The sequence below is a fragment of the Andrena cerasifolii genome, chromosome 11 (assembly GCF_050908995.1).
Source record: "Andrena cerasifolii isolate SP2316 chromosome 11, iyAndCera1_principal, whole genome shotgun sequence".
NCBI lineage: Eukaryota > Metazoa > Arthropoda > Insecta > Hymenoptera > Andrenidae > Andrena > Andrena cerasifolii.
This window is the reverse complement of record NC_135128.1, coordinates 8025444-8169321: the sequence shown is the minus strand read 5'-3', so window position 1 is coordinate 8169321 and position 143878 is coordinate 8025444. Positions and strand designations below refer to the sequence as shown.

At 49.1% G+C, this 143878-nt stretch overlaps 5 protein-coding genes across 12 annotated transcripts; 2 read left to right on the top strand and 3 right to left on the bottom strand.

The window, feature by feature from the left end:
• Window positions 1-28606: 28606 nt before the first annotated feature.
• On the bottom strand, window positions 28607-30908 carry LOC143374859 (uncharacterized). Its single transcript, XM_076823404.1, has 2 exons — window positions 30453-30908; window positions 28607-30174 (listed from the first exon to the last, which is right to left on the bottom strand). Exons 1-2 carry the CDS (start codon window positions 30477-30479, stop codon window positions 29278-29280), a joined length of 924 nt encoding a protein of 307 aa, XP_076679519.1. The 5' UTR covers window positions 30480-30908; the 3' UTR covers window positions 28607-29277.
• Window positions 30909-40072: 9164 nt separating this feature from the next.
• Erp44 (Endoplasmic reticulum protein 44) lies at window positions 40073-43866 on the top strand. 2 transcript variants are annotated; one of them, XM_076823401.1, is made up of 7 exons: window positions 40073-40232; window positions 40801-40882; window positions 40994-41149; window positions 41259-41559; window positions 41668-41715; window positions 41892-42187; window positions 42261-43866. In XM_076823401.1, the coding sequence occupies exons 1-7, from the start codon at window positions 40176-40178 to the stop codon at window positions 42605-42607; spliced, it is 1287 nt and encodes a 428-aa protein (XP_076679516.1). In that variant the 5' UTR covers window positions 40073-40175; the 3' UTR covers window positions 42608-43866. The 2 variants fall into 2 exon arrangements, with proteins under 2 accessions (XP_076679516.1, XP_076679517.1); XM_076823402.1 differs by lacking the exon at window positions 41668-41715.
• Window positions 43867-44035: 169 nt separating this feature from the next.
• Window positions 44036-117561, bottom strand: LOC143374863 (neo-calmodulin). 6 transcript variants are annotated; one of them, XM_076823409.1, is made up of 9 exons: window positions 117041-117561; window positions 99726-99752; window positions 71915-71956; window positions 59100-59345; window positions 54637-54670; window positions 52729-52830; window positions 51746-51881; window positions 51506-51654; window positions 44036-51190 (listed from the first exon to the last, which is right to left on the bottom strand). In XM_076823409.1, exons 1-9 carry the CDS (start codon window positions 117077-117079, stop codon window positions 51159-51161), a joined length of 807 nt encoding a protein of 268 aa, XP_076679524.1. In that variant the 5' UTR covers window positions 117080-117561; the 3' UTR covers window positions 44036-51158. The 6 variants fall into 6 exon arrangements, with proteins under 6 accessions (XP_076679524.1, XP_076679523.1, XP_076679527.1 ...); XM_076823408.1 differs by lacking the exons at window positions 99726-99752; window positions 117041-117561 and adding exons at window positions 77538-78454; window positions 91962-92105; XM_076823412.1 differs by lacking the exon at window positions 71915-71956 and having other exon boundaries at window positions 117041-117556.
• On the top strand, window positions 62677-67765 carry Tpnciib (troponin C type IIb). Of its 2 annotated transcripts, XM_076823418.1 has the most exons (5): window positions 62677-62833; window positions 63160-63178; window positions 64014-64157; window positions 66601-66849; window positions 67486-67765. In XM_076823418.1, the coding sequence occupies exons 1-5, from the start codon at window positions 62831-62833 to the stop codon at window positions 67512-67514; spliced, it is 444 nt and encodes a 147-aa protein (XP_076679533.1). In that variant the 5' UTR covers window positions 62677-62830; the 3' UTR covers window positions 67515-67765. The 2 variants fall into 2 exon arrangements, with proteins under 2 accessions (XP_076679533.1, XP_076679532.1); XM_076823417.1 differs by lacking the exons at window positions 62677-62833; window positions 63160-63178 and adding an exon at window positions 63259-63316.
• A 6943-nt stretch (window positions 117562-124504) lies between the features above and the next one.
• Window positions 124505-134327, bottom strand: LOC143374867 (broad-complex core protein-like). Its single transcript, XM_076823419.1, has 2 exons — window positions 134191-134327; window positions 124505-132139 (listed from the first exon to the last, which is right to left on the bottom strand). The coding sequence occupies exon 2, from the start codon at window positions 132123-132125 to the stop codon at window positions 131784-131786; it is 342 nt and encodes a 113-aa protein (XP_076679534.1). The 5' UTR covers window positions 132126-132139; window positions 134191-134327; the 3' UTR covers window positions 124505-131783.
• Between the last annotated feature and the right edge of the window lie 9551 nt (window positions 134328-143878).

Here is a 143878-nt window from a genome sequence, read left to right as displayed (position 1 = left end):
GTGAGTGGCGAGGAACACACTTGGCGGCTTACCTATATCGTCGAAGATATCACTACCCCACATCCCTTAGGCACGTCTAAAGTAGATACCCCATAATACTCCTTACATCCACGATACAATCGAGACATCGAGTGGTATCAACGGCAAGGAGGTGCTATAGCCCTCATCTGATAAATAAAGCATTATTCTTTATGGGTAACGCGACATTCACGATAATGGCACATACCGAGGCAAATAGGTGGAAACGTCGCGGATATATCGCACAGGCCGCGCGGACGTCGCTTTCCGCGGGGCGATTATCTAAACATAGCCGTGTACGATATTTCCGCGATTTTTCTTTTAGCGAAGCAGAGCGAGCGGAGGCGCACGCACGCCGCTCCTATAAATAATACGAGGCAGCTTGTGGAGCCGGGGAAAAATGGAGGCGAAGGAGGCACGCGCTGGAACGCGAAAGCCGCGATATTTAAATTCAGCCGAGCCACAACGAGCTACAAACAAGACGAACGCCGATAAATATTCAACGAGTTGGCCGAAACGAGCGAAGTCTCCGATGGTCGTCGTCCCCGAGGCTACGCGCTCGCTTCCCGATTCGGGCTGCACCTGCGATAGTAGCACGTGCTAGGAAATAGCGAACATCATCTTCATCTTGCATCTACGATGTCCTGCAGTGAAGCGAGAGCAGCTTGGTAATTTTAAGCCAAATTTTAATCCAAACTGTAATGAACTCCTGTTAAAAGTATGGACAGTAGGTACAATGCTAGGGAACTCTGAATGCCTTCATCCTCGTAAATGGCATAAATACTTTGAAGGAATCATCTCTTCTGTTAGTACACAGAAATTGGCCACGTACTATAACTCCGTCGCGATTTAATTTAAAAGTATAATATTGGTTCACTTAAAAAGTTGTCCCCAAAGGGACGACATCGACATGGCTGCTGACGCTCGGCATAATTAACACGGACGTGGATGTCAAGATCAATAAGACGGAGGTGTGCGTGCCGTCGTCACGGGGGTACGTCGAGGGAGGGCCGGGAATTTCAGAATCGTCGCCCGAGATATCGATCGTCAATCCCCGAGACAGGGGACGCTGCGACCTCCCGGAGGAGAGAACACCGTTAATTACTTCCGTCCTCGCGAAAACGTGTCGCTATTAAAGCGGAGCGGCAGACTCTCGACGTTCTCCAAAGTTCTGGCAGGGTGCCTTAAATGTCGAAGGACCTCGGAGCCACCCTCTCGACCCTCCCTTCTTTGGTTTGGGTAACGACGAATCGTCTCGACTCTGGTCTCCCCTAAACGATTCGCGTCCCGTCCCAAGCACGGCGGAACCAGGATGTCTGAAAAAAACGAGGAGCCGCGATTTGAATTTCGAATGGCTCGACGCTGCATGAGTTGCAGTTCGACCGAAGAGCCGTGTCGCTTACAATGCCGGAGGAGTGGACGCGCGCGAGATGCGTCAAAATCGCGTTCCCCGTTGGACCCCCGGGGACCACCCAACGCGTCGATGTCCCGGGACGGGTCATCGTCTATCGTCGAGGACGGCTAACGATAGCGAAAACCTGTCCTAACAGCGGGATCCGCGAGATAAGGTGGTGAATGCAGGTGTTTAGCGCTCGGCCAGTCATCGCATTGTCATTACTTACGACTGACACCGAACCCACTGAACCCGGGGAGTGGTACGTCACTGGACTCTGCGGGGGTCGGACACCCTTTCAATGATCGGGGATCGCGGAGATTCATCCGAGAACAAGAACGGTACAGCATCCAGCGGTCCGCTTGCGATCCTCTTCCGTGAAAGGTATACCGATATCAGTTCTGCGAATTGGATGATACGAAGAAGTCATAAAGAATCAGAGCTAATTAAGGAATGTAACAATTCGTGCGTACTTTGTGGATAGACGAGGGGTACCTTGACACACGACGGAAGATCGTGATCTATGGAAACTGACCAGATAACTTGGAAGATATTGTAAATAGGTACGACCCACTTACGTATCAGGACTATATAACACTTCTGAATGCGATGTTCCAAGTGAAATTGAACGTGTCAACGAGTCGAAGAATCCCTAAACGTCTTCCCCTGTGGTGGGACGTCGGAGCGGATTTAAATTCGTTGGTTCCTGAAAATCGAAGAGCGAAGGGAGCACAAGAGGTGATTCGGCGAGGGCCACGGTATTCTTTTGATGCGGCGGTTCACGTGATTTACGATAGCCGGGCCACTTTTTTCTTCATGCCTCCACGGGCATCTCCAGTCCAGCGTGGGACGATAATTTTCCATAATTATTCTGCCACCAGTGGGGCATGCACGTTAGGGACTCGCTAACGAGCTTACGTCACGGAACGAACGAATCGACACTGCGCTCTCTATACCGTTACACTACAAGAATTGCTTTTCGTGTCAGTGGGACAATTACCGGGAACACATTCGGAAGCGATTGTCGCGGCGATACGAGGGCGTCAGAAGGGCTGCGGCTTGCCGCGAGAAACCGTCGGTGCTGTTTAAAGAAACGCGTCGTCCCGGGACACAGTTCCCGGGCCCCCGTAAATCTCTCGGTTTTATCTCCAAGGCGCGAGAGGATTTACGAGCGATCAGTAATGACGCTTTTTGCATCGGCAACGGCTGAATTTATTAACTTCGTCACGCGTCATCACCTCGGGGCGATTTTTACGAAAAGTTGCCAAGGTTGAGTGCAAATCACCGGCCATCGCGCTCGCCACGATCGCGAATAACTCTCCTGAATACGTGCCCAGCTTCTACACGATCGACCCCCACAAAGTACGTGTAATTGTCCGTGTCTAACTTTCAGAGTACGCGTCAAGAGACCTTTCCCTCTCTTTTTATCGTCCCAGCTGCATTATGCAAATCGGCTGCAACATTTTGAAGAAGTAGAGTAAAAGGGAAGAAGAGTAAAATCAAACGAGGTAGAGGAACTCGAAGTAAACGCATCGAGGACTTCTATAGAGGACGCTTCAAAAGAGCTAGTGCCAGTCTAAACTTTGAGTTATACCTCGTTGAATCACACTCTGATTCACCCTAAAGGGTTCCCATTCAAGGTACTAAATATCCAACAGTAATTAGAAAAGCGACATCTAAAAATCTATATCATCCCTTTCCGTAATTCTACAAAGCTACACGCCACCCAAAACCGTCAACCATATTGGAACACCTTACGTGGATGGTGCACCTTATGATGACCAAAAAGCCACTCCACCTCGGCAATGCTTTCGGTCCAAAACGACAAGCTGGACACGGCTGGAGAAGTTTGAACAGCCTGTAGAGGCCGTGTCCCGTGTCACGCTCGTGCCCGAGCTCGGTCGTGTGTACGCGTGCGTGCGTGCTTGCGCGTGAATAGCGTGTGCTGCTCGATGCGTCACGCTTCTCTGACTGCGGGCCACCACGCCCATCGCGACCGCACTCGCTCGTCCATGACACGGAGCAAAGACGCCGATGTCGGTCGTCTCGCGACGCAAAAGACGTGTCCGAAGGGTGGACCCGGGGTGGCACCGAAAATACCCGCGGAGAAAAGTCGCCGCCGGGAAACATCGCTGGAATGTCGCGCGTGCACTGCAACCATCGCACTCTTGATCGTGCTTTTTCAGGCGGTTTAACGGCTCGATTCTCGAGCAGATTCTGCGGTTTCGACTCGCTGAAGATCCCGCGTTAACTCCGATCCCGTAACGATTAGGAGCGTCAGACCGTGACGGCCGAGAGGAGAAACTAAACACGCACGTCAGACCGCAGAGACGTGACGCTTGAAGGAGCGCGACTATTTGGAGAGTGCGATGGAAATTGGAAGTGCGGATGATTAAATATTCTTCATTATCGAGCCTGTTTCCTAAGTCTTTCACCTATCACCCCGTGGGTACTTTAGAATTTTTTCAAAGACTCCGCACGATTCCCCATGCGGTTCAGCCTTAGTACCTGTTCAGAGTCATTCGGATAATAGGCACTCCACTTTGCCAGCCAGGCAAATTTAAAGGAAACTGTACGCCTATCAATGGAAGGGAGTACCTGATAATCGTAGCAAAGCTTATCCACGGTTCATCGAGCCCGCGCTGACGAGAGCAGGCGGGAAACGAGCGGTACGTAAGATCAAATACCGGGAGCTCCTCGTTCGTACGCGCGTGCACGTTTATATCGGGCCAGGAAACTTGGAATCAGAGATCCCGGTCGGATGGCGATGGGGAATAATTGCGCGTTTGCGCTCGTTGCGGGAGGAGGATTCCATGGCCGCCTCCACGACTCCCGGTAGTAATTATCGAATCCCTCCTCCTCCTCCCGCTCCCCATCTTCACCCTTCCCTTTTGCCCTACTCGATCGGTACACGGCTCCTTCGCCCCTTATTTCTCCTCGCCTCGTGTATTATTATTCGGTGTGTGCACCTACTGGCTAGCTGAACACCGGCGGACGCAACACGGGCATCCAGCATCGGTGCTCCTCGGCCATCGGCCTGGATCAGAAGCCAGCCTGACACGAAGATTACTGGAATTAAGCCTTTAGTTCCGAGGCAACCGCGACTCGCCCCTACGAAGAAGATCGTTTCGAATTTTTCCTCTCGCTGGCTGGCAGAGTTCGACGAGAAACAATCCACTTGATCAATGAGCGTATCTAATCCTCATTCCAGAACATACAAAGTCGAGGAGCTTCATTTGTCTTAATAATATATGCGGCAGCTCGCATCTTATCAGCATTTGTCGCGAAGCGAACCGCTTTTCAAAAGAAACCCGATGCCAACGGATACCAGCGGCAACGTAATTGCATAATTGGCGACTTCGTACTAGGGCTCCACCTTCCCGATCACAGTTCTATAGATTCCGCCACCCTGATGAGGTATAAAACTGTCCTCTGCCGCGAGCCCGCCAAATGGCAGATCAAAATCATCGGCAATGTCTTCATCGGGAGGAGAACGACTGAAGATAACGTCAAGTTTCCACCCTGCTCTATTAAAACTTCCTCGTCGGTGACAGGTAACATTTTCGCGTCGCCTCTGCTCCTTCCGCGGGATTAAAATGCAAATTGTAGCGAGCAATCCTTGCGGATCGCCGCGTCCATGATCGAAATCGTCGACGAAAGTGGCACCGACGAGATAGGTACGTTTAGAAACCAGTATAAGTGCACGGTTGAAACATGCGCCGGTCCAGTAAAAAAGTAAAATCCAATGGTGAATGCTCGTCGATCGTGGATGCTTCGCTTTTCTGCAGATCACTTCGCTACTCCCCGCTAATCGTCCTGCATCTACGTACCCCTCGTTTCCCTTGATGGCAGCACTACCGTGCGCCATGGAATACGGAATAGGACACGATACCCTTCGAGGTTGGTGTGCTACGTTGGGTTCAAGTCGAAGGAACATTTGCAGGTGCGTGGCTTGGCCTACAGCGGCGTCTCTTTACCTTCTTTCGACCACGTCCACACGCAATTCCGGGTCTAGAAGCCTGGTGAGAGGCCTAAAGGCCCACGCGCCAAAACTTTTGTCTTTGATTGGGGTCCTTGTACCGCCACCGCAAGCTCTGGTAATTACGTCCACAGAGATACCGATCTGCCGCTCCGAGAAGCCTCCAAGAATGTCTAGATGAAAGCCGCAGAGACCACCGAGGCTGTTCCACAGTCCAACAGGGGATCGAACGTTTATGGGATACAGTACCCTAGTTTCCCCTATTCTGTTCTTCTTCCCAGCAAGAGTACGGAGTTACCGATCTGATTGTAAAGCTGTTGGTATCGTTACAACTCCTCCTCTGTCTTGTGTGAATAATAACCGAATTCGTTTTGCAGCGAGCGACGCCAACAGCTGGCCGCTTTTGCGTAAACGCGTGTTGCACGACATTTCGAGCCGCGAGGAAACGTGGTAACGTGTCATCAGCCATGTTTGACTGTGGTACGGTCGTCGACAGGTTGTGAATTCGTGATCCCCCCGTGGAAATCGCAAAACGACGACCGGCTGCGCTCACTCCCCTGCCCCACAGTCGTCGCCGGTCAGGAACGAAATCCTTAAAAGTACATAATCGGCCGATCGACTCTCCTTAAATGCTTCGCCGCAATAGATGCGACTTAAATACCCACAATTTCTGGAATATCAAAGTAAACTCTGCCCCCCGTAGCGGTGCAATATTGATGCCTCCCTTGACCACGATACCTTATTTTCAACGCTGGTCGCGATCGGCCAGAGGACTGCTGGCATCGCGGTTAGTCATTTGCCAACTCGAGGACGAAGTCTCGCAACGTATCATCTGCGGCCGCTGCAATCGGCGATCGCGGCCGGAAGTCACACGTGACGTATGCATTTTTCCTTTTCCATCCTTTCCCCCCCTGGTTGACACGTGGTATTACGTGGGCGTGCAACCCAGGCGACACGTGGATCGCGAAACTTTTGCGGGTCGTGCCACCAGAGGGGGGCAAGGAAACTTTGCTCCTCGTGCCGATTCTATCACCCTTAATTTTCCTTCAATCCTCGGCAAACTCATCGCTTCGAACTTTCCCCTGCTTGCACCAAGTGCTTATTTAGCTTAACCTCAGCCACCCCTCTGGAAATTGTTTGTTAGCCAACTATCGGCCAGTCCCGAGCACGGAAATCCTATTTAAGGGCGATCAATTAACGCGAGATCGCCTCGATCACGGAACCGCCAGCCGGCGAACCGTGTCTTTGTTTCGGTCCGCAGGAAAACCGACGTTTAACGTCCCCTGAGGGCGCATTAGGGTGCCATGGGGGATGGCGCGCTCACGGCTCGTCCCTTAATCGTGGCCGGAGTCAATATCGTCGCCAAAATCGGCCTCCATCGGCGCAAATAGAGCGACTATAAATAACGAGCAGGCCACCCCGGGTGTGTGTTGTGATTGCATTACCTACACCAGGGAATCAAACGAAAAGAGAGACGGAGAAGACACCGATGATGCGCCGCGAGGGTTTCTGCGGAACAAGAGGGGGCTGTGGCAAGGGAGGAACCACGGGGGAGTCTGCGGCAGATTAAATCTCCGCTGGTTAGCGTTTGATTAAATCCGGGAGTGAGACCAATGTTAATGCTCGGCGCCCGATTGCGCGCCAGCGGAATTGACAGCGAACGACGCGCGTCGTAAAACAGCCCAACCTCTGATTTCCCTTTTTCAAACGAGATCCCAAGCTCTGCGGTGCCACCACCGAAATTCATTTACAGTCGCTCCCCGAGACTGTCGGCGAGGAACGTTTGGAGGGTGCATGAGTCAGGTGCAAAATGGTGTACAAGACAAACAATCAAAATGCTATTAAATAAAAAAGAATATGAAAAGGCTAAAATAATGAAACTTTTTGGACGCTGTTCGGGTGAAAAAAGCTTTGGCCTCGATAAGGAGAAGTTGTATCACAGATAACACTCAGTGTTAGTCAACGAGGATGGGTACATTACAACCCTGTACAAAGACGTAACGGAGTTGGCGAGTACAAGGATCGTACGTCTTGTCGGACGACGTTTCTACCTTTTCACTGCCCGGGAACGCTCCCGGGCGTGCGTCCACTCATTCATAACGCCTTCGACGGATTTGTTTAATTACTTAATTGCCCGCTGCGGGCTGGCCGATACGTTCTGCGAGCTCGGTGCTGCGCGCTGGCAGATGTCGAAACCCTCTGGGCGAAAGAAAAACAAGTACCCTGCCGTCTTATCTGGCCTGCCCCCTCGAAATAAATTTACGCGACGACCGTTTAACACGGAAGACACATCGTGAAAAATATGACGGTACGAGCGGACTGTCTTCATCCGTGGCGTCCTCGCGACCGAATAAGTATGTACTGGGCACGAGGCAAGAATGATCGTGCAGCGCGGATCGTTCGCCTTTTCCCGCTCTTAAATTGAATCGAACTCGATATTAACCTGCTTGAGGAATCGCGGGGCGGCGTAGAAAAGAAGAAAAGAAGAGGGAGAAGGGGAGAGGAGTCCGAGTCGGAGCGAAGGGCCTCACAATTAGCGCATACATCACTGGTTGAGAGGCCGCGAGGGGCTAGGAGAGGGCCCAGTACTGGCAACCTGTTATTATATACGCGGCCAGAAATACGCATGTATCACTCACGCACATACACACACGTGCGCGGGCCCTCGCTTGCGAACACGTACGGCCCGTCGGTGGATTAATTCGCACGCGGCCCGATCGCGAACGACGATGGGAGGCGCGCCACTTGCAACGACGAAACTCGATTTACGACCAGGAGGGATCCTTCGTCGTTCTTATCCGCGCGACCTAGACTCCTTATCGTCACGGAACCATGGACCATCTGCGTGAACTTCTACGTCGGGAATATTCTAAATCTCGTGTAGGGTCATGTGTAAATTAGAAACTTCGATCCTGAATTATAGGGGATGCTCAGTATTGTCAACCTTTGATCAAGATGACGATGAAATACCCGAGGGAGTGTAACATCGTCTTGTCTCACGATTGAACGCGAAAAGATTACGAGATAATTAACGGCCGAATCGTTGCTCGATAAATGGCAGCAATTTTTAAGGAACCGCGGTAATTGATAGCCTCGAATAATAAACGCGTGATACTCCCGAGAGATAGGGGCGGGAATTAATGCGTCCCTCACGACATTAATAATCGCCGGGGCTATTGGAATCTACTTGTATCTATAATGCTTCATCTACGGTCGACGTAGACTGCAGAAAAGTCGCCAAACTCGTCCTAACCGAACCTTTAACGACCTTTGGAGTGCTGTCGCGCGTTACCCTGCGCGGGATGCTGATGGAATGCCAGCAGACTGCTAGTCCAGTCGCCGTAAGAAGTAATTCGATGACAACGGGGACAGCGTCGTAAATAATTGATCGGCAGTCCCCGTATTAATAACGGCTACAGCATCCAGAGTACCAGGATCGTGTCAAGGACCACCCGCGGCGAGTTGGCCCGACAATGCTGGGGACAGACGACACGACACAATCAGGGACTCCCTGTTCCGCTAGCAGGCTCGCTAATAAATTATTAAAGGGACACCCTCTGTTAGTGACGGCGGAATATTACCAGGGAGAATGACTGTCCCGCTTCTCGGTGCCGCGCATATACGGCCGCATCGCCTATATCCCCGCAAAAACAGCCATCTCATTTCAAGGTGGCTACACAGAGTTCTCGCGTCGGTCCTCTTCCTTCTCATTTTTTTTTGTCGCTCGCCGGGGAAAAATGTAGCGAACCCCGACATTACCGGGCCCGGCACGTTGTCAGCCGGGCCGCACAGTGCTACATAAAGCGATCATAACTTTCGCGTCTGACACGGGAAAGATTAATTGCCGTATTAATTTTACCGCGCGTAGATTTTTCATTCGGGCCCGCGGTGCCTGTGACAGGTAATTAAACAGCATTTAAACCGGGCCAGGGCAAAGTGAAAATTGGCGAATCCCCATGGGCTTATCAGTCTCCGTCCGGAGTGAAAAATCTTTGATGATAAGGAGGAACCAGCGCTCGAGGAACCTCGTTGAGAAGCGGGCATCCACGAGCTCAGGACTATTAACAGGACGAAGGATTCGAGACGGTCGATTGGCTGACGACGCCCCGCTTCTTCCCTTTGTTTCACCGCTACCGGCAGAAACCGAACTCCAGCCAGATTTTCCTCCCCATGGAAGCCTCGTTCTCGGCTTCCAAACGATTTCCAGACTTTCCAGATCCGAGCTGCAGCGCCGTGGACGGTAATGGGGATGCAGAACGCGCAAAGACAATGAGGCACCGTCACGCCTGCCAGAGCCCGGGCGGAATTTTGCAAATTCCCTTCCGGCCGGAGCAAGGATGAGAAAGGGTGATCGGTAATTCGTCGCGAGGACGTCGAGCGCTTTGTCTTTGCGTTAAAGCGGAACGTGGTGTGACGGATTCTTGATGGAGGAACACAGTTTCTCTTGAAAATTTTCGAATACAGGTGAAAGTGCACCTTTCAGTTTTCGATCGCAGTGCTGCTTCGGGCGGAATACTCAGCGGAAACACTTTGGTCGGTGTGGGTTATCTAATCAACGAACTGTAATTACCGGGACCTAGAGGTGACAACAATTTCGCGATAGCGTCACGTGTCGTTATCTAAACCGGGGTCGAAAGTGTGCGCAATTTACGCGACGCTAATTCGGCAAAGCTTCATTAGGGTAGAGGCCCCGAGGCCCGTACTTAGACGACGCGGGGGGTATAATCATAGTTTAAATTCGGCTCCCATCCATTGAAAATCAGTGGCTCTGACCCGCTTCGCAATCAGGATACCGGTTAGGGGGAGATACAGTGGGTGGGGGCTATCATGGGGCATTTGATCCGCGGCGGGTCATCAATATTGCATGAGGGGACCACGGACGCGCGTACGATCATGCCAAATGCTGGGAATCAAAATAGTGACGGAGTTTATAGTTCGAGAGAGGGAACCGCTGCGCCCCAACCCCCTCGTTTAGATGACGAGCACGAGTCACGTTGCCCCGGCGCACGAGCAGAGGGTGCACCTTGCAAACGAAAAATGTCACGATTGAGAAAAATTGGTCGTTGCACTTCGCTACTGTGTTTTGATATTTCCAAAGATGGGAACAAAATCGATCTTGATCACTTTCAACGAGGATCTTTCAAGGAATGTGAACCAAGTCGCCATGGGTGACGGTAAAATTCCAGGATCGCGATGCAAATGCGACCCTCTTAACGCGACCGTGGCTTTCGTCTGCTTAAGCAAGCCGAACCTCCGCGGTACCGATTTCACGGAGAGAAAATCGAAGGCAAAAAGGAGGGTCGGGCCCCGAGAGAACACGTTCGACTCGTACTTCATATTACGATACGATACGTCTGTGTGTGCACCGAGTCGGCCACCAAGGTGGAGGGCTTGCAAAACGGACGTGGATGAGACGCAAGAGACCCGAACAAGAAGGCGAATAAGAAGAGGGAGATGAACAAACGTAGGGAAAACAAAGTAAAGAAGAACCACCGGGTTCTTAAGAGAAGAGGCAGGAAGAAACGAGGTCCAAGAGGGATGTAATCACAGTTACTGCGTATCACGACACTCAACGACACGGAGATTGCAAAAATGGGACGCAATATTGTGCAATACCGAGTTCACGGCACGCTACAACGCATTCCCAGCGACGACGCCCACACCGAATCACTCGGATCGAGAATCGACTCGTTTACCCTCCATCTTCCTCGTGCTTCTTCCCTTCCCTCGTATTGGACGCGATGGCGAGGCCTGCGCGGTATCCGTTCCGTCTTAATGGCAAATAAAGCAGGTGGAGTGGAGCGGAGAACCGCTCGTGATTGCCGGATTAATTGGCTGCAGCGTGGCCGCACCGGTAACGGAGGATGTACACGGATTATTATCCATCCGTTCGACGGAGAGTTATCCTAAACGTTCCTTCCGTGGCTTTCCTTCCTCTCAGCTTCTCTCTCGACCGTCCACCATCCTCCATGCACTACCTCCGACGAACGGATGGAAAATCGCAGCCCCAACCGTCAGGAATGCACGAGAGCCCGCGAACCCCAACGATTACAATTTTTCAGTGGTGCAGCCGCTGTTGGCCTCCTCATAGCAATAAACCAACGGAACTCGAGCATCTTCTGGTTAAATTACGGGAAGAACAAGCCTCCCGGACTCATAGAGAAACGCGAAATTAAAGGCCATAACCGCGAGAAGAGGTGTGAATTGAAACTCCAAGTTGATGGCTCCAAGAGGTGTTCCCTGGTCGTTTGAAATTCTTTTACTTGATCAGTTCTGATTAAACCTCCTGAAAAGAGCAATTAGGTAGAGGGAACTATGCGGTACCAACGCGTAGCCTCGACATCTTCACCCCGTGTCATTCTTCCTCCGCTGAAAGTGGAGCTACAACGGCGAACGGAGGAAGAAACGACGGTGGAAGTGCTGACGCGGTAACCATCTTGGTTTCCCTGAGTGGCACTGCCGGTAAATGCCGCGGGATTCGAGGGTGAACGCGAGAGAGGAAGAGCCAGGGGCGTCGGAGGAGCCGATATTCCGGGGGGGTCGAGGGTAGGAGGGGACGGAAACGGGAACGGCAGGGAGAAGTCCTGAGCGACGTGACCGCAGGAATCGATGCGGACATTCCGTGGAATCGTGCACCCCCGCTGCTGACGCAGTGTTTCCGTAATTCGCAAGACTTCCGCGCGACACGCTGGATAACCATTTTATATAGTCGTCTCGCCGATGGCTTTCCAATCGGGGAGAATTTACCAGAGCCTCGAGATACGAGCCACGGACCCGTCCTCTTCCTGGTGCGCCCCGTTTTAGGATCGTTGAATACGTAAGGAGCAAGAGGAACGAGGGGGTGCACTGGGTCACAGAAGCTGAAAACGTCTGGACGGTGACCAGACGAGGAGGGCACAGTCTAGAAGGAGAAGCGTGCGAACGCCGCGATAAATGTCCCCTTTTCCCGAGCAGATTCATTTCTAGAGGGGGAGAGCGTGAGACCCAGGCCGAAGGAGAGGAAAAAGAACCGAGAACGCACTTGAAGCACGAAGTGATCTACGATGGAGCTTCTCGTGCATGCGTTCCTTTTTTGCCCTCATGAATTCTATTGGCGGAATATTCATCGGGCTCGTACTTTATTCCGCGCGCGTCGCGGCTAGTCGATCGAGACCGGATCAAACCGGAGCTTTATGTAACATTTTTGGAAATGTGGGTTGCGCGATGTGACGCAATCCCCGTTTAAGAAATCCAGCACGCGAACTTTGCTCGATCGATTTATCATTGCAAATGCGAGCCGCTCGAGCGGGCACGCTGTTGGCAGCCTAGGGAACGGGTGTTGGCGCGTTAACAAACACTTGTATTCTCGGTGGGAAGAATAGGGTTGGACCCTTTAGCGGTGTGGGAATAATTATCGGCCGACATTTTGTAACCGCGATCGAAAGCTGGCTGTATCGAACTAATGACAAGGCTCGTGGCAATTAACTGCGTCCAGGTGGTCGTTAAACATTAGCCTATATGCATAGGGAATAGGAATCCTGGCTGCGGTTATGCATGATTTACTCGTACACCTTTCGTGGTCATTTTTAATGACACTAAGCGATCGATTCTGGCTTCACTTTCGCATGGATCACCGTGGGCATAGAACTTCGACACCCTCCTGCAGGGTTCCTTCGATTTTCCTAACCTCAAGGATTCACAAAAGAGAATGCCCATGAGAAAGAGAGGATGTTCGAGGAACATCCGGCCGCGTTTTCATCCTTCCTCTGTCGATCTTTTACGTAATCTATCGGCAAAAAGGAGGCTAACGAGCAGTAATCCGCTTTCGAGAGGACGGTGGGTGCGCGGCGGTGAGACAGGGGACCTAGAAAGAAAAATGAGATGCCGACGGACACGTTTCCGACATTCAGAGGCCACGGTAAACGTTGCTCGTCGTCGACGGGGGTAGGCCGTGGCTCAAGGCCGCGGCACCATGGAAAAAGAGACCCGTGGATCGCGTGCTCCGCGCAACTTCTCGCTCTGGCAATCGATGCGTATTCGAGGCCTCAAGACACATAATGACGATGTTTTCTGTCGGCTCCTCGCAAAGAGTCACGATTGGACGTCGACTGGTAGCTCTGTTACGCGGAAGCCTGCCAGCTAAATATTCCAAAAGGGAGACCCTCGTTTCTTTTCCCTCGTTTTAGCGTTCCTTCGCGATTACCCGCGTTCCAGGATGCCATAGTCGCGCGACATGCGAGCGAGAGCGGCGGTTCAACGGGCCATCCTCGCCTCAACTTCCTTTCCTTCTCACGTTCGGCGAACACGTAAGCACCGAACGCATTAATCAAGAGCAAGCTGTACTTCGTTGCGAGTAGCGACTGATAGTCCGCGTTCCCGTTTTCCACCAGGTTCCTTCGGTGGAAAAATGCTGGCAAACCAGTTCCGGACGACGATACAGACCCGCGAGACGATATAGCAATCGACAATCAACTGTGACACGGTTTATCAGGAACAGGAGAACCGCTGCCAATTAATCTTCGCGTCGAGAAATCATGAAGCGATGCACTACTTACAGAACTTGCTAATTAGTCGTGTGTATTCTTGCCCACGGTCCTTTTTCGAGCTGCTACTGCCACGAGTAGACGAGTCCTTGCGCAGCTGGTTCCCGATGCTGAATGATCGTCACGGGAATCGCGTGATCCAGACGGTTCCGTTTACTTTTGTAAAATTCCCAGCTCGGGACATGATACACGTTAGTTCTCTGAGAACTTAACTGAGTCACTAGCTGACTGACTTCTAGATTTAACATTCACGGTAATTAGGTCGTTTATCATAGTAGCAAATTGTGCATATCTCCCAGGCGAAGTTCCTTAAACGCCAACGTTACCACCATTAGACGTTGTTGCATTCGTTTTGCAACCGTTATTGCAATTGGTTCCCCTTATCGTTTTAAACCTTGTACAGTTTTGTTGCGTAGGCAAGTATTGAAGTTGAAATGAAGTTGGCGATGACGACAGAGAAGACGCCAGGGTCATAGCACGTGGCGTGTGCAGAAAAAGAATAGGTACATAGACTGATGTAGGTGGTAAATTATATCGAAAATCAAAGCTCTAAAGCTTCAGACTCTTGTCTCTCAGCAAAAGGAATCTAAGATTCAAATATCTGACGCTTCTCCTCTTTGCTCGTAAACAAGCTCTCACGGGGGAAGAAGACCGCGTTATTCTTAATTACACATGCAGTTAATGTCGCGCGTAATTACCCTCAATTACGCTCGATAGATTCATATGACGCCTAATGAAACATACGTGGTCGTACATTTTTTAGAGTCCCTATGTAGCACCGTAAATGGATCTAGGTGAAACGAAGACACGCTTTATTAGCGACTGCAGTTGGGCAGTATCCTTCGCACGATTTCGATTTCGACGCAGGTATAGAGCGTTTCGTATCAGGATCGATCTGTCGCTCGCGATTATAATCGTCCCGCGTACGTGTCCCTCGGATGCCAACCCGATACGCGGCCGATCGATCTTAGAAACGTGAGGAGCATCGAGAGATCGGCTCTCGGCCGTGAGTTACGAGCTCGATTTGCGTAATGACTGCAATCAGGAGGGTTTTTTGCCCAGCGTTACAATTGACCTGCCGTAACCAGTTGACACTTCACGTAACTTTGTCATCGTAAATACAGAGGTATGTTCGTGGAGCGATCGGAGCCGGAGATCCGATGCGTATCGGTTGGCTGGTGAATGCAGTTTCGGTGGTCTCGCGCGTACAAGCTGGCCGAAAAGGACGTGGCCAAACGTACGCCCAGAAATCTTCAGCAATCCGCTTGTTCAGAGCTATTGGAATACACAAATGTTATCATATTCACGCTGGCAACGCTCTACGCGTCCTCCACACTGTACACGGCACGCACGAAAATTAACACCAACCTCCCACCCACGACCACCACAAAGGTGCATTAATCAACTATTCCACAACGCGTAACTCGATTAAACCGTGCTCCATCGATGCACTGCAGGCCGGTGATTGCGCTAGGAAATCATCGAGCGTACTGTTCTCAACGATCCCGCTGCACCGGTCGGTGCCTCGTATCGGCGACCGATCCCATTCATTGACTACCGATTAAAACATGCGGAAGAATCCGCCACGCATTACGTCTTCCATCTCCATATCCATCCAGGAAAAACTGCAGCTTCAACCAGCGGAAAGCAGCTCGAAAGCCGATCATTAGGCGAGAGCATCGGAGGACCGAAAATTTAGGGAGGAAATCGGTGGTCGCGGTGCCGTGAAATTACACCCGGGGATGCCAGATCCGCGGCGGAAGTGGATATCTGCGGCGTATGCAACCGCCGCGTACAATTACCTCGTTTTCTACAGGCTGGCCGCGAGCAGAGGAACGTTTTCCAAGCGGATTGACGCCGCTGCCACGAACCAGCGAAGGAGCTAATACGCGAATAGCAACTAGGTGTACGATCTATGCACGCGTGTACGGAGCAGCACGCCGGGTATTAAGTAGCGGTATTTACGAAGCCACAATTATCCCGCCGTTTTCATGCCGACGATCTCTCGAACACCGCGGTGCTTCGGACGTGGGACTACGTGGGAACCTCTCTTTCGAGGCTCTACGAAGAGATCGTTCGCCTTTGGGGAACGCTTCGAATCGTCTTCGTTTAGAAATTAGCTCCGGGATGCATCTGATACACCGATCAACTCGGTCTTTCAAATTCTTAACGGGGTTCGCAGTCTCGTTCCTTGATCTTTAAAGAAGAGGGTTGGAATGGATGCGGTGGATGGATCGAAGTTGAAGTATTAGATTTGGAGAAAAATGGACAGCTAAATGGGATTGGTACATTGCAAGATTGATCTGTGATCGATCGATGATATCGCGAAGAACAGTGAGAAACTTTCAGGTTACTTTCCGAGAAGCGTGTTTCGTCACCGAGAAATTCGCTCGAAAGGATGTCTGAGGTCCGTGATAGGTCGCCGTGAACGTGGGATAATTTTCAACTGCGGTGTGTTTCGTGGAAGGAAGAAGCTGGGGCTCGCAAGCATCAGCGGATTGAAAAAGTCACACGAAAGGATTTAGACCTCTTCAGAGGCTTAATCTGAATCGCGCCAAGGTCGCCGCGATAGATGAGCACGCGATGGGGTAGACTTTCAGGTAGAACGACGAATCTCGTGCTGGGGGGCATTTAAACGGCGCGCATGCTTACTGGATTATTGTCGAGGAGGGCTGAGTGGAAAACAGACGAAAAGGAAGGCGATCACGAACGATCTTCCTCATCAATCCTCGCCCGAACTCTTACGCAAGTAACGTAACAGGAATACTCGCTGACCCGACCGCTTAATCTTACAGAACACGCTCGGAAATCGTCGGACATGAAGCGTGAGAAGTGTTCCCGGACACCATCGACGAAGAAAGCAGGAGGAATCGGCTGCGAGCACGTAACGAGCTCGATAGAGTCGTGAGAAGGCGCGATTACCAAGTCCGATGAACGTTCCGAGGATGACACTCGAGGGCATCGAAAAAAATCGGTCCCCGCTAATAAAGTTCAAACGAAGGGACGGAACGATCATCCGATTATCGGCTCTCTTATCGACGCCGCGAGCCGCGTCGCCCGTATTTGCATTGGCACAGTGATTAAGAGAGGAGGACGGGCTGGAAAACCAGTGAAGCTGTTTTTACGAGCGGTCAACGCTCCTTCGTGTCCTCTCCCCCTTTCTCCTCGAGACAGCCCCGTCACCCCTCGGGCGTCTTGATGTCATTCCACGTTCCCCGCGATGCGGCGAGTAATTAAAACGTAGTCAGCGCTATTCGAGATCCCTCGACGGTGATTACGGTTTCCTAACTGATGCGCGTACGCTCCGGCTGACGCACTGTCCTGCATCGGCGTTCATCCTCGTTATTACGTCCAGCTCGCTCGAGGAATCTTCGATTCGTGAGAAAATCCTCGCGCCTTTTACCTTCCTCCGCGAATGGACCAACCCTGACGAGCTCGCGTCTATCGCGCCGAACACAGGTCTAAGAGAGAACCAGGATATAAGGGATGAAGATATCTTTTTGATGTTGCTTCTGCGCGAAAACGATTGTCGCAGTTTCATCTGGAGGCCGTTGTTCGCGTCCGTCCAGCCCTCGTTCGCCGACACGATTACGCGGAAGAGGTTCAAAGCACTGATCTCTCCCCTTTCCAGCGAGAGGACGCAGAAAGTCGCCGCTTGGTTCAATGAGTTCATTGCATTAAGCAATTACCTCAGAGCGACAACCTCTGGATTCCAGAAATCCAAAGGCTAGGCCCATCGCCGGGCCGAGTCTTCTCGGAATGCGTTCTCGTAACAAGACATCAAGCTAATAATAAACGGCACTTTGGGTCCGGCGAAAATAAACCAGCTGACAGTGAATGCCCCAAGATCCAGCTCTAATGTTCATTAGGGGTGGTGGCGTGATCCTGCATCGTGGTTCCATGAAGTTTTCATTACTCTCCCCTTCGATCCTTGCAGCGTACACTTTGGAAAGATGAGCGGAGTGACCAAATGGCTCTACGGCTCGATGAGAGTACTCGTACTTCTACTTAGGTACTTAGTTTCTACAATTCGTCGTGATCGTATCTGACGGGAATTCTTGCCGAACGTGAGGAAAGGAGTAGCTTGAGAAACCGGGCGCATATTTGGAACGTGAAACGAGGTTTCGTCAGAGCCAGATTCCCGGTACATTCGATATTCGGGCAACGTATTTAGAAAATGGCGGATAGCGTGCCTTGGGCCTGACGATTACTCAGGAATGAAGGGATACCGGTATCGCCACGCCAGAAACACGATCCAGCTGTAGCGAGAGAGCTGCTGGCGCCTTCCACACCCACGTTTCACGTGTGCGCTGTGTTCTACGAACGATTACGGAAGTCGTATCACTGCCGCTCGATAAATTGGATCGAATGGAAAGCAGCGTTGCCTGCAATTTCCGATTTTTCACAGAGCACCGCGCGAAGAAGGGGCAACGCCGAGTTTCTCCGAAATAAATCTATTACACGTTCGTGCGAAGGGTAGAGCCTGGTTGCCTGGGAGAGTAACGCGAACGAGTCCTGCATTTTATACGCGTTACCGTGCACGCGAATACTTTATGCACGTATTACGCGGATCGTAATGCGAGTTTTATTGCGGTTACGCGAACACCGCCACTTTTCTTCACGGCGCTCGGGGCGCTCGAGCCGGGCACGAGAGCTCGGCTTTAAACAAAACGATGATATACTGCGTCCAGCGATATTAAAAACCGCCAGACACTGATGTACTGCGCGAAAATTACTGGCTGCCCTGCTCGGAACCCGCGAAAGTCGATCAAAATGTCCATTAATTGAATGCAACACGATTCCATTGAATTCAGCGTGCATCTCGGAATCTGCACGGTAGGTATCTTAATAGAAGACTAAATGGTCGTGCGAATCAGGCTACTTAACTAGACTTCGATGGGGTCTCCTAAAGTGGGAGGAAAATCCAGATGAACGTCCAAGGAGTGCTCGGGGGACATCCTCCAACAGGAGAAAGCGCCGCGGATGAGCCACCGGGGAAGAGGGCGAAGAAGCTCGCTGATCTCGTGTCTGTATCGAGCTTACGTGCCCGCTTCCGAGATTTCCGAGAAACCAGCCGGAAACGACAATAAGAATAATCACTTCAACAAACTGAATCCGGGCTCGGTCTCTCTTTCTCCCTCTAGGCCACGTACACCCCGTTACCACATGCGGTAATGACACCTAATTACTTTCCACCGCTCTGCACAGAAACGCCGCTCGATTTCGAACAGCGCTGGCCGTTAATTTGCACGTGGCCCGGCGTTAATTAATTCCAGCGGACGTCTGCGAAACGTGGGGACCGTCGACGACGGGAACGCGCGCCGATTCGCGGTCACGAGGTTGCGCAACTCCGTCCGAGGGAAACAAAAGCACGTAGGTATAGGTGTGCTCGACTTCGCGATCCACGGTAGCTTGCTGCTTCTTTTACCGATTCTATCGTTGCTGGTCGGAGCCAGCCGCGAAACCTCGCTCTAACGACGGGAAGAAGATAATCTTCGCCCGTTCGACTATATATGTACATAGGTTCGTCACTGGAGAACGATCGACATGCTTTCCAGCCTCGTTGGTTTAATACCGCGAAGGAAGCGGCCGATCGATAATTCGAGGAACACTGCGGTCCGATGACACGATTTGATACCAGCTGTGCGATCGTTCGTCGATCCACTATTTATTTACTTCGTTCCTGTTACATACAGGTCGATGATCGCGGGTCTGTGGCCCCTTATGGCACGGGAAAAGTCGAAATGGTCATGAGGACGTTGTCCATGATCTATATGCGCATGACGATCTTCTTTTTAAAGTCTCCGATCGTTTATTGGTCCCAAGCTGGTAATTGGAATGCACTCGATACTCGGGGAGTACGTGTTTGGGGAAGAAGTAAAGGGACCTCGCTACCGGTGGTCCTCCATCTGCAAAATTGCCATTTGTCATGGCCCTTTCTCTCTTCGTTAAGCTCGCGGTCTCACGAGACACGCTGGACGCTTTTCCACGAACTGGAGCTCGCCTCATGGCTGGATTCGCGCAACTTTCATCGTCACAAGCTGGCAAATAAGCCGTTGAAGAAGACACCAAACAGACTATCACCATGTCCAAACGTCCACCACGATGATCGCGGCTAAACGAGTGCAATTTCTCTGGCGCTCGTTTTTCACGTTCTGCAGCCGCGAGAGAAAGAAGGCTTAATGTTTACGAGCTACATAAAAACGTCGATACCACTCTCTGATAACGTCCTGTCCTGCACGCTCGAGGGATTCGAAACTCGTTAAGCCGCGGTTCGCTGTGGAGTGTCCTTTTAAGTCTTTTATCCCGCGAATCGCGCGAAAGCACCTTTAAACATCGACTTGAACTTGTTACAAAATCACGGAGAGGAACCGAGGTGTCGCAATCGTGATAAAATGTAGGTGTAATTACGTGGCCTTAGTTCTTGAGCGACTGCAGATGATCAGATATAGCCCACAGTGTCCTCGTTTTCTTGTTCCCCTGGCGAATCCACGTGTGTGGCATGCCTTGTCAATTATCTATCCCTTGCTATACCCTTGTAATTATGCAACAGCTACAATGTTCGCTCGCCTCTTATTCCCTCGACTTATTTTCCACCCAACAAATCTCCAATATTCTAGAAAATTATTCTAACATCCCATACACTCAGTGCTGCATCGGATTCCCATTTGTTCCTCCACCAGGCGGAGCAAGAACGCTAAGGTGTTCGAGGCGTGACAGTAGCAAAAAGCCCGCTCTCTCAGGCCACCGACATATCTGTACCAGAAGAACCGAGCGCAAGGAAATTGGTAAATAGATGGAGGTTTTTATCGCCGCGCTCCGCGATGAAGTCGCAAAAATTCAGGCTTTCCCACTATTACATAAGACCATAGTAACTAACTTCCGATAAATCGACTGTGTAAATATGCATGCGCTACTTTGTAGAGCTGCCTAGCAAACTCGTTAGGCTAAACGCTACCGATAGTGGAAATGGCCTGGCAAGTTTGTTGCAGTCGCGATAATACAATACCCTATTGCATAATACATATGGCAATGAATATAATAATTAGAGGGAATGCAACGTAACGCCGTGCTCCTAGAGACATAGTATTGGATTCCTCGGCTTAATCTTTAATCGCTTTCTATCGCGAGAAGAGGATCCCGGGGAACGAGGGAGCAGGATTCCTGCACTAGCGGAAGAAACCCCGGCCCTGCGTTCCCGCGGATGGATTCTTCCTCGTAACTGGTGCGAACTTGGTGGCCCCGGCAATTATCGCATACTGCTGGCACGTCCAGTAATTATCATCGGTCGTTTATCCGCAACTTCGTACGGATTATCGCGGCGTTTGCCGTTTCGCAGTGCAACAACAGCAGCAACGAAGCAGTAACTGCCGTTTCGATGGATACACCAAGGCTTTCCCATTCCCTCCTCGTCTCTCGCCAGGGTTTTCTCAGTCGCTCCGCCGGGGGATCCTGCGAGGATCTCGGAAGGCCTGGCGGAGAGTCGGAAACTGTGCTCGGGCTGGCACACACGAAGTCGAAAGAGGCTTCGCAGGTAATTGCTAGGCCGACGGGTCGATAATGAGCCCTGGCTTCGGGGAACCGATTACACCCGGCCCAAGCCAAAAGCAAAGCCAGAGCCGAGAGCCAGGGAAGAAGAGAAGGGCGCGGACGATCCCGTGGAGGGAGAAAGTCGGGTGAAAAGAAGGGACCAGGAGGAGAAAGAGAGAGAGAGAGAGAGAGAGAGAGAGAGATAGAGAGAGAGAGAGAAAGAGAGGGAGAAGGGCGAGCGGTGTTCCTACGCCAGTGAGGTTTTTTCGAATCCTCTTCGGAGCACCGCGCCGCGATCACGGATAATCCTCGAGACTGTTCGTAATCTGGTGCGCAGGATGACGAGAAAAGTAGAGCGGCTCCGCCGTGGTAAATTTCGAAGGGGTTCGTTCCAGGGTAAAACTCAGACATCTGCGACTATATACAAGTTCTCCCACGTTCCCTATATCTTGCAAACTTCCACAGAGACGCCGGTAGGAAAACTAACCGGACCAGCTGAACATCAAAAAATCGCTCACAATCACGCACAGTCGCTCCATATATCAATCATTTGCGCCGTTATTTCAACGCAGAGTCGTTAGAAAGCGGTTTCCACGAACCCGCGGAGGAGCAACGAGCTGTTCGATAAACTGATAACGGAACGGTTATAACGGTCCCAGAAATGCGTGTCGAGAATAAAGGGGCAACAGGCGAAAAAAAAGGAGAGAAGGAAGCTAACCGGCATCGCGGGAAAGAAGGTAATCGGTAGGAGAGCGGTGGATCGAGGATGAGGGAAAAATCTTGGCTAATTGCTAAATTATCAGCGACAAGCTGTCGATGATAGGCGATCGACTACCAGAGGGCGGCAGGGGAGACGAAGAGGAGGAGGGGAGTGGACAAAGAAGAAGAAGCTCTTCCTGTAGCGTGCGATGAAACCTGCCTAGATCTCTCTTGCTACCGGGATGAGAGGTAGGTGATCTAATTTCCCGCGCAGTCGTGCAGAAAATGATCCAGCCAGCGATTACGAAACGGCTTCCAGTCTTCGCCGGGGGCAACGGTGGCGCCGTTTTTACCGTTCTCTTTTCGTTTCCATGGCACACCGACGTGCGTGTAATAATCGCGTGGCGAACGCTTGTCCGCTTCCCGTGGAACGGCCACGGCGTTCTTCAGCTATGAGGAAAATGAGGCGAAGCCGAACCCGGTGGCGGCCCAGCCCGATCAGCCTCGATCGGGATCGAGAGGACCCCGATTCGCGAGCGCGCGCCGGACCCAGATCCGCCGAGCATTAACCGTAATCCATCGGGGCAGCGCATTAAATGTTGATTACACTGCAACTCCACCGTGAGCAGGCTCGCTCCTTAAAAACGTTCCCCGCCAATTACCCCTGGCGCATCGACGCGGCGCATCGGTGGTTCGAGGCATTCCCCTCGTAAATAAATTTATCGACGTCTCTCTATCGAATTCGGGTAGAGAAGAGCGACAGAGGGTAATATCGATCGGGGATCGGGTTAATCGAATCGACTCTGTTACAGGCGAACGGAAAACACAGCGGCAGCTGGATGATTGCCTTCGCTTCCCATTTTTCTTTATTTTGCCCCCGCCCGTTCCCTTTGTGTCGTTAATTTCTCGCTTCACATAAGTTTGCTACTTTCTTTGCTTATGTTTTCTACGGGAATGCGACTTGTGCGGAGAGACTAAATTAATCCGCGGCCACTAAGGGTTAGTGTGCGTAGCTTGCTTTAAATAATATCGTACGGGAGCTCACGTAACTCTATAATATATCTATGGTCTGTATGGCTAGAGGAAATGTATCTCTACCCTCAAGTTTCCACTCCCTTTGTAATTGTAACAAGAGGGACGATGGTACACGCGAAACGGTACCAGAGACTGTGCCCTTTCGTGGCCCCGGGGGCCGCTGGTTCCGCAATTAACATAATAAGCCAGAAAACGTAGATATTAACGCGAGGTTAGTTAATGATGCACTTATCCAGACGGAAGCGCAAATAGACCGTGGTCTACGAGCATGAATCGCGGCGGAAATTTCTACCAACCCTCCTTTCGTTCTGTCACTTGAAAGTTCTCAAAGGAACGGCCGTAAATCAAAAGTGACAGAATCGGACTCTCATCTGCATAATCCGCTTATTTTATTCCGCGCACGCGCTACCATCGAGCCGTAAATGTTCGATGGCTCGTTTGCCCCGGACAAATTATTAATCGTGTACATAATGCTAGGAGAGGGGGAGGGGAGGCCAGTTACTTTGCACCGCGTATCCTTCGATTCGTTGCTAATTAAGAATAATAGCTTAATACCGCAGGGATCCCTTGGGACCGGTGCATGTTCCTGTCACTGGCAACGCAACCGACCAACGTTCCGACTTTCTATCAACCACGTTGAATATTCCATTCATTGCCAAGATATTCTAATGAAATTGCAACGAATGCATTACTCTACGAGATTACAAATTGACACTATCATACGAATTGTCTACACGCTGAATTATCTGAATCGCCTATGCTTATCACAGAAATGCAAAGGTGACATGCTTTGCATCTACTTTCTCGTGTTTCCGTGTTCAATTATTCACGAAACTTGCACGTGCACTGTACTAAACAGGGAAGCAGTGAAAAGTACAACCAGTAAAAGTGCGATAAAGAGTAGTTCCAATATTTGTGAGAGAATCTAAACAACAGTTTCTGTAATTCGCACGAACACCACGTGTCTCTGTCTCGCCATACCCCTAACAATACAGACAGACTGTCCAGCTACAGACCTCAAAGTGTCATCGTGTCGTCACGGAACCCCCGTTCCCCAATGACGAGCCCCAGAAACCGGCCAGCGTTGTCTTCGCCATCAAAGAAGAACTCGATGTCTTTATTCCCGACCACGTTGCATAATCAGCAACAGCTGCGACGACCCGCTCGTGGCCGCGCGAGAACGCTCTCGCATCTGGCGCGGGCACACGCCGATTTCTCAGCCCGTGGGCAACGATTGTGCTGTAGACTTCGAGAAAGTCGGAGGACACGTCGTTTGCCGCTGCGAAACTGCATGGTGGCAACTTGCAGGTGCAAAGTTCACGCGACGCTCTCGGGGTGAACCGCTAATGAGGGTACGTGCGCGCGACGCGTGTAGATTTTCTGGGGTGGGGCTGGTTAATTGGATCCGCTGGCCGGACAGTATTATGGCGTGTGCTTTTTCGTGTCCGTTCCATTCTGTAATTCCTAACAAGCCCCGACAATGTAGCCAACGGTTATTTGAAAGCTTGGACGGTCGTTGTCGAATGTTCCGAAGGCTCTTCTCAATTAACGACGGTGGTCGAGGGGTAATTACCCTCCCTGTTCGTTTTCCTTTAATATCGCGAAGCTATGATTGGTTTACAGTTCCAATAACTCTGAGATGCTTTGGGTGTTTCAAGAAGATTATTCGACACTTTGGATGTGAATTTTATGTATCAAATCGAGAGGAAGATTGATAAGCTCATTCTTCAGAAAGAAGTTCATTTGCTTTCTAGAGAATCTTCGAGAAGAACCCTGATCCTATCCCGTTGCCATACCGAAAGCTAGGACCATTGGTTCCCGCAATTCAAGAGCCGGTACCACAGCCAGCTTTGCTACTTTCTTTTCCCCTGTCGGACGTAGACGTCCCTAGTGGCGCCTCTCTCAGGATATAAATTAATTAGATTTGTGTGGAGGTGTGTCAGCCAAGTGCCGGCACTGTGTTTCTTGCCCTTCGACCGTCTGCTCGGCCACGTTTCAACTCGACCGAATGGCCTACTCTTCTCCACTGCCTACAGATAGTTCCACAATGCCCAAACTAAGTCTCTTTCTCGATGCAAAAGTCTACCACCGCTTCTTAAAGCAATAGCTACCATCGCTTCCATCGTTTCATTGGCATACTTCAAATTCCCGTATGTATCCATCGAAGCAGTATCAAATAATTACGAGAATAATATTTTGGCATGAGACCGCGATAACAACAAGCTCTGACAAGGTTCGTGTTTATAACCAGAACGTTGTAGACTACTTTGCTACACCAGGAAGAGGGTAACCGTTGTCGCACGATGTTCCGCGATAAGAATTTATCAGAAACACGGGCAGCAACTTTGAAACGACGTGTACACGTCGGCAGGTAGGTCTGCGCATAACGCATGATGTATGGTGGGCGTGAAACGGGCGTAGCAACATAGTAACGTTCACTATATCGGCCAGGAACTGACTAGCGGCTCTCTTGGCGAGTTCGTGCGACCGAGCCACAGCTCTAGGATTAGCTACGGGGATCTTGTCGATATCGATCTCTGCCCTAACAAGTAAATCTCAGGCGATCTCTGTCGTGGGGGGGAAGAAGACTAAAAGACTGCCTTAAATAAGAGAAAAGCTAGTTTCTCCCGATAACCAACCTGCAAGGTGCCTCTTCGCTTCAGTGAATTACTAAAAAGGTGGCGAGGTTAATGGCACGGCGCGTAGCTTTTCGTTAGCCGCGTAAGGAACACCAACTACCATCGTGTACGCGTGTCATGCATCGCGGATTGACAAAATATATACATCTATTCAAGGTGGCCATGACCAAGCGTAATGAAAGGAACAAACATAGAAACCGTCCGGTTAGTACGTGTAATTTCAGGTAATGATCGCGATTATAGAATAAAAGCGGGGAGGAAAGTGCCTAAGCGCTGTCGATAAACGAAAAATCGATGCACAGTAGTTTCTTATGTTACGTGCGAGTGGTATACCTACTTCGTAAGTTATTGTTCGTTTGTGTGTTGCTAATGTGTCTTGGGACAGGCTAAGGCATGTACCACGTAACAATTACACAATCACATGAAATGTAGTAAAATAGCGCAAAAATTTTGTTCCATTATGAGGTCTATTAATTCTGACTGAGCGTTTTTATCGCAAAATATATACCGAGTAAAATAAACAGTTGATACTGTGTAAAATGTTTTACAACTTATCTAACATTGATTACAGAAATTTATCTAAATATGCTTAACTGAATACAATAAAATGACGACAGAAAATATTGTTAAATGGAGATTGGTGCAAAGACTCACATTTATATTGCCGAGATGCGTTGGAGGGCTGACACCCCTGCGGCCCCCGCCGCCCCCGACATCCGCGTCCAGTTTGCCGGCTCAGCTGGTTCCGTGGATCCCAAAACGTACCGATACACAGCTGGGACGCGATCGCAACGACCTTCTAATGGCTCTCTTAGATCCTCAGAACGTTGTGTCCGTGCACCACGGTCCACACTGAACAACAACTACGAGAAACACTACGTCACAGGTTTCAAACCCTCCAGCGAGATTCAGAAGCATTCTTTCCACGACCGGCTACCCGTAACGTTCCGCGGCTCGAGTCCAACTGAGGATCATCAACACGTGTGCGTCCTTCGAAACTATGGGGGGAGAATCAATAACAGGGATAATAAAAGCAGTCCGCGGTTGCCGGATTCGATAAGGACGCATTTGCGGTAAACCAAAACACAAGCCAATAAGGCACCCAGCTATTCCTAGATCGTACACACTGACTGGCCAGCACAGCGGGGGTCGAGCACCGTAGGCAACGTGGATTGCCAGAAAGGTGGGACGAATCGCGACGCGGGGGTACCGGGCACAGGTATACCAGGGTCGCGTCGTATCACTCTCCGTCCCATGTGCTCCGACATGTCGCGGCTAAGCGATGATATTCTCGAGATCTCGCGGGGACCGGGGGTGGTGGGAGGAACGCGTAGGGCGAACGGTATCGATAGTGATTCCCGCGCGAATCCCCAACGGATCGGCTAGGAATCGAGAGACCGGCCCCAGGCTCTACCGGTGACATGCGCGCGGCTACGAACCTGTTCGTCGGTATTTCGCCTCCTGGACGACGTCAGCGCGTGCATTCGTCCGGCGATGACGGTGAGAAGCGAGCATTCACGGATGTGGGCAACGATGACGACGACAACGACGACTTCGACGACGACAACGACGTCGACGAGTCGGCGTGTTGCGTGTCCGCCTTAAGGGCCGTCCGTCGCGGACGCATGCTCGCGGCACGTCGCAGCCTCTCGCACTGACCGCGCGTAACACGTAAGAGAGAGCCGTGCACCGCGTGTACTTTGCTCTCCCTCACTCTCTCCCTCCCTCTCGCCCCTTTCGAGGATGCTGTCCAAGTTGGTCCCGTTCACGGTGAATTCCTCGGAGTCGCGCGATTCCCTCCTCGCGGTGGGTCGGGGCACTCGGGAGAAGGCGAACGGGAGACACGAGTAGCCTCGTCACTCTGTGGACTCTCTTTGAATCTCTTGCGCACTAACTTCGCGGCTATCCGCGGTACTTCAGCGGGGAACGTTGAACGCGAGCCTGGAATTGCCGTGGCGCCACCCCTCCTCCCCTCCTACCCTTCCACCCATCCACCCATCCACCTGATCGTCTTCCACCGGTGAGTGCCACACCACCGGGGCCTGTGCTGGCCTCCTCCGCCTCGTCCCTCCCTATTTTTCCCTATAATTTGCTCCGCGGCTGCCTCCTTTTTGTTTTATTCCGTTTTCGTAACCCTCTCCCCCCCTCCTGTCCCACCCCCGCCATCCACCGACGGCCTCTATCTCGCTTCCGTGCCCTCTTCAAGTCTCCTCTGCCGTCCTCCTCTTTCTCCTTCGCCGTCTAGCTTTCCCTCTACCTCTATCCTCGCGTCTGCCTTCTCTGCCTCTACCTCTACACGCCAGCCATGAATCCTTACCGGGGCTACAGGGCTACAGCGCACCGCCCCCTTAATGGGGCTACGGGGGCTTTTTCCATTCATCGTGCAGCCATCTCTTGGCGGGAATACGAATGAAACCGGCACAGTGCCGTATGCGTTTCACGAATTTCCCTCACGGACTCGAGTTTCCACTGACCCTCTCGCAGTTTTCTTCAATCCTTTCGCTTCGCGAGGGGGACCGAGTAAACTGGCGAGGGAATTCAGCTAGGGAGGCAGACATTTTGCGCATTGCGGCGCTAAGGGGGCAGGAGATTTCAAATCTTTTGTTTCCTAATCTTCCGAATACGCAAAAATGTAGAACACGTGGTGTGTTTGAACTTGTTTTATTATTCTCCTCCCCTCTGTTTTACAAACCAGTGAAGGTCTTCGAAAGATTTTAGGTGATCTAGAAATATCGCTGAATGCATCCGTTCAAAGAATGTGATATTTTGTTTAATACATCCTCCATCTTCGAAGATAATCGCATCGGTTGCGTTGTAGGGATAACCCTACGGAGTTGGGCAAGACGCTTAGGGTAGTTTTTCCTTGGAATGATTTTTTTTTCCTTAATCGGGATCGAAACACCTGCCAGGTAGGAAATCACCGAGGAGCAGCGAAGGGCTGGTTTCTGAAGTGCCCAACGTCGCATTGTGCTCCTTGGGCGGGACCCACGACGTATCGTATGACAGGAAGATGTCGGGGAGGAACCTGATATACGACAAGGGGATGATTCGTTATTATGTGAATTTTCACGGTAAATCTACGCTCTAGCCCCGTATAAAATTCACGTTCGTTCTGATCACACCCATCGCCGAGCACCACTTTACGACAGAATTACAGAGTATTTATTAGGGGCAAACATTCGCATTTCTTCTACATTAAATTCGTATTATATAACTTAATTACATTCGTTTGAAGTCACCTGTATTTTACAAAAAATATAAAATCTCCATTTTATGTACAATAATTACAAAAGGGAGCAGGAACTTTCGGTAGGGATTGAAATATTTACAAAGGCCGTCACATCTACCGCTACAACATTCAGCCGCATCGATCCGACGCGACCTCAAGGATTAACTCTAGTGTGCTGTGTGGACGAGGAACCAGTACGCGAAAATTTACAAACATAACATGTCACCGCGATCCTATATCATCGTGTACTGTCCACCAATCGGGGGATATGGGTTTTGGGTAGGTACCGCGGGCACCGAGTTCTCCTTGTTCGATTCCTTTTTGCTCGCGGAATTCTTCCTCTTCTGGTTCTCGTGGGTCTTCACGTGCTTGGTCAGATGATCGCTTCTCATAAACCTCTTGCCGCACGTTGAACAAGAGAACCTCTTCTCGCCAGTGTGCGTCCGAAGATGACGCTGCAATTCGTCGCTCCTAGTGAACCTCTTGCCGCAGAACAGCCAGTTACAGACGAACGGTCGTTCGCCAGTGTGCCACCTGAGATGCGCCTTCAAGTGAGAGGTCTTACCGTACACTTTGCCGCATCCGGGCACGTGGCATATGTGTTGTCTCTTGCCGTCGACGCCTAACTGCGCCCCGCTGTCCGTTTGGCAGTTCGGGCATCGACATCTTGTGCACTTCCTGCCAGATTTGCCAGCTTCCTCGGCAGCCAGGAGATGATGGTCCGCCGGGGGGGTCAGGGGCCACTGATAAGGGGAAGCGTGGTCCTGAGGACTCGGTGGAAGCTCCGAGGGACTTGGCGGCAAGGAGTAATGTTGAATTGCCGGGATAGTTGTAAGCTGAGGTTGGGCGAGGTGCGTTGGAGTCGTCCACGAGCTGGCGCTGGTCGCTACGCTAGACATTGTGTAGGCTGGTGGAGTCAGTGGCTCGCTGATTTGATTATGACATGTGGATCCTGGGTACCAGTAGCTAGGTTGACTGGTCTGAAGGTGGTGGCTGCTTAACGCAGGATTGTAAGGCTGATAATGGATGCCCGGAGTTCCGTAATCCATCGCGGTAGGCTGATGCATAGGCATCGGGAGACTGGGGATTGGCGTCATGCCGGGCATGGGCGACATCGTCGGCATACACATCTGTAATTACGTATAAATGAATAGAGTTATATTAAAGTCGATTAGAAACTGTACATCGAAAGTTATATCCCACGTTTGGTCTTCCGTTTCCCTTCGGTATTTCTAGATCTACGTAACGACGGAAACGACCAGTTTATTACGCTGCGTCGATGAGGAAATGATCACTTTTCCGTAAACATATTGCACAACGATTTCAAGGGAATGATTCCCTTGCTCGACACTACAATTTCATCTCTACGATACGCGCCGCATTTACACGAAATCCATTATTAACGGACCTGTTGATACTGCATCACTTGTGCCATCACTTCACTGCGTGAATCTCCACGATCCTCCGTCTTTCAGCAACAATTACTCCCCCGTCGATCCTTCGACACGTGTGGGCGCGAAGTGGATAAGAAACAATGTGTAATCCTGTAATCTTGATCACTGGTAACTGTGTTGCGTACCGGCGAGCGAAGCGAAAACGAAAACGAAGAGGAAACTGAAGAAAGCCGTGCGCTGATCGGAGCGTGCGCGGTTCCGAGCGTTCGCCAGATAATTGCTGGTTGCCGACCGTGTCGCCTCGGTTTTAATAACCGAGTGGACAAGGAACCGACGAAGAAGGGAGGAGGCTGAATGCTCTGCCGGGTTCCTCTATGGAGGTGGGGATAGACCCCAGTGAATCCTGTGGCCTGGTGCGCATGCGCCCTCCCCTCCATCGGCTCATAAATCAACCCTGCGTTCCGAGGATAGAGGATCGAGGCTACGCACCTTTTGTGGTCGTCCCTGGGGGCTGCCTCATGCCACCGAGGAAAGCCTTCGTGAATCCTGCGCTACTCTCTTGAGAGCGTTCATAGTTTTTACAAATTGTCGTCTTTTGCACTGGGCACGTACGATTGTTTATTTCTAGTGGCGCGGATTGCAAAGGGGTACAGATGCTTTTCAAGCACGAGCCTGAGACAATGTTTGGTCTCGTTGCGCTTTCTATGCATGGAAACACATTTTCAGCGAACACGTAATCTCGATTCCTTTACGATTGTTTTAGGATCTAAGATCTTATGTTTTAGGCTTTCACTTTTTACAGTTTTTACACCATTGCTTTGCGTCGTTAAAGAATAATCTTGGGGAAGCACAGTTCCGAAATGTTCGCCGAATTCGTCCACGAGCTCTCCGTAATGCGAACGGTTTTTTTCGTATCGCATAAACGGCGATCGACCTCCGGGGGAAATCATTGCTCCGCGATTCGGCCGGCCCATGATTCGAGGAGCTGTCGAGCTGGTAGGTAATAATTATCGGTAGAAACGTCGTAACGGCAGGAGAAATAAGCTTAATCGTTTGGGGTTTAATTAGTGGATAAGGCATTTGGGTTTAATTAGCGGTCCTGCACGCCTGTGACGTTCCGCCTCAGAACACGAACGCTAGCACGCGCTCTTCCTATACGCGCATCCCCGTAATTACACAACTGCGCATTGTCGTGTGTGGGTGGAAGTTACCTTTCACCTTGCACGAAACAATTACCGCTAATGTACTTGAAAAAGTCGTCCACCCTTTCTAATTTCACGCCCGACAAAATTCGCCGTCTGCTCCGTCGCGTTAAGCACCGACGATCCAGAATGTACAGCAGCAAGTCTTGCGAGAACGTTTCGCGCAAAGGTGGCGAAATGCTAGTGAGTCCAGTGACTGGTGAAGAAGACGATGCCGGGACACCGGGGAAAGGAGTCAAAGTAACATTTTTACGGTATTTAGTGGCCCTTTGTTGGTCACCAACGGGGGTGGACGAGATTTGCAAAGACGTGTCAAAGCGTGGAGAGGCCCGCGACGGGTTCTTGGGTGCACGGAAGCACGTGATAACGGGCACCAGCTTTCTCAAAGGTCTGGGTGCGCTTTGTGGCGTACGTCGTGCCATAAATCCATGAAAGATCCTGGTCCATGCTGGAAGGCAGCGTTCACAATGCATCCCACCGGTTGGGACTGTGAATTGCACAGGGCAGCACAAAGTATTGGTTTATGGTGGCTGTAAAGTGATTATTGGCAGGACAAGGTGACGACACTTTCGCGCTACCGATCCGTACCAGATAGTCATCATTATTGTGCCTTACTGGCAAGGGACGCTCGGCGTCACCCGCTGATTTCGATGAAACCTTGCACAATTGTTCCCTGAACTTTGCTATATTTGGTTGGTGCTACTTTTCGAGTTTCAGGGAGAAACCACCCGTTTTATCGAAAGATGCTTCACAGTTACACTGTTTCTAAAGTATAGCATCATTCCTTGAATGTTAATGTAAACCGTTGTAATTTATGTATATTTATTTAATCACGCTGAACTTCATCGTAAGACATAGCTTTACTAATATACATATATAAAAAGTGTGCGACGCAAATGAGTCTCATCATTCATAATACATATATGTTTATTCATGGACTGTCGGTTACGATAACAGCGAACATCAAAAACATAATTAGAGCCATAATTTTACACTCACACTGTTGGGTTCAGAATAAAAAGAATTCTTTAATATGAAGTATGTTTCAATATCCATCCCTTAAAGTTAGAAGACACCACCATCCAAATACGATAAAGTTCGTAAATTGGAACACTGAAAATTTGTGCAAAATTTCATCGAAATCGATGTATAACACTTACCGAATTTTAGTTGCGAGAAGGCACAGTGAATTAGCAAAAGCCAAGCTTGCATTTGACGCGCGAAAAGATACTTTCCGCAACTGATGATGGTTCCTGGGTCCCCGTATTCCACATGTTACGAACGTTGTGTCCCTAATCGCTTGTTGTACTTGCGAGTGGAGGATGTATCGAATGATCTCTTCGAATCTTGTTTGTTCAGCCTCGGAAGAGCCACTTGCCCCGATAGTATCGTCTCGATAATCTTGGCAGTTGACGAAGGACATTGTTATCTGCATGACTGGCTTGGTTCTGCAATGCATCATGGGATTTAGACTCGAACGCGAAAATAATGAACTCTTATCGCGAGTCCGTAGTCCCTCCTTTATTATTATGCGTCGTTTAACGAATCCCGCGAAAGACAGCACGATGAAGTGGGCGCGTTCCAGTGACATTAAATGCCTCGCCGATGCGTCAGTCTCATACCGGAAAACGATTATCAATTTCCGGTGCGCGGGAAGTATCATCCTGATGTCATGTGCACGTAGAGAGAGAGAGAGAGAGAGAGATAGATAGATAGAGAGAGAGAGAGAGAGAGAGAGAGAGAGAGAGAGAGAGAGAAAGGCCCAGACCTAACCCAGACCATCGATCTTTCGGAATATTTCCTGACGACCACAAGCAGACTCTCTCAGGGGGCTTTGGGGGCTTGTTTGTCAAATTCGTCGAAAGCATCGTTCTGGCAGAAGCACGAAAAGCATGGAAATTGAACAGTGCTGGGTGACACATGTCCGAGCGAGGACCAGTAGCGTTGCAACTGCAACATCGTCGTAAATCTTACGACGGTGTCGCGGCAGAAGGGTGAAAGGTGGGGGCACGCCCCGAGCAACCCTTCACTTTCCTCCGCTCGAGCTGGCCACTGTCCCCTAATAAGCCGCTTAACGTCTCAGCCAGGGGTAAATTGCTCCACCGGTAAACAGTACTCCCACGCGGACGTTCGATTCCCCCGGGAGTTGGGAATTTCTCCGGAATCTTGCTCCTTCGCTATGGTTACTCTTTATCGTTACAAAACGTGCCATTCCGCCTCCCTCGTCCCTGTCGCTTAAAAACTTTTCAACGCTGCGATTAGTCCTTTCCTTCTCCACGCTAATTCTTCACTGCCACCCGATGTACACAGTGATTCTTCTCCCTGTCATCTTCGTGATCTCTTCTTCGGTTCACTTTACTTCGAAACTCATGCAGCTCGATATATTTCACTGTGAATCTGCTGATCCTCAACGAAGTCAGGTACTCGGTGGATCTTTTTAAACAGTCCATCCTCCGACTGGTCATCGACGGAGTAAGGGGAAAACGAGATGACCGGGACACCGTTTTCGTGGGGTGTGTGTCCAATTGGTAAACGGAGGGACACGCGGGGGTGTAAAGTGCGCTTTGTGCGTTCACTGGGACGTTCGATGTTCCTGCGAAAGCCGCGCATTCTCGAGAGACATTCAGGGGCGGTGGACCGATGCAAATCGGAAGGACGAGGCAGGTCAGATTTCGGCTATCCGCAATAAGAAATCGACAGGGACCACGATCTCTCGTATTTTTCCTCGATTTATGCGCGTAAGAACGACGCGCTCCCACAATATATTCAAAGCTCCAGCGAAGTGAAACAACAGCTTGGAGTTTTCGGTATCCCCGAATATACCGATTGCATAGAGATCGGGGCTGTTGGCGCGAGTTAAGCGAATGGCCAGCGGCGTTATTTTATAGAATGTGGACACGGGAAGTCTCGTAACATATTTCTTTCGGGCTATAACAGTCTTTCGGCGCTCTTTTGTGGAGGACCGTGGGTCCGTGCGCGCATAAACATGAGCTATCGGCCAGGAGAACTAATATTCTCGGAGGAAAAAAGGGAACGCTTTCCTAGAGTTCACCGTAACTCACAGACTTTTATAGTTTAGCTGGAAATTGGTGGACCCTGGTCACTTTCGTGTCGAATAAGAACCTAATGCATGCTTACATTAACTTCTTTGATATTCCCTCGCAATATACAGCATTTTTTAATAGAACACGATACAACCACTTCATTTTTTCAACACTATCCTCCACCACATCCATGAAACCTCGTCCTCCTCTTTCCTCGGTTCCGTCAAATTCCAAATGGCATTTCCCTGATGACGGTCCGTTCGTCGAGACGTCATTATGGCTGAACCTTTTCTTCCTCGCTGCGAGTCAATTTTATACGCGATTTACCTGGTCCCAAGGAAGCATCATCGGGATCAGCAGGTCACTAGTCTTGACGGGTTTCTAACTTATGCTCGGATCTGAAGGAAAACGCAGGAGAAGAGCGGGCGCGTCGAAGAAGAAAGGACGAGGATAGAAAAGAAGAAAAAAGAGATAGACGACGGCCGGGGAAGAACGGAGAAGAAGAACAGGGGGGGGGGAGAGGGCCACGTTCCTCGACAATGGACCCGACAATGGGACCAGTCTTCGGAGCTAATGGACCGAGACTTTGCAGTTTTCACACGATGATCGGCGTAACGTGGTCGCTCGCGACTCCCCCTGCAAGCAAAGAAAGCCTATTTGCAGAGCGATCGGATCGCGTAAACCATCCTGCGGAACAAGATTAGTCGGATCTGCCGCGCGAACTCGTACGTCGCTCTGCTAATCGGGTTAGGATTACAAGGGTGTAAACAAGAGATTACACAGTCTGCCAGAAGATCATTAGATATCTTCGTACATAAACAGACCAGTTACACAGCAAGTAGCCTGAAACTTATGGTTACCTGACTGGTTAAATATTTGGGAAATATCCGTGGTTAATGGCTAATATTTGCACTCCTTGTACAAAAGGGCGACGGCTCTACCTGTTCACCTTAATTTCAATTTTCCAACCAAGTCCCTCGTTCTCGGAAGGTTAATAGCGACATTAGGTGAACTCGCAGACTATAGCTCCTATAAAGTCGATTCTAATAACGTTCTACTGGTCGATTAGCGTGCAGGGCCACTGCTCCGACCCGTTCACGTTTAAACAAATGGACAGCGGACCGTGCTTCGTCATTAATCACTTCCCCGAACAGAAAACGGCCTCGCTGGCGTATAAGGAGGCTCTCGTGGTCCTCGCTTTCGATATTCATTTGTTACACATCGTTTAAAAAGGTGGACCGTCGGCGTTGATAATCGATAACGTCGGGTTACGAAGGTTCTGTTAGTTTAACGTCATAAACGGAAGTCCTATCACGATTGGACGTGCTTTCAAGCCTGTCAATGATAATACACACTATGCCTGTCTCTCGGAATGCTACCCAGCGCATTCTCCAGTTATCAAACGCGCCGAAGGTGCATTCTGTGGTGGAATTAACGATCTGCAAGGTGCGAGAACAGGGGAAACAGCATGTACCTGCTCTAAAACGTCGGTCCCAAGTCCATAAATTTGTGCTTCGTCGTACGAACGCAAGAATCGAGAGCCGAAGGGGTCCACCCGCCGATTCCATTCGAAGGGAATGACACCCTCGTCACAATACGACCTGTTGCGTCCGAGATGAAGAAGAAAGAGGGGGAAAAAAGAAAGAAAGACACGGCAGAATAAGAACGAGGACCATGGGGTAACCTCGGGGCACCATGGAAGCCGTGAGAATGTCTACGGTTCAAAGGGAGCCGTCACATTGTATGCGGATTCATTACGCAACCTGACCTTTGTGATCCAGCCGAATTAAATGTAACACTTGCGACTTACGACGGCCTATGTGTCAGTATCTGTCAGCAAGATTTTCAAACGGCTGTCGAGGAACATTCCCCATTACCCTGATTTCTCGCACAAAGGAATTAACCTTCACGAGTAAAGGATAGGTATTGGGCTCTAAAGTTTATGGCCGGCGACTGTAACTTTAGAATATCGTATTATCCTGGATTGTCGACGGTTTGCACCAAATATTATGATGTTGTATACTTTCCAAAGCCGCGGGTAATTTTTCCTGGAAGCACCGAAATTCCACAGGGTTGGGCCTGCCAATTAACCGTTTATGTTTACCACGGGGGGACAAAGTAACGACTAATCCGGCCAGGTAATTGGCTTACTAGCAATCGCGCCAAGTCCACGCGGTGGACTGCGTGGATATGACAGGGAACACCCCGAAGAAAAGCGACTGTGCCCTAGAGAAAAAACAGAACGTTTACCCTTCGTCGGCTCGTCTTTCACTGATAGATTTTAATTAGCGGGGAGCAGGGTTCGTTGTGGCTTCTCTATTGTCTCAATCGTGCCGGCCAGCCGCTTTTGTTGCGAGGGTGCGGGCCCTGGGACTAAATAGGCCACGGGGATCGCCTAAACTTGAAATGGAAGAAGAAGAGTTCTGGACCACAAGCTGGCTGAATATATGATTTGTGTGCCAACCTACCGGGAACGAATCACAAGAAACCGAAACGACCGTGGCCGGGACTGATCAAACAGTCCTGCACATCCGTGTATAACTTCACGTCAAGTCAACGAGGAATTAAAATGGATAATTGCTTCCTCCCAGAACCTCGCCCCAGCGACCCACCACCAGTTCTTCCAGGTAGGGTCGTAAAAGGGTTTTGATATAAAATTAACGACTTCGCGGATATCCCTTGGCCAGCTAGATAATTTTTTCGCCCGTCCTTATAAATGATGTACTGAAAAAATGGTCCCTCCTCTGCATATTACTACCGTTTTCTTTCTGGTAGTTTAAGAGAGAGGGGTGGAGTGATATCGTAGGCACGGATAAACAGTGTTTAATTCTTATTAGACGAAGGATATTTTCGATTTCCACCGAACTGAAGATGTATGTAGCTCTACGGCTCCTGTCGGCTCGAATGTATTTCCCTTTTTTAGGGGAAAAGTCGGCGCGTTTTGTCGCGGCAAAAGTCAATGCCGCCCTCGAAGTCACGTCAGAGTTTTTCTCGGAAGGGAAATATTGTCGGACATGCAGAAGTCCCGTGGTGCATTGTGCGGTTTTATCTTTCAACAGGCTCGTTTGTTCAACTAGTATCCAGCGGCGCGACCGATCCAGTGTCAAAGAACGCCGATACTCTTGCGAGCAAGTGTCACCGTGACGCGTTGACGGTGATCATGATCTATTATAGTTTCAATTTGTTCGAACAGACGATGCTAATTGCTCGTATTTACGTCGACACATGGCGCACAAGCATCTACCAATCGCGAAAACTTGTGGCCACGAGCAAAATCCACCAGCAAACTTTTGACGTGCTCTTATGGACGCGCGGCTGGTCCATTCAGATGGAAGATTGACATCGGCACATTCGAAGCTCAGCCCCCCGCGGAGAGGACCAAAAACGTCGGCGACGAAGGGGCATAAAGGTCCCGACGAACTCAAAGTCATCCCGACTGCCGTCCTAGCGGAGCTATTGGCGGAAACTTATGTCAAACGAGCGCGTTTAAGCCCTAAGCGTTGAATACTCTTCGTTGCAACAATACGATCCGTAATAAAGTGATAGGATGCATGGGATCAGCCTAAATGACTGTTGAAAAGTTTACAGACGTATTCTACGTCTATGAACTGAGAGATCAGTCGCAATAAACGTGGAGTCATTTGTTTTTGACTCAGAGCTGCTACTACTTGAAATATTTCTTTATTGAGGATATAAAGTGGCTTCTATTGGCAGCCATTTAATGGATCCCTTTGCATTGCATCCTACCTTCACGCATTTTAGCAACCTCTGAAACATTTACACTAAAACTGACCATAATTTCCACGTTTGTCTTAAAATTGCATAGTGCCATAACTTGACCCAGGTGCTTGTCGAAGCGAACACGATTTAGGAACCCTCAAAGTGCACAGAAATGGTTCCCACATCAATACCCAATGTATTATTGGGTCATTTTTCGCTTGTGAATAATGGAGCACTCATTTAGATCCACTCTGTACGCTAAAAATTCAATGAAGGTCGATCGAAGTAATTATTGGCACCTAGAAAAGAGTAATAATGGCTGAGAGTAGGTCGTGAATCATTAAAAGGACCTAGGGTCTCGGGTTTCGGTGCGACAATCAGAGAACAGCAGTTGTACGATCCAGAAGATCCGCAGAATGAACGGAGAATCGGGAAAATTGGATTTCGTTGTAAATTACGGTTAAGCCGTGGCTTACACGACGGCGTGCCCCGTTCGAGAGTTTCGCTGCAGCTTCTCCTCGTGTGGTCATAAATTATTGTTGGAGTTGGTGCCCAGAGAGGCCTCGCACTCGTTCAATAGGGATTATATCGAGTAGGGCCGAGGGCTCACCCAGGTGTACCTGAACACTGGAAATTTCTTTGAGGCAGTAGAAGGATTCCGTGAAGTCATGGTCGCGCAGCCATAACACGATACCTGATGAACGTCATTGTTACTTTCTTTCTCCCTCGAGTAATTCGCTTTTACACGGAGATTACGGATGCATGATTGTTTTATTGCACTCTGCGACGTGTCCTTTCTGCAGGTAAGTTTTGCTGCGGACGGGGAAACAGTTGCTCATCTATCACGAAGCCAATGCTCTTCGATTGTCGACGGGAAGGGTAAGTTGGAGTGTTGCGGTCGCGAACACAGAGATCCTAGGGGTCTTCATCGTGAAAGTCGTATTTATGATTTCAACCAGAGCCTATTGTACTGCCCTGGGCCTGTAATGTGCAGTATTCGATGCTTCTACCTTTTGCTCGGAACTTGTAAATCAACCTCGTTGTTGAATTCTGCGCGGACAATCGTTGGAATTTTCACGGAGATTAGAGAGCGTAATTGTTTTATGGGACTTTCCATGGTTCGTTCTTTATGGGAATTCGTTCTGCGGTCAGTAATATTTCCCATACTTCTGGGAAATACGGGCAGCGGTTTCTTTGTGTCGAAGAGGAACAACGAACTGTACAGTTGACCGTTGCCACGTTAGAAGGGATTAAATGCACTTCTTATTGAGGCCTATTTGATGACCCAAGACGCTGCTACTCTTTATACTTTTTAGAACGACCGTTGCACAACGTGAACTGAAGACTAGAGACGACAAGACCCCCGCCAAAAATTCGAATAGCCTAGGGAATATGGTTTCTCATGAGGCTAAACGTGAAAGGTAGCTATTGGTCAGTTATAGGAAATTTTAACGGAGATTGAACTGAAATACCCTAGAAATCTGACCACTAGCTAGAGAAAAGAGAACATACAGGGCTGCCACTCAGTGAGGGACTAGAATGAAACCCACTAAGGGAAATCATGAGCTGAACAAAGAGAAACGAAGCAGGTAAAGCTGCTATAGTGATTTTGTGCGTCACTTGTGCCATCACTGCTAAATCGATACCTCGAGAATAATACACTAGGCTTCGATTTACCGCAGATTCGTGGCACTTGACGCAGAGGCAGCTGCTTACTGATGGTTATTCAAAAAAGTGTTGCCTGATCAAGTTTATACTTTAAGATCACGAGATGCTGGCCTTCTGTGATATTTTCGACTTCAAAGTTCTTGTATTTGCCTGTTTATTGGTGAGTAACCTTTAAAGCTGTAAGGAGCGGCGTTTTATTAAAATGAAGTCGAGTGACCCGTATTTTTGAAAATCGCCACCAACACGTACGGTGACACATATTTAGGAGCCCACGAATTCTAGAAGGTCCCTTAACCGTTAGTAAAGCCCACTAATGACGCACGCACTTCGAACAACACCGGACTTAAATTTACTATACACATAGCGGCATAACCTATACACGTACACAAAAATTAACCTCAAACATACGTGTATTAAATAAACATTTCCAAATTAGTATTAATAACTGTGTACGTTCGCTGAGGCTGATTTGCCATTAAAAAAGCATCACGCGTGAGGTTGCAAAGGCAGAACGGCCCAAATTACCATACCGGAAAATAAAAATACAATTTGTCATCCCACTTTGTCGTCGCAATTTATTCGTCGCCCACTAGATTATCGAAGCCAGATATCATGTGTTAAATATTTCGCTAATAACACGTATAGGTGGCTCGTTTCATGCTTGAGAGCTCCACAAATATGCGTATATTAAAGATACGTGGAACTACAAAGTGTTTTTCACTTTCCAGGCGTTTTTGCCAAACAATTTAGCGAACGATGCAAACGAAGGCGTGGTATCGCTTACTCAACAAAATATCGATACGACGCTCGGTGAGTTACGATGCGATAATGATGAAAAAAAAAAAGCATAGATAAATGCTTCAATGAACTGCCAGGGAACTATGAAAGTGACGTTTTTCATTTGTTTACATTTCGTTTCAGCATCGAACGAATTGGTATTTATAAATTTTTACACGCAATGGTGCCGTTTTAGTAACTTATTAGCACCGATTTTTGAGGAAGCTGCAACTAAAGTAAGAAAGGCTTTCCCTGAAGCACACAGGGTTGTAATGGCAAAGGTGGATTGTGACAGGGAATGTGAGTAGATTGCAGGGGGAAAAAGGCATATGTACATAAAACTAATTTTAATAAACTATGAATACAAAGCCAAAGCATTTAAATTGCTAAATAGGATATTATCTTTTAGCCTCCATTGCTTCGAGGTTCCACATCACCAAGTACCCGACGCTGAAAGTCATAAGAAATGGTCAGCCGACCAAAAGGGAGTACAGGGGCCAGAGGTCTGTGGAAGCCTTCGAGGAGTTCATAAAGAAACAGCTGGAAGATCCAATCAAGGAATTCTATGATTTAAAGGAATTAACTAATTTAGATGATAAAAAACGAATGATTATTGGATATTTTGATAGGAAGAATATCCCTGAATATGCGATGTTCAGAAGGGTTGCCACCAACCTGAAAGACGACTGCCAATTCCATGTCGGCTTTGGGTGAGCACAATTGCTCGTTTATTTAAATCGCTACTAATATTTCTGAATATTTCTTATTGAACGATTCTCTGAACATGTGTGTAATTTGTATATTGTTTCCCTAACAAGCGTTTGCTCAGCTCAAAACTGTGAATTTGGAGAGCATTTTCACTTTTTGTAAGTAAGACATCGTGCATGGAATAAGCGGTAGTTGCTCCTCGCACATTTCTTTAGAGTTGCAACACCTTATTTCTATGCTACCCTTATCATCGCGCTTTACACCACCTCCCCTGTATTATATTATGAAACCATAGGCGACACAAATGTGTAAATGATTTAATGAATTATATTAGGAATGCAAGCCAAGCCATGCATCCTCCAGGAGAACCTATCATTGTCTTCCGATCTGATAAGGCACTTTCTAACGACGAGGATGTGACATACCACGGAAGTTTAAATAATTTCGATGAACTGAACGTCTGGGCACAAGAGAAATGTGTTCCCGTTGTCAGGGAAATCACGTTCGAAAATGCAGAGGAATTAACGGAGGAAGGTCTGCCCTTCCTTATATTGTTCCACGCTCCCGATGATGTTGAGAGTGTTAAAACGTACAAAGACGTAGTCACAGGGACATTACTCAACGAGAAGCGTGAGTATCTCTAATTTTTAGTGCGCTCTAATACATCGAACGGACTGAAAGCAATCGATTCTCCGTGTTTCAGAAAATGTCAATTTCTTAACAGCGGATGGTTTGAAGTTTGCTCATCCCCTTCACCACTTAGGGAAAACTCCGGCAGACTTGCCCCTAATCGCGATAGATAGTTTTAGACACATGTACCTGTTCCCTAACTTCCTCGACATCCACGTAGAGGGGAAACTGAGGAGTTTCCTCAAAGATTTGTATTCGGGAAAGCTACACCGGGAGTTCCATTACGGGCCGGATCCTAATAGTAACGAAGTGCAGCAAGTGATCGGGCAAATAAGGGTGCCGACAACCCCGCCGGAATCAACGTTCAAAAAGCTCGCCCCCAGCAAAAACAGGTACACGTTACTCAGGGATGAATTATAATGATATGTAGTTAAGGTATGTCAAGATATTGAAATTTATATAATTCTGTTCATGCAATTTGTTAGTTACTTCACGACGATGAGATTCAAATCCGTTGTAATATTAAATCAAATTACTAATAACGACGTTGTAACCGCGTCTACGTTCTTTCTATCGTTTATACAGTATTCTCATAACAGTGAAACGATTATTTAGCGTATTCCAACACGGGCAAGATAAAAATCACCGCGGTCAATTTCATACTAAATAATTTAAGGGAAAGTATATATATATACATAGTTATATATAGATATGTATAATTCCAGCGTAAAAGTCTCATGCCTCTACCAAATGTTACATACATGTATCGAAACTCTAACCTGTAAAGACCGATTACCCACGGGACACATAAGGACCTCGGGAACCTTCGTAGAGGTTTCGCGACCGAAAATAGTAGATTTTATTCTATTTTTACATAAAGTGTGCTTTTTATAATTAACTTTCCTTTCATACTCAACGCAAAGAACGGTAATAACACAAACGTAATCGCGAGCAGATGCCAGAGATTTTAATGTCTCCCAGTGTCGATACCCGTGGCAATAGGCGTCATATACCAATATTGTAACACGATTTGTAGAGTACCATTAAGAAGAACGGCAAAATGGGAACCGGAGATATTACCCATCCGTAGGTGGAGCATTGTAGTGTATCGTTTCGTAATGAAGTGTTTCTCCTAAGCAACTATTGCTACACGATGGCTGCGTGTACGGCGTGGTTGCTACCCGCGACATCCTACTCGATTATTCATTTGATTCGACGAGGCCATGGTAACGAGAAGCTATTCTTGAGGCAGTCACCTTTCGACACTTTGCAGTTACTTTGTCACCGAACTAGTTTTTCTATAGCACAATAGAAAAATCGCGGCACGCGACCGCCTGCACTCACTCTCTCTCTTTCTCTCTGGAGAAGACGTAGCGTCGAATGAAAACGCGCGGGAATCTCGCGCGCTGATAATCGATCGCGTTCGATTCTCGATGGTTCGCCGGCCGCACGAATCAGCGCGGGATTTCGAATCGCCTGTTCTCGCTCGAAGTGTGTCGCTTCTTGGGCAAAGTATTTTAGAATCGGCGCGTTTCAAAATACTTAAATGAGGGATAAGTGTGACGATAGTGACGACACACGTTTTCGTACCGATTATTATCGCTAAGATACTCCTAAGAAGCTAATTTGTATGGATGACGGTATTAATTTTTCTGTTGAATAAAGAATTTCTAAGTCAGGCTGATCCCATTATTGGCGTTGGTCCCAGGACCTGTACATTACCTGCTCCTCGGCAATAATTCTTCTTACGTTTACGATGCACTTGGCAATCTGAAAAAGTTTTCATTTCTATTTGCGTTTAGCATTTGCTGGGTAATCGATGGTGAACGAAGAGAGAAGAGGATGGACCACGGATGAATGTCCATTATAAAATGGCTGTATTTAGGGGTAACTTGATACATGTATTACATTCCAGCAGTACACGCCATCACCATTTTTTATGTTGTATTCTAATCTTACGGTACATAGCATTACACGTAACATGATTTCATACAGCTAACACCATACATACTGCACTCTCGCCACAGTTTCCAGCACTTCCGCTTTTAGTTTTGTTTCTTTTTTTTTTTTGCCCACCTTACGACGAAACGTGAGTGGAGCATATCTGAGTAAAAACCTCTTCTCAATCACAGGTACCGCAGTTAGAGAACAGAATACCATTTTCCAAGGTACAAAGGAACTTTTTAACGAATATAGTGATAGTGGAGTCGACAGAAAAGTTGAAGATCGTGCAAGAACGTTTCACGATCACCGTCTACAGTGTTCTTTTCCCGTTTCTTGACCTCCCCTGTCCCAAATCGCTTTCGAGCGAACGTAAGAAAGCACGAAGCGAAAGGAAGGAGCTTGTTCCACGATCGTAATGTTCTTTGCTCTCTGTCGTACCGTACTGATAGCCAGTTTTACCGTCCTCTGAACAGTCTGAATCGCAGAAAACACTTTATGCGAAGGAAATGCGTATGATGTCCGTAGAGTGGATAGATCTCTGCTCGACGACACGAGCTCGTTCGCTTACGTAAGACACTTGAGAGGAAACGGGAGACCACATCCTCTCAAGCCGAGATAAAATCATGTAGAAGCGATAAACAGTGGCTATCAATTATTGAAATGATTGCTCGTACAGAAGTATTCGCGTACCTCTCGGACTTAGGCACAGCAAACGATATTTACAGCGATGGAGCCGTGAATGAGCATCGCGAGAAACGCATCGGTTGCATCGCCTGGTCACATTCCTCGTGAGCACCCCGCGACAAGGCTCAAAGGTTTCACAGCAGCTATTTATACATTTAACTATACACGCTACTCATAGAGAAATCGCAGGGATGATGAAGTAATGCATCGAAGCGAACGCAACGCTTGCTAAAGGGTAAATATAATACGCACTGCATCTACAATGGACCTCGACTGCTTGTCGCTTGATAGCACGTTTCGTCATAACACAATAATAATCGTTCCGATATATACTCTAGAAAAATAATGTTATAAACACTCCTTACCGGATGGGAATTAGACGTTACAAACGTTATCGTAGCCATTTTCTTTTCTCAAGTAAAAATATAAATATTCTCGTTCACAGTGCGATATCTCTGGGTGTAACCACGCTTCACTTAGTGTTTACGCTATTATCTCCTTTTTTTGTTAAATACGCCTCGTAGATAATCTTCGTTCTTATTACATCTTAACGCCCCTATCCCCGTCCCCGCTTCGTACCCGTTAGAATTACACATTTGCACCCCACGAAAAACCAAAGACCTCTCGAGAGGGTCTCCCTTCGCCTTGCTATACACTGATATACAGTTATACACGCGTATGTTCGATTATTCTTCTCTTTTTTTTTTTTTTGGTTAACTAACACGACTTGTACTCGTGTTCGTTTAATAAAGTAATGAAAGACGTTTCCTTATTACGTTAATAATTATCCTTTGACCATCGTCATGTGTGTTCGGTCGCACGGCTGTTAACGATACAACATTGTACTGTCTACTTGCAACGCTACTACGTTAGACCGATTCGCATTAGGCAAACCGAGGACAATTAGCGAAAGCGATAGAGCGAGTGTACGCGAGGGAAGAATCCATCGACGAGATACAACGCGACTGAAATTCAATCTCGATCTGTCGACACCCGAGGGAAACACTTTTCAACACGATCTGTATGCTTGTTAACTTCCATGAAACTAAGTCTTCGGTGGATTTCATTGATTAGCAACGTACATATGTGAACACAAAGTTGAATGAAACAGTAATCATTGGTGTCTTGCCACAAAAACATCCCCCAGAAGTCTCAGAATCAACGCGACAGAGCATTTCACGCATCGTATCCGTCTCGAACGCGAAACGTGTGTCTGAAAGTAATCTCGGCAAACCAAAGGATCGCGTTACGATGATCGAGTATCATTCGGAAGTCTCTGACGCCATTTCCGTCGATTTCATTAAAATTAATCGCTCTTCGCCTCGGCCGATTTCGCGTGTCGTCTACGAGATCGCACGCGACGAACACCGAACCCAGGAAAAGCGCAACGTCATCAATATCAGCAGTTCCACCAATAAGCCTCCACCTCTAATCATTGAATATTCCTGGCTTCGATCACGCAGCCATCCGAGCACATCGAATCGGCCGATGTTTGCAAAGTAATCCATGGCATCGATTTCCCTTTTTCGTCTCCCGATTGCATCCACCGATCGTTACCGATCTCATCGCGAAGCGCGGATACTCACGCGCCGGCCAACGGATGCAAAAACGTAGATACATTTGATTATCACTAACAAATAACCGACCCGGGGGCTGGCCCGTTCGTTCCAGACGCCCCCGTGATTAATACAACGTAGTGTACGCTTATTCCAACGATTACAATTATCGTACGTCTAATTTAATGAAATGTCTTCGTCGTACCTAGCAACGTACATACAATTATTTGATTACCTTTGCATCGTTCAACTCGTTTGATATCAGCTAGTTTTCGTTTCCCCTGTTCTTGATCGTCCTCGATGCGACTCTCCTCGGCTGAGATCGTTCTTTCTCTTCTCAAAGAAAAAGAAGCCACGAGCACGCGTCTCTCAAGCTCGACTAACGGGGACATGGTTGAAAATTCTTCTGCGAGTATTACTTCTTCTATTTACTCCGCGAGTACTTGAGCAACCCTACTGGGGAAACCATTATGCGTAAAACAAGCGACACGATATGACACCTCCGAGGGCAGGACTCGATCCTGGCGAGTACTTAGGGCCGGCGGAACTCATTACGCAAATTAAAAAACTATATCGCACGCTTAATGATAAAGGAATCCAACTCCCGCATAAACAACATGTAAATGTAATTCTTTTCTTTTTTGTACTCCGTGAAGGTAAAACATATTGAATAGGAAAAAGGTGCAAAAATTTGGGCGCTAAAAATTGTCTTACATTAGGGCGCCAACAATCCTCCCGCCGACCCTAGTACACCGTGAAACTGAATCCTCTATACGTCCTCGACCCTAGGACAGCGCAGATCGAAAGGAAGACTTGCGGTACTCCTCTTAAGGACCCTCTATTTTAATCAATTTGACGTGCAATTGCCGCTCCCTAAACGCACGTCGTCTGGGACGTGTGATAACTATAATGAAATCTGCCAGCAGAGTAGGACGATATACGACTTGTACACGCGCGTATATAACGACGTAAATGTAATGTAATAGAATATATAGAATACAATGATAATGCGTATGTATCTCAATGTATCATAGGATCTGATTTCGAATAGTATTCTATAAAAATACTTTTCGGCAGGGATTTAATCAACGATAACTCTGTGAGGCAGGGCTGTCCCTTACACCATCCCCTCCGTTTCACAGAACCATTCGCATCCCGCAATCTGCCGTTACGATTTGTACTCGGGGGACAGCTCTGCGGTACGGGCGTTCAACCAAGGGGACATCCTGCGCCCGCGGAACGGAACTCTATGTATAATTGATTGGAAAGAAACGTGCACGGGACCGGGGACCTCGGCGGACCGCGTGATCTATATATAATTAATGAAATAGGTACCTATTACAAGCGCGCGTGACAAAGTGTGCGTTTAGTGTCGCGTTGCGAACTGAAGATGCGTCCGATGGGACGATCATGGCTCCTCCGCGTGTCCGACTCAACGCGTCGTTCGATAAAACGGAACGCGAGGTCCCCGATTCGCGCCCGACCCTTTCGCAGAGATATATGTATATACAGGTATTGACGATATCTTGTACTTGTGTTCTAGCGTTTGTCGAATGATCTTGCGCCGGCAAGGTTCGCGTATTTCGAGAGGTGTGACGAGTGGATAACCGAGAAAGCTCATGGGGTAAGGTGGAATCGTGCATTAGTCGTAAATCCAAATGAACCGGCCTGTTCGTGGTAATTGTCCAATGAACACTTAGTGAGCAATACGGGGAAATGAATTGTAAGGATAGGCGTAGGTGGGGATGATGGAGACTCATCGAGAAATTATAAGAGTGCAGGTAATTCGGTGAGGCGAAAGTAAGCGGATGGGGTGGGCAGAAAGTAGACGGTGTTTAAGCTAAAAACAGCACCTTTCTCTTGATACCTGCATCGCGAAACTCCTCGTCCCTCCTATTTCACTCATCTTCTTACAATCTATCTTGTCGCACACACGTGGCAAAACGTAGACCTTCTCCCGAGGTAAATCTCGATTAGCTTCCTTTAATAAAATCGTTAAAGGTATTGTCTTCGGGACGTTATACATTACTATGTTTTTTGTTGCGTCGACTTGTCGAGCTCCTTTTAACTGTCGAAGCGTCTCAAACGCTTGCTCGTACATCCGCACGTTTTCTCGTGTATCGTTCCTATAATTGCACAGCCCGCGGCTTTGCGTCGCGCCGATGTCGCGAGTACCAACACGGATGGAAATGTCTCGTTCAATGTTCACCGGTAATCAAAGGAGACTCATGTTAAAATATGGATAAGTCCGCGTCGGTCCTAGGACCAAACCGCTGCGCTAAATAAACGGAACCTTAGGCCTCGATGGTACTGTTCTCTCTGAAGAGTTACTCAAACTTTCCACCGTGAGTGAACGGCGCGAGGCAGTTGAGAAGGACGATCGCAATGTTAGGTAAGTACGTCGATTTTCCCAGGACACCACTTTCCAACATCTCAACACACGCTCTTTCGTTATCTCGTCGTACCTTACCTTGCGGTCGAGCCGAACAACGCAATGTAACTATATGCGTGTCGCCTAACTAAAGAACAGAATTATTGTCTATCTCTATCTGTGTATGTGTGTGTCTGTGTGTGTGTGTGTCTTTTGTGAAAGCACCGCTTCGTGTGACCAACGTTACCAGTGACATACTCCCGTGCCATCCGTCGACGCTCTTTGTTAAGGATGACTCGAAATCACCCCTCTATAACGCGCATAAGAACTCCCCTTATTGTTTCCTCCTTTTTAAATCCCGCGTGCCGAACAATTCTCGCTATGTACACTCATCTCTCTTCCGCGCTTCGAACAACCAGCCAGTTTCTCTTTCTCTCGCTCTCTTTCACTCCCCTTTCTCTCTCACTCATTCTCACACTTTCGCTCTACCTTTCGTTCTCTTTCTCTCTAACACTTGTTCTCCTTGTTGCATTATTTTTTTCATCGATTTTTTTTCATCGTTTGTTCGTTTAAAACCATAAAAATATTAATGCCAAGTATACCACCGACGTACGGTCGCTAACGTGTATATGTATATATAATATATATATATAGATGTACGTATGTATGTATGTATATAAGTATATACTAAATATATATATGTATGAATATCCATAATAACGTTACCTCAAGTATCTTCGGTAGTAACACCATGTATAGGTCATATATAATAGGGTACGTGTATAATGCATCATTTATTACGTGTACGTATCTCCTCTATTGCGCTAAATTAGCTACGCTCTACCGGCGACCTACTGTGGCTGTGGCGTCTCTTATCCGTTAAGGAGCTAAAGGGTGTGCACGACGTGTAGTAGTAGTATAGTTGGCATGGCGGCTGGGTTTCGAATGTCGAGGTTTCCAGGTGGACGGTGTTTCGGTGTTGGGAGGGCTGACACACAGGTGAGGGATTAATCGTCATCGTCGCCTATACTCGCGTCGGGACTAACAACAGGGACGGTGGGTACACAATCACGGGATTCGCACGCGGCTTTCCGTCGCGAACGCTGAAGGACATCGGGTAGAAAACACGGGATCAACGACTAAATACCATCGGGGCACGATCCTACGCGCCACTGGCGTTTTACATTTAAGGAAAGATCGTCTACTTTGGTTTTGCTTTGATTCTCGCCTCGCGACGCCGCCTAAAACTTCTGCCGCGAGTATATCATCGTTAGAGCTAATCTACTTTGCCAACGACATTCATCTACGTTTCAAGACAGATCGTTATAGAGCTATCCCGCGCGTCGAGTCCCGCGGCCAGAATGTTAAATGTCATCAGTGTGTTTTTAGCGAGTTGTCTGAGAGGATTCGCCTTATCTGCAAGCGAGTCTATGGAACTGGAGGAACAATACCGATTGATAGGAATGAGAGGGATCGACGAGCGTCTGGATCGCCTCTTCGCGGATCGAAATACGCGGAGTCGCAGCTTTTCCAGCTCATCAGCTTTGGCCCGATACTGTCTCAATGTTCTGACGATGTATCAAGCCTGTTTCCTTAACTACAGCTCATTGTTGCAACACTGACAGACGAATTTCCCAGTAGAATGTCGCGTCTATACAGTCGCACGATTCTAGAATACGTTTGTAGACCGTCGACGACGATCTGCTTAAGAACGATACGCGAGACAGTGATGAGAGAGAAGTATCCGCGTGAGATGAGCCTGGGGTGAAGGATGACGAAGGATTGGTTCCTAACAATATATCAATAACGACGTTGTATAGCATTAATAGAGAGTATAGGTAGGTAGGTAATGTAGGTAAACGCTAAACAAAGCTCAGTTGATTGTTTCGGGAGTGAAACCTCACTCGTCTCTCACGCACGATGTCGTTCCGCCTAGCTTATACTTGTAAAATGAATTCGAAGGAGCGAGGTGTGTATGCGTGTATGCGTGTGCAACTGCGGAAGTCGCTCTCCTTCGCGCGTTTCCCTCTTTCTCCGTGGACTTCCTGCCAAGTCGCCCGCCACCCCCCGCCGCCGAGAGACACAATTTCTACCGCCCTCCATCACTTACCCCCTCGGGAGGAAAAAGCAGCGCGCCAAAATCTAACTGATCCCCCGAGCCATCCTTGTGCAACCGAATCTTCCAAGATCCAACGTACCTCCGCGATCCCCGAGGATCTCCCCAGGGGTAAGCTTCCTGTATTTCCTTCGCGTCTCTTCGCATCCGGGATTTCTCTAGGGGTGTCTTCCAACGGCGGGGTTACGAAATGACGACCATCTTGCAGTATCAAGGAGGAACTTCACGAACTTGATTTCGATTCTTCCACGAAGACTTCCGGCAGCTTCGTAGCTTCGAGTCCGATCCACGGCCACCGAACTAATTCTTCGACGTCAGGATTGTCACGAATTCTGCGGGCAGGAATGGCAATATTGCAGGCAATAACGAGACACTACGCGAGACGAATTTCTGCCCTCAGCGGCGTTATACTTGAGTGGCTCCATAAATGAGCCACTCTGCATTGAAGTTGGCGGTCATAGCCAATTCGTATGTTAAATCGAGCACGTGCTCGTTAAGCTCCGCCGCGCGAAATTCTATCTTAGACAGTAATTAGTTCACGGCGCCGCGGAACTTCACGATCTCGCCAGCGATAACTTTTTAAGCGATCACGGAAGTGGGCCACTACATCGCCCGCTAATATTCCACAATTCCAAGGAACCAATTACCTTCGTAGTTCACCATCCCGTCGCCGTCCAGATCCGCTTCCTTGATCATGTCGTCGACCTCTTCCTCCGACAGTTTCTCACCGAGGTTCGTCATTACGTGCCGCAGCTCTTTCGACGAGATCAGGCCGTCGTTGTTCTTGTCGAACACTCTGCGAACCCAGGAGCATCCCCCCTTTAACGTATCTGACACCGATTTACCGTATCCGCGAAATCGTTAAGGGAAAAGTGTGCGAAGCGTACCGGAACGCCTCGCGCAGCTCGTCCTCCCCGTCGGCGCCCTTCATCTTCTTCGACATCATCTGCAGGAACTCGTTGAACTCGATGGTGCCGTTGCCATCTTGGTCCACCTCGTTCACCATGTCCCGCAGCTCCGTCTCTGAAATCGGCGATTGATCGTACAAGAAATTTCCGTGCGGTCACTGAAACGGGATACGAGTGGATTTAAGCGGCGCGTCGTTCTCCCCGTGTCCCCTTTTCTAATTTCCCCGTGTAATGCATGTACACTCGTCGTGGTTCCATGGAAGACATTTAATTTCCCTCTACGTCCCCCGGAGCGGGGACAGAAGAGGCCGACGTGCAGTTAATTACCAGCGTTTGCACGTGCGCCTGGCCGTCACAGTTTCTAGCTCAGCGTCGTTCCAAAGTTAATTCTCCCTAAGCCCTCGTCACAGCCTAGTTTCGGCAATTCCGGCGTTTAACTCTCGCCGTCTTAGAAAACAGCTGAACCGCCGCCTCTCCCGGGATATTAATTCAACGAGGGAACGCTTTCGAGAAGTTTGCATTCCGCCGCGAACTTCTGACGGCTTCGGCCGCGGAATCGAGAAGCTTTTAAGATGCCATTTGCTCGCAGCGACAACGACTTCGGCATTTCCATAGAACCGGCAGGAACCGTGGAAACTGAAGCGACATGGAAAATAAATCCATGGAACGAGCTAGTTTCTCAACTTCCACTTTCCTGCAGCTTGACGTGCCGTTTTCTTGATATTGGTGTAGGGTTTCATAAACGTGCTTCTTCTGAAAGAGACTGATGGACGATACACTGGCTAGGATGAAGCTTCCGGCCGCGGTTACCTAGACTTTTTGGCCGCACGTGGGCAACTTTCGTCAGCTCGTGGCTTTCAGCCAGATCGTGCCTACCTGGCTACACGCGGTCGACACGCGGCCGATATCCGCGTATATCCGCGTGTATCCCCGTTTCCCGAATGATTTAAGATACCACTTACCCGACGGCCTCTGTCCCAATGATCGCATGACCACGCCGAGCTCTGCCATCGTGATGGTTCCGTCTTCGTCCTTGTCGAAGAGCATGAACGCCTCCTTGAATTCTGAAACGATAAATCCCGTCTGCTGTGTCCCATTCTTGATTCATTAATCGGCGAGGGTTGCGACCTCCGCATCTCGATACGCTCCATCGCGAGTACCGTCGGCGCGGCACGAGCATCGCGTCCCGATAAATTCAAATCGATTGAAACGAGTCGACCGCGTTCCCATTAGGCTCATTTCAAATTGAAACGTCTCTCGAGACACGAGAGCAAGGGGTTCGTCTCCGTTATTAGCGAAACTCTGCGCCTCCAAGTGGAATCGCGCGGGGGTGGGAATCGGTGGGCAATTCCAGAGCTGTAAATATCAACGATGGGGGAAAAACTACGATGGAAGTTTGGCAGTGGAACGATATACAACAGAGCGCCTCTGCCTTGCCCCCTCTGGGCGTCGCATTGTTGGGAATTCGCGGATTTAGATGTCTATTAATCACGGGAGGCTACCGCGCGCGTGTGTGCATGCTCGGCCACGCGTTTCTACTCGCGGGAAGCTGGTCGAGATCGTGCGAGCGCCGGGCAAGTAGCCAGCCGCGACAAAATCGCGAGGGATGCGATGGTATAAATTGTCTAAACGTCCGACGAACGTCGTGCTCGTTGGGAAAAACTCGCGCGTGACCAATGGATCTCGAAAAGTTCACGGGACCCCAAGGAAGCGTTTTTCCTCAACGAATTCGATCATTCTCTGGTTGGGTACTGTAGGTAAATAAAACAGCAGGCGGTACAACTGATCCCAAGCGTAGCGAGATCCAATGGAACCTACGTTTGAGCTTCTTTCCCCGAAGTTACATCCTAAGAAACAGCGAGACACCCTGCGCAACTGTTGAGGACCCGGGAAACCCGCGAGTTTTTAGACGGTCAAGCGTTCGATCGCTATCGTTTCAGACGGTTAGTTTGCCGCATCGATCGGCCCGCATTCACCTCGCGTTTATCATCGCGTAAACAGCCGGCCGATGTGCATTAATGTGCATAAACGAGCGGGCAATTTCTCTTTCAGCGGTTCCCCTCGGTTGGCGGGCGCAATCGGCGATCTCTGGTCGCGTGCCATCCGCGAAAACTTGCACGTTTCAAAAGCACCACGTCGCAAGGCCAATGCTCGCGGTCACATGAGCCGCGGCACGGATGTTTTATGCAACACGTTCCAGCGGATCCAGCGGAGAAACGCCCTTACGTAAAGCGACTCCGGCAAATTGAACGACCTTCCCGCAGCCGCCGCGCGGATATTGGCCGTTCTAATCCTGCGACTCGCGAGAGAACAGGGTCGAGGATCGAGGGTCGATTGATCAAAGCGCCAACCAGGGAAAGACCGACGGAAAGGAAGCCGGGGTAGAGGGAAATGGCTTGGACGCGCGATGCTCGGTGCAATTAGAAACGTTTTCGAGTATGCGGCATTGCGGTGGAAATCGTGAACAGCTCCTGTCGGCTCTAATTTGCGGAACGACGTGCGCAAATGCACTGTCGAGCACTGTGGCCGGGCCAACGTGACGGTGAGCGTTAGCTCATTGGTCGAAACGTGAAAAAGCCCCGTTTGACGCCCTACTCGTTAACGTCCACGAATTCTCGCCGCTGGAACACGATAGCACGAAAGAAAGACGTGTTTCTCCAGTGTTCCTTTATTCCTGCGGAGCCTGCAAATGCGGAGCGACACACATAGCACCTCGCGGACACGACCGAATCCATCGCACGCGTCTCGCAGAACGTCACAAAAGTGTGGCCCCGCTGCGCCGGACGCGGCGCGCTTAATTGCTGCTGGGAAAACGCTAAGAGCGCACGAGCGCGTCGCGTTGATGGGAAACATCGTTAAGTTCAACTTACCGGCCACTTGATCCTCCGTGAGCCCATATTCAGACTGAAAAAAAGAGGAAAGTATACGTGATGAGTTGAATTAGTAGATCGTCGAAACGCCGCGTGATTTAATTAAATCGTTATGGCGCGTCAATTGCGTCACAGTGGTATCTCGTCAAAACTTAATATGCACCGTCGCTTCCCGCCAACGCACCCTGCCGACCTGTTCGCGGAACGGTGCCAATTCCGACCCGAAATCTCGTTAATTCGATCAAATTGACGGTGGGTAATTTTCTCGCTGGTAATTACCATTCGTCGAGTGATTAATTTTTCCTCGGGTTACGCGGCACCGGGCTCGATCCGAGCGAGATAGAGCAGAGGATCCGGCTCGCGGTGGAATTCGACGAACGCTGTCCGCGTCGGTGGTAAGTTAATTAATACGACTCGGCCCGGCGCCTTTCGGCGCGCACTTAATCAGCCGGACGCGAGCACGGGTACGCAGAATTCGCACAATCGTCGGCCATGTTCTAACTGAGGAATCGTTGGAGCTGCCATAATGGTCGGCTTATCCGCTTCCAACACGCGCCTCTGCTAGGCATTGTTAAATCAGCATTAATAGACCCGGGATTAGGGAACATACGCCGTTAACGCGATTACAGGAACATTGACTTATCAGCGATTCCGCCGAACCGCTATCAGCCGTTACGCGTTACATCGTCGCGCGAATGTGTTGGCTAAAAGCTTCAGGTTCAAGTACGCTAGGTGTCAGAGGTGACGAGGAAAATTGCGGGGGCGAAATGGGGGAGATGAAAGTCGGCGAGATCCGCGACGAAAATACGCGGCCAATTGATTCCGCCGCGACTATAGCGAGTCGCCATTCACTCAAGCTTTGGCCATCTGCCTGTTAGGCCCACTCATACATTACTTCGGCGAGAGTGCTGTATAGGAGAGGTCAGATCGTGATTATTAATAATGAGGCGGTTGCAATGTCGCGATGCAAGACGATGCAACGTGATCGAGTTACGGGAGGAGTGGTCCAAGGATGCTGAGGAATCACGGACGGTTGAGTGCGGAAATTCTCAGACGGGATTGACACGTGGTAAACATAACCGTCTCGCAATCTGCTCGACGCAAGCGATCCCGGGCTGTCGTTAACGCGAGCTTCGTAGAAACAGCCTCCTAAAAGCGGCCGGCTAATGAAGCTCACCATAAGTCGGGCGGGTTGGTTAAGTTTGGTCGTGACTCAGGTATCGAGTGATCTATGGGCGCGACCGCATCGACGCTGTTGCAATTCCTACCGAAATAAACGATTATACTCGAAATATACTGCAATATTTCTCGCGACAGGGACAGATAGACGTCCCGAGTGCTGAGAATCCAACGCCAATTCCTCGTTTCTCTTCTGAGCAACGGGCGAATACGATTTCGCATTAATTACGAATCGCCGCAGGGCCCGGCACGGCCAGCTCGCCTATTCCGTATTCCAGGAGCGTTTAGGCGTGTCAGTTTCGGGCTAACTTTCACGGATTACGGTCCACGGATAGTCTGAGATGTAATCGTAAGCGCTGTGGGAAAGGGACACGAGTCCGTCGGATCTGTCTCGGTCGGAAGCTCCTGGTTCGATGCTTCGGAGCTCCTCGAAAGTAGAGAGAGTTGATATTCAACTGGGTCACGTCCTTTTCCTGCGCTTCTCAGCGGAGCTCGCATAAACTTGCGAAAAGTCAGCCGGGGGCTTTGCGATTATACGTGCCTACGGCGCGTTTATACAGGGTGGACCCTTGAACCTGATCGCCTTGATTATTTACAGCCTAGCGTGCCTCGAATAATCTGATTACCTTCAGCGTTTAACACGGGAGTCGTATCGCATTGCGAGCCTTTAAAGAATGTCGTACCAGTAAGCAGAGGACGAAAATGATCAGATTATATGGTCCACCCTGTACATTCACCGTGAACCCTTGGAACTGCAGCCGTCGCATTCGCGGAGAGGGAATGAATATTGACGAGGAAGGAAATAGCAGTGAACTTTATGGGTTTCAACGCGTCGCTTCGTACTGAACCGCAAATAACCTTGGAACTTATCGTCAGTCTACTCGAGGGTAAAAGAACCGTCGATTGTTCGTCACTTAACACGATTCTTTTAAGCTTCCTTAATCCTTCTCCCCGAAACGCTTTCAACTCACGCTTATCTGTCGAATTTGACCGTCGATGGTGCTCGTGAGCCTCCTCAGCCTTCCGTACGCCGAAGTGTACTTCTTCTCCGTGTCCATGTCGACTCTTCCCACCGATTAACGACAATCTGGCTCCTTATAAGGCACTTTTTATATCCACATCTGCCTCCCAGGGCACCGTCACTAGCTACTTCCAGGGGCTCGTCGCGTTCACTCGAACTTTCTTCGACTGGCGCTCGCGCGACTGCCCCGCCGCGCGTCAATCGAACCGCCGCGACAACAGGACCGAACACAAATAATATTTATGGACTAGCGGGCGGCAACGTCACCGCTTGTTTGCGGCGGTGGACCGCTCAGCTTCATTCCGACTCTCCCCCTCTCGCTCGCGCGCAAGATCAGCGCTCGAGTCAACCGTTATACAGGATGCACTCGCGGCGAATCATCTTCGCAGACGATTAATCGGCGGAGGAAAGCCGCAGGACCCCCCGCCTGGAGCGGTGATAAAAAGCTACGCGCCCGCGTCGTACCGCCGCGTGTATTATTCGGGCGAAGATAAAAGCGGGCACGCGCCTTTGGACAACCTTCGGCTGTTTTTAACTTGTCAGTGGTCCCCGACGATTGGCTGGCGATCTCCTCTTTATTTACTTCTCCCGCCGTCCTCCATCCTACACCCATTTCGGTCTCTTTGATGGCAACCCGCTCGCGCCGGTGGTCCTGCCAAATGGCCTGCAGTAGGGGGAAGTTTCGTGCCTCGAAAATGTGAGAGACCCGCCGCCTCGCTTTGGCCCACCTGGCCAGAAGTCTCGAGTAGGTGTCGCCTTGGAAAATCTCTTCAGAATGCGGGCCGCCAACGCTCGCGTTCTGTGAATCAACCGCGTCACGCGTGATTTAGGCGGACATCGACTGCGATTATGACCACCAACGCAAATATTCGCGGCACGCCGACGTTGCTGCATTTTGCGATCGTCTATCCGCCGGCCAGAATCAAGTTTCTTGAACCTCCAACGGCGTTGTATACCGCTCGAGAAGAATACCGATGCGGAACTGGAACAATCGTTCCTTGTTGTGGGCTAAGAGCGATCTGATCGATCGGTAGCTAACGAGGAGTGTTTGTTTTCCTTGAAGCGATGTTCGATTGGCCCGTAGAAGATACCGAGACCGTCTGGGACTATTTCTGGAGCGGGTGCGACGAAAAACTACGGGCATCATGACCCCCTTTGTCGCGCGTTGCTCCGACCGTGGACTTCTTGGAATGCAGAGTCGCGCAGGAGCAGCTTATTTTTACGGATGTTCGACATTCATGCGGATATCGACTTTACAGCGCTTCAGACTGATACATAGAAGCAATCTAGATAATGGGGGACTCGTTTCGCGTTCGATTGAATCGCGGGCATTTGCGTCAGTGAATTAACCTTCGCATTCGACGCACGCTCAGGTTAAATGGCCTCAGTATCTTTTCCGATTGAACTCGCCCGGGGTGAACATTGATTTGCAGCAGAAATATGATCGCGCGATAAAGCTGCGTGTGAAGATCGTTCTCGTTTTCGGACACGTGCTACCATCTGATGGAGGAGAAAGCCTAGGCGTCCGACCATGACTGTCTGCTTCTACTGCGCTCGGCTAGGTCGGTATTAGACAGGGTACAGAGCAAACAGCGACCGGGAAAACTAGGAAATTTACTTGCCCCCAGTGTCTGTGGACAGTTACGAACGGTATTAGCGTCGGTGCTGTGTACGGGATAATTGAGTAACAATTGTAGATGGAAGTCTTGGCAACAGTGGCTCAATATTATAAATATTCAAGTTTCCTTCGCAACTTCCATTCATTATTGTACTACTTTTAACGAGAAACACTGATTTATTCATATCTGGAGGATGCAGAGCTGTGTGAGAAAGCGGGGAAAAGGAATTCTCGATTGTCTGACCATCGGTGTTTCTTTCTACTGGGACTGTTCTCATATTCTTCAATTCTCTGTTACGCCGTTACCGCCAGTTGTATTTTCCTCAATTCCTCTTCGTTTCATAGTGGAAGACTACATTACCTAGCTCCGCTAGCTACAGAACACAGTGTAAAAGACGGGACCACGATTTCCCTAGCGTCTGACCACGACCTTCTGTTTCTACTGAAACTTATCTTGCTATCCTCTAGTCTGTGCCACTCTACTCTTACTTTATATGGGAAATAATATTCTACCCACTATTGTCATGTATAAAACAGCGTACGAAATGGATAATAAAGTTATTATCGTTTACATCGTGTCTGATTACAACGATCCGCTTCTACTGCGCTCGATCCACGTTAAACTCTTACTCACGTCATACTCACCAGGTTAATGGTGACAATAAGGTCATACTGCTGCCTCTGGCCCTTCTTCTTGTTCTTGCCAGTCTTGACGGACGCTGCCTTTGGCGTGACCTTCACCTGTCCCTTCTGAGCGGAAGGTTTCTGAGCAGGTTTCGCTGCGACTTTCCCGCCAGGCGCTACCTTCTGCCCCGCTGCTAATGGCGCCTTCTGACCCGCAGACCCCTTCTGGTTCACGTGGCCGACCCCATCCGCTGGCTTGTTGCGAGCCTGTCGTTGTAAAAATAAAAGGCCATCGTTAGATTCAATTGCAATCGATAACTCCTCGAAGGTACGCTCGCAGGAACGGATCGACGCTCCGTTCCCCGTGCGAGCGCATTCATGGGATCCCAGGGATCAACGAGGCGAGCAGCAACGACCGAATGCTATCTCGAGTTGAAGAAAGTGGCGATAACGACTGCTAGATTCGTGAGAGACTCCTCTTTCCCCTTTTTTGACGATTTTTTTCTTCCCCTCTGCTACCAATTGTTGGGGCGCATGGAACGGTCTTCGATCTACTCCCCGCTGGACTGCAACGAGCGCAAAACGACGGCGAAGTGTTCGAGGGAACACTTGAAATTAATTCAAATTTGAAGGATTCAGAATTCAAGGGGGGGGGGGTGCGCTATGGAGATGATCGTTAATGATTGCGCCCATTTTGGGCAGAGGTGGATTTACGAGCACAAAGGGTATTCAGATAAATCGAGCATCCGGAATTGCAAAAACACCGTTGTTTACCGATCGCATCCCGCCGTTGTGTCCCGAAACGAAAACTGGGCCATCGCCGATTGCGGATCTCTTCAGCCCCGCTCGCAAAGTTATCTCTGATATCCCAACCCCCGCCTATCTACTTTTTCCATCAGCCTGCATTCAAAGTTATGCAGCTCCCCCGATCGCTCGAATTCTAATGCACCCAGCTATAAACTTTTTTTTCGCCCTCCAACTCCAACCCCTAGCGACACTCGATGCAGCTTGCGCGTTCGACAAAGAGGGACCGGCGTCGCTTGTCCTTCGAATAGCCAGGATCCTGATTCGTAATCGCTCCACTCGTCTGTCCGCGTTCCACAATTAGTCATTTCATCGGGGCGAGTCTGTCCCCCTGTCGCGGAAAGCTTTAATCGAGCTTTTCCAATAATTCCACTCGGAGCGGCTGCAGCGAGGGAAAAATGCACAGGCCGCTAATGAAAAACGACCGGTGGGCAAAAATGAAGCGTTTCGGGATGAGCACAGCGCCAGCTTTTCCCACCTCCGGAACAAAAATCCGTTTTTTTCTTGGCCAGATAAAGATCTAAGGTCGCCGGACGAACAATACCCTTAATTACGAGCGAGCGCTGAGTCAACATTTTGAGGTCGGCGTGCATCGCGCGCCATTGTTCACAGACCTCCGCTAATGACACGCCCCGTGGATTGATGCGCCAGGTAATTTCTCAGATTTTAGTCATTGCCAGCCGCCATTGTTTCACTTTTTCCCCGCACCCCTCCGCAACGGAAATCAATCGTCCAAGAGACACGTTCGCCTTCTTCTCCCTCGTTGAAAATTCTGTACGAAGCTCTGCGCTTGCTAGCTTCTCTTTCGCGTGTTACAGAAAACGTTCACAATTAGAACCAGCGATTTACGTAACGGCCAACGACCAGGGAGAGTTACCACTGAATTTTTCTGAGTACATTGCATTTTATAACATCTGCGAAGTTTCAGTTCTCTTTGCTTTGTTTCATTCCTGCCTCGAGTTCCGATTAAAAATCTCGAAGGTCGTAGCAGGGAGATGGAACGCGATCGACGTGGACTGAATACGTAAATCGAATATCATCGTTATCGCGGGATAGCCAGACAAGAGGAAGTCAGCGAACGCGCAGATTCGAATCTCTGGAATCGAGTCAGATCCCGATGGCGCGGATGCCCATCGAGAGGGAATAAATTGAGTTAGTTGATACGAACTGCCGGTCATCCTGAAATCCGCCATCAAGGCTAACAGGAGCAGCGTTGATAACTGACGGAGGCAGGAGAAAAAAATGGCCAAACGGTTCCCCGGGAATTTTGGAAGTTTAGGGGTTTCCGATGCTTTCTCACCTGCTCCAGTATCTACGATTCCCAAGTTCCACGCTGGACTTGACTCCCAAATCGATTCCCACACCCGTGCACCTGAATTTCCAACATTTCCTGCGTCAGCCTACGCGATGATCGTCGGAGGCACGAGCAGAGAGCTCGCATTAGCCAGGCCAACAGATCTCGAACAGGAATTTCAGGAGTGTGGATGGGAAAAGTTCGTCGACCGTCCGCCCAATTACCTACTCCGCAAGGTAGATTCCGATTTAAATATAGAGCGACTCGTGAGGTGCACAATCGGTATTGGACGTTCCAAAAATATCGCCGGTTTATTCAAATAATAATTCGCCGGAGAGGTGGCCGCAGGCCGCGTGGGTGGAACTGACGAGATAATTATAGCGTTCGCCGTCTACCGCGTTCTTACGAAAAGCACTATATATCACTGGCGCGTGGATGGCGGAAAAACGCGGCAAGAAACGCGATTTGCTCTGGTTTTCCAGGGTCGCGGGGTAACAATAACGCTTCGCCACGCTACGTTGCGTCAGGTTACACCGTTATGCAACCACGGCCTCCAAAGTTCGCTGGGTAAACGGGAATTTTCGCGACGTTTTAATTATTTTCCCTAGCACCGATCCATCGTGCAGCTCAGATTAAGCGCCTCCGTTTCTCGACACGGCTCCCGAATTCTGCACCAGCGGCCTGCGCCGGTTAAGCGGACGGAATCTCTCGCGACGGTAACTGCACGAATCCACGAGCACACGCGGATATTAAATTTCTCGGTAGGAGCAATAAAAAGAATCGGCGATATATCGCGGCCAGCGATGTGGCGGCTGAATGGAAAGCGGTAGTATCATAGTCTGGAATGTTTTGAAATAGCACCGTCCCCACTTCTTTCCGCCCTCCGGGTTCCCGGCCGCCTCCTATGACCACGCTCGCGGTGTACGAAAACTTTATTGCTTTTCCCTCAAAGTTTTTGGCACCGGCACCGCGCCCACGGTAGAAAACAGTCACATAACGGCGATTCTAAGTAATATTCCTTGCGCAACGCGTTGCATTCCCCGAATTTTCAATTGCACCGCATAAATTGCAAGGGGCAGGGAAAACACCGAGACGGTACACGTCTAAAATGCCAACTAGTCGCGTCGATCTTGCAGCATTCAACGATTTAGGGGAATTCAATGAGATCTTCAAAGAGAAGACTGGCGACGATTCTAGAAGCAGTAGAATGGAGGCGCAGCTTCGAGTCAGTCACCTTTCTGGCGAAATTGCGAAGCCGATGGCGAGGAGCGTGCCCACGGCGGCACGGAGAGCTCGACGAGGGCTTTTCGAGGCTCTCAGTGACTAAAATGGGACGATGATTCTAGAGCCGCTAGATTGACACGTGGCCTTCGCACAGTCTCTGTTTTCGCGCCCGTCGGTTAACCGTTTACACAGAGAACCGTAGCATTATAGCAGCCAGAAGACTGGCGTCGCCGCGCCGCGCGGGAAGCCGCGAATTTCGACAGTTCGCAGGAAAGGATGAGAGGAAGGGAGGACGAGAGAGCAAGATTCCTCTCCTCCCCTTCCATGCGTTCTAGCTGAGCTTATAAAAGATATCCAGCGCGGATAAGCGATTAGTGCAAGGGAGCCAAGAGCCGTAGCACCGTGTTCGCTGTTATCATCGAGCCAGAAAATGGTCAGTTCCCTTGTGATCCGGTGTCGAACGAGTCCGCTGTATGCTGTCGCGCGGAAATCCGTCTAATTGAAGCTATTTCGCGTCGATACCGCGGAACACCTATTTTGGCGCGACTCCAGCGATCCCCCGATCCTTGCATATCGAAAATAATTGACAGACGGGGAATTAAAACGCGAGGCATCTCCATAGAGACTCGGTTACTATAGTATCCCCAGTGAACGCGAGTCAACCAAAAGTGTCGCATCCCTCGCCTCGTTTCCGACGCGCAACGCGTAAGGCGGGACTCTCAAAGGGACCCCACTGACGTGTTCGTTTCTTTGTTTCAGGATGAAGAGCAAGTTAAGAGTAAGTACACCGCGCGATAGCCCTGCCTGACGCTTGATCGGAGAAAGCGAGCCAGAACGGGATTCCAAGCGCGTGCAAATAGACTGTGCGCCGCCATGCGGTGCCCGTATTTCAACTGGATCACAGTCGCGTCAACAAGTATGGTTTATTCGCGAGGGAAGGTCGCGGGGTGCTTAAGATTTAGGTCATCGTGTATTTGCCAGACGCGATCCGTCACGGTGACCACCTCGAAGGGACAGTCCAGATACGTCATAGAAAACGTGGAGCAGGCTCGATCGTCGCGGCTCTGCCAAATCGCGTCGCCGCGAGAGCTCGAATCGATATGTATCGTGGGCGAATGATGAGTCGTTACTTTTGGAAGAGGTTGCTGGCTCCCACGACGCGGGGGAACTCGCGGCGATTCTACGCGGCTAGGTGTTGCGCAATCCAGCTTGCTAACGCAAAATAAACCGCTGATTGACTCGGCCGCGTTATATTAATACGCGCAGGCACCGCGGGTAAATACATAAATGCCGACGCGACGATGCGTTCCGTGCTAGCTCCGCTCTAGAATTCTAAGGCCGGCGTGGGATTATCCTGATTCTGGTGTCTGGTTTCATATTAGGCCCCTGGGGATTGTTCCGTCCGCCTTCTTATTCAGAGTCTCTACTTGAAAGGGAATAATAGGCGGTACAGTGTGTATCCTGACAGAACATTCCCAGATGCTTACCGCAGCCTTTCAATGTAACATAAGAACGAGATAGGACGGGGAAATGAAAGTCCATGGTTAAGAAGGGATCAGCCTTCGATCCTTGGAGCGTACAGTATCGAAACAGAGATTCGTTGGATTTTACAGTGTTCAAGAGGGCGTTCTCGATGTTCGACAACACCAAGTCGGGCAGCATCGAGAAGGAAAAAGTAAGGACGATCCTGAACACCCTGGGGCACACTTTCGACGACCTCGAGCTCGACGTTCTTCTGAAGCAAGAGGACGACAACGGTATTGTATCTTTGCTAACTGTCCGCCCAGGCAATAGCTTCTCCAGTCTCCGTTGCATTTCCCGTCACTGTTATAGCAATTTTTGGAGCAGGCGCTGGCTGCCACGCGCCGATCGATGGCTTCGTTCGACCGAACGGGGCCAAATAATTCATGATATAATGGCTGAGACGCGGGAATGCACGTGTATAACAGCAACGAAAGCCGAGGGACGCGAGCCGCGAAAACTTTCCTAAACTTTTTCCAGCTGAAAGGCGTCTCCCGTTCCCCGCCCGCGGCGCTCAACTTCTTCTGATCAATTTTAATACCCCCCGGCTACGCTAACCGTCGCCGTTTATTTCCCCGGTGACGTATTCGAGGGATTTCGGCGGCGATATTTTAAACACGACGAAGCGAGACAATAGAAATCGAACGGAGTACGTCGCGACGGTGATTCGCGGTACCGAGCTAGCTCGAGCATCGATCAAGCCCCTGTATCGATAGATCTGCGAGGGATCTCGCTGATACCTGCGCCGAGATTACCTTCGGCAACGGTTTCAAAAGGAAGAATGGCCCCTTTCAAAATTTCCGCGAGGATATCCTTCGCCGCGCTCTGTCGCTTGGGCTCCTTTTCGCCAGTGAAAAAGAATTGGGTCGAGGCGAAGTCTCCTCCTTCTCGCCTCCTGCCTACTTTTTCCCATTTCGCCATCTTCTGTATCGACTTCGAGCCTCCGTCGGAACGAATCGAGCGTCACACGTCGCCATGGTCAAAGAGACTCTCACCTACGCGGGGATATCTGGTAAGAAGATTAAAAAGGCTCACGCGTTAATTTGAAAGCGTCGGGTTAGTCGAGCAGAGGCCCGAGCCTAAGCCAAATCGCAAGAAGAACGAAGATTTCTCATTTACGCGACTTCCTAGGGTTGTCTGAAGGAAACAGTGTCTTTTTTAAAATTCGTTTTCCTGCGAAGGAACTTTCCTTTCACAAGAAACTCCGCAAGTTTAGCAATCTATTACTGTACTTCTTATTGCAACAACGCCTACTACTTTCATTACTCTATTTACTCTGCATATTCAGGTCAGGCTCACTAACACCGAAGCCTCACCTCGCCTTTACACAATATGTAGGGGAGACCGGAGCAGGTTGATAGAGACAAATTATCTCTGAGTTATCTTTTAACTGTTTTCGTTCATATAGAAACAAAAGTAAATAGTTTTGATACATCCAAATTGATTGTCCAAATAACATTTTTTCGTTCATTTTGTACGTATTTTCTCAAGTTTTCGCTTACTATATATTAAAAAGGAAGGCCCAAAGTATATTTTGGCAAATTTGATATTAATTAATTAATTCAAATAAAAAATGAAAAAAATAAGAAAACAGAATAACGTATCAACTACTTAGCCACACAGTGGGGGAATTGATACATTTTGCCTTCGTCCAAATAACATTTTTTCATTCATTTTGTATGTATTTTCTCAAGTTTTCGCTTACTGCATATTAAAGAGGAAAGACCAAAATATATTTTGGCATATTTGTTATTAAGCAATTAATTCGAATGATAATGAAAAAAGTAGAAAAATAATAACGTATCAACTAGCATCGTTCTCCTCTACCTCTCTTTGACTGTAGTATTTAATATCACTGTCACTAAATTTGTAAAACGATGTATCCTACATGCAGAAACCTTAAGTAGCAGCGTAACTGGAGCCACGAATGTTTCATAGGCCACTTCGCTATCAACTTTGATAGAAAAGCCGAATGTTTATAAGCAAAGTGGTCGCACGAACACGTTAACCCTGCTTCGTGTGGGTGGAAATTACCGCAGTCCGTAGTTTCCGTCACGACACGTCACAGAAACGTTGCCCAAGAACCCGCGAACTCGATCGAACCGCTCTAGCCAACTTGCCTGACTACGCACCGACTACGACCACTTAACCGTGACGTCGATAGGTGACACCCAGCCGGACACTCGGAATTAGCGTAAGCCCCCTGAATTGCCCCGGAACGGAGGCAATGCTCGTGTAGGGCCAACCGCGCGTCCCATACTCGTGCTTTATCAGCGCCCATTACCGCGTAGATACTACCCCTTCTGTCTATCGCACAAGGTACTTGGTATTCCGTAGAATCCACCGTGACATACTGATTCCGTAGAATCCAGCTCGGCGCACCGGCTGCCTAGAAACCAGGTTAACCCGCCGACTGCGTAGAATCCAAACTTAACGCTCTACCCCAAGGACTCCCTCTGTCCATCGATGGAACGACAATATTCTATCGCCCGTTATAAATATCAAATTTATTCGCAACCTTGCGCGAGCGGGGCTTGGAAGTCTACCAAGTGCATTGTCTCGGGTGTTTTTCTATCGACAAGAAGCGCGAAAGAGGCTGAGCAGGAGCTTGTTTACCGCGGGAGAGTGTCTTCCTCGAGGTGGCTGAGAAGTGGTTTTTAATCATGCTCTGGCTTCCAGGCAGCGGCAAATTGGACTTCGAGGCGTTCTATCGGGTGGCCTCGCACTTCCACGAGGAGGACGACGAGGCCCTGCAGAAGGAGCTGAAAGAGGCTTTCAGGCTGTACGACAAGGAGGGCAACGGGTATATTCCCACCAGTTCCTTGCGTGAAATCCTCGCCGCCCTGGACGATCAGATAACCCCCGATCAAATGGATGGCATGATCGCTGAAATTGATACCGACGGCTCAGGCACTGTTGACTTTGACGGTGAGCAACCCGTTCTCTTAATAGAATGATTATCTTCACCCATGGAAACGTCCACCGCGCCTCTTCAGGCCCCTTCAACCCTTCTTTTCTAACCAGTTCGAACTGTGCTACAACCTTCCGCGATTTCTCCCGAACCTACACAAGTAGCCCGTGTTCGAGGACCCTCGTACAGTACCTCCATCCGCTTCTATCATCGTTCGCGTGGCTTAATTACGCGAGCAACTTTTGGCAGCGAATCTCCCAGAGCAACGTGAACAGAAAGTTACGGTATCGGCCCGGGCGAACTTTTTCGTCAGTCTCGCATCTATGGAGCTCGTTACGGTACCTCGTACGAGGGCTTGATTAAACCCCGAACGTCTTAATACCGGTCTTTCAAAGCTCCTTTTCAAAAAAAAAATGCTCGGAGGCCGCACAAAGGGGCAAGGATGCGACCTACTTGCTTTCCAGCAGGAGCACTCATCGTGCGGCGAAATGAAAGGGGGCTATTTCGCGATAATCTTTAGGATCGCTGTGCTCCATTCGATGACGCGCGGGGGTGGATAAAGTGCGCGTGAAAAATGGCCAATGAGCAACTAAGGCTTCGTTCATTATTCGGGGAGGAACCGAGCACTGACTACTTGGATCTTTATCTTTCAGAATTCATGGAAATGATGACTGGCGATTAAGCTCCGCGACCTAGCGTCAGGCGAACGCTTGCATTTCCTATCTACGATCCTGGGGTTAATTGTTGGCCAACAGTGGCTTGCAAAGTAGACTCCCGCAAGGGGGAAGTTTCAGCCGAGCCTGGACAACGTTGCAGACGGGATCGAAGTATTATAATTTCGCTGCACCTCATTTTACCTGTATATTTGTTTCCACTTCATGCACCGTCATCACTAATTAAGTACTCGATTAAACGTTATCTTTAACTGTTCCATCGGCCATGCTTCCATTTCGGGGATGTCAGTGATTAATGACCGCGCGTCGATCGGGCTTTCCTCGTAAGTTATGAACCCCCGGAGTCAGTGGACGACCATTACTCTCCCCCGATCTGTGACGAATCGACAACGGCCAGCGAACATTGGAAAGGGTTCTTCTCGCCACCGGAAGCTGAGCAACCCCGCCGAGTGGTCCCTGAAAGCGGGTCTCGGTTCCGAAGCTTCGATCACGCCTAATAATTTGCCCGCCTCCTCGAAAGCTGTTGGGAAAGTTGTATGGGATATTAATCAAGGATCTCGAGCAAATCGCTGAGCGTGCAGGGGCCTCGTGTTCGAATTCCGTGAAGGACGCTTATTCGATCAACTCGGGCATCGACTCGCGAGCCCCGAGGCTAGCCTCGCGCTTTATGGCCTCGCGATGCGCATATATCGGGCGGGTTATCGGGCTTATAGACCACGATAACGCTTAGCTGGTAACTAGATAACATCGACGAGGTGGCTATACACACTGAAATTTCTGTTCCGAAGGGTGGGACCCGCCCTACCTGTCGTTCGCACCTGCGTAATTCGAATACCCCTATAAATTCGCGCAGCTCCCAGTTTCAATTTCAATTACACAGCGGTTCTAACCGTTTCAAGGTTTCCTAGCACAGCGGACTGTGAATCGAGACCGAGAGTACGGCCTTCCTACCCCCTCGCCCGGAGGAAATTCACGATGATCATAAATTGTCCCTAGCTCGCCGCTTAAACCAAGCGAAATAGGGTCTCTCGCGTCGTTAATATTTCCAAAGGCTGCATGCGAAATGAGCGGGATTACCGTGCTGCTTAACGACTTTCTATTAGAGGGAGCAGCGTCGGAGACGCCGGGACACTCGTCAATGGGTTCATTCGTGAAAGAGCAGTTCCGGCCAATCGGTCTCGAGTCCTCAAAGCCTGTTTCAGAACTGTCTCTGTAAGGATCGCCGGGAATAGAAGGAGCGAGGGAGCCAGAGGACCGGCGAGAACGCCCAGAAACATCCTTCTCCGCCCATCCCTTCTTGCGTCCCCTACCCTTTCAGTTTTCGCCCCTTGCCGCCTCCTTCCTTCCTTCCTTCCCTTTTCCACCCGGTTCCTCTTCAGCCTCTGGACCTGGCCGCTTCACCCACTCGAGTTTTGTCCGAGTGTTTGCGAGCGAGACCCGGAAGCCGCTTCCGAAGGATCAATAATTGGGGCCGACTGCAAGCCGTCCTTGAAAAGCTATACCCCCGTAAGTGAACGAGGGTGAGGGAGGATTGGCGGGCCGTAAAAATGTATCGGCGATACCGTGAACGATGGAGAATGCATCGATGGTCGTTGGAGGGAACTCGATTAGTTCGAAAGTCGCGTACAATGCTCGGGGGTATTGTCGAGGTTACGATGTTTCCCCCTGCCTGATCGTACACGTGGGAGTACGAGAATCGCGAAAATTCTGATGACCTTTCGTTCTCCTGGGCCTAGCGGAGCGAGAGCATAGGGGCAGCACGAGTAACTGGAACGATGCGCGCAATTCGAATGTAAATGGTACCAGTCGCGCCTAATTTACTGCGACCAGCGTTGTCGTAGCGTGATTCTTAGGAACGTGGAACGACACCGAGGGAAACACTCCGGGGATCGTTTAGATTGATCCAATTGCCTCTGTATTGGGATCACGTATGCGCGCTCCTGCAGGAGCCCATCCAGATACTGCGACTCTGCTCGCGCTGTACAGGGGAATTGCCCGCTACGAGGTTCGCTGCGAAGAGTGTGGTAAGTCTTGTTACACGGGGAAACAATAGGAGAGTTATAGCCCTGAGAAGCAATTACCATAATTGCGACCTGGATTGTCCGTGCATATACCAGGGACGTCGTTACGCTTTTCGTTTTCCACGCTCCACCTAAAGGTCCCCGTGCCCCGGCGACGGCAGCTCGAAAAACCTTCGCGCTCCGACGTTCGATATACCCGGGGAAAATGTAGATAGACGAAGACTGTTAGCGCGTGAGCGATCGTTGGACGCGTGGATCTGGATAACAACCTATTGAATCGTATCTGGGGATTGACGCGTCGACGTGGATGACGGATATCCAATATATCCCCCGGAGAAAGACCGTTCCCGTCGGGCGAGTCCCCGGGAAAATCAGAGAAGCCCGAGCAACGTGGATCCCTGAATACCGATTGGGAATTCCTGCATATTCAACGGAAAGCATAACATTAACCCCGAAGAGCACCCGCGACGAAGCTCCTCGCAGTTTTCCATACGATTATCGCGGTCCGCCCGAGTCAAGAGCACGCGAGCACCTCCCGAGGGCCAATAGAGACTGAAAGCTCCTCGAAGGGAGCCCAGGCGACTGAATAAACTTATGGAGAATCGTGGCCTTGAAACGTGTCACTGCACTTAGAGGGTCTAGAAACGGCTGGATACAATTAATAATTAAAGGAACGGCCGCGACAACACCGGGCGACGAGGGTGCAGCCCGGCTATCGATCGTCGTTCTCGACCCGAACCTACCTCTTCCCCACTACATTCAAAGCCACTCGCCGCCTCTCCTATCGCTTTTATATCCGGCGACTACTTGTCAGAAGGGTGCTCCTCGTACGAGGGCCTAAGATGCCATTCACCCGGGCTTTCTTCTCTTAATCTACGACGGAGGACGGCGCATTCAGCCCGTTTGTTTCCGGAAAAAGGCTCCTCCGTCCCGAAAACGAATTCCCCCTGCGGCCACGCGATTATCCAGGCTAGCTCCAAGTGCGCCGTTCAACCGTGGCAGAGGCGAATCTACTCCTCGAAATAAGTCGCAGAATCGAGTGCATGGAACGTCCATTAGCTTCGTAACGAGACTTGCATAATATTAGCCTCGATGTCAAGGAAGATGTCAGGGGATCAATGAAGCCATTTCAACATGGTTTCACAATAAAGTTTCTTTCCTTGTTACACTGCTTACACTCTTTGGACACCTTGCGAACTCCCGAATCCCCTGTTCCCTTTGAGAACGCAGAAAAGCAGATTCCCGCGGAAAAGCGCGGCCGTCGCTCGCATTGCAGTCCAGCGACTTCGCGATAAAACGATTCCCCGTCTAAATAGCCCGCGGCTCGCGTAATTAATATGCAAAGCCGCGGGGAACCGCTGCGGCCGAAGGAAACGATGGCTGAAAGTCGGGGTGGGAATAAATTGCGGGCCGAGACCGGCTTCGTTCCCCGAGGAACGAGGAAATGAAAGAAGCCAGTTAACGCGATACGTCTCTCCCAGTCCGGATTTCTTTCCTCGACGAGCTGGATTAGAGAGCCTTTCGAGAACGATTCGAAGAGGGCCGCTCGATTATCCAGATACTCGAGCAACTTTCGGGAGTCCATTTCTGGAGATTAATGGACCACAAGTGCGCGCAAATAACAATTGATCGCGCGAGTAACGTCTCTCGCGTCGCCTGCTGTCGGCGACGCGAGGTCTGCGAAGTTTCTCGCGCGTCCTCCAAGTTCCGGCCCGTTTTCACGGGCGATTCGACCGTAACGGGCGGTTCCTGTCCCTCTGTACTTACTCTGCGTGTCGAGAAGAAGAAGAAGAAGAAGAAGAAGAAGAAGTAGGCGAAAGAGAGAAAGTAAAGAAAGGTTGATGCACCGTGTGGCCTAAGGTGAAACAGGCGGTGAATATCATGCAAGTTCTACGGGCTCGTGTAATCTGCCGGGGGTTACCATAGACGTGTCTGCGGATAGCATGCCTCATTCAACATTCCTGCGAGCTCAGAAGAGAAAGAACCGTCAGCATGCATGCACGCCGCCCGCGTAACTACTGTTGGGCATGTGTCCTCGGTCGAGACGAGGCAAATAATCGTAGACGAGCCTACTGTCCGGTAATAAAGCGCACAACTATGGTACACCGATCGACAATCTATCGGCCGCTCGGTCTGGCTCTCTCAACGCTAATGGTGTGGCGATCATTGATCGTGGTATCGCGCTAGAACAATCGATCGTCGAGTTCCTGGATGCGGAACACGGGACACTCGCCTGCTCTGCGCGATCTACGCACGGGCAATTAGTGTCTTCTCTATGGTCTAAGTGTCTAGCTATGATGTCTAGCTAAAGTAGCTAGTATATAGATGTTTATATATCACTAAGTCTCTCAGCTAGAATGTGGATTATGTCAATTCTTGGTATGTACCTGGCTCAGGCTTCTAAAGCTACTTGTACTGGCGCTGCGGGCCTGTAAACACAAGTACAGTACAGGTCACCAATCACCACAACACTGCAGTTGGAAAAGTACAAATAGAGATATGGTATAGTAGGCTATAAGATAGAGAGAAAAAGAGAGACATAGAGAGAGATAGAGAGATAGAGCGGATGGTTTAACAAATAACACGTAACAGTATCGAGCGTAGGGTGAGAGGGTGATAGAGTCTATGGCTTTGGGTAATCTGCGAGGACACGGAAGGTACGCGAGTGTACCTCGCTCGAGTATAGTTAGATGCGATAGCTAGACAGGGAGGAAGAACGTTGCTGTTACTGTACAATTGCTGGTACAAGTGGCCCAAGCAGGAGGAGTCTTTTCCACCGTGGAGACATCGTACCTGCAACCGCTGAATCTGGGCGTCAAATCGTCTTTTGACTCGAGTTTTTAGCTTCCCATCGAAAAGACTCCCCGTGCCGGCGGAGACGGTAGGTACGCGAACTGAGCTCGTGGAGTTTGTCACACATCCGTAAATACAGCGTATCGACAGCGGTGCACACCGAACATATAGGACAGCATAGCGTGAGTACTCAAGTGTTGGACAGTTACGAGGCCAGTTTTCGTGTCACTCGCAGTGTAGCTCGGTTCTTTGTACAACGAAAGCATTGAGGAGAAGCGAAGAGACGGTAATCTCGTGGCGAAGTAGAAAGGAATGGTTCGTGTTGATTTTCCGCGATACTTGTGCGACTGCGGTCCATCCACGAGGAACGCGCGTCATCCGCATGAATCTCAAACTCTTCGAGGTGTCACTCTCGTTTCTTCCCCGTGGCTTTCTTAATGCGCACCAGGGCGCTTCATGCATTTTCGTGACACCCTGATCGTTTATCCCACTCGCCCCCAATTATCAGTTATTCTGTACTTGCTTCGAGATGGTGTGCTTGGCACTTGTTCGGTAACTTTAACTTCATTCATGGAACCCATAATTTATCAGTTGCGATGATCCTTCGACTGCACTTTCGATGGATCGCCGACTTTCTCACGTATGCGAGAAGTTCGTAGGTGTGTTTCCGAAGCACCCTCGCCGCGAATGAATTAATTGAACGTTCATGGAATGTAATTCACCAACCTGATCCTCTGCAGTGAAAAGGGGATCGTTTTTCGTTGCACTCGTCTCCCCAGGTATACGATCAAACGGCCACGCGGATGGATTTGAAAAGCGCGGATTATACTCGCCTTTCAGCATTAACTGAAGCCAGTAGCGACAAGCATTGCCGATCAAAGAGCAATTACTCGAATCTCTGTTCAAGTTGCTCGATCAAAAGTCTCGATAGAAAGGGGCTCGGCGTTCCTCTTGGTAAAGAGAAACGCTTGAAAGGGACGGTTTAAGAACGACCCTGGCTAGATTCTATGATCGTTACGTAATTGTTATTCGCGGAGGTTCCCGCAGAAGTCGAAGGCATTGATTGCTAATTAAGATTGAAAGGGGACACGTCTTTTGATGAATGAAAATTCTATGGTCATACAGATAATCTACAGAATTACACTCGCAGATATGGATTAACTACCTGCGCTTATAATTGAACGTTTATCTCTTCCGAAATTAAGGTTTCATCAAAGGAGAAGTGTATTTCACACACGTTTCGTTAACTGCAGGTAGGTACCATACACTTAGCACGCACATCACAATTCTTATATGTACTTAAGGGGGGAATCCTACTCTTTGGACTAAAAACGTAGCGAAATTTTAGATTTTTTTTTTAAGAAACTAGCGCTTCGAATAATCTGAAATGTGGACCATGTTCTGAAGCATCTTTGAAAAAGTTGTAGTTTTTTTTTTATTAATTTTTAACCATAAATATAGGAGTTATGCATGATCGACCATCACGCGCGCCGTTGTCCGCTGGAGTGCACGATATTTCTGTAACCACTGAATCGATTAGCTTCAAATTTGGCCTGTATGTCCAACAAACATTACTTTACACTTTGATGAACCAGGATACCGATAAGTTATATGCTTTTTTGATTGCATAAGAAAATTGGCGCAAAATTGTATAGCAAAAGTTAAAGTTTCAGACCTTTTAATTTGAAAACTCTCTACACTCCTCAACAAATTTTTATATTTTTTTTCTGGCTCATCAAATTATGACTACACATGTATACAGTGAAACGCTATTTTATTTTTCTGTTTTAGATTACCAGGAAGATAAATATCATGCACACCAGCGGACAACAAATGTTTGCGCGGCGTGTTGGTCGATCATGTATAACTCCTATATTTGTTATTAAAAAATAATAAAAAAAACACTATTGCTTCCTCGAAGATGCATGAAAATATGGTCCAATTTTCAGATGAATCAAATCGCTAGTTTCTAAAAAAAAAATCCCCAATTTTGCTATGTTTTTCGCACAAAGAATAGGATTCCCCCCATGAAGCGTGTAAAACACCCGCTGATAGCTACCGAGAGTTGACGCAATAATTTTCAATGCTGCCTCCTTCGCAAAAACGCGCAAGAAATCGAGCGAGTCGAACGAACGCGTTTTCACGGTCAATTATTCGCTCGTTACGCCGTGTAAGCGTAACGTTACGTTCCACGTTTCATACCTTTTTGCCCCTTCGGCCGTTTTCGAAGCGAGTCAGCGCGATTAATTGATCCGCGATACCGGGTCGACTACGAGAGCTCAAAGTGAAACATTCCCGTGTAATTACACCATTTACCATCGAAACGCGATCGAAGATTTCACCGTCCTCTCGAGCGCCACTCCCAATGCTTCACGAGCTGCAGGTGCGCCCCGATTCGAGCTTTACGCCCCCGAAATGCTCCGGTGACTTGTGCGACGGTTTCTTGAAAAAATCGAGCAGCCACGGGGAAAAATCTGGTCCGATTGCGAGTACGCCGGGCGTTTTCCGAAACATAAAGCTCGCCGGCGGGGAAAGATCGACGGTACACCGTCGCGGCCATCGATTTCCGATAGCACTTACTCGACTCCGCGAGATTCTAGCTGGTCGAGTCTACGGGGCGAGCTTTCCAACTCGCTTTATAACATGTTTCAATTCGACCCGGCGAGCAAGATTTTCCCGAAGTGAAAGAAAGCGCCGCTGAAACTTCTAACTCTATTCTCCTCCACGCTCCACGGGAAACATATTATTCCATTGGCATCATTTGCGTCAGAGGCTCGCGAACGTTCGCCATTTAACGGGGGGTGGCTTTCGACTTTCGGTTGTCCGCGAGAACCCCGTCTGCGAAACCTTGAATCCCCCGAACGCGACGAAAGAAAAGGCGTCGACGGTCGCTTCTGCTGCCCGACCAGCTCGGAACCAGCCGCGAGCCCATGGGATCGTTAAAATTCCAGTCACTTGTAAACGTGCGCTAATTGGATGCTCGCTGTGGGAGGTACGCGATGGGCACGCTGAAAATTTCCAGCGAAAATTCGCAAAACAATTACGCAACTCGGGAGCAATTTGCCACGCGGTACGTGCCGCGTTCGACGCGCGAATGATGGCGAATAAACGCGAATTATCCGTCACGGTGCGCTGCCAGACAATGTGATCGTCACTGAGTGTACCGTTTTCTACTCAGTGCTTCGAAATACGTAGTACAACCCACGAAAAGGTGATTCCACATGAAAAAGTAACTCGAAATTCTGGAATAAACGCGGAGCGTTTTTATTCATAAAAGTAACTTCAAAAATCGCGTCATTATACTTCGATCATTGTCTTACTGTCAGTGTCAAGTTTGCTTAAGTCAAGTTGGTTTAAAAAAAAAGAAGCTTCGTATGAATAATAATTTGTGCGAGTATTTCGACTTACTGCTGCACCTGGAAATACCTTCGTTGGAGTTGCATTACCTTTTTCTCCGCACCCGCACTCGCATCCCCGAATCCCTCGTATAATTTTACTCCGGCATCGCGGTGGAGGTAACTTTCGCTTTGGAGACCGGCGCGTCAGACCCTCCTGGGCGAGAAAATATGTGTAACGCGCGTACGGAGTTCCAGGAGCCCGATAACCGAGGAGGACGGTAACTTACTGGAAGCGGAACGGCCTGGTTAACGCAAACGGGACGCGATAAAATGGTAGACGAGATTCGAGATACCCCAGCCTGGTTTACACGTAGTTGAAGGCTCTCGAAATCGCTGTTTTCCAGCCAAAGTGTACAGGGCGTAGTGTTATTAGCGGGCGCAACTCAAGGGGTAAAATAATTGAACGAAACAAAACCTAACACTGCTAAAACAATTTTTTACACGCCCTAAACTGATTCCACATAAAGCGAAACAAGCCCCGAGCATAAAACGAAGAGAAAGAATGAAAGAGGAAGCTCTGAAAGAATAAGAGAGCAGGTGAAACGACCGTAGCCTGGGAACTTTAGTGGCAGTGCGCTGAATTCAGCCCTAAAATTTTGCCTACTAATCGCGAACAGCCCTGTATAATCCGACGGCAGTCGTGCCGCGAGTAATGCCCTCGTGAAAGAATATTCTCATGCGCCGTTGGGAGGAACGTGAATCCTCGATAAAAGATCCGTTACTGGCGGCGGGCTTCTTCGCAGAGATAAGAGCCGTATCCTTATCGCCCAGGAACGTTCCCTCGCGCTACGACTTGGCGAACGACGAGCACGAGGACGCCCCGAGCGGAAATTCTACTTTCAACTTGCCCGATAATTGCTTGGCATCGCCCGGCAGGCCCTCGATGGCCTCTTAATTAAAACAGATGCAGCGGTAAAGGGCGCGGAAAAAGAGCAGCCGCATTCCGTCGACGTGGGAGAATCGAACAACGGAATCGGGAAAGTTCGTCGTCCGGTAGAGGCGGATTTAATTTCCGGTCCAAGGTGGGACACAGCCACCTAACGAACTTTCTTATCGTCCCTCCGGCTGGCTCTGGCTCTAACCAGCGGCTGAACTTTGAACGATTACCCGCAAACCGCCGTTCGGCCCCATCTACAATCAAGAGTAGGTATAGTATACCACGATCTCTGATAGAGAACGTTGGATACACGAAAATTTGCTGTAATTCATTAAGGGAGGCAGGGAAAACGACAACGCGGAAGAAACCCGGGGTAGTTGCATTAAACGACGCACGTTTAACGCGCGGTTGCATTCATTAGTATGCACCCTGTGGTTCGAACCCTCTTGCCTCACGACCCTCTTCCGGTCTTCCAGGTGTCTCTGATGTCGCCCCTTGCACCGTGAATTGCATTCGCGTAATCTGCCTCTCCGTGCACGCGAGTAACGAGATTCATGCGGACGCTTGGCGGTTTAAGTATTCAAAGTTTCCTCGGTTATGTGCTTTCTAAATCGTGCAATTGCACCGTGATTGGTCAGAGGGAACGGGGGTTATTCTCTCGAGAATTTTGCGTGTTTCCTTCGTTGCCGCGACCATCCCTACGAACCGCGAGGGTTGTGTAAAAAGGGGCACGTGTTATGGGCTGGTATTATCGTAGGAGCTGTTCTACGAGATAATAGTCGAGGAGGTACAAAAACTTTGGTGCTCCTCTGTCTCGCGTGTGCGTCCACTGTTCAATGGAAGGAGAGAAAGAACTCTGAGTCGCCCTGTGTGTTATTAATTAGAACCAGTGATATCCACTGTCAACAGGGAACTATTTAAGTGGATTCACGTCGATGTTACCTTGCTCCTATTTCGCGGCGCGAAGTCCTCCTTGCTGGCCTTCCGTCGCTTGTCCTTAAGGATCATTCTCGCCGCGGCGAACGCCATTCTGCCGGCAGTTTCGCTGGCTTCCCTCGGCGATTAAAGAAGACAAGGAGCACGGGACGATCGACCGCGCACAATAAACCACAGCCGGGCACCGGATCCTCGGTTAACAGCGATGCTTAATCGACGAAAGAACTGGATTCTTATTGCTTCTCGATCACACACGTTTTGCTCGTTGCCGGTCGCGTGTATAAAGGTTGTATACGTGGATTGGAAATTGGCGGCTCTACGTTTTGTACTACACGATATCTACGACTCCTCTTTACCGTATTATCACTTTGACTATGACTAGGGTTACGCCGTCTCCTCGGGCCGCCGCTCTTATGCTTGACTATTCCACTGGGCGGCCGGTGCCTCGCTCCTTAGCGAAGAGACGTGATCGCTGAACACTATCGATTACGATATTTTTTTAGGGTAAACACAGCCAGGGGTTACGCGCGCGATTGACTAGATTCCGTTCCTTTCTCTGGCTCGTTATCGAGGGGCCTTTATCGCGGCGAGATTGGCGCCGAGCGACGACTCGCGTCGCCGTTTCCCTCTCCGTTTCCGATTGCTTCTCGTGAGTAGCTCGACGACGGGCTCTCGCGGAAGCTCGACGAGAACATTTGCCTGTCGCGATGTCACCGTCACCACCGGCGGATCCTTCCTTCGCGAGCCGGACCCCTTTGATAGGTGCAACGTTAACGAGCCGCCTCTCGACTTTCTCGCCCCGAGTTTCTGTTGCGTGTGCCGTGCGCGCCGACCGACTACATTCCAGGCGACACGGGCCGCAGCAGATGAGTCCTCATGGCTCGATCGATCGGTCGTTGGTTGCTCCAATTATGGCCATGGATCTAGAAAGAAACAGCCCGGTTTACGGACCCGGAATCCCACCATCTTTATCGCGTTGTCGCGATATCGATCCGCCGTGCTCGAGCAACAATGTTCCCAGCCGAAAGAATGAGCCGCGCCGCCTGCTAGTGGCTGAATAATTGACAACGCGTGCCCCATCCTGAGGGGTCACTTCGCGTGGCAACTCCCACGCGATCCTCGGTCTAAAATTATCGCGAGGCATTCCTAAAAATGGGCGCTAACTTTCCTCTTTGATTTGTTGCCAGTGTGATAAGCCATAGCTCCGCTCCTGCCGCGCTGTAGGAGAATTCTTAAGTAATCGCCAGGCTAAAGTTATCACGAGTCGCCGCTAAAAATGGCAACTAACTTTTACCTTGATTTGTTTGCCAGTGCAGACACGTGCAACGCTAGTCCGCCGTCTAGACAGGGTCTGCTGAATTAACGGGCGTTCGCTTTTACGATACGCTTCTCCGGGTTACGCTCGATGTTGTTCTGTGTTCGCGCGGAGAAAGGGCTCCACTCGCGTTGAAGTGGAGGGAAACGCAGAAAACTCCGTGGAAATGAGTTCTGGAGAGTAGTCGACGAGCCTTATTGAGAACGGTGGGACGGCGAGTAGAAGGGGCCGCATTTGTGTCTGGCATCGGCCGCGGAACTTTCACAATTAAATTTGCTCGTCTAACACCTCGACAGATCTCGCGGAAGAGTGAACATTGTCAAGAGCGAAGCCTCTTTACATTCTACATTTATAGAATATAGAGGGGGGAGAATTCGAGGGATGAAACGTGTCTGAATCTGTCAGAATCGGTACAACCTTTGAGGTACATGCTGCAACTGCTCGACTAACTAATAGTAAGCTACACCCCTGGAGAGTACTCACAGTGGACACGCGCAGGGGTAACTTTGAAACCAACCTGCTGCCGCTATGTGACACACTTAATACGTTCCTTAAATTAATCCTAACCCTTCTTATGAAGCGAGGGTCGCAACTCCTCTCGAGATCTCGGAAGACCCTAGCACAAATCCATCCACGTTTTCCGTTATCACTGTTTTTAAGATAATTCCAGAGAGAAGCCTCGAGTTCCATGAAAATCTCCCGGAGCTACAACCCCCACACAGAATAATTCAATTTGCACGGTAATAGCGCGGTACCGCGCCCGGTTTAGCTCGGCACCGGCTGCAATTCGCGGAAAAATCGCGCCCGTCCTCCGTCAGCCAGCTTCCCAGAGCGTTCGCCGACGGATAACGAACTTCCCTCCGTCGCTGGATCTCGGAAGTGACGGACGAGGCCGTGTTACGCGGCAGATTGTAACGATTCCGGGAGCGGGCCAAGTTAAATCGCCTCGCCCACGCAATTAGACGCAGACCTCGTTGCCGTAATTCGCGTTTCGCTCTAACGAGACGCGAGAATCCCGCGATAAGCTCGCGTCACGGGTCAGGACGTGTGACGGGAACGGGGGAGGAAGTTTAAATCGATGCAGCGGACCGTGTTATTCGCGCCTAATGCAGGACCCAGAGGACGACGCGCCTATTCAGGACGTCCGATGGAACTGAATTTACGGCGCATAGACGATCCGATGCCCGTGAAGATCCGGCGAAACCTGGGGTAACGATAATACATCATCGCTCTGCCAAAATTTCACGGAGAACGTTTGGAGAGATTGAATGGAATATGGAAATTTTAAGGTAAAGACTCAGCGACTCTCAGAGTCCTCCCCTCCTATCCGAGTACCTGCTTTGGCTACGATAAGGCACTCCACCGTGAAAGTTGAACAGTTAGACCCGAAGCTAAATGAATAAACGTATCGCTACGACACTTGATTCTCTTTTAGTCAGCCTTAAATGCACGAGAGGCGTTTCGCGATCGCTGAACGACCCACTTAGCAGTTTAAAAAGCGTGCGCGTGATAATCCGCCAGCCAATGGGACCGAATTGGGTTTAGATAACAAAGCAGAAGCCACGAAATGGCGTTTTACGACTGCGGCACGGCGGGGAAACGTAAAAGCCACGTTAAAAATGCTATCTGACGGCGGTGTTGTTACAGGTTGCCTTCCGAGGCGTGGCCGTGCACGTACGTCTGGATCTACTTAATCGATTCCGCCTAGGGAAACAGCCGACCTACTGATTCCCCATTCGAATACCTCCAACGGAACGACACGCTGAATTTTTCCGGAGCGACCGAAACGCGCACGGAGAAGTTCCTTAATTTCTAGTCACGGTCTCTCGGTTCCTGTGTAACGGTTGAATAAATTATGCCCCCGTTATCGATCCGCCGTTTGTAATCTAAAATCAGACACGCGCGAAGGTGTTTCCGCGAATGCTATCTGGGCTCGATATCTATCGCCAATGACACACCTACGCCGAGCTGTGCACGCCTTTTTTTCTGCGAATAATTTCGGCGCTGTAGTTTCAATACACTACGTCCCTTATTCGGGGCCACACATGTTTCCCTTTGTGCGCAGCCGGCCAAAGAAAAAGGGTGAACGATTTAACCCTTCTCCGATAGCAGGGTGATGACAGCGATAGTTCGAATGACAGAGTAATAACGTCGATAAGAGCGGGCCATTGAAAGTCCAATAGGATCTCTCCAGGGCCAGGTTCATTGAAAAATTGCAATTCCTGGCCGGCCAGGTCTCGCAGCCTCCCTCCGCAGAAGCGAGCGGATTTAATCGGATGCGTGGTCGATCGATCCAACAACCATTCCACCCTCGAAATTAAAATATCGGATATCATCCTCTTACTCTGCCGCGGGTGCATGGCAACGAATCCTATCGCGTGACAATATTTCCTTCTGGTCCATTGCAGGCCTGCCTATCCCGAAATCGTGTCTAGAGCCTGTTTCGTTCCGTCGGGCCAGCGAAACGATACGATAAATGCGGTCGGCCAGCCGCGAAATCGGATCGTCGATAACAAATTCTCGGAGGAAACCGTCCTGGAGGAATTCGAGGGGATTACTTGGATTTTAGCTCCCGCTCTCGACGACGAAAACCTCGCCCCCGTTTAAAGCAACGACGTGTCCGAAACGGAAAGATTAATCTACCCTCTGGCCTACTTCGTGGCGAATAAAACAATCGTGTTCGGTAAAAAAAAAAAAAAAAAACACGTGGACCTTGATATCAATGACCAACAATCGAGTTTTTGCCCCGAGTCATTCGAATTACGAACTGTGAAAGCATTGGGAATATTCAAAGAAGGTGCAAGCGTCACAGGTGTGTTACGATTCCTGGAATCATCTTCAGAACGACTTTTTCATAGTTTAATCTTTAATCAAAGGGTATTGGATAATGATGGAATTTTGAAGCATTCCAAGTCCGCAACCGGCTTTACAATGACACGTCCAGGTTTGACGATCTTCCAAGTGATTCAAACTTGTTCAAAGTATCCCGCATCTCACTGGCCATGGTTGCGTCAGCCTCTAAGTAAAAATAGCCGCGCATCAATGCGATCCTAACGAGAACGTACCCGCGTGTTATCCCTGTCCCGTCGGGACAGGCAGAATTCGCAATCAATTGTTACCCCTGTCACGATTCCCTCGTTTCGACACTGCCGGTCGTCTGTGGCGCGGCCTCACCTCCGGCGGAAGCTCAAAACTCGATTAAACGACTGCTGATGCGACGTCTCGACGTCGAGCGCGATGCCACCGGAAACTGGATTAACGTCGCTTTGTATCGGTCTCGCGTGCGTTCGAGGACGAACGTCGGGGCTAGACAAAAGCGACAGGGGAGTAATGGGAAGGAACGACGGAGGGGAAAAAATAACACGGGGAAAGACAAAGGGGGGGCGCGAATGGTGGCCGAGATAGGATGGGTGTGGCTTTGAACAAACCGCCAGCGACGTTCCCGATGTGTCGCGTTTGCACGGAAGATCGTCATGTCCATTATCCGTCGCGTAAAAAGCAGCGACGGGCTTCGAAGGCCTTCGAGTCGCTCCTAACGTGCGATGGAAACTTTGAATCACTTCGAGCACCGTTCAAGTTTCATAGATTCTTTAAAAATTGACGGAGACTTGGAACTATCTACGCGTCCTTTATTTTAGCTGCGGTAAGGTATAGAGAAGATTCTAGCTAACGCGTGAATGATTAACCACAGAAGTGTCTGGTCTGAAAAGGCCCCAAAGGTTCCACTGCTACTTGGCTGGATGTTCGATTGGCGTGATGTCGACGCAACAACGACGAAGCAGCGTGACGAGCATGTATGCACGCTGCTGGTATGCGGAGAAACCGAGTCACTGGGCTATCGATGGCGTGGCTGGTTGTTTAGGTTAACAGCCCCCAGTCACGCACGACAGAACCAACGAATGGGACGAGCTATATGGTCCTGGACACACTACCCGCCCGCTCGTCCTTCCCTTTAGCTCTCTTTATCGCTCGCTTTCTGCGTGCCCCAATGGCCAGCACTGTGTCCTCGGCTTCGACCCGCGAGCTTGTGCCTCGAACGTGTGCAAAGTGTCCGCACGTTGCGTGAAAATCGCCCGTTCGGGCGATACTTAACTTTGTCACCCTCTGAAAGCTAGCTGGGGCTGATTGAAGAGCCATTTCCAACTGTTCCTCGAGGCGAAACTCTATCTTAACTAGCCGGAGCTTTAGTAGCTCGTGAATAGCTTCAAAATCTTCTATTTGAAGGAATTGCTTGCGTATGCGTGGCGAGATCGAAGAGTATCAACGATGGTTGCACAGTAGATACCACGAAGACAAATATTCTCTTGTTTTAGCAAGGCTCGTGCCAAGAATCGCGGTCCACATTGACACGAAACAGGCACTCGTGAAGATATGTCTAGCCATTCCTTTCTTAAGTCCACCGAGCTGCCTGATCAGACTTTTAAGTGAACTATAAGACAGATTCATTAATGAACTAACGACTGAGTTCGCCAACGCATTCTAATAGGTGCTAGTAGGACATACAATAGCAACACCCGCTGCTAAGCTGCAGCCTGTCGTGTGACTCTCGCGTCCATAATTATCCGATAAATTCGCAACGTTGTTTCGATAGACACCCCCCGTTCCCCAGCGACGAGATTGCTCGATAACGCCTCGAACCTGTGAATTTATTACGTAAGCTTTAAACAGAGTCCCCCGTTCCTCGTCAAGTATATAACCAGCGAAAAGGGGCGCAAGAGACAAATTCCCGCTCGCTCGCACGAGAAAATTGCGATTTCGAGAGGAAATCGAGGTCCCCCGTCTCCTCCGCTCGGAACTTCCCGGGAAGCTCGTTATCAATAATGAGCGAAACACCGGCAGATCGGGCCCGTTCGACGAAAACGATAAATTAGGAACGAGCTCCCTGCGCCCCGGAATCGATTAACGCGAATGTTTCATTAAATCCGTCTTCCTGCTTCCTGGAACACGTACAGGCGTATCGCCACCACGACATAGGCTGGCTTCTGGGTATTTCAGCGGAGAATTTGCATCCCACAGAGGGACGGACGAAACTTTTATCCGCGCACAGCTTTTATTCGTTGTTTCTACGAATCAGAATAACAGGGTCGTTTGATGCCACCAACGAACGATTCAGCATTTCTAACTGAATTCCCCGTTTGAAGAACCTTTTCCAACCACACAGTCCTCAATTCTGATTGCAACTGTCATCCTCCGCGAGCGAGGAGTGTCTAAAATAGCGAAGGATACATTCAGAGTTCCCGTGTCCCGGTCAGGGGTTTACAGTTCACAGAGAACATCTAGGTAGACTTCATTAGAGCGTCCGAAAGTATCGAGAGGGGGTGTGTCAAATAGACATCGAGCCGACTGTATCAACCCTGCTGCATCCGCCAATGATACCACCACTAGCGGCAGGCTTGAACAATTAATAACTACTCAGTCGACTTGCAGAGCAACGGGAGCCTGGCGGCGGCTCGAGAGGAATCTTTCCGAAAATCGCGTCTTCCGTGCGTCCTGGTCCATCTTTGTTACTCCCGCGGGAACTTGGTGTGGAGGGTAGTATTGATCACTCCCATGCTGCGCCCACCTCCACCCCCTACGTCCTCCGACCTCTGTTTTCCATCCTCCGTTCTGCATCCTCCGTCCTTTATCCTGCACCCTCCACCCTGCCACCAACTTTTCATCTTTCGTCCATTCCTTGTTTAACCCCCTCCCCCGAGGTCTTCATCGATAAGCGCTCAGAAGCGTGTCGCGATATAGGGCATCTCGCGAGATTATCATCGATCTACCGCCGCATTTCTCCGCAAATTGACGGCCCGGCTGTCCCCGCTGACGTCCAACGTCCGGCAGCTCTCGCTTACAGGAATCAGAGGAATTAACGCGCGGTACTTGCATGCGACTCGGTGTTCCCGAGCAGCGACGTTAATCGTCTGCCGGCAAAGGGAGCGCTTTCTCTGGTAAAAAAAAATCTGGTAATCCCAGCCTGAATGGGCCGTGGGGCCGGGGATCCAGGAGCTTCGCGCTTTTTGTTCCGCGCGCGTGCCGAATCCCCTTTTCCCAGCGAAAACTTTTCACGTACCGCCGCGACAGGATTCCCTCTGCCACCGCGAAACTACCCGGCAGCCCCCGAACACCGAATATGAGACCGAGGATCGAGGATTAGCGGCTCCGCAGCGACAAAAGACTGTCCCTCGCGCGGAATCGATACACCCCCCCTCGCTGAATATCGCCTGGCATCCGCAGTCCGGCCGCGAGATTTACGAGGTGGATGCACAGCTTGCGGCGAGTAAGCGCGAAAAATATTCCTGAATCGCGCCCGAGCTCTTATGCATCGTTTCGCGCAAGAATTAACCAGAAGCCCCGACGTTCCATTAACTCGATCCACCGACGCGCTCAGACAGGGACGAGGTATTCGTGGCACGCCGAGGGGGATGATTTATAGGGGATCGTCAGCGAGGACGGATCCAGGGGAAGCGTTTCGCCGCTGACGACACTGGATCGTCGCCAGACCCCTCGCCAATCCCCGGGACGCAAAATTTCCTTGTTACGTATTAAGTGAATCTTACGTGCATGTTGGGAGCGGATTCTAGGGCTTGTCGCGTGTGCCACGGGCAGGAAAACGACGGAACAAATTCGCCGACGTGGGAACCCCTGACGTCACGGGATCTTAGGACACCACGTGCACAATGAAAAGGCGATTTGCGAGCGAAGGGTGGAGCGTTACGCAGGGGTGATTCCGCGGAAGACAGTCTGCACCTGTTGCCGTTGTCAATAAACCTGCCCTGAGCGAAATTTCTTATTGTCTATGGCTCTCGGGCTGCGCCTGAGCAGCGACCCTTCTTTTCACGGCTGCAGACAATGTAACGTTTCATCATCTATTCAGGAGAAACGTTAACGAAGCGGGCCCACCAACTGGCGCGCTATCAAAACTATGTTTAACGACCGAACGCTTTGAGCAAACGGACCAACGCCTGCCTTCCCGGTTCCTGGGGGGAGCAATTAACTGACTATCCCGCGACATGACACCGTTGGTATTCTACTGGATCGTTAAAGCAGCGGTTGTGGAACAGAAACGCAGGTCTATTCCGAAAATTTTGAAAGAAAGTTCTGAACTTTGTCGGAGCTTCAGGTACTGCAGAAGAAGGGTAGTTTTTTAACGAATTCAAACTGAATACCACAAGCTCTAGGTCCCGTCAAGTTATTCAACGCTTTGGGGGTTATACTGAAGGCGAGAAACCACCCCTTTTATACCTGCTTATTCTTCTCACCTCTTTTCTTATTTGAAGAAAGTCTGAAGTCCGCTTCACGCAATAAGAATTCACATGTCCCCCGAATTCCGCGATTGGCAAGAGCATGCCTTCAGCGAATAGCTTTTCAATTTTCCATTCGAGCAGCGCCAGGACGAACGGTCGGGGCTCGTTATTACGGGGGGTGGCACGTCCGGGAGAAGAAGAGCGGCAGCTCGAATTTGGGGCAACGTCTTCGACTGGTCGAGCAGGAATCTCGCGGGCGGTTACACGCTCCGCGACCGCTTATCGAAACACGGGGGTTTTACACCGAAATCGGCGTGTGTGCACGCTGTGTGCGTGCGCGTGCGTACGGGTGCGCGCGCTAGGTATCCAGGTTCACGTCCTACTTACGATATCGAGCTGCAGGAGGGCAGGGCACGGCGCGAAACTCGTTCCTCTCATTGACTATTTATCTGCGAACACTCCAACGGCCGCTCATTCTCGCCCCCTCGTTCAACATCGAGATGAAGAGTGTCTGAGCGGCCGTGAGCAACAGATTACGCTGTGGACAGGCGTCCGGGATTGATTGCGATAATGAGAACGTGTTTATCCGCTCGAGTGCCCTGATTCCCCACTGGAATGTCCAGAAAGTAGCTGCTGAAGGAGGTACAGGGGAAAAAACGTGAGAAATTAGCAGCACGCACGGGCTCCCATCAACCCTTAACTACACTAGTCAAATCTGGAAACACACAACTACACCTCTGGGGGTAGTTTTCTGGACCAAACTTTGATAAGAGTTTTAACTGGACTGAAATTTAAAACGTTGGGGTACGTTTGTACCCCGCTAGGGTAGCTAAGGGTTAACATTTTAATAATTATTCTCTTAACGACTGGCACACCTCACATCGAGGCTCCTACCTGACAGGGAATCCTTACCGAAGGAGAGACAGTTGAACACCGGCCAAGTGAAACTGTACAGTCATTCTCGTTACAGAAAGAGATCCTGTGATCGACTCCAACAAGATGGAAAGGGTCATGAACATGGAAATGGTAGCTCTGGACAGAGTCGATCGTTTCCAAGACCCAGTGGCCCATCAGTATAAAGCACAACGATACTCTAGACCCGAAAATATCGCTCCTTTCTATCGTCCCTTCGCCCACGTTCGAACTTTTTCAAGTAACCCCCAATCCACATCCCCTAACACGCTTCCAGTGCCAGAAACTGGGAGACTCTCTCGAATTACGTTCCCCATCGTATCGATCCCTATCAGAGCGAAAAGCTGAGTAGCTCCTCGCGTGACCAAGCGGCCACTAGCGTTTCCGCGCGACGCGGAAGCGGAAGAATCGCGGGAGGAGCCTGGCTATTGAAGACGGTGCAGACACGGGGCGGAAATGCGGCCAGGAAACGAAGGTAAAAGCGACAGGGAGATGCATCGCGAGGAGGCACGATTGTCCCTGAGTATCGACGGAATAAATCCAGACTATTTAAAGCGGGCCTGGCTACTTCCACGAGATGTGGAATCACCTTAAATGCCGATGGTGCGACGAGGCCGCCCGTTTGTCGTCGCGCGACAACCCTCGCGCTGTCCCTCGAGAGAAGCGGAGGAATCCTCTGAAATCGTACGTCAGTTACGCGGGAATATCGACGTATTCATGAGCCACAGCCGTGCCTGCTCCCCTGAAGCGTGAAAGGAACTCCATCCCCTCGTCTATCGCGGCGCGATTAAATCCAGCAAAGGCAGAGTATTGAAAAAAGTGCGACTTTGATAGCAGCGAATTGTGTTACTAAAAACGTCAATTGTGTCTGTAGGAACCTTCCTCGAGGACGTCAGGACCGACGTCCTGTGTTTTTCAAGGAAATTCGTTGTGGGAAATTCGATCTTCCGTATAAACTGTTTCAGGATCACTGTCTCTCCTTTCCCCCGCAGGAGGAAGTCATTCGAATTTTACAGCTGAGCTGTTCGTTGGCGAGAGTCGGGGACGTTTCAGGAATTGCTCAGGGAAATATCAATGATACATATTTGTCAGGTGGACTCTGGAAATGTTTCTGCGAGAGCTCGTCGCCTATATTCTCGAAAATAACAGGACTTCCTGGAAGTGTGACGTCAGGGCTTGTTCCAAGCCCAATTTCAGCTTCGTCAATAATTTATTCCAGTTTCCCTTCGTCGATGAACTTCCTCGAAGATCGTTTCTGGAAATAGAATCGAGGCGACAAGGGTGCAACGACTCTGGTGCTTCTTATTCCCATGCACGATGGTAGATAGAGACAAGGTAGCTCGACTGTCCGAGGCACCTAGAAACAGCGTTATCGCGAGACGCGTGGGAGGTCAGCGTTTCGGAAAAAAATTCCGGCTCACGCGACCGTCAGTCGAGGCCAATCACCTAATTTCGTGTGTTTTGCATTAGGGTCGAGTACCTTAGGGCGCGATCAATGGCCCTCGTTTATTTCTCCCGTCGGTACGTTACGATCTTCTGATGCGTATCTACCCCCGTCGATAATTAAACCTCGGGTCTCCAGAAAGTTGATATTGACTCGAGATTGCAATGGCCATCGCGTGTGATTTCGACGGGACGAAGATTTAAAAGGCGCGAGACGTATGTGCGAAAGATTTCCCACGTTTCAGTGAAGAAAATTCAATTTTGTGTTTGCTGAGTGGGCAGGTGTAATCTGGAGGGAAGTGTTAGCTCGTTAACGAGGGTAATCGGCGAATTAAGGAACATTGTTTCAGGCACGCGTGGCCTAACGACCATCGGCACGCAACACTCGTATTAATTGCTATAATTCGATGGACCAGGCAACAGGTTTTGCTGATTAGAGGCCGGTGTGTGGTTTTTGGGATGCGTTCCCCGACATTGAAACAGAGACGCGATCGTTACCGTGATTGCCGGGTGAAAACTTCGCGGACGGGCTAAGTCGCATGCCATACGACGAGATAAGGTAATGCCCAAAGCCATTTTATAAGTTCACCGGGCTTCCATAATCCGGTTATCGATTCAATATGCTAAACGACGGTGGGCGTATCTCCGACGTGCACGTTCTAACGCAACATGGTTACTGGTACGCTCGATTCATAGTTTCGTGAACGTAACTCATTGACATTCCCTTCTGCTTGCGAACGTTGCACGAAAAAAAAAGAATAGGTGCCAGGAATTACCAGAAATCTGCCACTGCGGCTCTTAAATCCGAAACCACGACGTCTGACCAACCAACTCGGTCGTGCCATGAAATCTCATATTAATTACAAGCAGGAATATCCAGACTTAAATTCTGAATACTTAAAACAGATAAGCTTCTTTTAAAGCTGAAGTATTTTAATTTCAATCCAGCATAGAAACTACGTGCATTGCAATCCAATACGACTGTCATGCAAAGGAAGATTAAGGAAATTAACTGCAATTCCATTTCCCTAATATTCTTCCCCGAAATTCTCGCAGCGTCCCCTGCATCGAAGCCTGAACGTTTCATTGGCCATTCTGTCACGAATTTCATAGCCACGAGTGAAAAGGATCGACCGAGATACCTTATCAATTCTCGTCCACTCGCGGTTTATCGTGTCTGTCCAGGAACGTCTGTATTCCCTTGATTACGCTTGTCGCGCGTCTGCGAGCCGGACGCATTGTATCGAGGTAGCATTCCTACCAATTAAAATGGACCTCGCTGAGCTAGTTCGCTCCCGAGCGTCGTTTTCAGCGTCGATTATCAAACACCTACCGCTGCACTGGCAACAAATCAGCATTAACAAAGGAAAGCTCTCGTTCCGGCGAGCAAGCGGAGAGTCAATCGTGGCTGGGCATCGTAAAACGTTGAACGCGCGGAATGCTTAAAAGCGAGTCGATTAAACGGCTCTCGGCTATTATTTTACACGAACGAGACAGGCGGCGCGAACTCTCGTTACCGAGGCCCGAGGAATTCGACGTTTTGCGAGCAGAAATGCCCGCCGTCTGGGAACACCGTTGCTGAAATATTTCAGCGATTCCATTGAACGCTACGGTGCCATTGGTTCGCTTTAATCGGGCTGTCTAAAAGTGGAGAACGAGCACAGTGGAAATTCAATTATGTTAATTAATAGATGGATGCAATTATTCCCCTGTGTGTGATACTTTCGATGCCAGCGATCGTGGCTGTTTGGTACCATGCATTCTTGCTAATTTCACGGACCACTACTTTCATATTCAACGGTAGAATGGTCGATTATTCAGTTGATTCAATTATTCGGGTGAAAGAAGTTTACATAATCGAAGGTCTACTGTACTTGTAGAATCGATCAAAGTGAAGCTCGTTTCTTTTTTTCATTGATATTGAACGTTAATTCTGGGCCAAGGAAACTCTCCTCGTATACTGTCACCTTTTTTTTTTTGTCTCCTCTTCTCGCTGGAATTGTTAAACGTGGAATGCATCGTACGCTTGTGCAATGCGGAGCAAGTTAATGCCAAGCGACTCGAGCATTTCCTTGGCCAGCTCGAAGAAACGTGGGTGCACGCATTCGTCCGTGATTGGGACGCACGTGGTCATCTTCACCCTCCTCGAAGGGGTAACTTGACCTTCCCCAAGACGCCGCGTGTACGCGCGATGGAAATATCTCACTGGCCGACGTACGCGTGTACGAGAATGTTCCTGGAAATTTCGGTGCCCGGTCTCCTCCAGACCATCATTTATTACCGCGCTCGAAACTGAGAAATTAATTCCATGCGCGGTGCGCGAGGCGGAAAAAGGAAGTAACAGCTTGGCGACAAATTACGATCCCTTCAGAGAACACTTTTGCTAATACACGGAATGATTAATGACCCCGTAATTAAGGGGCAATTCTACGTAGGATCGTGCACGCTTCTCGACGGTCTTAAATTATGAATATATATATATGCTGCATATAGGAAAATCGAGCACGTCATGTGTGTATCACGTGCAACACTCGTGCGACAAGGATCGGGGACAAGTGTGAGACTTTTTTATGCACGTTTTGGAGAATCTACTTGATACAATTGTCCTGTGGATTCGATTTATCTATTCACTTTATAACAGAATCAAATTTCTTTCAGAAATTGTGTACTGAGAATCAAGTTTAAGGATAATCCTATCGTTAAAAGTCACAAGGGACTTGTCAATAAAGTATCTCTAGGATACCATTCAAAAATCTTACAAAAAATTCAGTGATACTAGTCAAGGAACATGACAGACCCGAAATCTAAGTAGTTCGAGTCAACGGTTCGTCAGACGACCAGAGTTTCCATGCTAATAACGCGGCCCGTGGGAAAGTATCCTCGTTAGGCGATAGCCTCAGCCTTTTCATCGAGGGTCTAAGTGAAGAAAAAGCCGTTCGCCAAGAGGAAATCCATTTCCTGTCGATGGAGGGACGGGAGTGGGCACCTTGGCTCCCAAAACGGTCTCACTCACTCGGCCGGAACTTCGATTCGCCCCGACTTGAAACGGCTCCACTCTCGAGACGGCACAAAAGAACCGCGAACACTTGCCCTCAACTGCACGCACACCCCTCGTGCAACGTTTCGGGGGGGTGGGTTTACATTCGCGGAACCGTCCACCGATCCCCGCCATTTTCGCCATAATCACTGATACCGCCGTCGGGTGGGACGACCCCCTTGCCACGGGCGTCCCTGATTTTCGTGCACCACCGGAAATCCCATTCTCGTTTCGCTGTACGTCGGCCATGTCGCGAGAGAACTAACTAGGTGTCTTGGGGGTTGAACACCGAGGAGGATGAAGTGCGAGGGTGACAGGAACAGTGTGGCAGAGCTGGAACGACGGGGTAAGAGGGGGCAAAGGTGAGAATATCCAGGAAGAATGAAAGAAGGAATGATCGTGGTGTGACGGAGGGCGAGAAGAGGGTTAAGACAGGGCTGCTCTAGGGAACTGGTTTCACAGGGGGTGAAATAAGTAACCGCTAGCAGACTTACGTGCTCGATGGTGGGCAGATGGGCCGTGACTGACACCCCCGGTGCCGCCACGCGCCCCCCGCGCACCGACTCCGCGATTTCCAGGGGTGAGAGTGCGCAAGCTCGAAGCCCCGCACGACCGCCACGATCAGAGCTTCTCCGGAGCTTGTCCCGACCCCCGAGAGCATCATCCCTGTCGGCCGACCGTACCAACGACCAATCTGCTCTAACGCGCGTCCTCTCCACGTTTACGCGCGCCATCGTCCAGGGTTGAACGTCTTTCCCTTTTGGGCTCGTGGTCGCTGCCGGGACCCAGCTTCCGGCTGGTCGCCACACTTTTATCCTCTCAGCGGTCGCGCGAGACACTCGAGGGGGAAATGGAGGCACTTGTACGGTGAATCGCAGAGATGCTCCAAGTTTCGAGCGTGTAATGGCACGTGGCTACTACGACCTCCGCTAGGGAGAAAATTGAACCTGTTAAGTGGGGTGGAAACGCCCCCGTGTGTATTTAGCAGTGATGGAACACGGATTAAGTCGTCTTGTCTACAGTAGATGCTAGAGGCTGGTCCAAAAACTAGTTTCACTCCTTTTTACCAAATGTTTTATTCAACTTTTAGCTGTTTCAGCTATTCTACCGATCCTGGATACCAATTAGGCCTGACTGGGGTATTAAATTTATAGAACTGTCCTCAGAAACATGCTTCTGGGGAAAACTCATCCATGAAGCAAGCCCCAGGCCCTGATGATTTCCATGATCGACAAGCAAGGACCAAGGACTCGTTTATCTGACGTTTCAACCCCAGGATCCACCGTCAAAGTAGGGTAAACTGCACTAATGCTGGCACTCCACTAATCATTGGCACTCCTAACTAAAAAGCCAAATATTAAAAAATTCAAGCTTAGAAAAGTACTTTTTTACAATTTCGTATTTTTCTTTCACTACAACTCTGCAAAGCCCAGTAGTTAAACTACACATTATACATCTGGCAACACCACAAAGTGGGACAAAGGGCTGAGTTTTAGGTGTTTTCTTAAAATTTTGATAAGGGGTAGGTAAGTATATTTTGTCGCTTTATAACTGAGTAATGGATTGAAATACAGATTTACTAAGTGTTGTAGGTATTTAATAGTGAATGGAATAGTCTGTTTAAACACTTTAAACTTCGTTTTTAACTACATATGTTTTCCTGATTTCTGATTATACTTTTATACCTATTTTTGTTTTTCATTGAATATTTTTGAAATAAAATACTTAATAGGTACTCGAGAGGTTTTATTTAAATGAGAAATCCATACTCATTGATAACAACTGAAAATTAAGAGCATATAAAGACTTCACAAAAAAATATAGACATTCCAACTGGGATTTCCGCGTAGAGTGCCAATCATTGTACAGTTTACCCTACCTGAATTCTCGCCCGGTGAAACAAATCCATTCGGAATCGCATCATCGACGAGAGATTCAGCAGGAGAGCTCGCGAAACGTTGGAAAACAGTTAGTCCGCGGTGGAACCCGGAGGATTCAACGAGATTCGATTGAATCTCGATGCTCGCGACACGGACGTTCTTACGAGCCTGACCCGAGCACCCTCCAGAGATCCATCGAAGGTGAAAACGCACGGTGATGTCTCTATTCCGCATCCGAGCCGATCGATCGGTCGAAACCGCAACGACTGCCATTGCGGTTTTGCCTGGCGATTGTGTTTCGCGGCATCATCGAGGCGGTGTACTTGACCGTGCCCCCGTTCCGCGATTAGCTTCCGGCCGGGATCCTGATTTCGCGAAAGCACGCCGACAGTGGATGCGTGCTCCTCGATCGAGCACGTGAACAGTCAGAGTTATTGCATTGTGGGCATCGAAAGTGGGTGTGTTATAGCTAGACCGATTTCCACGCAGGTAGAACCTACCCCGGACAATCTTCATCGACGCGCGACGCGAATTCAAGAAGTGGATGATCGAAGGAAACACCAAGGAAGTTGAATATGCAAGGCTAAGAGAGGAGCAATCTTCATGGAACGAGGGAGCTCGCGATATTTGCAGCTTTATAATTCCTCCTACCCCCCCTCGCTGTGTTTAATTACTGTTACCAGCCAACAACACCATCTCTCCTCCACTAAACCCTCCACCTAAACGAGGGAACCGTGTATGAGTAAGGATCCAACGCTCCGAGAATTATGGCGTCTTAAAATTTAAGCAGGGGAGGAGTTCGCCTGCCAAACGGGTCGTTCTAATTAAAACGCTGCTTTTCTGTACCGCGCTCTCCGCGAAGCGAGTTGATACCCGTGGCCATTGTACGTACGGCTGGAAAGTTTAAACTGGGTCCGGGGTAAAATGGTTTCCTCCGGGAGAGTGGGTGGTTCGTTTACAAAGGACGTCACGCGGCGAAGGAAAAAATGTATACAAAATGGGGGTGTATTGAGTGTCGAAGAGCCGGCCGCGTTAGCCGACTGTCTTCTCGGGCTGCTGGGGCGCTTTTGTGAAACTTCCTTTGGAAAATATTGACAGGTGCCACCGGCGCGCTCGCCTGACGTGCATTACACAAACGACTTCCAAGAGCCGCCGAGCTTTCCGATGCTATTATTCCCCGACGCGGAATGAAATATCTCTCGATTTCCTTTCCACCGATAATGCTGCGGGGAAAATAAGTCGAGCTTCCCTAAATGCCCAACGATTTATCGGAATTTCTGCTGCATTTGTCTCGATGGTTGCTGGTCAGCCATTACAATTCCAATCAGCTCGAGTGTCGGTGTTCTTCGATACTTCTCTTGCTCTTCTGTCAACTGACATCCATTTCGGACACGTCAAGTGTCTTCTGACACGACACCATCCTGCCAACTCAATTTCCTTCTATAAACTTAACACTCTTCTGTGAGCACGACTTTCTTCCACCAGCTCCCTTTTATCAATCCAACACTCATCTGCCTGCTCTTCCAATTCTCCACTCTCAATTCCCTACTGTGAAAGAAAGATTCGCGCGCCGCCATCGAGCCAGCGAGGGTCAAGAGCTTCGTCCAGGCACACGAAATCTTTGCTCGAGGCGGAAAGTGGCAAACACCGTTGACCTACTCCACTGTGAAAGCCTGGAACGTCGCAGTTTCGCGACACCGCCGACAAAACCGCCCTGTCATGGTCCAAGGTTCAGTTAGTTTGCAATTAGTCAGCGGACTAAACGTCGCCAGCATCGCCAAGCTGGTGTTTAAGCTTCAACGGCAATGCTCCACGCGCGTGCTCGATGGATGCTGTTCAATTTCCTTGGAAACGAGCGAGGCGTCATGTCATTTTCCTTTGAGCCACAGCGGTTCGGAAAATTGACGGTGGAACGAGTGGGAAAGGGCCTGCGAACGTTTTCATTTCTCTCGCCGGGGCTCATGCACCGTCCTCTGACCTTGATTAAAGGAAAAGTAAAGCACATAGCGCGAGAAGCATTGCATCCCAGGATAATCTGGCCAGAGTGCTCGCTCGTTCTTCCCCAAACTTTTCTCCGAGCGAATTTGCATTCACTTGACTCAGGCACCGCCGGAAACAGGCGTGAAATAAACGCCTCTTCAGTTTACCGCGTCAGATATTAAAGGGGAAAGAAGAAGAAACGGGGTTTTAAGGAAAAGTGAAGAAATTCAAAGGGATGCTGTAATCCTTTTCTTTCTTCCCTCTCTCAACTTCAGAGGCAAGGTAAGTATCTCCTCTGTATCCTTTTTCAATGTTACAACCACTCTACAGTCGCGGAATGAAAAATTGTTCCCTCAAAGATTCTGTCGAAGAGGATACCAGCTGATTACCGACACGAGTATCTCGACCACCCTAATCGACCAACCGTATTTATGTAAATCGCAGGATTGTAATTAATCTTTCAGTAACCGTTTACGAGTCGTCCGCCGAGGATGCGCTCATTACGCTTTCATAACGCGTGGGCGACGGCGGGGCAACTTTCGATGACAACTTCTCCCATAAATTAGTCGGGGAATGCCATTAAAATTTAAACGCCTACCAGTTCAAGGGAACGATGCAAACAGCAACTACGACGACGCTCTTAACTTTCCCCTGCGGATCTCGATGCGTCTGGTTAAAATTCAGCGAGGCTGTGGTACCGCGAAATCTTTCGATGGATCCAGATATGGTATTCGCCTGCAACGACTCGAGGTTATCTCGGGAAATATAAATTCTGGACTTTGCGCCCGCGATAAAGCATCCCCTTGGAGGAATGCACGATGCAAGACAAAGTTTTCTCTAATTTCTGCGCCAATTCCCGTGCTCGCGATCGATGCATTAATATTCACCATGGAGTGGCCGTACGAGGGCCTGTGTAAGGTGGGATGAAAAATGGCCCGTGTCCCCGTTTTCGCCGAGTAGAGCCAAGGGTAATCGGTCTCTCAATCACCTGATGTCAGAACCAGTAGTAACTCTCGCGCGGTATAAGGCCGCTCGAAGGTAACGTCTTCCATAAAAGCACTTCTGCACGGAGTCTAATCAACTCCTCTTTCCCCGAAAAGACTTCTTTCGAATTTGTACACTGCAGCTACACGGTAGTTGAACCGTGTCGGGGAAAAAGGGTTTGAATTAAGCAAAGGACAACGTCTTCCTACAATGAAATTCAAGGAAACAAATGAATAAGATATGTGGTGACAGTAAGTTTCGTGTGGAGAAATTCTCCAAAAAGTCCGCCTTTCACCGACAGTAACTTTTCTGACGTACAAAGAGAGATTCCAGAATCGAATCACCCCCATGATCTCACGATTCATCCCCGTCAGACTTTCTATTGTTCCCCGATATTAAATCCACGTTGGGATTCAGAGGATTCAAAGACTCGGTGAACGTTTAAAGAAGCCTGCCAAAGGAATCATTGGAGGCTTGATGATCGAATCTCGTATTATATTTGCGAAGCGTATAACCGAGGAAACAGGGGGGGGGCATATTCGTCTTTCGAGGCTCCGTAACTCGCGTGCAATTTCGACGCGGAGTAAACGGCAGGGATTCCGCGCGAATTCTAATTGGCCGTTCGAACGACACCCTCGGAAATTCTGTGCATGTTGGACGCGCAGCTTTCCAATAACGCCAGCTGCGACGGAATAATAAGCCCGCTACGTCTACACCTTGGAATGCTCTTTCCTCGGAGCGAGTCGGTCGCTGGATGCGAGGCTCCGCGATAAGAAGCTCCGCTGGCCCCGTTGATTTATGCCCCGTGACTTTATCTAGCCAGGCACGCGACCCCACGAGGCGTTTATCAAAATTTTTTCAGCGCCGACCGAGTCGCGTTACGAAGCCGGCCCAAGTGGCTAGTTCTTTTTCCTCTCCCTCGCTCGATCATGCGAATGGTAACGATCGCGCGCGTGTGTCCGCCGAGAATCGCTCGAGACCATCGGTGGGAATACTAGCACGCGTCCTTGGCACGGATACGCTCCTTCCCGTACGCAGAAATGAATAATTTACCGGACACCGCGACAGTAGTATCGCCCCGCCGTGGTCAGACGGCGGCGCGTCTGGCCGGGCGCGGGGCTAATCTACTGGTCCACGCTTGTGCTCTCGAAGGAAGGGATTTTCTAGTGCTTGCGTGACTTTTCTACGAGTACAGGGAAGGTGTAACGCGTTTTAAAATTAAGGGGGGGTTGCGCCTTGTTAGGCCGAAAAATAGGTAATTCTTTGCGAATTTTTGGTACAAAAACGGTTGGACAAATTAATTTGAGATTTGATAGGCTGTTTTATTGTATCTTGAACTATTGTTCTGAATTTTTGTGACAGTGAAAAAAAAACATGGCAGATACAGAGAGAGCGTTGAAAAATAATCGGGTGGCCCTGGCGTTGACGAAAAGTACTGTAAGGATTATCCGAAGTACAAAAAGAAGAAAAGATTCTTAAACTATATAAATGGGACTATGGGTGGTAGTAGATTCATTAAGAAAAAGAAAAAATGTTAAAATGACAGCCTTTTGAAGAAGATGAAGCGCCCTAATTTGAGTCTGAAAAAGGTTTTCCTCAAAATCGGGAAAACTTCAAATAAAAAAGGAACGGTAACAGATACGGCAACAAATCTACTACCACCGATAGACACATTCATATAGATTAAGAATCTCTTCTTCATTTTGTGTTTCCGATAACCTTTACAGTACTTTTAGTCAACGCCAGGGCCACTCGATTATTTTTCAACGCTCTGTCTGTATCTGCCATGTTTTTTTTTCACTGTCACACAAAAATTCAGAACAATAGTTCAAGATACAATAAAACAGCCTGCCGAACCTCAAATTAATTTATCGAATCGTTTTTGTACAAAAAATTCAATCCCCCCTTAATACTGTGGACCTAATTATAATGTGTTATGTAATATTAAACTGTTGGTTGAAAGACAAAGTGTTTTAGATAAAAGCTGCTGCGTTTTGAATATAAAAGTGTGAGATGGTTAGATTTCATTTTCATTAGTCTGAAAGGGTTCCACGATCTTCCATGCGCCGTCGGCTGTATCGACTTTTCAAAGTCCTTTTTAATACTTAAGCGAGTCGACATGTAATAGGATATCTCCGAGTCCCGTCGACAGCGCGGCGGTTATTTGTATAACGTGTCTGTCGATAGCCAAGCTCCATCGAGTTGCTAAATTATCCATGGTGTCTGATGAAGGGAACCAGTACGATATACGAAGCAAGCACAGAAAAACGTGATGGTTTCTGTTCGCCTTAAGCTAATTCAAAGGAAATTCACTCCACCTCAATTCATGTTCCCAGTAATTGCAATACCCGCGATACTGCTATTCCTTCTACCCTCTGGTTTTAATTTCTGCATAGCTATAAGTGTTTTCCCAATCGACAGTAAATTACCGCGCACACCGATGCACGGTGCTGTATCATAATTTCAGACAATTACCAGACGTTTCATCCGCAAACGCAGCTGGCAAGTAGTGAATGCTCGCCCGATAACCGCGGCGCAAGTAGTACAGGTCGAGAAACGTACCGACAGTGTCGGTACTCGAGTCTACAGAGCTTTCCGCCTGCTCTGACGTACCGACCGCGTGCTTCCCGAGCTTTCTCGCGGTACCATGAAGCTTTTAAGACGTGAAAAGCTGACTTACCGACCGGCTAACAGGATCGTGGAGCGTGGGTGGCACTTACCTACAAAAGAAAGGGTGAAACGTTAGAAATATCGCCGAGGAACGGTTTCAGCGAATGCTGCATCGCACTAGACGGGCTTCTCGTGGTAACTAAGATGAAACGTCGATGGAACGCATCGGACATAAACGCGGGGCATGCTGGAGTTTCTCATGCATCGTCGCGTGGTCATGCTGCATACACGCGCGACGAACCAAAACGTAACTCACGGGATCGACGGAGGGCACAATCGCGAGTCCGGTGTAGAGATCGCGGGGTTCAACAGATCCGAACTCCTCGAATTTATTTTCCAAACGACCCGTCGGATCCGGACTTGTGTGCCCGCGAGACTTGCTACTCCCGCGCGTCGCGTTCCACGGTAATTCTGAGTGAAAAACGTTACACAACGCAAACACATTCTACGCATTCAAGTGTTCTAGCTATCACTAAGGTGTCAGTCGGAAGCGATCTATCGGACCCGATCGCGCTATGCTTACTAAATCGCGTGACTGGTCGCGGCTAACAAGCTTCGCCTCGCTCTACTGACAGCGAGGCAGGGAAACGGAGTCCTGCCACCTACGCAAACTAAGTGCTACTTCATCTAGCGAACGGCCGCATTCTAGCTGAAAAAAGGAACAGTCTAAGACTAGGGGCGCCTAGCGCGCCCCGTTTCTGGTGCAAAGAGAACTCGGAAACTTTTGCGTGGAAGTGTTTGTACCTGCACGACTGCCGGCCCGCGATGCGCCTGTGCAATAGAAACACAAGAAAAGAATGTTATACAGACAGGTAAGAGACAGAGAATCATAAGTGATAGAAACAGGAAAAGACCATGAGAGAAAGTCGAACGAGAGCGAAAAGAATTATAATGATCCTCGATCGCGCGTCGCATGCAGTATGACTGTGTCCGATTCGACCCCTTCGCGAGCATTCAAAGTCACCCTGATTTTCGCTTGCAGGGAGAAGGCAGTGCTCGAAATATTGGGAGCACGCGAAGGGGTTGAAGTATCGTGTTAACCGTAAGAAAAATATTATTCCGAGACCGATTGTCTCAGAAACTGCATCGCGGTCTCGCAACATCCCGCTGCTCGCGCATTTCCCTGGCAGACGAGCGGAAATTAGAGACCATGCTCGCATCCGCTCCACATTTCCCTCGCATTCAGCGTAATTGAGTAAACCGCGAAACTCGACCACCGCCGCGTATTTAGCGTCGGTATCTGGAATTAAAGGCAGACACTGTGCACGTGCTTGTTCCATTCGAAATTGGCTTGTACTCGTGATGCCCCGCATGCCCCATTCTGAATGTTCAAACTATCAGCCAAGAGAACGGTGCAAGAGAAAGATACCCTTCTCCTTCGTAAACAGTGAAACGGTACTCCAAGTGAATTTCTGTCGATTCTTTATCAAGCTTCGCATGCAATCATTGGATCTAGCTGGATCCTCGTTCCAGAGAAGTCTGTTCGCAGATAACGCGTGGAGCGTGAAGCAAAACGGCGTCGGATGAGAATTTTCGTGTGCCCAGCAATGTCCCTCGGCCATCGCGAAGGGGAAGCTTCGCCCGGTATCTTGATTAACCCCGGTATTACAATTTCCCCGCCGGCGCGTCATTATTCAGCATCGCGCGCGATCGGCAATGAATGTAGCGATCAACAGGAAAGCCAATTTACTTTGAAAGGACCCCAGCCCCTTGCCCGCGGCCTCGGGTCCACGGTGCGCTGAGATTAAAATGTAACATCGTGCTTTTATCTGTCCAGGAGCCTGTAAATGAAGCGACTCGTGCTGGTGCAGAGGAGGGATGATTCCCGCGCCGACTCTGCTGACAAAGGGGAGCGGGTAGGTAGGCTAGCTAAATATCCGGAGGAATCTCGACGGACGCCAGGAGCTGAGGATCGAGGAAAAATCCGCCCCAGATTGATCAGGCGGATCCCGCTGTTCCTGATACCGTAATTACTTCCGCCCGACTAACCCAGCGTGTGGCTTGACATCGTTCCATTGATTTTACGAGCGGCTTCATATCCGGGAATCACCATGGAAACCGGCCAGATACGGCGTTTCAATGGGAAACCGAGGAGCAGGGTGCAGGGGATCCGCGCGACCGTGAAATTTTCGCTCCTCGCCTTTCATCCGGGCACGGAATCTCGATCGACGGGTCAACAGGGCGAGCGGACGGGAACAGAGGAAAGGGCTCCTTCCACCTTCGGTGCGTCTGCTTTCGGTCTCTATGGCGAGTCTCGGGCGAAAATCGAGTTTCCCCGTGGCGCGCATGCGCGCTCAAGAGAATACGGAGGCACGGGGCGCTTTCCAGAATGCGGAGCTTCCGAGTAAATGGCACCGGCTGCGGGGAGCAAGTGCGCTCGGCCCTCGAGCAGGCCTCGGGAAACCGCGCACTTCCACGGGATTTCTCCGCGACACGTGCTCAGAATGGACGATGCGTTCGTCGCGAGGCGAGCAGCCAGTTATTATCTTCCTGGAAGGATTCTCGAGCTTCGTGGGAGACGGGGGTGGAGTTCGGAGAGGCGAGGCGCGCTCGAGGGAGAATGACAAACGAACCTGAGCGGCGGCTTGTTTTTGTTTACCGACTTCCAGGCATTTCTGCACGATAAAACCTTGCCTGCGGCGGGATTACGCGGAGGCGCACGGTCCCTTGTATCCTTGTAGCTGGCTTTACGAGGGACCGGAGTTAGGACTCCGCCAAATTAACCATTCAGCCTGGCAGCGGCCGAGGTTTAGGGTCTACCGAGCCTCGGTCCAAGACGAGGGAACGAGATTAACATCTTCTCGTTACATTTATTCCGCCGCCCTAAAGGGCTTTGGATACGCCTCCCAAGCAGATGCTGAGTCTTTCAGAGCGACCTCCGCGCGATCACCAAGCCTGAACTTGCTCGTGTCGCGCGGAGAAAACAGCGATGGCGACGACGGTATGAGAAACGACCTGTAACGCGAGAAAGGGTGGAAGGACACGAGGGCGATATTAACGGTGGACTACTCGGGCCGTTTATCGAGTGGTGGCTAGATAAATATCTCGCTGCAACGTTACGTACGTCGCGGTGACACTGACAAAGTGGCTGCTCCACTTTTCAGCGGTCTAAACGCGTCCATGCAGAGGACGGCGCACGAAACAGGTCTAAGGGTAGGAAGACAGTAGGACGCGGCGAAGGAGTCGCGAACGTGGCTGGGGAAATATGTCCCCATTACGTATTACTCACGTTTGATCGGTTTTATAGAACGACAGCGATCACTGTTCACGAGCGTGAATAACTGCGGTCGCGTGCCTCGACGAGAGTTTCCGGGATTCTGATGTTCGAGCTTCGTGGCGGCCATGAAAAGCAATCTAGCTGGAATAAGCACCTTCCCTCGTAGCTGGGGAAATAAAACGGGAGACTCCGGCAAGTATCAATCGCGACCGGAGAGAGAGGCGAGCTTTTCAGTCGGGTCACACCGGATCCACTTGTGGATGGAAGAGCTTGCACGGGTTTCAAGAGGGACACGGGCATTCGAGAGGGAAACGAGTGGCTTCCTCGACCTTCTGAATATTTAGAATCCCACCCACAGCGAAGGGAAACTCGTGACCGTTTGCACGGGGAACGATTAAACCCGAATCGAACGCGCGACGCACAGACAGTGGCAATTAAGTGGCAGTAAAAGTCCAAGTTGCTTGGAGTTCTGGTTCAGCAAACAGCTCGTCGTTTCAATTGTGTATCGATCCCTGGGATGGTGGAAATCGAAACCTTCCACGGTTAAGCGGCTGTCACCGGCCAGCCAGAGGAAGCTCTACGGGGTGTTAATAACAACGCGAGTCAAAGAGGAATAATGAATTTACGTTGAACAGTATATTATTAAATGATGCTTAGTTCCTCAGTAATATGATATTCTGTAGGGGCTAGTTGAAACAGGGGCAGGTTGATACAGCCGAATTATCTTGACACCGTAAATATGTAGCTCCATTTGAGAGAGATATATGAAGTTACCTTGACAATCATTAGCAATCATTTTTTAACTGTTTTCGTTTATATAGAGAAAAAATAAATAGTTATGTTCACTTTTCAATCCGTCTTCAGACGGTATAGAGAATTTTATATCCCAAATTAATTTTCTATCATATTGAGTCTTTTGAAGGTAAGGTAATTACGTTTTGTTATTTTGTTTATATGCTCTACATTTTTTTTGGACATGTTTGAATTGAATTTTTTCCTTTTATTTCTAGGAAAATGATTCGAAATTATACCAAAAAGACTCAATATTATTAAGGCAAAGCGCGAAAATATACAATATTGACAAAATGAGCTTATTAAAATATATTAATAAGAAGAAGAAGACACCTCATGATAAAGTGGAATATTCCAGACATAAAAAAAAAATAAAAGTAAAAAATGTTTTTCTATGTTTGTTAAAAAATCTGTTTGGTTTTCAGAATACGTCATTGTTCATTTTTAGTCTAGGTATATTGTTGGAAAGGTATCTAAATTAAAAAAATATTTTTCAAATTTATTAGTTATTCATTAAACGAAGATTTTACGGATGTATCAACATGCCCCAGAGCAGTATCAACTTGACTCGCAGTGGGGTAAATTGATATATTTTGCCTTCGTCCAAATAACATTTTTTCCTCAAAGTTTCGCTTACTATATATTAAAGAGGAATTACCAAAGTACATTTTAGCATATTTGTTATTAAGTAATTAATTCAAACAAAAATGAAAAAAATTGGAAACTGGATAACGTATCAACTAGCCATAGTTTCCCCTATGCTCCAAACGAGAGTCTGAAATGTCTATGGGAAACGAAAGTGAAGCGCACGATTTCTCAATCCTGAAGGAATATCCCACTGTTTTATTAACACCCCGTGCAACGCTGTATCCGCTGCGAGAGTTTACAATGGGCGACAGGCTTTATTGCCGGCCGTATCGGCTTTCACAGGCAATTGGTGATCAGCCTGGTCATTTGTAGCTTTCGTTCGAATTGAATCTCGAGCACGTTGGACGGGAAATTACGTTTCATCCAGTTGTTCCAGTTCAGGTGATGTTACAGTGGCCCGTGGGTAATGATACGTCCTTCTCCCTCGGTGTATCGTGTTCCCTCAAGGTGGAACGCCTGCAATATGCTTGAGGATTCTCTCCGGAGCGTCGAGATTCCATCGGGATTCTTCGGAGAGCAGGGAAACGGAAACGCGAGAGCACGAGGAGCCTTTCCTGCGGGGCTATGGAAACCTTCAACGAGAACTGGAACCACCGCGCGACCCCTGACATTACCTGCCCTACATAAATGACCCAGATCCCCATGACTCGCGCTTGCAATTTCCACCGGACAATAGTCCGATCCAATAAGGAGCGTACAACGCCGTGCTCGATGGGGATCGTCGGGTCCGCGCCAGCCGCTAACGACTCCCAGCTAATAATCCACTTGAGAACCGTCCGCGGTGTAATATGCAGGAATTATTACACGCGACTGTAAGCCTCGCAAAGTGCAAGCATTGTAGTCATCGTAACTCGCCGCCGGTATCCTGAGAGCCTTGATCCATCCTCGAAATTCGTCCCGAACGCCACGTAATGCTCTACCTTGCTTTTGTGCCGAACTACGGGAGGAAGTTCCCTAAGTCCGGTGGGAAACGTGCTCCAGGCAGAAGCCACAAATTTCCGAACTAACGAAGCCCATTTGCGCGTGTACCGTGCATTTAATTACACGAGGATCTTCGCTGCAAATCCTCAGCACTTCCGCGCTATTAACGGGCCACGTAGCACTGCTAGTAGTATAGATCAACGTTGCTCTAGACTCCGGCATATGGAAATTTCGCCAGGCACTAATCGACAGGCTTTCCAACCCTCGCCGCAACTCCTCCAACTTTTCCTCGACTGTCAAGCATCCTGCGAAGAAGCGGAGGGTAGCCGTTGATAATCTGTTTGACAGGCCGCCTCGCGAAACTTTTCCAAGGATAAGGACGGAGACGGTTGCGCGCGTGACTGCGAGAAATTTCATATAATCGAACAGGATCACGTAGCCGACACGTGCCACTGGTTCCCTTAGCAACCGCCGCCCATCCCCGGGTTTCTCGCTATGGATGCCTGATAACTCGCTCCAACTTCATTACAGGCACGCCTGCGAACGAGATTTAGGGCCCGGCCTTTGCTAGACGGCTTTGGGAGCCGATGCCTAGGGCCTTCGTCTTAATTCGCCGAGACTTCTCTCCCCCGTTGGATGGTCGAAAAGTTGGGGTAACTCGATAAGAAAGCGTACTTTGCGCTCGGGACGTTCGTCGGGCAACGACAGGGCATAATTGGCCGGGGAGAGACGGGGAGGATCGGAATGGTTCTTGAGAAACTCGCTGCCGGGGAACGACTGCCGGTGTAAAAGGCTTCGAACTACTCTTCCGGCGGGTAAGTGGCTCCGTTTCGACGGTCGAAGTCGACGCTGCGACGCCCGTCGTCGACTAACGACGGAGCAATTAGCGTGCCTAATGATCTTCCCTAGACCCCGTCTCTTTTGCAGCTTCGTTCGCGAGAGAGGCTCGACCGTAACTTCCACGTGATTTCGTCGATCCCCTTGCGGTGCTCCTTCGGCGATGAACCGTCGGGTGGAGGACAGATGCAGGAGATTTTGTCCCGGGGAAGTTCATCCAGCTGGAAAGATCCGGAGGAAGTTCGTGACCCGTCGGTGGAACGACAGTTATTGCGGCGGCGTGGACTTGGCGAAGGTTGGAGAGGAATTTGTGACGCGAGCGAGCGCGGATTTAATTTCCGCGGAAACCTTATTTCCCTCTCTGAAGAGGCCCCGCGGATGGGCTCCGGAATGTCCCCGGCCGAGAGCAAGGCAAAGAGCAAATATTACGCCCGACTTTGCTCGAAGGGGTTGGTGTATATTTAAAGAGGCGTGGACAATCCGAAGTCCATCAATTTACAACCACTTAGGCGGCGGAACTGGCGCGAGCTAGGGGAGCATAAATATTTAGACTCCACTTCGTCGCGAGGCTCGGTGGAACGCGTTGTTTGAATCCGATGGTAATCTCCGCTCGATTATCTCGATTTCCGAGGGATTCCGTTGGAAATGAATGGAAAGGGAGACCGTAATGCAGAGAAAAATTCAGAAAGAGATATCTGCCACATCATTTAAAATATCTGCCACGGTATAACGCGAGTCTCTGCAATTCTGTAGCCACCATCTACTCAAAATATGCTAATAAAAACGAGCAGAGAAAAATTCAATGTTTTCATTCGCGACAGAAGATATTTGCACGCGCAGAACTCGGCGAGGTTTGTTTTCACATGGAAAATGGCACAGTGTCAAAAGCACAAACTCTACTCGCCCTCCAACAGAAATCCCAAACCTGTCGTCCCCAATTATAAGTACAAGCGTAACTAAAGACCCGCTAAAGCACCCCCAGCGTTTTCCACACCCCAGCGCGTCGTCTCGCATCTAGGCAAGAGACCGCCAGCAAGCGGTTCCATTAATCACCGTGGCCGCGTCTACATTGGAATTAATTTTTCCTCGTATCCTACGTCGGCAACCCCGAGCAGTCCGCGGGAAAGCGAGACGGCTGTTTCAACGGCGACTAATTCGATCCTCCGCGGGCCGGAAATAGAGCCCGGCGGAGGGCGATTAATCGCGGGGCGCGAAAGGATTCAAGTAGGACGCTGGAAAACGCGAGAGATGGCCGGGCGATATAGGCCTAGCAACAGGTGGGCTGTGCACTTTAGGCCGCATACACAAGCAAACACGCAGCCACACCAAGAGCTCTCTGTTGCCGCGTTCTTACGGGCCAGCCTGCTCTGCACCCCTGAACCGCCTCGAATTCACTCGTCCCTCGAAATACGCGCGCCTTCGGGTCCCTGTTAATGTTCCCAGCTCGTTTTTGCGCAACCCCGCCGCTGCAATATCAATGAAAGTTAATTACGTGATCAATTAAGAGATTGTCCTCTTCGCCTTATTAGAGGGCCGCCGGGAATTGTCTCGCTAATAATTATCAGGATGGAATTGCGACCGCGAGGAAATTCTCGTTAATTCCCTTATCCCCAGCGATGCACTGCTCCCGATACCCCTTTTTCTGCCGCCTCACTGTTCAGCTCTGGGCCGAGGAGGGTTAAGCTCTCGCGTGCCGAATTAATTTGCCTGCTTTTACAACGCCTGGTACTAGCTAAATGAATTTTTATTACCTTTATCGCCGTTACTATTCATTGCTGGTGGTTTTGTGCTTTTGCTACCTTGTTTAGCCGATACTTCCGTGGAGATTAAATCCAGCAGGGTCTAAGCAGCTTTTTCTGCTGAGGAAGGTTAACGAGGCAGACCTGGGGAACTCGTTATTTCTATGCAGGTGACAAATACGCCACAGGGGGAAGAATAACGGAAAGAATAAGATCCAGGTCCCAAGACAAGAGGGAAAAGCGGAGAGCAACCTTGACACCCCGCTGCAGGCGGATAGCGACGTGCCACGCGAGAGGCTAACGAGCGTAATTGCTGCTTGTATCCGTAGCTTTGAAGCGTTTCTGCGACGGAGACACGCCGGCGCGAGTTCTATTTCTCACACGATCCGAAATGCATAACGGGGGTGGCGCGAGTTGCTTGAAAATTCACGTGTCGCCGTGCAAAATGGGTGGAGTGAATATGGCGAGACGCTTCATCCTCTATCGCGCTTAGAAATCTAGGATGCTCCTTCCACACTTGATAATTCCTTTCGCGGCGATGCCCCTCGTGAATGCTAAATCCTCGGCATTTTTCCCGGCAAAGCTGCGCCTTTAATTGGCCCGGCGTTGCACGCAATTCCTACTCGAGACGCTTGTACCGCGGTCACTCTAACAAATAACTTACAAAGCAACACGTAGCTCCTGGTCCTTCCGCGACTAGCAAATCTTCAATTTGCTCTCCGCGATCCAAGGATCTGCGAAGCCAGAAATTAAATTTTCCCGACGAAAGAATGTGGGGCCATTTCGGGAGAGTGATGTAAATAAAGTGTGAGACTAAATAAGTAGAATCTAAGATAATTTCAACTAAGGGAGAGAGTAATAATGAAGAATCAAAGATTAAACCAAACGACAAGTCAATTATTATTATTATTATTATTATTATTATTATTATTATTATTATTATTCGTCTTTATTACTTGAAACATACAAAGAACAGTAATACATACATGTTAGAAGCCTAACCGTAACTAAATAACTAAAACTAAAGCTAAAACTAGGAAAGCAAAATAAAAACAGAAAAATTAGGAGAAAATTTATTAAGAAATTTTTTTTATTATTCTGGCGCATTAAGAGAGAAAAGCATAAAAGTAGTTCGACAGGCAGGGACGAGACAAAGAAAAGAAGGAATATAAAGGTGACTTGGGAATAGTGTAGAAATATATATCGTCGAGCTTTACATTTAAAATCAGGTAACGAATTTAGCCCAGGAATATCAGATGGAAGGGAATTATAATAGTGAGCAGAAATATATAGGCGAAGGAGGATTCAAATTTAGATGTCGCGTGTGCCGGTATGGAACGGAGATTTTGATGCCGAGTAGAAAGAGAATTAGGCCCATGGTAAAAAAGATTGTTGCGAGGAATATTTAGAGATAAGGCGGAACGTGAGACGAAAGTATTTTGCGCACGATACAACATAGGACACAAAAAGAAAAACGCGTCGAAAATCGAGCCTGAGAAAAAAAGAGAATAGAATTAGGGAGAAGGGGTTGCAAATAAATAAGTGCATAGGTCCTAGGAAGAGAAGCAGTTTCTCGAAGTTTTTTTAGAAAGCTTATTGCGATATTAGAATATAGTTTTTACAGATTTAATTCTATATTTTGTTAAAGATATTTAAATAAATAATTAAACTAGATTTACCCATACCTTCAGTTGTATTTATTACGAGAGACGCGGCGTGTCTATCCAGAAATGACCCTATACCCGAGGATATAGAGACGCAGAGGCGGTTTTAGAAGATGGCCCCCATTCGCGGGTGGCCTTTTCCCGCGTTCGAATCCCTCGGCTCGTCGCGAGGCTTCATTTCGTAGCCGTGGAAATGAATAATTCAACGAAACCGTACAGGAAACTGGCCGATCGTTCAGCTTTAGAAGCTGTCTGCTTTAAAGCTACCGCGGGGGGATGGTGGACGCGCGGCTTACAACGTCAAGAAGTAATTGCCACGGTCCGTGTTTTTTCCTGCTGCTGGCCCTTTGCGCGCCACCGCGCGCCGTCCAGCGGCCATTTAATTCTCTTTATAACGGCCCGCCTGCCCCTGAAAGAAGCTGCACGCTATCGGGGAAACAATAAAAGGCAGAAGCTCGGTAAATTGCGGGGCGAGGTACGTAAACGGAGAGATTCGGGGCTCCCATTAGAACCTCCCTGAACAATTCCGGCGTCTCTGTTCCCTCGCTTCGACGAACAACACCCCGCAGTAAATAACTTCAATTTCACGTTGGAATTAAAAAATCGTAGATACGTGGACTTGACGCGAACCGAAATATCGTGGCTCCCGGAGGAACGTTTCAGCTTTCCCAGTATTTTCCCATCCCCCATTGATTACCACCCACTTCTTAATTAAAACGCTGCCGCAAGACATGTGCAGCCGGGGGTTCGATCGGCATGAAAATACGGCGACAGTCTGTCTGTAATCCAGCAATTAGGTTAAAAGGCAGCCGCGAGTGGCCAAGACGTTCAGGAAACCCCTGTCGCTCGCGCTTGTCCTCTGTCACCGACGACACTTTGACTCCGCGGTATCGTGCCGCAATTCCGTTCCCCGTTAGCCACCTTAATTAAGCTGATGGAAATGCGAGGACTCCGCGCCACAGGATAGCTTGCATGCCGGGCCCCCGGACACGCAGCGTTTAAATTTCCACGCCTACTCGCTGCCAACCCCCCTCCAACCACCCCGGATCGAACGAAAAATACGACGAATCTGCTTCATGCCGAAACTTTATGGCGCGATACAGCGAGATTTATAGGACGAATCTGAGGCTTTTCATTTAGCTTGGGACTGGCCTGCCCCGCGCGGCGTTCCTGGCTTGTTTTGCGACGCGCACACGCGCGTGTCGACAAATGGCCCACGCGCGGATAACTCGCCAGTCGTTCGGCGTAAATCAGCCGCGTGGAAAATGGAGATTGCAAGCGTCGATCCCATTCCATTCGAGAGAGCTCTGGGTGCGGACGGTTGGATGGACCACATCGAAATGCGACTGGACCACAGGAATTCCATGAAAGTTGAATTTCCGCGAAGTGAGGCTGGCAAGATCGAGAAGTTTCTAGGGGACGAAAGATTTTTATGGCTGAAGAAGTCCACCGGAATGAAGAACTTTGTAAAATCACGAGATTCTCTGGCACCAGCAGTTTCTCCGGATCGACGAGTTTTCAGGCTTCGACAAATTTCCAGAGAGTCATTCTTTTTCTTATTATATTCGTTCACCGGATAAACCCGAATCTGGAGGTATCCTCTCCACCTTACAGTCCCCAAATATTACCCTCCCGATCCCTGAAAAAATCCCTCCCCGGGTCCCCAGAAGAACAGACTTCGATCTCGGAGCACCGTGCAACGGCGCGTTCCCCCGAATAATCGAACACATTCCGAGCCGCTTAGGAATGCTTTCAGCCACCCTCTCTGCGCGACGATCGCTCCGATTTCACTGGGGTGAAAGGCGTCGGGCGATAATTTCTATTATTCGATCGGCATCGATCGCCATTTAGACAGCGTGCCGGAGAGAGATAGGTGAGAAATAGCTGAGTGTCCGAGGAGAAATAAAAAGAAGAAGAAGAGGAATATTCGCAGGAAGGATGAAATTGAGGCTGATTGGTTCCCAGGCGAAAGAGTCGCCCACGCTGTATTACGAGGAATTGGATTTCGGTCCCTGAGGGCGACGTACACGTCGAACGAAGGGCGAGACGATCCTCCGTCGGCTTTTAAAGGTGCGCGTCGCGACGACTCCTACGTCGCCGTTAGATTTACGGAGCCTGACGGCCGGTAATCCTTGAGCCGCGAAAATAAAGCGACGATTTATCGCCCCCTCCCCCGTGGGGACGCGGAGCGTGGCGGTGAATCGAACACACGGGGGAAATCGTTTTTCGCCGTTGAACGAGCGGAAAGCGGACGGCCGCGTTTATTGCGTCGCTCGCACTTAACGTCGCCCCATTATTGCCGATTTATCGTCACGAACGCGCCCCGAATGGGGACAGATTGCCCAGTACTTTTTATTCCGTCGACGTGCTCGCGGCAATCTGGACGCGACGTTCGCCCCGCGATCGCATTCAATCAGACGGAAGACCGGCACCCCGCTCATCGGGGGTGATAATGTTCTAGACGGCTGGAGAATGAAGCCGTCTGGATCTGATAATCGCGGAAAAAGCGTCGCTCGTGGCCTGGTTTCGCGCGAACGCTGGGATCGTTGTGTGTTTCGTGGACAAGATATAGGACAGTTCGCATCTTCTTGCGTTGTACCTACCGTGTCAGACACAGCGGGGGACGAAAGTATGTGGACACCCTTTAAAATCGTATAACTTGTTCAAAATTGGTCCAAACCGCCTGAGTATTTTTGAGAAGCTAAAAGGATTAGCTTACAAGGTGACGTGTTTCGTCGTTTTGGCAAAATATGTAATTGCTCGGAATAGCGATAAAAATATTTTCCGAGCTTGTAACGAACAATTCAAAAATCCTGTTTGTAGATTTAAGTAAGTTGTATACATGCTGAAAATTTCATCAAAATCGGTTAACGTTGTTCTGAGCTACAAACATTTAAAGATCGCAGAATAAGGTCGAAAATCGGTGATTTCGGGAATTTAATTTCGCGACTTTTTACCTTATTTCGCGATCTTTAAGCGTTTATAGCTTAGAACAACGTTAACCGATTTTGAGGAAATTTTCAGCATGTATACAACTTACTTAAATCGACAAACGGGATTTTTGAATTTTCATTACAAGCTCGGAAAAAAGTTGAAAAAGCGATCTTCCGCATTTTCTTCGCTATTCCGACCAATTGCATTTTTTTCCAAAACGACGAAACACGTCACCTTGTAAACTAATCCTTCTAGCTTCTCAAAAAGACTCGAGTCTTTTGGGCCAATTTTAAGCAAGTTATGCGATTTTAAAGGGTGTCCACATACTTTTGTCCTCCACAGTATTTAATTTTATTTAACATAAACTGTCGAAACCATTTGGAGATACAGACACGTCAACAAAAATACATAAAGTGGAGACAATAAAGACGGCGGCAAAAGGGACCCACCAAAATAAAAAGGAAAGTGAGAGATACCCGTTTCGATTTAACGTCGCTACCAAAGTGTCCGGTGTGTCCTGAATGTGCTGATGGATCCAAAGAAGAAGTCTAGGCCCTTAAAGTATGTGTTGCCTAAGACGCAGATCCTACGAAGAGGGTCAAACAAAAGAGGGTACCTGGTACGGTAACCATTTTAGTCGAGACACAGGACCAAGCATGACAGTTTGTATGCCTCGCCCTCTGACCTTTCGTTTGCCAGGAATCTCCTAAGCAATGGCACCGTGGCGCATTAAGGGCGTCCTGGTGAACTAACGATGCGCAGGACGCCAGGCGATATTTCTTAATACGCTTCGTTTCCGGTTTTAATGAGCAACGACGTGGTCCTAGTTCCCTACCAGCCATTGCCCCTCTTTAACCGATCTACTGTCGTTCGTCGCGGTGAATCCATGAAAAAATAAGGTCTATCAGTTCCTTCAATCGTTATTCTCGATAACACCGTTCGCCCAGAATAGAATAGACACTGCTCCCCTCGAGTATCCAGGAAATAGAACGTCGCATACGGAAACGACGCCTGTGCCGTTCCTCGCTGAAGAATAAGGTGGCCCTCGATCAGATCGGAACCTCCTCGAGAGCTCCTCTGCAAATATTAGAGACTCCATTCGCATTCGATCCCGCGTCTATATCTCTCGCTGCGACTTTATGGAAACGTCCGCGGCGTGTTCCTCCTTTCAAGAAGGGATCACGGCTTTCATCGTGCCGGTGGATAGCGGGAAATGCTCGGAACGTCGATCGAACGATCGCGAGAGGAATTTCATATACAAGCGGGGTGGTTCCTTTTCCACCCGTCCGCCGAGTCCTTATTTCACAACTTCCAGGGGAGAATCACGCGACGGGAAGGGACTCCGAAGGGAAGGGCTCGCGCCCCCGTTTCGCTGTTCCGCTTCTCGGAGCAGCACGCGCGCGTTCGCCGTCGCAATTTCGAAAATTCTGGTCGTACGAAAGTTCCGCCGGCTCGAGAGGACACGCGGCGGAATAAAACGTGTTGCCATTTGCCCGATACGTGCCCCACATGATATTCCGGAGGTAAAGCTCGCTCTAAGGGCGGTCCGCGGAACGTACGAGCACGATGGACTACGGCTTTCCGGAAAAAAGTAGCGAAACGATCCTAGATAGGTAACAGTCTCGCCCAAACAGTCTACAGTTACTAACGAGCGAATCCCTTGCTCTTTTCGTCCATCCGCAAAGTCCAATTTCCGCGACCGTTTGGGGAACGTAGCAATTCGGCCACGCTGAAAACTGGGACGAACCGAATCCGACGATTTTATCGCTATGTGCAAATGGGGTAGAAGGTTCTTGGTAACCTCCATGCAAACGCTGTGGGATCTGGCAGAGGGAAGGGCTTAGGGAAATTCATCTGAATGTACATTGAGTGGAGGAACGATAACAGTGAAATAAATATGAGTAAGCGAGTTTTCTCTCTCTCTCTCTCTCTCTCTCTCCACGATACAGTGCCTTTTATATCTGAAATCCTCCATGTTTAGGTAATGCCGCAACATCGTATATTCGACCAGAGCATCCCAAAGTATCGTGGAAATTTCCCCATGGAAAATTCCTCCGGGCGCTTTTCCGCGTTGCTGTGCATTAATTCCTAAACTCGCGAAGGGAGTCTACTACGCGGTAATCCAGAAGATCGCCGCGTTCGACAATCCGATTACACGTCCACGCGACTGTACAACGCGAATTCACCACTGCGATCATCGATACTTGGGGCGAACGGTTGCTCGCGGCTGTTTTCTGCTCGCCGTAGCATATTCGACGGCGACGTTTCGACGTGCTCCCTGAATAGCCGATTTTCACGGGTGCACGGGCTACAAGGCGAATTCGGTGCCCGGATCAATTAACTTCCGGCTTAATTGCATCGTGTCGCACCTTAGACGGTCAATATTACCCGTGAACGCCGGTGGAACGGTTGACAGTACGGGGAAACACGTAGAGGCAATGTCGACGTGTTCCTTGACGAGCCGCGCCGTCCAAGAGGAAATCGAATTACCCGAGTCGTTTAAAAACTTCCTGCGCCGGCGTCCACGGCAGAACTTCGGAAATTACTCTCACACGCCGTGCAATTAAATGTACGTAATTCCGAGCCCATTCTACAGCTCTCTGTCTTCATTTTGTCGAGGGACGTGGCATCGATCTTCATTTAATTTCGGTCGAAGACGACCTGAGGAGAATTAGGGGCAAATGCTTTTAATTCCCGTGAAACTTGTGGAAATTAATCCGAACGGTGCCTCTGTCCAAGAAATTGGCTATCGACGGATTCTATTTTGTTCTTATTTGTTTTAACTGCAATTAAATTTTAACAAGGTTCTTTGGAATTCCCTTTTCGTCCTTGCGGGCTGGGTAGATTTAACAGAGAGGCGAAAAAGAGGACGCGGTTGAAGCTGGTATTTCCTGACCGGAATAACGAACGAAAGATCCGTAATTCGATGAATCTACGTTCCCGAAAATCACGTTAGAGCGCGGGCTAGATCGACGGGGTAACGGGGACAAAGAGGGACCGCTGGAAGAAGACGAGTCTGGCCAAGGACGAGTGGCCTGTTTTCCCGGGGAAATGAGAAAACTTCCCCGGTTAGCCAGCGTCGTCCCGCAGGAGACGCGGCTGCTGGGGAAGGTAAAAGGATTTTCGAGACGTCTGTACCCTTATCGACTCCTCTCGAGTGCACATTTTTCCAGGAAATCCGACCATTTTCCACGACTCCGTGAACAGAACTAACGCGGAGCGCATTTCCAACGGGAACTTAAAGGGAAGGGAAGACGCGCCTCTGAATTTTCTCAGGCTAACACAGAACACTTTGGAACGTGACGCATATGAACAGTGGGCTCGAGAAAGGTACAAGTTCGTTTAAGGGAAGGCAGCAATTCGTCACCGCAGAATCCTCCTTCGATTAAATCCACGGGGATAACGAAGCTTTTCCGAGCGAGTGGAAGCTCCAAGCTACTCGGAATTTTAAATATTCGCGTGGAAAGCGTGAAAGAAGAGCCGCGAGAGGAGTTAGCTGCCTTGAATTTTGGATTGTTTGCGGTACGGCTGGAAATACCTCTTTGTATTCTAGAGCGCTCCAAGGGGCCGCGAGGAAAGCAAGTTTTACGGGCGTTCGTAACGCGAACCCTCCCCGCATTTCGCGCGGGTCGGATGGAGGCAACGCTTTCCCTGGAAAAGTGTCTGGATAACACTCCATTTCACCCCGCCGAAGTCGACAAAGGGGAGAAAAAGAAGCACCCCTTTGACATTGCTCCGCGCACCAGGGCAACCGATCTTCAACCCCCTCGGCACGTTCGCCGTAAGAATCGTACCTTCGCGGCGCAATGAAATTATTAATTAAAGGACGAGTGGCGAAAATGGAAATTACAATTTAATCTCGGCCTCGAGTGGCGCGAATTTAGACGGGAATCGTGGTTATTAGACCCGCCCTGGACGAAGTCATTACAAGTCGAATTCCAGGTCGTCGAGTTTACCGTGTCGTATAACGCGGCTGCCTTTTCCAATTTAATCGTCCCGGGAAAGATCTAAATCCAGGGAAGGCTCCTCCCAGGGACGGGTGGATCACCTTGGACGCGCGATTGCCTCGAGAAATCTCTCCCGTCCGCTTTGTTTCTTCAATTTCCCGCGGCACGATTGAGAAACGAATTATCCTAGAGCCTCCATTACTCGACCCGCCGTTACTCCAACATTCTACTATCTGAACACCCTATAATGGTGACTCTGCCGTGCTTCGACATTCCAGCCAACGTTTCTTCCCCGCAGCGGGAAAGATTGCAGCGGTACCTGCTACCTCGACGCAATCCCGCGGGAATGGCTGCGTCAATTAACGCCGTTCAGCATCGATACTGCTCGCCGGTGTATGGAAATAATATCCCCCCCGCGATATCGGCCGTTTCAAGGGTAATTGATTGCCAGCCACCATTACGTAAGCCGTGCACCGCGACAGCAGCTGGTGCAAGTAATTTTCCACCTAAGAATTCCCCAGCCGTGGGGCGCACTCCATCACCATCGTTTCCGAGAGGCTATACGTTCGCTCCCGGGGCTGTCTCGAATTATATCGCAACGCGCGATCCCGGTTGAATATGCATTCGAATGGAATATGCATCGGGTGAGCCACCACGCCGAGCGTATAAATCAGGTCCGCTAAGGATAAATTTCTGCACGCCTAGATACGCGCGCATAACGCTGGCTAAGATTTTTGCCAAGGGTATTATTTATGGTGTCGCCGTTTGGCGTGGTCCCGCGGCGAATCGTATTTCATAAACAAATGGCGGCGTTTGTTGTTTCGAGGACCTACGCGCTCGCTCATCTGCGCTTGGATCCTAGAATTAATTCACTCCGGTGATTCGAAATTGGAGATTAACACGTGGAAAACGATAGATTGTGGAGTGAACCGTGCCAGCAGGATGAAAGATAATATTTCACGGTTCTGCTAATATATTACAGGAGACATCTGTGAGTATGTTTCACCATTACGCTTCGTGGGTTCAGAATAATAAAATAAAATGTGGTACGCGAGACGAGCGTTGGCTTCGAAATAAGCGCTACGCGATTCTTCCAGAGAGCTGGGTGTTCAAGGGTTTACTTCAAACGGAGGGAAAACGAACGCTCGATTTAAAGTTACATATTCAGGAAGACAGTTTGTAGAATCTTTATCCTCAATTTACGAAATTTCGGGCACTTCTCGCTGAGAGAGACGCGTGTCTCAAAGAAGCACCCTTCAAGTTTCAACCCTCCACCATCATACATTCAGATGGAAGTCATGATCGTTTCCGTTCAAAGACGTCGTTCCCGAACACAGAATGAATACGTTCGCTCACTTACCCGTCGCATGACGCGCAGAGAGAACGAGGAGGTCTTCATTTTGGTGGTAATCCTGGCAGACTTTGAACGGTGTGGTGGTCCCGAATACGCTCGCTCCTGGCCTCCCCGCTGGTGGTGACGTTTAACGCTTCCTAGACGAGCCGAGGTCCGATTATGCGTCCGATTCCTGGTGTTACAAGAAGCAGCTGCTCTGCCCGAGGGTGGGCGGGCAGGGGGAGGCTCGGGTGCCGTGTCAGGGGTGGCTCGGAGCCACAACTACAGGTGGTCGCGCGTTGTCAGACCTTCCCGCCGATCTTTCGTCACTCCCTGCCTCCGTTACGCGCGCTGCTGCACGGGCAGCGAGTGTCCTCCGAGGGGTAGCTTCTTTGAACGAACCTCGAAGACTGGCGGAAGCCAGGAAAGACGCCTCCGGCGAGAGAATTGTGCAGGGTTCCTTTGACAGACGAATCTCTGAGCAGATCGTTGAAGATGAGGGAAGAGTTTTCGAGCAGAGGGGTGCAGGTAGATCGGAGCACGATGGTGAGGGGACGTCGAAGCTGGACGTCGAAGAGTGCCACACGGAAGGACGTTGACGCGGCTCTGGCCTGAGTAGCGTCTGACCGGCTGTCCCGTCTAGCTGGTCTCCGAGCAGCCGAGGTAGAATCCACCCCGACGCTTTCTCGCGCACGCTCGTCGCGACGCCATAGCGACGTACCCCAGGGCCGCGCCTACTTTACGGACGCCTCGACCAGGAGTGCCAAGGTCACCGAGCACCAAGGCCGTGGCGACGTGCACTGTATCCTCAGAAGCGATCCTTCTTCCGACCGAGCCAAGGTTTAGGGGTGGCGTATGGTGGTCGTATGACAGGAACAACCGCAGCAATGAACGAGGGCAGCATGGATTCATACGGCCAATATCGTATTTCATTGGTAGGTACTCGAACGTTCTCTGTATGGGTTCGAAGAGCGCAGATTCATGTCTGACTTGATACTCGCGCAGGCAGCGATAATATCCTGCGGGGGTGTTGGAATAATTCAACCCCTGCGCCCGTACGATATATCGCGGACGAGTTACTTTGTTCGTTGTTAAGGAAGATCTTCAGTGGGCACTCTGTAATTTCATCTCGATGTTGCGGTCGTTTCTTCTGCGCTTCAACGTCGCCATCGAGATTTTTTTATTACCCACTGGCTCCACTTCTCTGGCTCGTAGAACCTTGATCCGGTGTACAGGGAAATCCCGCTCTAGATGCTGCTACTGGCCTTGGGATTATTCCTACCGTTAAGAGGATGAGTCCCCGCCGCCAACTGATGCTCGACCACTTCTTTAAATATTTATCAGTCGCTCTTAACGTGTTGGGAAAACTCCCTGGCGGTCCTTGGGCGCAAACGAGCGAAAGTTTTTCGATTTCTTCCTTCTGCATCTCGCGTTCTATTTACTCGTCTTCCGACCGCCGTCCTTCGGGGACCGTAATTGGTAACAGCGTCGCGGGGAACGAATTTCGATACGGAGGCTGACTGGCACGAATCGCGAAGGGGTTCGATAAGATGACGATCACGGTCGCGGTACTGGAACGCGATGAGATTGAGATTCACAGCGCGCTACGCTTTTATTTCCTGTAAGGCAACGCGACTAAGTAGTGCACAGAAATACGTGACCTAACGCGTATCGCAGCGATGAGCGACTGATGCTTTGGTTACGAGTAGGGAATTCGATCCCGGGAGCCCGGCTGTTTTATGGATTCCATTTTTATATTTATCGGTTGCTCGTAAAGTAATTTACGTTTTTACAAATTCTCGAAATTCTCGGGATAAGTTGTAACTTGATATGTCGAATCCCGGGAGTTTTAGAATCCAAAAAACAGCCGGGATCCCGGGATTGAATTCTCTAATTACGAGGTATTCCGCACACGCCGTGCTCCCCAGCCTCGAGATATAGGGTAAAGGGCCCAAATTTCATCCCCCATCTGTATTGGACCCTGTAGAACACGGCTGCACAAGGAGCCCTGCTTTTTTTAGCGCCTCGCTGCGAGCAACCAGCCGAGCATCGAACTGTCCCGTTGCTAAGAGTAGAATCAGTGAGGAGAACTGCAGTAGTGTAGGTGCGTGCTTGTAAGCGCGTAGCGTAAGTGTAGCGGCTGGTTGCTCGCAGGTAGGCGCTAAAAACGGCTCCTTGTGCTGGCCTGCTGTAGAGGGTGTATAAAATTTTAGAATGAGCTGGCACTTGGCATGAATTTTCTTTGAACATTTCTCTATGTATCCACGAATCGCAAAATGCAATTACGTCATGCCAATACGAGACAATAAACAAAATGTGAGATCTGTGAAAATGTTTGTGAAACAGGAAATAAATTGAAAAAATAATTTTTTTATTGATACATATGATCTTACAGTTTACGTATGCAAGCAATTGCGGCAAATGAATATCTTCTTATCGCATGGACTTCTTATTCCACTGTTTTCGTTGCGGCATCTGTAAAACCTTAAACATTTCTACTAAAATTGCTTGAAAACCGATAAAAGATAATTCACTCGTGTAAGTGTTCATGTTACTTTAAATAACAAATTTTTAGAAAATTGATCTCAATTTCCTTTAGAGTTCCGGGGATGAAATTAGGACACCTCCTGGGGACGAAATTTGGAATTCGCGCAGTTTCGATATGGTAATCGCTCGAACAGACCACGCGAGTGATGGCCATCAAAGTTATTGCGTGTAAGAAACTACAAGATATGCCCGAAAAATGGTTACAACTTTGATTTCAAAATAATATTCACTTCTACGAGCAACGTGCTATCATACTGAAGTCTAAAAACTCGAGGTGCTCGAAAATCTCCTTCGCAAACGCACAAACACTTAACCTGTTGCTTGCAAGTCTGTCAGAATACTGACGTGTACTAATGCAAAATTTACCACGAAATGACACTGAAAATGCAATCGAGAAATGTAGGGGGACGAAATTAGGCGCGAGGACGAAATTTGGGCGTTTTACTCTAAGCCTCTGTTTTGGACTGTAGACCTGGATTGCAGACCAAATGTTTAATTTCGAACGACGAGCTATATGTTCGTGGCCATTATAATAATAATGAAAGTAATTCTAGAGAGAAAATTATTACCCAGATGGAATATTGACCGTTTTCGACAATATGTTTCATCCCTCTACGGTGCCCCAACACAGAAAGTCCCATCTCCAAAAAAATTATGATTATATCCAAATACTATATTTCTTTTCCTGTACTACTACACTTAGCTAGTTTTTTAGTAAACCACCTCTTCATTCTCTTAAATCCGCCACTGCCCTCTACCTCTGTTAAATGTGGCGGATTCCCCGAATGAGAATAAAATTACATTCCAAGTAATTTCCTTGAAATAAAATTACGCAGAGATGAAGGTGCCAAAGGGATAACGAAATTTCTGCTAGCCAGTGAGGATCAAAGGAGTGAGATAGGTAGTAACAATGTTTTAGTGGCTTACTTTGATATTCTTTGAAAGTTTTCTTTAATCAACGGTCTTCTAAACCAGTGGGAAAAAAAACGGAGAGCGAAGGCCATGCGTGCATAATAAACCCCCGAGGCGTTTGAAACCGCATGAAGCTGGCTAATTAACGGGTTTGCACTTAACCGCCGGCAAAACCGCTGTTCGCTGGCATTCGTAAACGCGGTGCGAGAATTATGAAGATACCTCGAGGTCGGTTTGGCGAGTCGAGAGCGAATATGGTGCATCTCGCGGCGTCCCTCTATGAAATATTCATTTCCCACTGTCTCGAGCCACCCACGCAGAAGGGAGCCCTTTCCTTTCCGCATATTTTATCGCCGTTCGCTGGGTACCTACCGTCCGTGGGCGGTGAAATCGATTTCTCGTCTAGCGTAAGTGAATTTCGTCATTTTCCCTCATTTTCCTGTTGCGTCGCGCTAGCTCCTTGGGAACCTTCGATTATCAGCACGCCCCCGCTTACTAGGCGTCCCTTTCGACACGCACGCGTTATTTCCTACGCTCGTTGCAGCCTCGAGAAGGAGGAGCATCGTCATTCACCTGCTGCTCCAATGCTCGTTGACGTCAATGCCGCTTGAACAGTACACCCCGGCTAATTGATCCGCGATTTATCGACGAACCGCCGCGCATTTATACCGGGAGATCTGCGATTAACGCCGTGCATCATCCTAGAATCTAAGACTCGCCATCGGCTGCCTGGCACGATCCTGAAATCTGGGAAAAGTGAAGTGAGAAGAATGGCAGCGCGAATTCTCTTTTACTATCGTTAAAGATTTATTTCATAATATTACACCAACAACTATTATTGAATTTTTATATAATAATAATTAATAATGATAATAATAATCAATAATAATAATTAATAATAATAAAGACAATAATAATCCTTTTGTTTTTACTGCGTGAAAAATACGAATGAACGCTTACGTACATACATCAATTAATTGCAATGTCTTACAATTGATCCGAGAATAGCCTAAAGACGCGACGCGCGTTAGAAAATATGTCGACATTGTGTGTCCGCCGTATATATAGAATTTTTCTTGTATATATATGTATATATATATATTGAACTATGTATCATTTCTCTCTCTCTCTCTCTTTCTCTCTCGCACTCTCTTTCTCTCTTCTCCGTTCGCGCTAGCTTTACCGATTTTGATCGCGCGATTCGATCGTGCACGCCCCTCACCCCCGCTCGCAACGATCGGTAATTGCATTCTCCCTTTTTGCTATCCTGCAACGCCTCGAGGCGCTCCCATCCCTCGCTCCTCCACGATCGCGGCGAAGTTCGTTGGATCGATCGATTTATCTACGGTAAAAGAAAGAAAAAAGACTCCACAAATCGCGCGACTCACGAGCGAAGCCTCCACACACGAGTTTTTTTTTTTTTTCGTACACACTTATTCTACATACGTTAAATACACACACATCGACCTCCAACCGATTTCCACCTCAAACATCCAACTCCACCCCTCTCGTGACCTCCATCCCCCCTGCCCGATTCTCGTCGCGTTCTCTTCTCTCGCAATTGTCGTCTTCGTTACGCAAGAAAGACAAGAGGTACGTTTTGCATTACAATGATAATTAGGAAACGAAAGTTTCCCCGGAAGGTTTGCATCCGCAGACGGCGAAACGACCGGGCGGAAAATTCATTTATATATATATATATATTTTTTTTTTTTATTCATTCATTTATGTTTATGCGTTTACGCGATATATTATAATGTAATATCATTAATATGCGGGAAAAAGAAGCTCGTTAAGTCATTACGGAGCACACTGAAGAATTTCAATTGTGTCGGTGTATGTAATAAACTGCAAATTTATTCGCAATTGTAATATATATATATATATATATATTTGTGTGTGTGTGTATATATATATATATGTTACACGGATGGTATTATAACGGCGATAACGGAACAATATATAGAATTTCTCATTTATTCATTCATTCATTTATATATCTATACTTTGTATTCTGTAAAATATAATAATACGGCGACTGTTTGCCAGCTCGTGGTACACGCGCCACGTTCCCCCATCTACAGTGTGTTCGAAAACGGATAAAGCAACCCCCAAACCACGCCTTCTCCTTCCTTTCCCGACAAAGTACTCCAGGATTCCCTGTCTCGGAGCAAACCTCCGCCCTCGACCCTTTCGCAGTTGCATCGCGTGTTTCAGAACCCCCTGTAGATCCGCGAACTTCCAGCAATCTCTGTTCACCAGACCTATTTTCGCGACCTCCGCAACTCGTTCACTTCCGGCTCCCGCTTAGTAGGCGCTCGAGGGAACGTCGCGCACCAACCTGCTCGCATTAATACTCAGACAATGTAGTGACAAAATAGAAGACAAGTAAGTACAACAACTATTGTAGCTTAGATGAGAATCTGTTGTTGCCGGGCCTCGGACGCGGAACGTTTCCTTTCAGCATGTCGCTCGGCACCGAAATGACTCTGTCGACGTTTTCGAGGGTATGTTTGGCAGTGACGTCTTTGCTTTGGACTAACGATCCACAAGGATTCCCGGCGCGTCTCGTTCTGACGCGACGAGGGTACGCCGCCCCGCTCGCGAAAGTAGGGGCGCCCCTTCGGGGCATCTTGGACATTAAGCTTCGCCGTGTAAAGATTCGTAAGACTCGCTCGCCTCTGTCTCGATGGAAATACGTGGAGATCGTGGGCCAGGCCAAATGAAATTTCACGCGAGCTAGCTCCTCCTCGTGATGGGCGGTCGGGCGAGACGCGCGGCGGAAGAATGACACCGTTCGCGCGCCCGGATGTCCGAGGCCACGGCAACTGAGGTATTTGTGAACGAACGCACGCCGTGTGTCGCAGATTTCTCTCCTGCTTTTCGTACGCGCTGGACGCGAACAGCGGCGCTGCTTTACAACGGAGGCTCGCCTTTTCCCTTCCGCTCCCTACGATTAAAACGCTTTTGCTCTTCGTTTCTTTCCTCTTCTTTTCTCTTTCAAATCGTTCTCCTCCCTCCTCCGCTTTACCTCGTATTTTTTTTATTTATTCTTTTATTTTATTTTTTTTTTTTTGATATCTTAACTACCGGAAATCATTTCCATCCATTAAAATCGAAGACATGCTCTTTTTTTTATGTATTTGTATTCGTTTTGTACTTGTACTGTTCAGCAAGGCAGCGTGTTGCACTTTGTTTACAATTACAATTATAGTCGGGCCGTGATTGTCCACGAAAGATTCCACAACGTCGCGAGAACGGTTCCCCTTTATTCTCCCTGTGCTCGCGTCTTCCGCGCGGATTTCTCCTCATTGCTATCGACGATGCTCCCTCGTCGGCGGGGAAACGTGAACGATTCGATAATTGGTACGACGGGTGATCGGGAATCGAGTTACTTGCGAGCGACGGCCGATCGCGCGACGGAACGTCTAGATTTTGCCGCGGCAATCGCCACCGAACCGAAGGGAACGTTTTCTAATGGACTCTAATGGCTCGCGCGAGACCCGATCGCGTCACTGCTTCCCTGGAGAAGGGAAGGGCAGCTGGAGACGATGGAAAAGCGACTTCTAAATTGTTGCAACACGTGGATCCTTTTGCGCTCGACGACCCGGTCTATCTCTTAATAATTTGTGCTTCCTGTTACGGTTAATTTTATGGGGATTAATTAAAAGTTAATCTTTACAAAACGGATGGAAACCATCGTATATATATATATATGTATATGCGTATGTATACTATATCGACGCTTCGTGATCATGTCGAGTGACAAGGAAGAAGTGAACCGCAAGAAAACGCAAGCGAGAAAACGGATGACGATGGATGCTCACGATGTGTGGGCGATTCGCAACAGGTCTGATTAGTGGATAACGCGACGCACAGCTCTGGGATCGCGATCTCGGCGGATCTCGTCGTGCGCGCACACATCGCGGTCGATCGACTTTACGCAAACAGAAAAGAACAAAAAGGAAAGCAAAACGAACGATCACAATCGATGATAGAATCAATAATAAAACGAAACTGAAGTAATAATAATTCTAGTACTAATAATTATTATTACAATAATTATAATAGTAATAATAGTAGCAATAATAATGATTATAATAATAATAATAATAATAGCAATAAGTGTGATAATGATAATACGTATCAAGTAAGTTCTCCTCGACGCGTTTAAACAATCATTCACTCTCTCTCTTTCTCTCTATCTCTCTTTCTCTTTCTCTCTCTCTCTCTCTCTCTTTCTTTCTCTCTATCTCCCTCTCTGTAAATCGCAGTAACATATCGACAAGAAAAGAGATTAACATAAAAAATAAAACCAAGGAGAAACCTTACAAAATAGGCCTATATATATATAATATGTATAATATATAATATTTTATGCGTGTTATGTATATATAATACGTACATATATCTGCATATATATATTTATGTACATAAAAAGTTAACATAACGTGCCAGCGACTCCTCGTCAAATATCGTTACACATCGTTCCCTCTCCTCTCTATTCCTCTCTCCCTCTCTCTCTCTCTCTCTCTCTTTTTCTCTCTCTCTCTCTCGATCTAAATAAACGATCTCGAACTATCCCTGGTATAATTCGATCAAATAGCACAGTCCTGCGTACTGATATAATAATAATAAAACAACATCACTGATATTATATAACGTTGAACAGACTCGATAAGACAAAATTCGGTATATTATTAATAATAATAATAATAATAACTAATAATAATAATAATACACGGAGGCGGAACAACATAAAAATGTGGTTCCCGACAGAATCTACACAGACGTCGACGTGACAGACGAGGATCTGCATATCTATATCGAGAGTACGCTCGCAGACGATATGTAGAATCAAATGAAACGATGATATTCGGATGCGATGCGGGCGGAACGGACGATTTACGCGCCGTTCAGAACCGGAAACAAGGGAAGATCGATGGCGAACGGACGCGGCTGCGCGGGAAACGAAGATGGAGCGTTCTCGATTCCGCATATTTCGGCAGTCCCTCGCGTTCCTCGCCTTCGGCAGTCTCGCAAACGCGTCCATCGCCGTTACGCGATTCCTTCCTGTTCCCCTCTACGCATTACTTTACACGCATCGGGAGAACCGCGCCGTACGTCGCCCGTTCGCCCTTCCTCGAGCGCTACCTCTTCTTCTCGCACTCGCGCCGCCGTTTTCGACGGAACGACCACCGGTAAACCATCGAGACTCCTTTCTTTTCGTCGTTCACTTCCATCCGGGACGGTTAATCCTTTTATAACGCTCCAACGTTGGTGAAGAGACTCGTAAATAAATAAGACCCAGAAAAAAATATTGGCAAGTAGAACGAGTCAATGGTTACAGATACCGGGCGTCGTTCGCGTCGAAGCAACGGCGGCGTGGCTTCGCAGATTTGGCAAGAACGAAGCGAAGGACATACACTTCGTACGCGGAAGAACGGCGGGTGTTGTTGTTTCTTCGTTTTTTTTTTTTTCTTCCTCTCTGTTTCGTTTTCTTTCTTACAATTATTTCACTTTTTTCGTTTGTTGCGATAGAAGGACGCACGCTACGCGGCTGGTGACAGTGTCTACGCGATGATCGGAGACGCGATAAATCTGTTGCTGTTATTTTAATCCTAGCTTCTCTTGTAAATGCGATACTCCACTTAAAAACGACGCGATTCTCGTCCTTAATAACTATCCGTTTACGGTTAATTATCGATAGACAGTTAAGATGATATACTTTTTCCCTCCTCTCGGCGTTTTCTTCCGTTATTATGTGTGTGTGTTTTTTTTTGTATGTTTTCGTTTTCCTTTGCAATTTTCCCCTTCCGATAAATTTAAAAACTTTTTCTCGTAACAATTAATTTATACTTAAGGTCTCGTTAATATTAATTATGGCACAATATAAATATTATATTTAAAGTCTTTTTGAAGACATAATAAAAATAAATCTAAGTAGTCTTTCTCCTATATGCTCGACGTTATTATTATTCTTTTTTTTTCTTCTTCTTCTTCTTATTCGTTCGTTTCTGTTTCTTCTCACCTATCGATTTCACGTAAAATCATACATCCCTAAGCAACTCTGTTTTCGATTCGAAGATGCGTTCCATTCTTCTTTCCCCCGTCTATTTTCTCATTTTTTCCGCTACGTAAATTTCACTTTTGTTTTCGTCTTTTTGATCCCCCTTTTGATAAAAAAAAAACAATAAAAATTTCGTTTCCCCCCCTCCCCCTTTTTCGACCGAAACCGAAGAATAATATATCCGCGCGACGCTCCCTCGGACTTTCGCGGTATCCAGCACCCTTCGAGCCACGTATCGATATGTCCTTCGAGATTGCACGAGATCGTAGACGCTGAGTGCGCGCGGGCGTAAACGGCTTCGCTTCTGGCAGAAGTGGAACGAACTGATTAATCGCGGAACGATAAAACCCACGGCCCGCGCGCGGCTGAATCCTCCATTTACCCAAGATGAATACCGGTCGAAAGTCCGAGGAGCTCTCACAATTTCCCGATGCTCTTTGGTAAGACAATATCACATGATCAAGAAGAAGTTTAAACCAATCGAAAAACCAGTCTAATCAGTCGATTACCCCCTAAACGTAGGGATTTTTTTTCTATATAAAAAAAAAAACAAAAAAAAAAAAGAGTCTGGAAACTAGTAAAAATAACAATTTGAGTCCTTAATTAAACGCGTCGACGTTTCTTTAAAAATTATAAAAATCAGCCTTCTCGAAAGTAAATTCGCGTATCGAAGTAAATTCGTCACAGCGCCAGGAAATATTTTAGCTCTTGAGCTTCTCAGCTGCTGGGCTTGAAAGAAAAATGCGATTGCAAGTGTCGTTCTGTTGAACGACGGACAAGCAAAGAAATCAGAATCGCTGTCAACGTGAAACGTTTCGCGCTTACCTACGTCAACGTCTGCCAAACCGCGGGCTCTCTAACCGATCGGACAGAAGCTAGAATCTACTACATGCGTCGGTTGTCGCGAGGGATCCACGAATGACGGGCGTGTCGCGCAATCGTGAAACAATGTCAGCGAACGCGCGACGTCCACGTTCGACGAGCCTCCCTTTACAATGATTCTGGTCGCCGGCCGCTATGGCCAGGAGCTTCGCGGTACAGAATCTCTGCAGCTGGGGTTGTTTCACCCTCGTGGCGATTACAGGACCGACAAGAAAAAAGGAAGTACGTGATACGAATAGCGTTTCTTCTCGAGACAACAATAACCACATATCGTCCACACAGAGACGCAGAGCCTTTACCAACGTCCAGTTCGCACGATTCCCGATACAATATTTTAATGCCTATTCAAGTACCAGTGTTACGGATGATATATCACCCCCCCCCCTCCCCCTCTCTCTCTCTCTATCCCTCCCGCGCGTGAATTCACGGCCAGAGGTACACAGTTGCTTACTCGATATCTAATATTTACACGCACCTGACATTAGAATGCAAATAAAAATAGATAGTTTAAAATATTCATCTTCCCCGCATCTTCCTCTCATCCTCGCCAACCCCCGCGCTCCCTATCCCTCTCTTTTTGCTCGCCCCTCCTTCCCAAACACTCTGTATATAGCGTACGAGACGAAAATCCATACATTAAAGTTTGAAAAAAGTTCCTCGATAATAGCTCGTAATAATATTCGCTTTAAACCCTAGAACGATTAGTAGTAATAATAATAATGTTTGTTAATATTCGTTTCAGAAGATGCGACGCGTCTCTAACTACACCTCCCCCTCCCCCTCCCCCTCCCCTCCCACCCCCACGTTTTTTCCTCGTGTAAATAGTAAAAGACCTAAAGTTTTCCCTTGTTCTCTTTTAGTTCGAAGACGTTGGCACATTGGAATAGATTCTGTGTGTATGTGTATATGTGTGTGTATCCTTTTTTCGTATTTTTTCTCCCTTTTTCGCGATTTTCGATTCAACACCGTGTCAGCGTACACAACGGGCCCGATACCCTGAAGAGATATGTTATACGTCCGAAGCACTGAGCGACGTCCCTCGGGATCCCTTCGGCAGCCGATCGAGAAACGCGTCGTCCCGCGCGTCGTTATCCTCGGGGAAGCTCGTTTTACGTGCTTTGGTCAAAGCTTGAAGAAGAGAACAAAAGAGACGAATAAAATAGTCGCGATAACAGTCAAATCCACTTTGGTATCGTACCGATCATACTGTTTTCCCCCCTAAGAGAGCTTCCCCCGGCAAAATTTCACACGACCGGCGTATTTTTTCAGTTCATCCGGCGGTTTCTCGATTCCTGGATTCCCGGCACCGGTCGCCCGATCGATCGAGGGACCTCCGACAGCGCTCGATTTAAATCTTCCCCGCCATAAAAGTCTCCCCTCGGCTTCCTGTTTCCTCTTGATTTTTTTTTTTGTTCCTGCCTATACAATTAACTTACACAACACCGAACATCGACCTAATTCCGTATACTTTTTTTGTTTTCATCATATACCTCTAATATTTTTCGTTCTAGTATACCCAACTGAAGGACATCACAGAATTTCCCGATATCGATTAACCAATTAAGTTCTTTTCCTTTTCGCTAATGTAAGTATATATGTATGCGGTTAGCACACGCCGGCAATCATAATGTGGAACGTTCCCGTCAATATTTTTGCTTCATCTCCTCGTCCCTCCCCTTCCCTTTATTTCCGCGTTGCCCCCTTTCGTTTTGTTGCGCCGAATATATTATATATTATATCATATCTTGAATGCTCCATCGCGTTCGACATATATCACAGAATTATAAAAAGGGTTTCCAAAATGACTAGGATAATTTTCACTAACGAATTCCATATATATTTAAGCTTTTCACGAGTCGAAAAGAAATTTTCCGCAAAGCAAAAGTCCTCCCCGACGCGATAGGAACGTCCCCCCCATTTTCTTTTTTTTTTATGTTTCTCTCCACATTATGCTTTGCCCGGCCGCGGAAAAGACGTTTTTCTATTCTTTCCAGTTTATACACTAAGAATGTATACGCGATATTTTAAAAACTCCCGCGATCGGAAGGCGCCTAAATCTAAAATCGTATAATCTTTCTTTTCACGGTATACTTAGTGTTCGCGAAGATATGTTTTGGAAAACTTGTCGTTCCCTCATCCTCCCTTTTGCCGCGTTCCTTGTATTCCCATCTCCGTTTCCACCCCCCTCGCCTAAACCCCCTTAAATACCAAACCTCTCTCCTCGTCACCACCGCTGCAACTACGGGACCTAAGAATTAGACGTAGACGAATAATTTGTTTTTATCATCTTTCCCCCTCGAATAATTTGTACTTGCTCGTTAGTTTATAATGGCATTTCCTTTGTTTCCTTTATCTTCTTCTTCGTAACCCCCCTCCCCCCTACGTTAAAACATCAACCTCGTTTCATTTACTTCGTTTCTTTCCTTACACTGAGCTCTAAAACCTGAATATGTTGCGCGATAAACAACTTTTTCCTTCGATTTAGGGTTTCCTTTTCATCTTGTACGTTAAGCATGGATGCGGGTCGAAGATTTAAAAGGAACAGGGCAGTGCTCGAGTCACTTTCGTACATCCACAACCCTCCTCTCCCAGCCCCGCGCACCGTCGCTTCCCCGAATAAAGTCGAAGCGCGAGCGTTCGATATCGCTTCTTCTTTGGCCGAATCGATCTCCTCGGATTCCTTGCACTCGAAACGATCACACGACGAAACGAGGAGAAAGCGAAATAAAATCGAGACGAGAAGAGATTCGCCGTGTGGGACCCGCGTCGCCTCGAGACCGATCTCGAACACCCACCCCCTCCCCTTGATTCACCCCTTACTCGTAATATTGCACGTTCGCCAATGAGACGCGAATAATTAATAAAACCGTACCGATCTCGCGTTGCGCTCGACTCGAAAGGAAGAACGGTGGACGCGGGGGCTCCACTGCCCTGCCCGCCGTGGTCTATCTACGTCGAGACTAACTTCCTTTCCTTCCCTCCTCCTTCTACACCACCCCTCTTATAAAACCTGAACAAGAGAATATCATCGTTATATATATATCAATAATCGTACGAATATAATATATATGTACAGCTCAAAATATTACTTTTAAAGAGTTAAAAATATAGTCTGTGTAATTTGCGCGCACGACGGACCTGTACACGTGTAAGAGCCCATATAACATCTACTTGCACTTCACCATTTGCTCCTCCCCCCGTTCCTCTGTCTCCCCACGCGACAAACCCTTCGTTCCATCCTTACCCTCGCCCTGCTTCGCTAATTCGACACACACCGTCCCTCAACCACCTCTTCAACCCCCCCATTCGTTCCTCTGAGCTCGTTCTATCGCGACCCCCAAAACCTCGATCGACGAGACTTACCCTTCCCACTCCCGTTTCCCGAAATTTGAGCACATGTTCGTAGACTTTGTAATTGAATTTTTTTTCGCTTAGGCCTAAGATCCACGATCCACCTAACGTCCGAATACTTGTACGCACACGCGCGCGTGTCCCCACACGCGCGCCCTACATGTACACGTCATATATTTGTATACGAGCAACGCGAAACGCGTCGATCTTTCTTGATACGTTCCCTCCCCCTCGTTTTCCGCCTCGGCTCCCTCGCGCTCGAAACTCCATCGCGAACGGTCGAGAGGATACCCCGCCCGGGGACGTGGATCGCTGGCTAGATGGTATGTCGCGAATTGGCGTGATTCCTGAGACCGTCCGGGACTCGATCAATCGACGCGCAGAGCGGGCGAACCTCGGCGAACTCTGACTACCCTAAAATGGTCTACTGGCTCGTCTTCGACCTCTTCACCCCTCCCGCCACCGAGACGCGGTACCGGCTTGCGATTCCGGGAGCAGCGTGCCTCGCCCGCGGAATTGTCGCTCGACGTTGCGATCCCCGGAGACGGGAAACTTCGCGCAAACGTCCCGGAGCGATAGTCGCCGTTCGAGACCTCGTTGTGACCGGCCCGAGCCCCTAGCTTCCGGTAGCAGGGCTTAGAACCCGACGCAATGGAATGTATTCTCGGCTCACGCTCGCTACGGCATTCACGATCGACGGGTCCGGAGGAACCCATCGTCTCAGTCGATTCTCTCTTCGTTTCTTCTTTGGATTAATCGCAGTCTTGACTCGAGGAGAACTACGAAACGACGACTACAACGGGGTTGCCGGGGGGGTGGAAGCGCGATTCTCCGGTGGAAGAGCGCCAGGGGAGAGCCGATCGATCGTCCCGGCGACGATCGCACCGGTGTTAACGTCGCTCGAGACCTAGCCGTCGATGGCACCGACAGCCAGACGGTGGCGCCGACGGTGAGGATGAGAGTGTCGAGAGTCCGGGACGGGATGACTGCAACACGGTTCCGACATTTTCATTGCGGCTGCTGCTGCATCTGGGCCTGTTGCATGCTGCCTAGAACGTTCTTGATCGCCGTGGTCTTGAGCAACCTCTTCAGCATGCCGCTGGAGCCGCGGTGCTGGAGGCTCTTGTGCGTGGTGAGCGAGTTCTTGGTGCGGTACGTCCGGTTGCAGAACTCGCACACGTACAGGGTGTCCGATTTCTCGTGCTTATCCTGGAAATGACGCTTCAGGGAGTAGTAGCATGAGAAGTTGCGACGGCAGTACGGGCATTCCTGAGGCACGTTTATGCCGCCCGTCGTTGGCGGCGGCATCTGGTACATGGCAGAGGGAGGCGTCGACGGTGCTGGATGCATCCCGTTGCCCGTACCTGAAAACCGTCCGTCTATCGTCAGAGAAACGCACTAGAAGCCTGTCATCTATCGCCCTTCCGCGAGAACAGTCTCGTACACTTTCGTTGTAAACTCAATGATCTTGGGACCACGGATTAGATCTGGATGAAATCCATTGACGCCCCGTAGCGTTTAGGCAGTTCAGAAAACGAAGGAGGCTTCTGTGTGTGGACCGATGGTACTGTTCTCGCGCGAAAGCGTTAAGTATACGCTCTTCTAGGTATTAATGTTCCTCGAACGTCCGAGGGGATGCGAGGGGAGAAGGGAGAAACTGTTGAATAAAGAGGGGACGAGGTCTGAATCGACCTCTGTACCAGGAATCTCGGCGGAACATCCGCTGTATTCGTGTGCTAGCAATTAACAGGGACCTCGAACGTTCGACGCAGTCCGCGATTAAGGTTCCGCCCGTTCCATTCTCGAGGCGACCTCGGCTCAATTATAATTCAACCCTGCCGGCTTGTCTCGGGATCAATCAAGGATTTAGCGCGGGTTAATTCTTCCGCTCGCTTGCGGACGGTTCGTGCGTGCTTCGTCGATTCGACATGGGCGATCCGCGCGATCGGAAGTATCGTTAATTGACCGAGGGTAGCGATTAGTCGAGTGAGTAGAGATGAAGAGGACCAAAACCACCATGCCAGACGCGTCCAGTTTCCATGATTCTTCCGGCGTTAAGACACTCGCGCCGAGATGAAAGTGTTATCCAACGCTTCGGAAGCGCGAGGCGCCATTTCGTGTCTAATCAAAACAGCTGTGCGTGCAGAGGGGTGCATTCATGCGTGTTAGTGGATGGTTAAAGAGCCGATACGCGAACGGCCAGCGAAGAAGTTAGCGCGTCGCTGTTGGAGAAAGTATGACACCAAACAAGGATTAATACTAGTGAGTGGAATGGGCGCGGGCGCGTTTCTGCGGGATGCACTGTACTCTCATGCAACGATGCGAACGAAGACGAGGACGTTCGATTCTTCAGAGGGAGAGAGAAAAAAAAAATGTAGCAAAAACAACTATAAACAGTCTGAAACCGATCCGGTCAGCGAGATCGATCCACCGCTCTCGAAGCTGGCATTCCGGTGTTAGGCGGCGTGTATCGAGGCTGCAAAACGGGCATGAAACGACGGTACTACACATCAGCATGCACACAACATCGAACATCGAGAAGCCACGGACAAGAAGAATTAAAAGAAAAAAAAAATAAACAGGATGATAAGACAAGCGTAACAATTGAAGAAAAAAAAAGAAACAAACAAAGCACGTACACGTAAACAGGGTTCTGATTGCCACAAAACATATTATCCAAAAAAAAAAAAATAAGGCAGAAGGACTTGTAGGTGGGGGATGTTAGTGAGGTGGACCTGAAGCGTAATAATCGTACACCCCGTTCGATTTCGAGCGAACCGGGCGCGCTCGGAATTATGTGTAAACCCCATGTATCGAGCGAACGGTATCGGTCAATTCAACGATCCTTCTCTCTGATCCACGAAGGACGTGGTGCCCGACGCATCGATCCCGAGAATCACACCGACAGGGGGTATAACGGAGCTGCGAATACCGGAAGAATTCGATCGGCGACCGTACGGTACCGAAGAGAACGAAGGACGACGGGAGGCGAGAGGAGAGAAAAGCAGTTCTGCGGAAGGAGGACGGAGGAAAGCTCGACACCGCAAGAAGAAGAGGCAGAAGAGGCACAAGAAGAAGAAGAAGAAGAAGAAGAAGTATAAGGGTCGGTGCACGTGGGAGTTGAGACCGGTTTCTCTGGCATGCACTGTTCGTGGAGGAAGGGGAAGAGTACCGGAAAGAGGAAGAGGGAGTAAACTGTGCGCGGAGCCGAGGTCGTTTCGAGCCAACGATTATGCGATTGTGACCTACGCGGGAGCGTTCTAATGACGTTTTGTAGGTTACTGGAGCGGGTTGAAGTAGACGGGACGAAATGGAATGGGGATGGGGGGCGGGAGGGAAGCTATGGAGGTTGAAAAACGCGAGGAACACGCACCGTGAAATAGTTTGTGGACGTGAGAAGTAACGTGGTCCCTACCTTATCTAAACCTTCAAAAGAACTTAATGTCAATGTCGCCGGGTCTGCTCTTATGATAGGTATATATATGGGTCATCAGGGAGTTACGCGAGCAGTACACCCGCTCGCAGATGACGCATCTGTACTCCTCCTGTCGCTCGGCGTGCTTGTCGGCAACGTGGCGTTTCAGGGATGCTTTGCTGCATAGCACCTTGCCGCACAGATGGCAGGTGAACAGCTTCTTCGCTGACTGGGTGTTCAGAGAGTTCAAGGTCAGCCCCGTCATAGAGCTGAGCACTGAAACACAACAATGCACCTCATGCATCTGTAACCCCCACACTTATACCCCTAGCCCCGTTCTTATCAAGTGGTAACACCCTTCCCTAGTTGTATCTCACCGATCCATTCATCATTCTCTCCCTCTCTCGCTCTCTGTCTCTAGCTCTCAATCCTTCTCTCACTCCCCCTTTGCCCGTGCTCGTATTCTCCTAAACGACGCGATACTAGGTTCGGTAAAGGTATCTCTGAGAAAATGGACGTTGCGTTCGAAGGAGTCATGGACGTTGGTCTGACTTATGTCTTCCCTAACTACTGGGACGGATTACCATAGGATGAATTCACGGCGATAGCGCGACAAATCCTAAAGGAACGTTCCCCGAATCCTTCCCTCGGCCCTTCTCCCTTCTCCACGGCGAGGTTCGCGTCCGTTGCCCTCCCTCCCCCTCCGTGACCCATTATTCTCGCGTCCTTTCAAATTATTCACAGACTTCCGGCCTGCCGTGGATGCAGCCAGGATTCAATCGCGACGTCTCGTCCCGAGGTCTCTGAACGCCTTCCTCTTACACGGCCGCGCGCGGATCGGCGCGGAATCGCCAAGCAATCAGCATTTTCCGCGCGTTTTGTGCGCCCATCCCGTCGCGTGCGCTGTTTCTTTCAGCCGTCCCGGGATTGAACGAGGCTAAGGTTCGAAAGAAACGGCAGGAGAAGCGGGGTGAAGGAGACGAGGCGCGTTCGATACAAAAGCGAAGGAGATTATGTGTGTGTACGTATGTGTTTGTATGTGGAAATCGTCGACGACGCTTCGGAAACGGGTCGCCTTTCGGGGAGCTGAAGCGAGGTAAGAACTTTCAATGCCAGCTTTCTCCACCGACTGGCTGGAAAGGGAGTTCCGTAAGACGTGCACTCTCGCGCGCGCGGGAAACAAGTGGAGTGACTCCGTCTGTCACAGACACGCTGCATTTTACTGCACACGCGGTCGGGATAAAGGAGGCCGAGGGAGTAGCGGCGTTTGGTCCGGAGGGGAGGATTAAGGGGGTTGTGGACGAAGGAGAGGACGCGGGGACGAATTAAACGTCAATAAGGAGGCGCGCGGTTCATTTGTAACGGCCGCTGCTCGTTAATTAAAAAAGATCCGGTCAGACGATCCTTCAGCCTGCCGCTACCGCGCTACCTGCGCGCGCGCGTCTGTGTGTACGTGTGGTCTGTGTATAATGCGGTATCTGGCCTTTTCTCCTTCGCCCTTTAGCCATCGAACGCGAACGAGGCGAGGCCCCCCGCCACTTCGTCCCAATGGCTTTCGCTGGAAAAAGCTTTTTATCCAATTTCTCGGGGCCGCGTGTCTCGTTAAACCTCGGGGGCTAAAGAAACGGTGAACCGCCGCCTACTCGCTGATGAGGTCGACCCTGGAGGATTTCGATGGAATTATGAAATATTTGTATGCACATTCTCGCGGGCGCACACTTTTGCACGGCGAGGACAGCTTGGCGGACGAGCAACGGAGGACACAATCGGGTTCGTACAATCCGGCACAAGTAGTATAAATGCGCACGAAAGGCACTCTTCAGCCATTCTAGACGTAAAACGACGTACGTGTGCTTCGTTAGGCGTCGCGAGCGCGTCGTAGCCCAACAAAACGCGCGGGATCGTGTGGGGGTGAAAATGGGGGGATAAAAATTATATGTATATATATATACGAGAGAAGAGAAATAAAAGGAGACGACGAGAAGGGAAACACTGAGCATTCTGGGTGACACTTAAAGCATGCAATTCGAAGGTAAACGTAATAGTATGCGTGAGCGGCGTGGCGGCTTAAATCTCGTTTCTCGTTTCCGCGTGCTTGCGCGAATGGCCCCTCGTTTACTCTCGCACCGGTCGGCGTTGCGTGAAAATATCGAGAATGCGTGGTCCTTAGCCCTCCGACACCTACATCGCTCCCGGGGCCCCGTCATTCCAACGGACGGTTGCTTCTTCGAAAGCCCTCTGTTTCCCGTGGCGTCCTATGGCTCGCTCTCCTGGTGAAACCGTTCTTACTTCGATCTCCAAACGCGACCACAGGCCTGCCGTGCCATCGATTCACTCGGCGAAAACGAGACGATCGTTGGTTAGATTTCTGAATGGAATTGCGCCGGCGGACGACCGCCACTCGAGATGGAAAATCGAGCCGTGTCGCTTTCCATCGGCCACAGTGACGGTTTCCGCGCGTAACTTACCTTCCCAGCTGAAAGAAAGAAGCGTGACGCGATGCGTACCACGATGATTTGACAACGAGGCTTGGGTTCACACACGCAATGGGGTTCGGGCGGGGAATGAAAACGGGGGGCGCACCAGGGGTGCGAGGCAACGGTTCGTTGCTGCTTTCGAGGATGTGATAGGTTCGCTAAAAGTGCGCAAACAGAAGAAAAAAAACAGAAATGCAAGCGAGTTATTAAACCAAATAGTACATTTCATATTATATATATATATGTGTGTGTATATATATATATATATATAGATCTATGTATATATATATATAAAAAAGGTGAAAATATATTAAGATGCATTTGACATTGCTTAAAAATAAAAAATAATATCTATAATTATAATATAATAATAATAATATTAATAATAGTCGTCAATAAATATATATATTATAACCAGAACACCTTGGCAGATAACAAATAATAAGTAAGCACGGTAACGCTCGACATACTCGCTTAAGAAAGAAACGATTTGTACCCGAAAACGGAGTCGTTACCGGAAAGAATTCAGACTTTTTTTTCTTCTTAACCCCCCGCCCCCTGTCTTATATGTTTCCCGGATTGTTTCGAACCGATGGCACCGGTGTTTTCCTACTTTCCTTTTGTTTTTCTTGTTTTATTTCTCAATACAATTTTACATATCCGACGAATTCCGAATAAGCTCGATTTTTATACTCTCTCAGTGCTTCGCTGCTATTTTTCTTTTTCCTTGCTCTCTTTCTCGTTCTCTCTTTCTCTCTCACTCTCTCTCTTTCTTTCTCTCTATATCTCTCTCTATCTCTCGCTCAAACTTTCCCTCATACTCTCCCTCTCTTTCTCTCCCTCTGCTCAAAGAAAACTCAGGATTACAGAAAATAATTCTATTCAACGGTATTATCGCGGCGTATATCGTTATTCTTTTTCGCGCATGGTAATCATTATCGTTGATGGTGTACGTCTGCTCGGTATCGGTGGATGGTCGCTAATTTAACTCTAGGGTGATTAAAGCCGGGATTCCGGCTTACTATTACTTTAAGGAAGCTGATTGTATACGAAAACTGCTGCTTGCTTTCCCGTCCTGTACTGTGCAGATAGCTGCTTGGATTACAAAAACGATGAGTGAACGTAAATGAAGAACAAAAAAAAAAGAGTATGAACAATGTAAGATCCTATCGTCCCTATTGCGTAAGTCTACGGATTAATAATTACGTGAAACGGAAGGGAACAAAAAAAAAAACACATGAGAAGAAGAACCTAGAGTTGTGTGTAATATGCGTGTATATAGAGGTGCTTCTTACCCTTGACCATAAAATAGAACTGTAAGTAGTGGCTGTGCAAAAGCGTGTCGTGTACAAAATAGTAAAGGTGGATAAAAAAAAAAACACAATTAAACGAGAAGCGAACGAAGGAAACGTGGACGTGTCGGATGGTACAAGAGCGGCAACAAACGTGCGTTGCGCTTGAACAAGAAAAAAGGAAAAAAATGAAGATCGGTCGACGCGCGTTGCGCCGATCCTCTTGATCGAACAGCGCGCCTATTAACTGTTTTCTGGTTTCGTTCCCTCTCCCCCTATACCTTCCCCTCTTTCTCAGTGGATTCGAACTCCCGCGGTGCCCTGCCAATAAATCGGATATCGCGTTCGTGCTTTCCTCTCAACCGCGCTCAACTTAGAAATTAGATACTTTTAATTAACAATCGTTTGGTAACATTCAGTCGATGAAAACGTTTATAAAGATCAGTCCAATGTAGAGTCGACTAATTAGAACGATTAAAAACAAAAAAAAAACGTAAAAGAATAGAGATAAATCAGTCCAATTCAGTCTGACAACCAAATCGTGTCGCGGATGGCGGCGACTAAATTATAAATGCAATCAGGTACGCGTCTTGTGCTTTTCTCCCGTCGTCGTTCTTTTTTTTTTTTTTGCGTTTTCATCCTCCCCTTCTCCTTCGTTCTCCCATTTTCTCTGACCCCGGCGAACACGCTTCTCGCTTCGGCCCTCCGCTGGAGGCGGTTAGGGGTGGAAAACGGGCAGCCAGCCGCGACACGGTTCAATTCAACGATTCAGTCTTTCTTTCGTGGTCCGAAGAACGGCTTCGAACGATTTAATATTTTGCACTGGCCAATCGTAAAAATTAGCATAAGGAAGCACCGTCGTTCCTTCGCTCTTTGCGCGCGAGGCCGACTACAGAGGCGCGAGATCCCGAGGGCGGCGTTCGGCTTTTATCTTTCCTGTGCCCCCCGGCCGACGGTTTTTCCCCTCGTCGTGGTTCAACGAGCCGTCGTTATAATTATAAATTATCTAATAACAACCGCGGTTTTCCACGGGCTTTTCCCTCGAGCCGCAATTTCACAACGCGATTAACGTAGGGCGCAAATTAAAACGAACGTTAAACAAGAAGCAAAAAAGAACAAAAAGAAGAGACTCAAATAAACCTCTGCTACTATATAAAATTTGCAGTTAAATATTCAATTTATATTAATTTCATTAATAATTTATTATTCTCATAATATAGCGCCGGCCGCGGATCGGCCGGCGGATATATATTTTCCGCAATTATATTTGGCCATTCTTATGTTCGTTTCGTTCTCTCTTCATTTCTTTCTCTCGCCCTTTCTTTTTACAGTAGCCGCAAATCAATTTCTTCGAATAAATCTACTAGTTTAAATATTTATCAATATCAGTTCTTTCTCCCAGTCCCGACTACTATAAAATCGTGTTCGCTACACTCTCGATAATTTAAAGCTTCGTCCCTCTCCAACCCCCCCCTCCCTTCCTCACCCCTACAGCCCGAACAAAGAAAAACACCACACTCCCTTATTCCAAAATCGTTCCTATATTTTCCCCCACTCCATTTATTACTTGCATAATAATGCTCGGCGTCGAGCGTAGTTTCGAACCGCTAGCTGGAATCTGCTAAACGATCCCACTCCCCCGCGTCTATTCGGATCCCGCGCGACAAGCGCCGAAACTATGCGCCCAGCCCGGAGGATTGGAAAAGAAGGGGGAACCGATGGAGCGTCTTCGAAAATACGAGCGACGCGGACCACTAGAAACGGAATATAACCTAATTTAAATTATCATAGCCTATCTAACGATGTACAAGTGTAATCTTCGTGTTATCGTGTTGTTCAGTGTTCCGTCGATAGCTACATTATATCGGGACGTGTGTGTCACTAGTGTGTAGATGCCTGGCTGAGCTCACCGTCTTTTTGTACAATGATGAGTGTGGGTGTGTGGATTCGGTACGCTGTAAAATATATATATCGTATCGTGTCTGTGTGTGCTCTGCGAATTATTCTGCGATCAATCTTCTACAAACGCCGACGCACGACGGGACCTAGTCTGTCTATATGTTTATCGTTCGGGGACCATCGAGAGGCCTTCCTGGCGCGCCATCGATCGTTTCAGACAATCGATCATTGATAGTGGGAATAAAAGCAACTGGCCGCACCCCTCGCTGCGAATAAGCCGCGGGCTCATTTCTCGGCTCTAGAGTGGCAGAAAGCGTGGACTTGAAGGTGTACGCGGTTTCAGACGCGAAGCAAAGTGAATAGAGGGTAGTTAAATCGTGACGTGTTTGGGGAAGCTCCATTCGGCGGCTTCGAGTGGACGCTTTAGGGGTAGCTCGTGGTCTTCAAGATGTGACGATCGGTGGGAATAGCGATAGAAGTGCTTCCGAACGATATCGCGGCCACCAGGAAGTCCTCGCGAGGTTGCTTATCAAAGTTCTACTAAAATATAGGGTATATGCTATGTAGTCGGTTAATAATGTATACATGGCTATTATCGTTTAGTTATATAAGTAACCTGTCAGTGTTAGTGGACCGTGTTTCCTCTTTCTCTATCGCCCTATCCCCCTCCCAAGTATTCGAACTGCCCGAGAAACCCGAAGGGTCGTGTGAAGTTAACGCGACGCGGTCTCGCGAGGTCCAGCGAAGAGACGGTACCGTCGCCGCGACGTCCCTCTTCCCTCGCGGAAAAAGTAGGAAAATTAGAAAGCAGACCGGGGATAGGTGGCGACGAAGTATGAAGAGCGCGTCTTCCTTCCCTGCTTTCCTCGCTGCTGCGCGTTGAGTATTGTTAAGGTCGGACTTTCGAGATGTCTGCGCGCCTGTGACTGGGCCCGCGAGCCCCGACGACGCGCGATTTCAACGGGAAACGGAAGAAGCGGACGAAACAAACGAAGGAACGAGTGGCGCTATACACGACGACGGCGCGAGCGTGGAAAAAAGGAAAAAGGAAATGAACGTTCGATACTAACGACCACGATGACGATAATCATAATGATGAAGGTTCTAGTAATAATAATAAAAATAAGGTACTTTACGTAAAGCCCGGTGTAAACCATTTAAATGAATATGTGTCTGTGTGCAAGGTACCCCCGCTAAAGCATTTAATATGGAATGAATATATTAAGATAAAATATATGTGTATATATTATATTATATTATATCAATGGATCTCTCTCTCTCTCTCCTTTCTGACGTTCCGTCGCGGAACGAGCACGGGATCGTCGCGGAGGAGCGGTCTAACAGAACCCTCCCCCGCCACGGGTATACCCTGACTCGGTGTAACTTAACTTTCGTTAACGTTTTATATACTTTTTACAATCGTGCTCCCGTCGATCGATCCGCCACGGAAGTTCAACCCCCCAACCCCCTGGGCTCCTTCTCCCCGTGCAATCCACCACCCGCCCAATCCATCGGCTTGTCTCTTCCCTCTGCAGCCCTCCCTTCGACATCGAAACAATGGAAAACACTCGTGTCTTCCGGTCATTTGTTTACAGTCTTCTCGAAACGCTTGGTTCCCACCTAAAGTTAGTTGGACGATGGTGTCGTAGCCGCGACACCTGGAAGTATTTTGTTTCACAATTTTTTCCTTGTTTTTCCATTTTCTTGTTTGCGATACGTTAATAGCTAACTACCGTATGTATAGTTTATATTTATAATATGTATATAGCCTGCGATTAAGCCGTGTTATGTATCTCGATACGAAGAGTCGCGGCGGCGCGCCGCCGCGGGCGGACACGCGGGCGAAAGGACGTTGCAAAACGGCTGCGAAAGAATTTCGCCCGAGCGAGCCGCCGGTGCAATCGGCGCGCCGACGATCGCGCGAGGCCGCGCTACCTCCCCTCTCGATCACCGTCGACGCACGCCGACGAAGCCGGCCGCGATCCGGAAACCTGCCTACTGCCCGCGAATTTCGTGGAACGCGACTTCGCTCAGTCTTTTGGGGGGCCATTGAGTTAGCCTCGATATCGTCGAAAGGTTATCGCGGCTCCCTTTGTACCCGCGTACCGCGTGAAATTCAGAGTCTCATCCCCTAAGTGTCGTAGATAGACCGAGGGAATTGCGGTATAAAAGTAGACGAAAATAACTATACGACTTACCCTAATTCACTGCCCTAATGCGCCGTGCGTTGCCCGATCGTCACCCAACCCCTCGCACCCAGCCTCCGCGAAATAGAAACCGTAAAGAATTCGAGTGATCGCGGCGGATCGTCGCCGGGGTAGGTCGAGGGCGAATCGAGCTCGAAGCAACGAGCAGGCTTCGACTGCGGACGGGACGCGCCCGGAAGATCGGTCTCCCTTGCAGACTTCCGCGACTGTAGACGGAAAACGGCGCACGGTTCTCTGGGAGACGTAACCCTCCTGGTTTCGCACGAGAATCCCTACGACCCCCGCCGACGAGGCCACCCCCGTCTCGTCCCGGGACTCGTGATAATCTCATTTCAACGTCGCTTACCCCTAACAACCGATAACATTAGTCTACGAAGACCGAGGCCAAGTTCCCGCGGATCCTAGACACAGAATACGCTGCAGCGGCTGGATATCGGAACTCGGTGAAAATATATGGTGAACGGAGTGTCCGTCGAGAGGTACACGCGACACTCGACCGCCGTATTAGAATAAAAACCGCCACGGGTCCGTCCATCGTCTTCGTCTGGAAGCACTGATTTTGTTTCTCTAACCACAGTCCCGCTCGATCGCCCCAAGGATCCTCGAGGGACGTCCGCTTCTCGTGGCTGCTCCATCGACGGAAACGTGTTCTCGGCGCGGCCTGAGCCTCGCCGATTTATCCTACATACGCGCTCGCCGTCGTCCACCTTTCCCCTCTCCCTCCCCCGGCCGGATTTAATAGCTATCGAACGCGAGAGAGATCTCGTTTACTGCAACTGGTCCCATGGTATCGCCAAAAAACGTTAACAGAGCAATCGTCGTGGTAGCCGACGAACGCGCGCTGTCGCGCCACTGGCCGCGACGCAACCGATCGTAATAACTAACAATGTAACAACAATTCCTCGCGGCCTCACCGCCCAGCCGGCCGGCTTTTAATCGACGGGGCGTTTCACGACGAAAAAATGGGACGATATACAAGAAGAAAGGCAACCGCGTGCCGCGCGCAATGTCCCAGCGCGAGCCACCGGAAAGGAAAGTGAAAATGAGAAAGAACACAGCGCGATCCCTCCCGTGCCAGCCACCCTCCAGCGGCCATGCCTGTCGACGGAGCTGGTCTCGTCCTCGTCATCCCTCGGAGCCCCCAGCTAGTCGTCGTCCATTGGCACCCTTTCCCCTTTCCGTTCTTTCTGTCTTTCCGTCTCTCTGCCCCTCTACTAAGCTCGTTTCACAGCGTTCCACGGCACGGCGTGAGCGTAACGCGACGATAACCGGCTCTATTTCTGCCTACGGTGGTAGATGCTCTTGTGGTTGTTCAGGCTGTTCAACGTCCTGAACACCTTGTGGCAGAGCGCGCAGACCGCGCTGTTCAGGGGCTGAAAGTGCTGCTGCTCTTTGTGCCGTTTGAGGGTGAGCTTCGTGGAGAGGGTTTTACCGCAAACGTCGCAGGTATAGCAGATGCCCGGGGGCAGAAGGCTGCCGTGCAACGGGTGCGACAATCTCATCGCGAGAATCGCCGACGGTGGACCTGCTGCATCCCCCGTCAATCGATGGTCAATTTTTTTTTTTTTATTCATTATTAAACGTGGAAACACGTTGGCCGGCGCATTTCAGGTGGAGCGAGACGAGACAGAAGATCACAGGTGGCGCGAGCACAACAAATAGGCGATCGATGATTAGACAGAGGAAATGAAAGAATAAGATAGCAGTGAAACGAAAGAGAGCTCGGCGAAGGCAAAATTTTAAGCAAAGAGAGAAAGTGGTAAATAAAGTAGCAATGAAGAGTTACAAGGAGATATTAAGAGAATAATAGAGA

Excerpts from the sequence above, each read along its gene's own strand:
- Tpnciib (XM_076823417.1), top strand. The coding sequence starts at position 63,274 with ATGCGGTGCCCGTATTTCAACTGGATCACAGTCGCGTCAACAA. Across the intron at positions 63,317-64,013 it reads GATCACAGTCGCGTCAACAA|TGTTCAAGAGGGCGTTCTCG; the intron begins GTATGGTTTATT and ends TGGATTTTACAG. Across the intron at positions 66,850-67,485 it reads AGGCACTGTTGACTTTGACG|AATTCATGGAAATGATGACT; the intron begins GTGAGCAACCCG and ends TTTATCTTTCAG.
- LOC143374859 (XM_076823404.1), bottom strand. The coding sequence starts at position 30,479 with ATGGCACAAGTGATGCAGTATCAACAG. Across the intron at positions 30,175-30,452 it reads AAGTGATGCAGTATCAACAG|ATGTGTATGCCGACGATGTC; the intron begins GTCCGTTAATAA and ends ACGTAATTACAG.
- LOC143374867 (XM_076823419.1), bottom strand. The coding sequence starts at position 132,125 with ATGCATCCAGCACCGTCGACGCCTCCCTCTGCCATGTACCAGATGCCG.
- LOC143374863 (XM_076823408.1), bottom strand. The coding sequence starts at position 77,624 with ATGGCGTTCGCCGCGGCGAGAATGATCCTTAAGGACAAGCGACGGAAG. Across the intron at positions 59,346-71,914 it reads GCTTTAGAAGCCTGAGCCAG|GCTCGCAACAAGCCAGCGGA; the intron begins GTACATACCAAG and ends TTACAACGACAG. Across the intron at positions 52,831-54,636 it reads CACGGAGGATCAAGTGGCCG|AATTCAAGGAGGCGTTCATG; the intron begins GTAAGTTGAACT and ends TTATCGTTTCAG.
- Erp44 (XM_076823401.1), top strand. The coding sequence starts at position 40,176 with ATGCTGGCCTTCTGTGATATTTTCGACTTCAAAGTTCTTGTATTTGCC. Across the intron at positions 41,716-41,891 it reads GGAGAGCATTTTCACTTTTT|GAATGCAAGCCAAGCCATGC; the intron begins GTAAGTAAGACA and ends GAATTATATTAG. Across the intron at positions 42,188-42,260 it reads GACATTACTCAACGAGAAGC|AAAATGTCAATTTCTTAACA; the intron begins GTGAGTATCTCT and ends TCCGTGTTTCAG.